The sequence below is a fragment of the Pistacia vera genome, unplaced genomic scaffold (genome assembly GCF_008641045.1).
Source record: "Pistacia vera cultivar Batoury unplaced genomic scaffold, PisVer_v2 Contig59, whole genome shotgun sequence".
In the NCBI taxonomy this organism is placed as follows: domain Eukaryota; kingdom Viridiplantae; phylum Streptophyta; class Magnoliopsida; order Sapindales; family Anacardiaceae; genus Pistacia; species Pistacia vera.
Genome location: NW_022196434.1, coordinates 1,482,957 through 1,627,135, shown reverse-complemented (window position 1 = coordinate 1,627,135; position 144,179 = coordinate 1,482,957). Strand labels below are relative to the sequence as shown.

The window sequence follows — 144,179 nt, the reverse complement described above, 5'->3', positions numbered from 1 at the left end:
CTATGCAGGTTCGATCCTACACTTGGATCGGTAGGAAAACATTCGTCGACAAATTTGGAGGAGCCTGCAACATCCGTTTGTCTTCCTTAAACTCAGATTTATTTTTCTGCAGATTTTACTTTAATATGAATTGTAAAATTATACCCTTGATCTTGGCTCATGTAAACGATCTCTATATTATATTTGTTTTATTTCCGCTACGTATATGGGACCGTTTACTAACACTTCAAAGTTCTTCTTCCTAATATGCTTGTCATGCCACCTTTTTGTCTTTTCTTTGTAAAGCCGAGCATTCTCATACGCTTCATGATGGAACTCATCGAGTTCATTCAAAGTCAGCATCCTTTCCTCCCCAGCAGCTTGTAAGTCCATGTTTAACTGCTTGACTGCCTAGTATGCCTTATGCTCGAGTTCTATCGGCAAGTGACATGCCTTCCCATAGACCATCCTAAATGGAGACATACCAATTGGAGTCTTAAATGCAGTGCGGTAGGCCCATAATGCATCATCCAATTTTCGTGACCAATCCTTCATAGATGCATTCACTGTCTTTTCTAAAATTCCCTTAAGTTCTCTGTTCGACAATTCCACTTGCCCGTTAGTCTGTGGATGGTATGGTGTCGCAACTCTATGTTTCACTCCATATTTTCCCAACAGCGCATCTAATTGTCTATTGCAAAAATGCGATCCTCCATCACTGATGATTGCCTATGGTACCCCAAATCTTGAGAAAATGTTCTTTCTCACAAAATTAACCACCACCCTGACATCATTGGATGGCAATGCAACTGCTACCACCCATTTTGATACGTAATCCACTGCTACCAAAATATACATGTTCCCATAAGAATTTGGGAAATGACCTATGAAGTCAATTCGCCACACATCGAATATCTCAACAACTAAGATATTGTTCAACGACATCTCATCTTTCTTCGAAATATTTCCACGCCGTTGACATTGGTCACATTCCTGAACCATCCCGAAGGCATCCTTGAATAGGGTTGGCCAATAAAACCCAGATTGAAGGACCTTGGCCGCTGTCCTACTGACCACCTACTTTTCACTCATGGCAATGCCATAGAATACTCTCCATCTCCTCTTCCGGTATACACCTATGTATCATGTGATCAGCACAGTGTTTGTACAGAAATGGTTCTTCCCATAAATAATACTTCAAGTCAGAGAAAAACTTCCTCTTTTGTTGAAAGGTCATTCCACTTGGGAGCACTCTCGATGACAAGTAGTTTGCAAAATCTGCATACCACGGTGCTTCTTCCACTCTCATCAATTTCTCATCCGGGAAGGTTTCTTTGATTTGGGGTTCCTCTTCACTTCCCTGACTTGGTCGTTCAATCCTTGACAAATGATCCGTCACCATATTTTTCGACCCCTTTTTATCTCGGATTTCCAACTCAAACTCTTGTAGTTGTAGGATCCATCTTATCAGTCATGGTTTTGCTTCTTGCTTAGCCAATAGATGTTTGAGTGCCGAATGATCCGTGAAGACTGTCACCTTAGCACCTAGCAAGTAAGAACGAAATTTGTCAAATGCAAAAACCACAGCTAATAGCTCTTTTTCAATAGTGGTGTAATTCAATTGTGCATCGGTAAGTGTCTTGCTAGCATACTGAATTACATGTAACACTTTGTTTTTCCTCTGTCCTAATACTACTTCTAGTGCAAAATCACTAGCATCACACATCAATTCAAACGGTAGTCCCCAATCAGGAACTGCAAAAATAGGTGCAAACACTAACAATTTCTTAAGAGTTTGAAAAGCATGCATGCATTTATCATCAAAGTCAAAAGCAACATCTTTAATCAGTAAATTGCAAAGGGGTTTAGAGATTTCAGAAAAATTCTTGATAAACCGTCTATAAAACCCCGCATGCCCCTAGAAACTCTGAACTGCCTTAACATTTGCAGGTGGGGGCAGCTTCTCTATCACTTCTGTTTTTGCTTGATCCACTTCGATGCCATCCTTTGAAATTATGTGACCAAGTACAATTCCTTCCTGTACCTTGAAGTGGATTTCTCCCAGTTGAGCACCAAGTTCGTCTCCTGACATCGCTAAAAAACAAATGAAAGATTAGATAAGCAATTGTCAGAAGATGAACCAAAAACAGAGAAGTCATCCATGAAGACTTCTATAAACCATTTCGCCATGTCACTAAAGATAGATATCATGCATCTCTGAAATGTGGTCGGTGCATTGCACAACCCGAAGGGCATCATTCTATAAGCAAAGGTGCCATAGGGACAAGTGAAAGTTGTCTTCTCTTGATCTTCAAGAGCAATGGCAATTTGATTATATCCTGAAAAACCATCCAGAAAACAGTAGTAAGCATGCCCTGCCAATCTCTCCAACATTTGATTGATGAAAGGAAGTGGAAAATGACCCTTCCTTGTTGCTTCATTCAATTTCTGGTAGTCAATGCACACTCTACAACCTGTGACTGTCCTAGTTGGTATCAATTCATTGCTCTCATTCTTTATTACTGTGATACTTCCTTTCTTCGGAACCACTTGCACTAGGCTCACCCATGGACTGTCTAACATAAGATAAATTATGCCTGCATCTAGAAGTTTCACCACTTCCTTTCTCACTACTTCCTTCATCGAAGGATTCAATCTCTGTTGTGGTTACACCCTAGGCTTGACATTATCTTCCATAAGTATCTTATGCATGCAAAAAGATGGAGAGATGCCTCTAATATCTGAAATAGTCCATCCAATTGCTAATCTATGTTCCCTTAACACTCGAATCAACCGCTCTTCTTCCATTTTACTTAACCTTGAATTGATGATCACTGGGAAGGTTTTTGCTTTACCAACCTACACATATTTGAGGTGGGAAGGTAAAGCCTTTAGTTCAAGTTTTGGAGGTGCTTCTTTTCTTTCCTTTTCCTTCTCTTTCTCAAAATCAAATTCCTCAAATTCTAGATCTTGGTTCTCACTAATCGGCTCAAGTGCTTCCAAAAATCTAGCACACTCATTCTTCATCGGTTCATCTACCTTTATTGTTTTCGATTGGGCAATACATGCTTCTAGAGGTAGTTGAGGGGTGTTCTCTTCTATAGCCTCTGCCAGTAGTTTATCCACCACGTCTACACTAAAGCATGAATCCGACTCAGATGGAAATTTCATAGTCTCAAAAACATTGAACGTTACTGTCTCATCTTGGACTCTTGACAGTAACTTTCCTTCTTGCACATCAATGAGAGCTCTTTTGGTGGCCAAAAATGGTTTTCCCAAAATGAGAGGCATTTCCTTATCCTCTTCCATGTCCAATACAACAAAATCTGCTGGAAAAATTACTTTATCCACCTTCACCAAAACATCTTCAACTATACCCCTTAGATGTTTTATGGATCTATCTACAAGCTATAACGACATGGTCGTTGGCTCCACTTCACCAATTCCCAATCTCCTGAAAACAGGAAAAGGCATTAGATTGATGCTTGCACCTAAATCACATAAAACTCTCTCAAAAGTAATGTCTCCTATAATACAAGGAATAGTAAAACTCCTTGGATCTTTGAGTTTCGAGGGCAGCTTCTTCTACAGAATGGCACTGCACTCCTTCGTGAGCATCACTGTTTCCTCATCTTCTAACTTCCTTTTGTTTGATAAAATCTCCTTAAGAAATATCGCGTAGCTTGGCATTTGTTGTAATGCATCTGCAAAAGGAATGTTAATATGTAGTTTTTTTAATATTTCAATGAATTTGGTAAACTACTTATCCTGATTTTTCTTCTCGAGTCTCTGAGGAAAAGGCACGGGGGGAGTGTGATGTGCCAACTCTGGTGGTATCTCGGGGAATGGCAATTTCTCTTTCTTTCGTCTTTGCCTCTCTTCCCACTTTTGTTCATCTTCCCTATAACTGGTTGGCTTTTCTTCAACAATTATTTCTTCGTCAACTTCCTCATCGGAACCTTCCTTTTCTTTTGATGTGCTTTCTTATTTCCCTGACTGTTCCACCTTTTCCAAGACTGTCCCACTCCTCAGAGTTATTGCATTTGCTTGCTCACATGGGTTTGTCACTATGTACTTGGTAGGGAACCCTGTGGTCTCTTGATAATCCGAGAATTATACTATTTTTATTAGGCTTTTAGGCTAGATTTTAGATACTCTTTAGTTCATTTATGCCTGAATTGCTACTTATTTCTTTACATTTTGTGTTTCAGGCTAAAATGGACATTTTGAGCAAATAATGAGCGAATTGGAGTTTCTGGACTCAGAAGTAAGCAGATCTCAGAATTTGGGAGCGTTCTGAAGCAAAGTGAAGCACTATGAAGCTTGTTCCCATAGTAAAGCATCGAAGATCGAAGATTCAAGCAAAGAAGCAAGCAGAGGTAATTTCAGAATTCTTCATGGAGGTTCGCCATGGCGAAATTTGTTCTTCGCCACTGCGAAATGAGTCACACACTAGAATCCAGTTCACTTCGTTGCCGTGACAGATATACCGCAGCAAGTTCACTGGACTGACCTACTAGAGGATTCCATATGGATGGTAACCCCAGTGTCTATGGAATAAATCCTCTAACGAATGGTGGTACATGTGATCCTTAGACTTGAGATCACCGGAGCACCTTGTGCACCGATTGGTACAGTTTGACACTAGCCTAACGCAATTCTATTCAGAGCTGTCAATACGGTGGTGATTGGCTACATCAAGGAGTGTATCAAGGCTATGGTGGATTGATAGAGGATTCATCACTCCCGGGTACGGGAGAAGTTATCTCACTGCGCAATTCAGTATATGGCAATGACACTAAAACTATGGCCACAGTGGGATTGAGTTGTTGCTATATCCAGATTATAATACAGGTCATTGGTCTAGAAACTGAATACATAATATCGAGAGTAACCGGAGTTGACACTATTTCTATGCCTTCGTCTCGTTGAGATACAGAATGATGAAAAGATCGAATTGTACGGTAACCATATCGTTGACAGGTAGCTACTTTGCTAAATCTGAATCTATCGAGCGGCCATGATGCCTTGCTAGGGGCCAATCTTGGTCTGTGTATTAGTGAGACAATTAATTGGTGTTAATCGCGATACTATACACTGCCGGTATGATGAGGAGCCTATGGGTCACACACATAGAGGATAATTTAAGAGCCAGGAAGAAAGAAGGGCATTTTTGTCTTTTTGGGCGAAAGCGTATTTTGGTAATTTCACAATGCAATTAAATTTGCTGGGGTCATAGCCTTTATTTAATTTGTTAGAAAAAGTAAATAAGTGAAATTACGTTTAAATATGTGTTCACACATATTTAATTAAATCATCATTATTGTTAAATGTTAATTAAGTATTAATTGATTTTAATTGAAATAATGATGAAATAAATAAAATATCTAATTGGGAGTGTTTGGTAACATGGGGTGTTTGGGTTGGAGCCCAAGCCTATTCCATATGGGAATAGGGCAACTTAGTTTGCCTATAAAAGAAAAGTGTGTGTGTGATTTTAATATGAATTTTTAGATTGAAAAGGAAAACACACAACAGCCAATACACACTCTCCCACGCCACTTTCACTGTTTGATTGAAAAATCAAATATTTCTCTTTCTTCTTCTTGATTTCTTAAGGCTAAGGAGGATCTAGCAAATCTCTCCCTAGTTCCTTGTGATTGTCTTCGTGTGGACTTCGTGTGGACTTCGTGGGTTTGATCCTACACTTGGATCGGTAGCAAACACGTTCAGAGACAATACTGGAGGAGCCTCCAACGTGGGTATGGATCTAAAACTCTAGTTTTATTCTTCTGCAGATTCTTGTTATATATAAACTGTAATTTCTGTGCCCTGATTTTGGGTTCTAAGGAACGATCCATTGTTGTAAAATTTTTTGTTTTTCCACTGCGCAACTGGGTCGTTTCCTAACAGAGATGAGCAAAAAGAATAAGAGAGGTAGTTATACTCAATTTGAATTATTTTTATTATGTTTAAAAAAATAAATAAAATAAAATAAAATATTTTTAGGACTGCATTGCAGAAGCAAAAATAAGAATTGTGCATGGTTAAGGGTTGTTAATTGGTTGACATATTGAGTGATGGTTGAGAAAGGAAGTGGGAGTTGATTAAGTCTTAGTGTTTGCTTTAAGGAAACCAAATTCTTTTGTTTGTTTATCTTTTTCCTTCCCTTTGGAGCCCACTACCTGAGCCTAACGTTATAAGCTTATAATGACCTTTTGATTCTTAGCGATGTCTAATCCTCATTAGTGGAGAGTAGTTCGATATTTAGGCTTATGGAGTCTACCGCCATTTGATAAACTTTGTGTTTCTGCATAAAATAATCTGGGGAGTCGAAAGGTGGATTGAAGTGGGGATTACCTACTCGAGGGACCAGTAGAGAAAGATAGTCGATGTTACTTATAACTTCTTGGAGTATTAAACATTTTTCTAGTAATAATTTTGCAACAACCTTTGAGATTTGTATAAATTCTAAGCAGTTTGTGTGTTGAGTTGAATCTTATGTTTTTCTTTTTAATTTTTGTTAATTTTGCTGTTTTGCATTTATTTGGGCGTTTGTTGTTTTTCTTTCATTTTGTTTTGTACCTGATGCTCGGGGATGAGCATGTCTTTAGTTTAGGGGTATTTGATAATCCGAGAATCATACTGTTTTTATTAGGCTTTTAGGCTAGATTTTAGATACTCTTTAGTTCATTTATGCTTGAATTGCTACTTATTTCTTTACATTTTGTGTTTCAGGTTAAAATGGACATTTTGAGCAAATAATGAGCGAATTGGAGTTTCTGGACTTAGAAGTAAGCGGATCTCAAAATTTGGGAGAGTTTTGAAGTAGAGTGAAGCATTATGAAGCTTGTTCCCATGGGAGAGCATCGAAGATCAAAGATTCAAGCACAGAAGCAAGCGGAGGGCAATTCTGTAATTTTAGAATTCTTCATGGAGGTTCACCGCGTTGAAATGAGTCACGCATGAGAATCCAGTTCACTTCGTCACTGCGGCGAGATTTCTTCTTCGCCACGGCGAAGTCTGCAGTTTTCAGTTTCTTTAAAACGCACAGTTTCAATTTTAGGCAAAGTTTTAGGTTTTTGGGTGAGGTATAAAAGCGAAACTTTACCATTTTGAGAGGGAGTCGCGTTTTCCTTAGGCTAGAACAACTTTTTCATCTTCTTAGTTTTAGATTGGACGAATTTGTGTTGAAATAGTGAGAAGATTGGGATTAACCCCGATGGATTCTTCAATTAGGGGAGATCTCTTGTCTTTTCTCTCATTTTTATCATGTTGAACTTTATGTTTATCGTTTTTCTTACTTATTGTATTGATTTAGCTATGAACTAACCCATTTTGGGTTAGGGTTTTGATGTAGTTCGGATTCTCATGGATTAAGCAATTGATTTTTATTATTTTCATATGCTATTGCAACGATTGTGGGGTTATTCTGTTTTTAATGCTATTAATTGATGAACATGATGAGATTGAGAAATGATTCATGTTAAGCTTCTTGGGTAATCACCATTGTAGTATTAAATGCTAGAGATAGATTTAAGAATCAATGAAATCAATTTAGGATTCTAGGTGCTTAATGAGCTTAGAACTATTAATCTTCAAATTGTTGGGTGCGAAAGTTTAATAGGGAAAAGTAGGAAAACATAGCCTGAGAAGGTATGTTTACAATTTAGAGAATTTGATTTACAATCAATGCATGTGAATATGGAAATAGCATAATCTGTAGGTTTAATCCATAGAGTCTGAATGAAATCAAAACCCTACCCGTTGTTTTAAACTGATATTACCTTGTTTTTAATCTTGCTTTCATAATTTAGCTTTGAAAGTTTAGAAATTTTGTTTTAGTTTTAAGTTTATTTTTCTCTCATTAATCCAAACAACTTGATTGCTTCAACTTGAAAATAGTAGAAAACTTAGTGCTTAGCAACCAATCCTCGTGGGAACGATACTCACTCATCACTTTTTTACTTTGTGCGACTAGTGCACTTGCTATTTATGCATGTTGTAGCAACAACGCATCATCTCTCATTTAGCTTATCAGCCAATTGACCCACCTGTACTTCCAAGTTCCTAATGGATGCCCCTTGGTTTATGAAATTCGTCCTGGTCTCATTCATGAACTTGTGGTCTCTTGCATAAACTTTCCAAACATATCCTCCAGTTTTGTCACTCTTTGCTCTCCCGGTTGATTTTTCACCCCCGCTTGGTTGTTTGGCATCGTTCTTTTGGTTCCATTGATTGTTCTACTGATTCTGTTGATTCTGATTGCCCCAAGATAGGTTCGGATGATTCCTCCAACCAGGATTATATGTGTTGGAGTACGGATTGTTCGGTTGCCTTTGATTTCCTACCAAGTAGTTAACCTGTTCTAACGATGAAGATACTAAAGCAAACGTGTTTCCTACTTGACATTCACTGCGCATATGACTACCTGCACAAAATTTACAAGTTAGTTGAGGTGCTTGAATAGAATTTACCTACATACTTCCCAATTGTTTCTGAAGTGCTGTAAGTTGGGCTGAAATGGCCGTGTATGCATCAACTTCATGAAGACCCATGGATTTCTTCATTTGTATCCTCTCATTCGGTCTTTGATAGTTATTACTAGCCAAAACCTCAAGCAACTCATGAGCTTCTTCCAGTGTCTTGTTTTGCAATGCTCCTCCCGATGCTGCATCCACCATGGTTTGCACATTAACCATCAATCCATTGTAAAACGTTTGAACTTGCATCCAAACTAGCAACCCATGGTATGGACACCTCCTTAGTAGTTCCTTGTATCTTTCCCAAGCCTCATATAATGATTCAGACTCTTCTTATAGAAAAGATGTGATATCATTTCTCATCTTCACATATTTTGCTGGAGGAAAAAATTTGGTCAGGAACTTCTATGCTAATTTATTTCATGTAGTGATCGTCCCTGGTGGTAGTGCCATTAACCATCCCTTTGCTTTGTCCCTCAATGAAAATGGGAACAGTCTTAATCTGATGGCATCATCTGACACTCCGTTGGATTTGAAGGTATCACAAATCTCCAAAAAATTTGCAAGTTGCAGATTTGGATCTTACTTCAAATCTCCTTTAAATTGTATTGATTGCTGGATCATCTGGATGATTACCGGCTTTATTTCAAAGTTGTTGGCTTGTACTGCTGGTCTAGTAATACTTGACCCACTGCTATCAACTGAGGGAACTAAGAATTCCCTTAATGTTCTATTTTCTGCAATCTCAACAACTATGGCCTCTAGTTCAACTGTAGCCTCTCGTTCTCTTCTCTCTCTGTTAAGTCTTCTAGTGGTTCTTTCAATTTCTAGATCAACAAAAACCACTGGCTGACATCTTGCTCTTCGCATAAACTTCACAGAAGAGAACAACAAAAATTAATTAATACACAATTAAAACAAAAAATAAAATTCCAATCTGGCTAACACAAGAAAAACTCAATGTTAACACAAAAATCAATCCCGGGCAACGGCCCCAAAAACTTACTACAACATGCAAATATAGCAAGTGCACTAGTCTCACAAAGTAATAAATTGATGAGTGAGTATCGTTCCCACGAGGATTGGTTGCTAAGCACTGAATTTCCTATTTGTTTTCAAGTTGAAGAAACCGAAAATTGTTTGGATTTATGGGAGAGATTAAACTTAACCGAAAGCAAGATTTAACATAAAAGTAATATCAATGTAAGCAAACAGTTAGGGTTTGACTTCATTCGGACTCTATGGATTAATTCTGTGGATTATGCTACTTTTACACTCACATACACAGATTGTAAATCAAATTCGCTAAGTTGTCAAACATACCTTCTCAGGCTATGAATTCCTACTTTTCCCTATTAAACTTCCGTATGCAACAATTTGAAGATTAATAGTTCCAAATTCATTAAACTAATGGAATCCTAGATTGATTTCATTGATTCTCAAACCTATCTCTAGGGTTCAATACTACAATGGTGATTACCCAAGAAGCTTAACATGATTCATTTCTCAATCTCATCATGTTCAGCAAATACAATCAATAAAAATCAGAACAACCACACAATCTATGCAATAAAATGTAAAAGCAATAATAAACAATTGATTAATCCATAGAAATCCGATTTACATCAATACCCTAACCAAAATGGATTAGTTCATAACTAAATTAACACAAATAGCTAGAAGGACAATAAACATAGCAGTCAGCATATTGAGACAAAGAGAAAAGAACAGAGATCTCCCCGAGTTGAAGAATCCGTAAGATTAAATCCCAAATCTTCTCCCTTTCTTTCAAAAATATCAAAGCTATTCTCAAACAAAGATGAATCAAGATGAACCTAGACGAACCCCCACCAAAATGGCATGGTTTTTCTTATATAATTCGCCCAAAAACCTAAAACTTTTCCTAAAATAAAATTGTGTGTTTTGGAGAAAATGAAATTTCGCAGACTTCGCCGCGGCGACGAACTAAAGTGAATCTCATGCCTAGCTTCTTTCGCCGAGGCAAACCTTCTTGGAAAATTCTAAATTTAAAAAATTGCCCTCCGCATGCTTCCTTGCTTGAATCTTCGATCTTTGATGCTTTCCCATGGAAACAAGCTTTATAGTGCTTCACTTAGTTTCAGAACTTTCCCAAATTCTGAGATTCACTTACTTCTGGGTCCAGAAACTCCAATTCGCTCATTATTTGCTAAAAATGCACGTTTCGGCCTGAAACATAAAATATATAGAATTAAGTAGCAATTCAGGCATAAGCGAACTAAGAAGTATCTAAAATCTGGCCAAAAAGCCTAAATAAAACAGTATAATCCTCGGATTATCACGTTTATCAGTTGAAGTGCTTCCAAAAGCCTAGCACACTTATTCTTCGCCGGCTCACCTACCTCGGTTGTTTTTTATTGGGCAATGCAAGCTTCTAAAGGTAGTTGAGGGGTGTTTTCTTCGATAGCATCTGCTACAAGTCTATCTACCAAGTCTACACTAAAGCATGAATCTGAGTCTGATGGAAATTTCATGACCTCAAAGACATTGAATGTCACTTTTTCATCTTGGACCCTTAAAAGCAATTTCCCTTCTAGTACATCAATTAAGGCTCTTCCGGTGGCAAGAAATGGTCGCCCCAGGATGAGAGGCATTTCCTTGTCCTCTTCCATATCCAATATGACAAAATCTACAGGAAAGATGACTTTGTCCACCTTAACCAGTACATCTTCAACTATGCTCCTCAGATGCTTGATGGATCTATCTGCAAGTTGCAAAGATATTGTTGTTGGGTTCACTTCACCAATCCCTAGTTTTCTAAAAATAGAATAAGGCATTAGATTAATGCTTGGACCTAGATCACATAAAACTCTATCAAATGTAATATCTCCTATAACAGAAGGGATAGTGAAACTCCCTAGATCCTTGAGTTTTGATGGTAGCTTCTTATGTAGAATGGCACTGCATTCCTCTGTAAGCATCATTGTTTCCTCCTCTTCCAACTTCCTTTTGTTTGACATAATTTCCTTGATCAATTTTGCGTAGCTCGGCATCTGTTGCAAGGCATCTGCAAAAGGAATGTTAATATGTAGTTTTTTAAATACCTTAAGGAATTTCGTGAACTGCTTATGCTGATTTTTCTTTCTAAGCCTCTGAAGAAAAGGAACAAGAGGAGTATGATGTGCCAACTCCGGTGGTATCTCAGGAAATGGCAATTTTTCTTTCTTTTGGTTTGGCCTCTCTTCCCTCCTCGATTCTTCTTCTCTAGGACTCGTTGGCTTCTTTTCAACCATGACTTCTTCCTTGAATTCTTCATCGAATTCTTCCTTCGCTTTACTTGGTGGGTTCTCATCCTTCCTTTTCTGTTCAACCCCTTCCAAAACTGTTCCACTTCGTAAAGTTATTGCATTTGCTTGTTCTCGTGGATTTGTCACTGTGTTACTTGGTAGGGAACCCTGAGGTCGCTCATTCAACTTTTTGGCTATTTGCCCCATCTATACTTCCAAGTTTCAAGTGGACGCCCCTTGGTTTCTGAAATTTGCCCTCGTCTCATTCATGAAACCTGTGGTCTCTTGCATGAACTTCCTAAACATATCTTCCAATTTTGTCAATCTTTGATCCCCTGGTTGATGATTCATCCCAACTTGATTGTTTGGCGCATTTCTTTGGTTCCATTGATTATTCTGATTGCCCCAAGATAGATTTAGATGATTTCTCCAACCAGGATTGTACGTGTTGGAGAAATGATTGTTTTGTTGTCTCTAATTCCCTGCCAACTTGTTCTGATGATGATGAAGCTGAAACAAAGGTATTCCCCACTTGGCATTCATTACTCGCATGGTTACCTACACAAAAATCACATATCATTTGAGGTGTTTGAATAGAATGTACCTGCATACCTCCTAATTGCTTCTGAAGTGCTGTAAGTTGGGGTGACATGGTCGTGTAAGCATCAACTTCATGAATACCCATAGACTTTTTTGAATGCATTCTCTTATTGGGTTTCTGATAGTTGTTACTTGTTAGGACTTCAAGTAACTCATAAGCTTCTTCAGGTGTCTTGTTTTGCAATGCCCCTCCAGATGTTGCATCCACCATCGTTTGGACATTTATCATCAACCCATTATAGAATGTTTGGACTTGCATCCAAACCGACAAACCATGGTGTGGACACTCTCTCAGCAGTTCCTTATATCTTTCCCAAGCTTCATAAAATGATTCATTCTCTTCCTGTAAAAATGATGTGATGTCATTTCTCATCCTTACAGATTTCGCTAGTGGGAAATATTTAGTCAGAACTTTTGTGCCAATTCATTTCAAGTGGTGATTGTTCCTGTTGGTAGTGCCATTAACCATCCCTTTGCTTTATCTCTTAATGAGAATGGAAACAATCTTAACCTGATTGCATCATCCGACACCCCATTTGCCTTGAATGTGTTGCAAATCTATAAGAAGTTTGCAATGTGTGAATTTGGGTTTTCCTTTGGATCTCCCCCAAATTGTACTGATTGTTGGATCATTTGGATCATTGTTAGCTTTATTTCAAAGTTGTTGGCTTGCACCGGTGGCCTAGTTATACTTGGACCACTACCATCAACCGAGGGCACTAAGAATTCCCTCAACGTTCTATTTTTAGCCATCTCAATGACTATCGCCTCTCGTTCTCTTCTCTCTCTGTTAAGTCTTCTTGCGGTTCTTTCAATCTCTAAATCAATAGGAACCACTGGATGACGTCTAGCTCTTCGCATAAAATACACAAATAGAAAAAGAGCATGAGATCACAAGCGAACAAAAAAGAAACAACAAAAATTAACTAGAAAACAATTAAAACTAAAATTAAACTCCAATCTAGCTAAAACCAGAAAAATTCAATATTAACACAAAATCAATCCCCGTCAACGGCGCCAAAAACTTGATGCATTTTTTTCACAACATGCAAAGTGTAGCAAGTGCACTAGTCGCAAAAAGTAATAAAGTGATAAGTAGAGTATCGTTCCCACGAGGATTGCGTGTTAAGCACTGATTGTCTTAGTTTTGTATCAAGTTGGAGTAAATGAAAAAATGTTTGGATTTGTGGGAGAAAAATCAAGCTGAAGTTAAAACAAAATCCACAACGTAATTTAAAAGCTAACTAATGAAAGCAATATCAATTCAAGAAAATATCGATTAAGACAAAGCAGTTAGGGTTTTGACTTCACTAGGATTTTATGATTTAATCTACGATTGTTGTTGCTTCTAAGTTCACATGCAAGGATTATAAATCGGACACCCTAACCTATAAAACATACCTTCTCAGGCCATGTTTTCCTACTTATCCCTATTAAACTTCCGCACCCAACAAAATGAAGGTTAATAGTTCCAAGTCCATTAAGCTAAGTGGGATCCTAAATTGATTTCATGGATCTTCGAACCTATCTCTAGCATTCAATCAATCAATGGTATTTACTCTAAGAGGCTAATACATGATTCACTTCTCAGTCTCATCATGCTCAACAATTAATTTCAATTAGAATAGGAATAAATACATAATCTAAGCAATAGAATGTGAAAGCAATATCAATTTATTGATTAGACATTAAAATCTCAATTACATCAAAACCTAACCCAAAATTGAGTTAGTTCATACTAAAAATAAAGCAAATCAAAAGAAAGGTTGTAAAAACAGAGCTCAACATGCTAGAATAACGAAAAGAGAATAAATTCTTCCCTATTTGATGAACCCAAAGGCTTCCAATCTCCAATTTTCTCCTCTCCTTCCAAAAAGTGTCGAAGCCCCCAAAAAATAACCAAGTCCCTCTTAAATAGTCGACCCCAAAACCCTAAGACTAATCTCATACAATTAAAACGCATAGTTTTAATAAACTAAAAATTGTAGTTTTTGCTGCGGCGAAGAATAAACTTCACCACAGCATCGAGTTGGATTTTATTTCACTATCTGACCCAAGACTTTCTCGCCGCAGCGAACTTTTCTGAACTTTTTTAAAATTACAAAACTGCCCTCCGCTTGCTTCTTTGCTTGAATCTTCAATCTTTGTGATCCCCAATAGGAACAAGCTTCATAGTGCTTCGAATCCGCATCAGAACTTTCCCGATTCTTAAAATTCGCTTGATTCTGGGTCCAGAAACTCAATTCCGCTTAGTTTTTGCTCCAACTGCACGTTTTGGCCTGAAACGTAAAATATATGAAATTAAGTTGCAATTCAGGCACAAACTTAAGAAGAAGTATCCAAAATCCAGCCAAAAAGCATAGATAAAACAGTATAATCCTAGGATTATCAATTTCCATATGTTCGTTTTCTCTTCTTATTTAAGTTGTTCTCCAAACCGTATGTCTATATAAGTATCAATCCTAACTTGTATTCATATAACTTTCATACGTTTGTAGACTTTCATTATCACTTTTACCTTTAATTGGTTCGACAATAGCTGAAGGAAAAGTTGACTTGAAACGGATTATGAACGACATTGATGTAATAACTTCTTTCTACTAGTATACTTCAGAAAATATACAATGAAAACATACATACTTAGCATATGAAAAGTAGTTGGGCCCAAATTTTTCTTTACTTATAAAATATAATTCTTTACATATACCAAAATAACATGCACAAAAACTTGAGCAACGGTGGACAATGATGCCATTTCTCGACGTCCATCCGACCGCTTCTCACCTATTTCCTACAAAACATGGAAAAACAACGAGGTGAGCACAAAAATGCTCAGTAAGTAAATCCGCTACTCCTTTATCCCCACAACTTATTCTTTGGTTCTTTCCTTACTCTATTCTTTCTCTTCTTCATTCTTTCTTTGTTTCTAGTTCTCACTGTTCTTTTCTTTCTTTCTAATTCTTTTTGTTCTTTCTTTCTATTCTTTCTCCTATTTCTTTCTATTCCTACGAACCATGATGGAAACCATGGTAATATGCATGAATGCAATGCACATGCTATAATGCATTGAAATGCATTTTCTTTCTTCTTTTCTATTTCTTATTCTTATTCTTATTCTGTTTCTTTTCTTGTATGCTCAAGCTCTTCTTTTCTTTTCTTGTATGCTTAAGCTTTCTCATTATTTCTCATTATTTCTCATTATTTCTTATTCTTTCTTATTCTTATTCTTATTCTTATTCTTTGCCGATCGGACTCAGTTGATGCATGGATTTGGAACCCTGGCCGTGTGAGTGAGTATAGTCCTCATCTACATGCACTCTTGCAGACTATACAAATTCTTTCTTTCTTCTTAGGCCACTCAATTAAGGTGGGGTGCATGTAGGAATTTTTCTTGGTACAACCCTCATCCACATACATACAAATTCTTCTTTTTCTTATGCCGCTCACTTAAGGCGACGTGTATGTAGGAAATTCTTCTTAGCACCCATGGGTTCCCCATCGCAACAACCTATTCTTTTCTCTTCTTTAGCACTTTTCTTTCTTTAATTCTTTAGTGCTTTTCTTTCTTTCTCTTTATTCTTAAAGTTCTTTATTCTTTCTTTAGGTTCTCATGCATATGTAAGTATATGCATATGGATGGCTCATGCTTATGTTTCTTCCTTAAGTGCAATTATGCTATGTTGCACAAAAATAAGTTTCTCTACTTATGCATAAGCTTCTCTTAGGCATTTCATCAAACATCATGCATGCATACTTCAAGTCTACTTTAACTATACTTCTCCTTCTTTCTTACACCATCCATAATGAGAGTAAAACTCCCTTGAATCATCTCAAAGCCTAGCCAAGAAAATACACTTCATAAATGCTCTTAAACTCCCTCTAAATTCAACCTAACTTTTATCAACTCAACCAATCCTTCTCATGAAGAAAACCCATTCATGGATCATCATCAAACTCAATAACAAGTTTCATACACAAATCTCAAGCATATGGACTTCATATAAAATTCACATAAAACAATCTTTATGCTTTACTTGCTCAAACAAGGGGTTAGGGTTGGATTTACTTACCTTATGCTTGAAAAATTGCACAAAAGTTGTCTATCCTTGTTGAACTTGTTCTTCCTTTTAAACCCTAAGCATAAACTTAATAAGAATTCAACATTAACACAACTTAATCTTATGTCTAGAGCAAGAATCCTTACCTTTTGATGCTTAGGATCAAATCCTTATAAGAATCCAACCAAAAGCCCTCAATTTCTTTTACCAAATGGATGAAGAGATGAGAGAAATGGAGAGTGAAGTTGGCGTGAGAGGGAGTAGAGAATGATAGAGTCTTTGTGCTTGAACCCTTAATATCTCATATTATAGGCATACTTTCCCATTTTGCCTTGACACTATATTGGAAATTACATCTTTGTCCCTTAGTCATTTACACTAATACCCTTACCTTTATTACATTTTCCATCAAATTTCCTTATTTTTCACTCCACATATTTTCAACTAATTAGCGGTAGAATGGTCATTTTATCCCTAAGGAAGATTTCTCTAAAATTTTCTCACGATTCTTCACCTCGGCGAAGTTCTGACACCAATTTAGGAAAAAGTTCATTACCGCTGCGACAAGATTCCTTTGCCGCGACGAAGTTTGCAAATGTCGATTTTTCAATCTTTCTCCTTGAAATAACCAAAACTAAGGGCATAAATGCAACAATAACACATATCCATTTAACTTAGGCCAACATACAACTTTAAAAGGCAAATAAACTTGAGTAAACAATGTACCTCAAAGTGGGCGTTACAATCGACCACAGTGTTACCAATATAAATACTGTGAGAACAAAGCTAAGAGAAGTCATGCATTCTCTAATTGACATCATGAATTCTATAATTGCTGTTGTTTCAGATCTCAAAGCAAAGGACGCTTTGCTTTCTGCAGATGAAGAGCAACTTGGAATGGGAAACCATCAAGAGAAAAGGTAATACAAATTTTGTGTCATATAAAACTAAATAAAAAATATTATAAATTCTCTGTCATTTATTGACTTATTTGTTTGGGATTCAACTTTATCAAGTTTATATTATCCGGTTATATATATAATGGAATTTGTATTTATAACACATTTAAATATTTATTGAAACTCATTGTTTTTTAAAACCTGTTTATGCGGCAATGGGTGATAGACAAATAGAGTTCAAAGAAATACTACCCAATGTTCGCAGCAACTTAGAAAATCTAAATGGTACAACACAAAAATGCAACAATATGATTCATGCTTTGTTTGATATCATGGATGATGTTATGCTTATTGTTGCTGATCTTAATACACGAGAGTATTGGGTCAGTCTCAAAAAAGAAGAATCGAAAACTTCTGATCAGATGAGTATAGAATTTGGACCTACACCATCGGCTGCACCTTGATAAATATATAAAGTAAGGTACACATGTATTTTGATATTAAATAAATCTTTGTTCTCATATAAATTGTTTTTTTCATTTACTCTTTGAAATTATTTTGTGTTGGTTAAACAATTGGTTCGTAATATGGCAATAACAGTATTTCAATATTTGCTGATACAACCTAAACTATTGTTCTTAAGAATGAACCAGTCATTAATCAAATATAGTAGCTAGAATAACTCCACACACAGTTTGGTAATAATATATTTGGGAACATTTTTACAAACATATCTAATATATCAACATTGACAATAAAAAATTATGAAAATTAGTTTGTACAAGTCTTATCAGATACTACGCATCAAGGATGAGGAACATCAGACGAAACATTAGTAATAACAACGTCTATCTCTTTGTCTTGTAGAACCAAATTATCTAAAAAACTAAAATCTTCATATGGAAATCTCAACTTAAATGCATTACAATAGACTTCTCGAGTATTCAAGAACATGTGTGAGACAACATTAGAAGCTTTATCTCTTTCCTTTTCAACTGCAACAAGGGTAGATTTTAGCTTGCTATTGGAGTCCAACAATTCTTTCGCCTTTCTTTCAAGAGCATCATTTTCTAACTTCGCATCTAAACATGATTGTTCAATAACTGATAATTTCTCCTTATTAACCTTTAACTCATTCACTGCTTCTACCAACTATTTTTCTAAACCATCTTTTCCATCGTAATTTTTTCCCTGTGAACAACAAATCTTTTTTTTGTTTGTTTCCAAATTTGTAATGACCTTATCAAAGAGAAGCCATCACCTCTTAATTTCCAAATAAGCTGGAAATCCCTATCCGGAAAACATGTCAACAACAATAAAAATAATATAAAATTTTTGAATAAACTAAAAGTGAACCAAATTTATCAATTTTAAATCACATAATTGTCCTGATCTGATGTAATGTAATATACTCTCTAGCTAGTAATTCTTTAAGAAAAATATAACAAAATATACTAAATAACTTCTATAAACATATATACATAATGTAAAATCCGAAAAATTCTAACTTTAATTAATATAAATCTATACACAAAATAACTGATAGTCCAAGGTAGTCTTGGACAGTGCCGCCAAACTCCTCCGCTTCTTGACATCCCACCCGATCGTAAATCATCAAGTACCTGCAAAACAATAGAATAACGGAGTGAACACTAATTGCTCAGTAAGTAAACCATACTGCACTATTGTTCTTCCTCCGTTACTCATGTTTTGATTTTCCTTTTCTCACTTTAATCTTGCTAATATTCTTCGTTCCTTTCTGATGTTCTTCATTCTTTTCTGATATTCTGATATGCTACTTACCAACATACAAAGACAATGAATAAAACTGTACATCATCAAGCACATATGAAATACTGAATCATGTATGTAGCATAATACATATGCAGAATAATAAACTTTCCTGAGAAAAGAACTTTCTTTTTGTAACAACTGCTGAAAACTAGTACAATGCATAATAACAATAGAAAATTGGGCCCAAAGTTTTCTTTTCATTATAATTCATATGTCTTTTATACACAAAGAGTACTGTTTACAAAAATTCAGTTTTAAAAGACAAAACAGGGGAAACAGTGTAGCTATTGCTCCTCGCTTGTCGACGCCCCTCCGACTGCATCAACACCTAGATCCTGTATCCACAAAGGAAAATAACGGGGTGAGCACAAAATGATGCTCAGTAAGTAAAATCCTCTATCTGTCTGTCCCCGTATGTATAACTCTTAATTCTTTCCTTATACTATTTCTGTTTCTACTAAATATCATGGCCTCATCTTACCAGAGGTACGGCCGGATGGCGTTCACACAGCACCATCTCACTCTCCATGACTATCGGGTGGAATTCACACAGTACCAACCCGTTCTTAGTGACTACCGAGTGGGGATCACAAAGCACCTACTCGGTTTTCCTAACTATCGGGTGGAGACCACCTAGCACCTACCCGTTTCTCATGACTTTTGGGTAACGATCACCAAGCATTAACCCGTCTCTAGTCACTGTCGGGTGATGGACACAAAGCATCAACCCACTTCTACTAAATGTCGGATGATGATCACAAAGCATCAACCTACTTATCTATTAACTAATTGGGTGGTGGTCACAAAGCATCCATCCGTTTCTAATACTTATCGGGTGACGATCACAAAGCATCAACCCATCTCTAATGGCTATTCGGGTGGTGATCACAAAGCATCAACCCGATTCTCATAACTGTCGGGTGATGATCACAAAGCATCAACCCATTTCTAATACTCTTCTCATTCACTCTATTCTAGCATTTCTCATTCTCTCTACCCTTAGAGTAGTTGCATCCACAAAGTTCTCTACTCATAGAGCAAGTGCATACACAAAGTTTCCTACTCTTTCTTAGGTCACTTCTCAATGCACAATTAATGCCTATGGATGGTTCATCTCCACTAATGCACTTATGAAATGCCAACATGCAATGTTGCAAGAATTAAGGTTCACTACTCATACTCAAACCTCTATTAGGCATTTCATCAAACAACTCAAGTGCATAATAAAACTCTACTATAACAATAATTCTAAGTCTTTCTCTAACCATCCAAAATGGGGAGAAACCCCCTCACATAGCCACAAAACCTGCCAAAGAAAGACACTTCCAAAAAGGGTTCCACAATACCCCTTCAATTCCATCTCAAACTACCTTTCCAACCCACAACTCACTTCTTATATTTGAAAGGTATAAACAATCACAAAGCACTAGAAATCTCTATTTAAGCCTCAATAACATGGCATATAACATGTATATAACACACATACATAAGTGCTATCAAAACCCTAATCAAGAAAATTCCCAAATCTCAACTTGGGTTGGGGTTTACTTACCTTGTTATGGAGAGATTTCACTAACTCTTCCTTTCACTTGGTTTGCTTGACTTTTTCTCTACTCTTAAACAAAAGAACAAAAACCCTCAATATTCAATATATACAAAAACTCACAAAGCTTCACAACCAAAGCAAGAATCCTTACCTTAGGATGCCTTAGGTTGATTTTCTACCCCAAATCACTCCAAAAGCCCTTTAAAACTCCTTGATCAAAAGAAAGAGAAATTGAGAGGAAGCAAGAGAGGAGAGTGGCGATGGAGAAGAAGAATGAAGGGTTTGCAATGACTTAATTCCTTTTAATGAAATTTATACACAAGCATTCCCATTTTGCCCTTACTCTTCTTTGGGAATTCTATCTATATCCTTTGATTCATTACAAACACACCCCCATAGCAACATATTCTCCATGAAAATTCCTTACATTTTACTCCCCACTTTTCCTGCTAATTAGGGGTAGAATGGTCAAATTGCCCTTAGGGAAGAAAATATCTAAAACTTAACAAACATTTTGGTCGGCCTGTCGCCGCGGCGAGGAAGCTTCTGTCGCCGCGGCGAAACTGTCCAGAGAGTTTCCCCGTGGTTTCAACACCTCTTCGCCGCGGCGAAGATTCTTCTTCGCCCCGGCGAAGCTTGGCACACTGAACTTCTTCTATTTTCAACCAATTTCAGGGCAAGCATTCAACACAACACTCAATCAAACAATATTACCAAAAACCAACTCAAATAAGAGCGAAAGAAGAAACAATAACTACGTACCTCAGGTGGGGCGTTACAATTATTCCCCCCTTAAAAGAATTTCGTCCCCGAAATTCATGCAAATAACTCTGGGAAACGATTCTGCATGTCCCGTTCTACTTCCCAAGTGGCCTCTTCCACTTTGTGATTCCTCCAAAGGACCTTCACTAGCGGAACACTCTTGTTCCGAAGTTCTTTAACCCTTCGATCTAAAATCTGAACTGGACGTTCTTCATATACTAGATTCTCTGTTACTTCAACGTCCTCTACGCTCAGGATGTGGAGGGGATCACTTACATATTTCCGTAGCATCGAGACATGGAAGACATCATGCACCCTGTCCATGCTAGGTGGTAGTGCCAATCTGTAGGCCACCTTTCCTACTCGTTGCAAGACCTCAAAAGGACCTACATACCTCGGTGCTAACTTCCCTTTGCTTCCGAAGCGCATTACTCGCTTGTAGGGGGAAACTTTCAGAAACACTTTGTCGCCCACTTGGAATTCTACCTCTTTCCTCTTCAAGTCGGCATAACTCTTCTGTCGATCTTGGGCTTGTTTCATTCTATTTCTGATTAACTTCACATCTTCTACTAGTTTCTGAGTCATCTCTGGCCCAAGAGCGGTACTCAACTCATCTCTTTCGCCTACTTCATCCCAATGAAGCGGAGACCTACACCGTCTACCATACAAAGCCTCGTAAGGCGCCATTCTAATTGTAGACTGATAACTGTTGTTGTAGGCAAATTCCACTAAGGGTAACATCTCATGCCAGGATACTCTATAATCCATGCAACAGGCTCTCAACATATCCTCGAGCACCTGATTCGTTCTCTCGGTTTGGCCATCTGTCTGAGGATGATAGGTAGTACTGAATGCTAAACGGGTACCCAAACTCCTCTGTAAACTTGTCCAGAAGGCTGAAACAAATCTGGAATCTCTATCTGATACTATAGTCTTGGGCACACCATGCAATCTGACATTGTTTTTTTTAACAATATAATTTGTTGTGTAATATAGTCTCAATCATATTATTATTATTTTGAATTCCAGGTGAGGCATCTAAAAAGAAAAAACAATGTGTATCGAAGACAAAGAAAGGTTCAATAATTTCTTTAAATGCTTCTGTAAATATAAATGAGATATTTAATTAATGTTTTTGCCTTTCGGTTAAGCTTTTTGATGATATAATTTGTTGCATAATATAGTCTCAATCATATTATTATTATTTTGAAATCTAGGTTAAGCATAAACAACGTGTATTGAAGACAAAAAAGGGTTCAACAAGTTCTTTAAATGCTTTTGTAAATGGAAATGAGATATGCGAGAAAATTAGAAAAGAGAGAATGTCTAAATTGAAAAGGAACAGAGGTAAGAAATATCATATCAGTGGTTACCTATGTTTTCTTGATTATCATAAATTAAATTGGCTTACTAAATGTATCTTTTTCATAGAGCTTAATTCTAATATTCTAATTACTGATGCAAAACAATACAATCGTGAGTTTTGAATTTGATAACATCCATTTAAACATTCAGTTTGTTATATTTTAAAAACATAATATTATTTCATTGCATCGTGAAAATAAAGGCATGGAACTTTGGTGAACCATTTTTAAATTGCAAGTGTCGTTCAATATTGTGATGATCTTTTTTTATTATTTTCAATTCGATGTCACACATTGAAAAAATAAAAGAAATCTTTATCAAAGACAAATAGAGGTTGAAAATCTTGCTCAACAGAAAGAGATAACAAATATCATATTGCTAGTTAGATATGTTTAAATCTTAACTCAAACGTTAAAGTCACTCGAATAAAAGAATATCATTGTGAGTTTCCAAATTAACAGTACACATCTAAGCATTAACTTTATTACTATCTAAAAATATCACATTATTTCTTTCCACAGTGGAAAAAGAGCCCTAGAACTTTGGTGAACCATCCTACAAGTGCATTCATTGTGGATCAGTTATGTGGTACGAAAAGCAAACTGTTAAGAACCAAAAGCCAACCATTCCTTTGTTTTGATTATGTTGTATGGATGGCAAAGTTCAGTTACCGTTATTGAAAGAACCGCCTGAACCATTAGAAGGTTTATTAGATGTAGTCAGTGGTAATAAGTGGATTAGTTTCAGAGGCAAGATAAGAATATAAAATTCATTGTTCTCATTTACATCAATGGGAAGGCATGTTAACCATGAGATTAACCAAAGGGGTGGCCCATACATTTTCAAACTTTGCGGGCAGAATTACCACCGAATAGGATCGTTGCTTCCACTTGAAGGAAAGAAACCTTAGTCTACGCAGCTTTATATTTATGACATAGAGTATGAAACCAGTCGCAGATTAAAACTATATGAGGTAATCTAGATGATGGTACTCTTGATAGGGAATTAGTGTGGGAATTGCAATTGATGTTTGATACAAACAATGAATTGGTTAAAAGTTTTTGTTTTGTCAGGAATCATATGTATTGGATGTTGAAATAGGTGTCCTATGGCCAATCTATTATTGTAAAAATTGACTATGTAATAAATGTTTATTTATCAATAAAATGCATATTCTTCTATATCGTGTAAATCATAGTTATATGTAATGATATATGCCCTTAGGATGGTAGAACCGTGACGAGGGTATCAAGTGTTTCAAATCTTGATAGTGAGAACTATAACATCCACTTCGAGGTACATTTTGATTCATGTTCATTTGCCTTTTACATGTTGTTTGTTGGCCCTAAGTTTACTTGATATGTGTTATTGTTATTGGGTTGCCCTTGGTTAAGTTGGTAAGCTGTTAGAATTGCTTGGATGCCCTAAATTTGGTGAAGGCTTGGCAGATTTTGGGAAATGCAGACTTCGCCGCGGCAAAGAAGAATCGTCACCGCGGCGATGTAGGCTCTATATTTTTTCGCCGGGGGGAAGGTCTGGCTGATTTTCTTTGCAAAGGTTCTAGAAATTTTTCCATAGGGGTGAAGTGACCATTCTACCCCTAATTAGCAGGAAAAGTGGGGAGTAAAATGTAAGAAAATTTCATGGAGAATATTTTGGAATGGGGATGAATTTGTAAAGAATTAAAGGATAAGGATGGAATTTCCAAGAAAGTGTAAGGGCAAAATGGGAAAGAAGGCTTAGTTATATGAGATATTAAGCATTCAAGTACACAAACCCTCTCATTTGCTTTATTCCACACTCCACCTCTACCCCCAATTCTCTCATCTTTCCATCAAATTTTCAAGGTTAATTTGACGGCTTTTGGTTGGATTTCTATAAGGATTTGATCCTAAGCATCAAGAGGTAAGGATTCTTGTTCTATATGAGATTAATTTAAGTTAGTATGGAATTCTTATCAAGTTTATGGTTAGGATTTGAGAGAAGAAGCAAGTCTAACAAAGATAAAGAGCTTCTAGTGGAGGAACTCATGCAAAAGTAAGTAAATCCAACCCAAGCTAAGATTTAAGCAACTAAATGATTTGATATGCATGTTTATGCTTATGAGCTTGAAATTGATTGTTGAGAATGTTGATGATGATGAGTAAATGGCTTTTGATAAGTAGAGTTGAGCCATGAGAAGTAGAGTTGAGATTGTGGTGACCAATTGAAGTTCGGTTGCATGTAGAAAGGAATTGAGTAGAATATTTGAAGTGTTTTCTTAGCCATGCTTAGATTTATTGTGGAAGTGTTTTACTCCATGAATGGAGGGTTTAAGAAAGAAGTAGAGATTTACCAAAGATAGAATTAAAGTATGCATGGATGATGTTTGATGAAATGCCTAAGAGAAGCTTGTGCATAAGTAGAGAAACTTATTTTTGTGCAACATAGCATAGTTGCATTGCATAATTGCACTTAAGAAAGAAACATAAGCTTGAGTCATCCATATGCATATACTTACATATGCATGAGAATTTAAAAAAAGAATAAAAATTCATAAGAATAAAGAAAAAGAAAGAAAAGCACTAAAGAATTAGAGAAAGAAGAGTGTTAAAGAAGAGAAAAGAATAGGTTGTTGCGATGGGGAACCCGTGGGTGCTAAGAAAAATTTCCCACATACACGTCGTCTTAAGTGAGTGGCATAAGAAGAAAAATAATTTGTACGACCCGTAAGAGTGTATGTGGATGAGGGTTGTACCAAGAAGAATTCCTACATGCACGCCAACTTAATTGAGTGACCTAAGAAGAAAGAAAGAATTTGTACAGTCCGCAAGAGTGCATGTAGATGAGGACTGCACTCACTCACACGGCCAGGGTTTCGAATCCATGCATCAAGCGAGTCCGATTGGCAAAGAATAAGAAAGAATAAGAAATAGAATAAGAAAGAAAAAAAAAGAAGAAAGAAAGAAAAAGAAAGAATGAGAAAGAATGAGAAAGCTTGAGCATACAAAAAAGAAACAGAATAAGAAATAGAAAAGAAGAAAGAAAATGCATTTCTATGCATTATTGCATGTGCATTGCATTGATGCATATTACCATGATTTTCATCATGGTTAGTAAGAATAGAAAGAATAGAAAGAAAGAGTAGAAAGAATAGAAAGGAAGAATTAGAAAGAAAGAATAGAAAGAAAGAGTAGAAAGAATAGAAAGGAAGAATTAGAAAGAAAGAAAAGAATAGTGAGAACTAGAAACATCGAAAGAAAAGAGAAAGAGCTAAGAAAGCATGAAGAAGAAAAGAATTAAGTAAGGGAAGAATCAAGAGAAAGTTGTGTGGATAGAAGAGAAGAAGATTTACTTACTAAGCATTTTTGTGCCCACCTCGTTGTTTTTCCATGGCTTGCAGGAAATAGGTGAGAAACGGTCGAATAGACATCGAAAAGCGAAGAGAAATGGCATCACTGTCCATCGTTACTCAAGTTTTTGTACATGTTATTTTGGTATATGTAAAGAATTATATTTTATAAGTAAAGAAAAAAATTTGGGCCCAACTACTTTTTATATGCTAAATATGTATGTTTTCATTGTATATTTTCTAAAAGTATACTAGTAAAAAGACATCGTTACAAGAACCCTATGATCACATATGGTGGCCATTCTAGAAACATCAGTAGCCCTAGTATTATTCTGACCAAGGACACAGATAATACGGTAAGGCTATCATAATGTTGAACGACCCTGTCGAAAGGCAGTGACTGATCTCACTTGTCAAGGTTGTTACTGGAAAGTTTTGTTGTGCTCGACATATGTGCATTGTGTTAGAGTAGGTGTCCTAGAGCCAATCAATTATTCTAAAATTGACTATGTAATAAATGTTTATTTATCAATAAAAGGCATATTCTTCTATATCATGTATGTAATGATATATGTCCTTAGGATGGTAGAACCATGATGAGGGTATCAAGTGTTTCAAATCTTGATAGTGAGAACCCTATGATCACATATGGTGGCCATCCTAAAAATGTCTGTAGCCCCAGTATTATTATGACTAAGGACATAGATAATACGGTAAGGCTATCATAGTGTTGAATGACCCTGTCAAAAGGCAGTGACTGATCTAATTTGTCAAGATTGTTTGCTGACAACCTAGTGCAACGCATGGGTGCTTGCTAGAGGCAAGTTCACTAGACAGACTCACCAGAGGATTCCAAATGGATGGTAACCCCGGTGTCTATGGAATAAATCCTCTAACGGATAGTGGTGCATGTGATCCTTAGACTTTAGATCACCGGAGCACCTTATGCACCAATTAGTGTAGTTTGACACTATCCTAATGTAGTTCTATTCAGAGTTATCAATATGATAGTGATTGGCTACATTGAGAAGTGTATCGAGACTATAGTGGATCGACAAAGGATTCATCACTCCTGGGTACAGGAGAAGTTATCTCACTGGGTAATTCAGTAAAAGGCAATGACACTAAATTTATGGCCACAGTGGGATTGAGTTGATGCTCCGGTCATTGGTCCATTAACTGAATACAAATATATCGAGGATATATGAGGTTGACACTATTTCTGTACCTCAGTCTCGATGAGATAACAGATGATGAAAGGATTTGATTGCACGGTAACCATACTGTTGACAGGCTACGGTTTCGTTGAATCCAAATCTACGGGTGGCCATGATGCCTTGCTAGGGGCCAGTCTTGGTCTGTATATAGTGAGATGATTAATTGGTGTTAATCACGATACTGCACACTATCGATATGATGAGGAGCTTACGGGTCACACACTTAGAAGATAATTTAAGAATCAATTTTTGAGAAGGGTATTTTGGTCTTTCAGGACGAAAATGTATTTTGGTAATCTCACAGTGCAATTAAATTTGCAGAGGTTGTTGCCTGTATTTAATTTTAATATCAAAATTAAATTAGTGAGATTATATTTAAATATATCTATGTACATATTTAAATGAATTATTATTATTAATTAAATGTTAATATATTATTATATATTAATTGATTTTAATTATAATAATTAATTAAAATACCATAAAGGGTGTGTTTGGTTGCAAGGGTGAACTAGGGTTGGAGCCCATGGCTATTCCTAAGAGGAATAGGGTTTTAATTGTTGCACTATATAAGTTCAACTTAAAATTAAAACAACGTGATATATTCATTCAATCAAAAACCCTAGCCAACCTATTTGTCTCTCTCTCCTGTTACACTCTTGTGTGAAGAAGAAAATTTTTCTTGTTCTTCTTTCTTGATTCTTGAAGCCTTTGATTGTTGTAGCAAAATAATCAAGGGTTCTGCGGATTATCTTCGTGTGGATTTCTATGAGTGCGATCCTACATTGGATCGATTAGTGAAGAATCAAGTGAACAGCATCCAATGAATAGTAGCCAGTGAACAGTACCCGATGAACAGTAACCAACGAATAATGGCCTGTGAACAGTGTTCGTGTCTGAAGTCAGAGATATTCGGAGGAGCCTTCAAACGTCGGTATGAACTAAATCCTTGTATGGATTGTTTTTTAATACATTTTTATTTTAAGTTCCAGTTTATGCATGAAAACGTTATAATCTTTACTCGGATCTTGGTTCATGTAATTGATCAATTCGATTTAAATATTAAGTTTTTCCGCTGCGCGAATCCGGTCAGTTACTTTCATTGGAATGATATTACAAATATGCATTTGCAGTTAAAAATGAAAAGGGAAAAATATGGAAGATAGTACAATTTGCCAACTACATATGAAATTGTAGGTTTAATTGTTGGTGATATTGGAATTTCAGAAACTGGAAAAGATGTCATTGTTCATCATTCAAAAATGGGTCTTCAAAGGATTTCTGATTTGCATCCAAGCTTTATGGCATTAAGTTATCCAATATTATTCCCATATGGAGAAGATGGATACAAGATTAACATACCCCATAAGGAGTTTCTTGACAAAAAGTCTTCAAAGAGAAATAGGCTAAGCAGAAGAGAATATTATGCATTTTGATTGTAGTATGAAGGGCATACTCTGATGAGATCTGGTAGATTTTATAGCAATATATTGTCGATGCATATATGGCTGTTGAAGAGGAAAATTTTTGTTGAATTAGAAACAATCAGAAAAAATTAAGGAGTGATTTGTACAACAGATTGATGGATGCCATTTCAAAAGGTGATGTTAATGCACAGCATCTAGGGAAATCTATGTTGCTTCCTTCATCTCACACAGGCAGTCCCCAATACCGTGTTCAGAATTATCAAGATGCAATGGCAATTTGCAGATGTTTTGGATATCCAGGTATTTCTTTTTGACGTTCACCTATAATTCCAAGTGGCCAAAAATACAATATCTACAGAATTGTATTGGACAATGTGATCAAGAAGGTAGAGTAATTGCAATTTGCAGAGTTTTTGAGATCAAATTGCTTGAGCTGAACGAGAGATAAAAACAAATAAATATTTTGGTGAAACCATGGCAATTAAGTAATGTAATGAATAATATTTCTACTTTCTTTAAAAATTGTAATTCATTTATAATTTATAATACGAAATTATACTATACCAACTGTTGCTGAAAACATTATGATTTTTTTGTCAGTCATCTATACTATCGAGTTCCAAAAAAGAGGCCTCCCACATGCTCATATATTGGTTTTTCTATAACCCGAATATAAGAATCCTTCGACATCTAAAATAGAGGCAATAGTTTCTGCTGAAATATCGAATAAGGAAACTGATCATGTTGCCTTTGCAACTGTCGAGAACCACATGATCCACGATCCATGTGGTGATGTTAAAAAGAATTCACCATGCATGGAGAAAGGCAAATGTAAAAAACATTTTCCAAAGAAATTTGTCAATCAAACATCTGTAGATGACAACAGATACCCAATGTATAGAAGACATTGTTGAGAAAAAGGGTTTCAAACTAGATAACTGTTTTGCTGTTCCTTATAATAGGAATCTTTTGGTTAAGTTTGATGCTCACATGAATATTGAAATATGTAATCAACATAGATCAATCAAGTATCTATTCAAGTATGTCAACAAAGGGCTAGACAGAACGACAGTTTCTATGGAAATTGAAAACAACGGTAAACAGAATAATCAATGCAAGATTTTATAGGAGAAAGATGAAATAAAAGCTTAACTCGATTGTAGGTTTGTACAAAATGCATCAAATATAATATTTTTATATTGTTTGTTGATATTTGCTATAAATATGATATTAATTAATTCAATCAAAAAAATTACAGATATATATATATTCCATGGAAGCTCGCTGGAGGATATTTCCATTTGACATGTATTATAGAGAACCGACTGTTGAAAGATTGCCATTGCACTTAGAGAAGGAACAAACAGTTATTTTCGATCCAAATAAGTGTTTGGTTAAACTTTTAGAAAGCAAAGTTGTTACACAAACGAAATTAACTGAATGGATGAAGTGTAATCAACGATACCGTTCTGCAAGATCATTGACTTATTTTGATTTTCCAAGCAAATGGGTTTGGAACAAAACAGAAAGACAATGGTCTCCACGACAAAAAGCAAGGTGTATTGTGTTAGTAACTGACCGAATTCATGCAGCGAAAAAACATAATATTTAAAACGAATCAATCAATTACACGAACCAAGATCCGAGTACAGATTATAACGTTTTCATGCATAAACTGAAATATAAAATAAAACTATATAAAAACAAATCCATACAAGGATTTAGTTCATACCGATGTTTGGAGGCTCCTCCGAATATCTCTGACTTCGGTACGAACACTGCTCACGTGATTCTTCGCTAATCGATCCAATGTAGGATCACACTCACGGAAGTCCACACGAAGATAATCTACAGAACTGACAATTGTTTTGCTAGAACAATTGTCGGCATCAAGAATCAAGAACAATCAAAATTGAAAAATTTTCTTCTTCACTTGAACAAGAAAACGTGAAGAGAGAGATCCTTTTGGGTGGCTAGGGTTTTAATTGAATGAATCTTTCTATTTGTTTTAATTTTAAGTTGCACTTATATGGTGCAGCAATTAAAACCCTATTCCACTTAGAAATAGTGATGGGCTCCAACCCTTGTTCACCCTTGCAACCAAACACACCCTTTATGGTATTTTAATTAATTAATTATTATTATAATTAAAATTAATTAATATATATAATAATATATTAACATTTAGTTAATAATAATAATTCATTTAAATATATACATAGATATATTTAAATATAATCTCACTAATTTAATTTTAATATTAAAATTAAATACAGGTAACAACCTCAGCAAATTTAATTGCACTGTGAGATTATCAAAATACCCTTTTGTCTTGAAAGACGAAAATATCCTTCTCACAAATTGATCCTTAAATTATCTTCTAAGTGTGTGATCCGTAGGCTCCTCATCATATCGTGAGTGTGTAGTATCGTGATTAACACCAATTAATCGTCTCACTACACATAGACCAAGATTGGCCTCTAGCAAGGCATCATGGCCACTCGATAGATTCGGATTCAGCGAAACCGCAGCCTATCAATGATATGGTTACCGTGCAATCAAATCCTTTCATCATATGTTATCTTATCGAGACTGAGGTACAGAAATAGTGTCAACCTCAGATATCCTCGACATGTTTGTATTCAGTTAATAGACCAATGACCGGAATAATAAACTAGATTGAGCAACAACTCAATCCCACTGTGGCCATAGATTTAGTGTCATTGCCATTTACTAAATTACCCAATGAGATAACTTCTCTCGTACCCAGGACTGATGAATCCTTTGTTGATCCACCATAGTCTCGATACACTTCTCAATGTAGCCAATCACTACCGTATTGATAGCTTTGAATAGTGCCATTTACTGAAAAACCTGGTGAGGTAACTTCTCCCGTACCCAAGAGTGATGAATCCTTTGTTGATCCACCATAGTCTCGATACACTTCTCAATGTAGCCAATCACTACCGTATTGATAGCTCTAAATAGAACTACGTTGGGCTAGTGTCAAACTACACCAATTTGTGCACAAGGCGCTCCGGTGATCTCAAGTCTAAGGATCACATGCACCACCATCCGTTAGAGGATTTATTCCATAGACACTAGGGTTACCATCCATATCGAATCCTCTAGTGGGTTTGTCTAGTGAACTTGCCTCTAGCAAGCACCCATGCATTGCACTAGGTTGTCGGCAAACAACCTTGACAAGTGAGATCAGTCACTGCCTTTCGATAAGGTTGTTTGACACTATGATAGCCTTACCATGTTATCTGTGTCCTTGGTCAGAATAACACTGGGGCTACAAATGTTTCTAGAATGGCCACCATATGTGATCATAGGGTTCTCACTATCAAGATTTGAAACATTTGATACCCTCGTCACGGTTCTACCATCCTAAGGACATATATCATTACATATAACTGTGATTTACATGATATAGAAGAATATGCCTTTTATTGATAAATAAACATTTATATAGAGTCAATTTTACAATTATAGATTGGCTCTACGGCACCTACTCCAACAATCTCTCACTTGCACTATAGCCAATCATTCACGTATTTAACATCGAATGACCCAAGTGTTCATCATGCTTCTGCTCCAACAGAAACTTCAACAATGGGTTAGTAGGTATTCTGCAAACTGCACATTCTCTTTCTGATTGACTTCTCAGATCAGATTGAATCGACTATGTAAGTGATTGGATTACTAGTGAGACCGTGATTCCTCAACCATAACAATGGCTCCATTGTTATCGCAGTAGAACTTTACTGGATCAACAATGCTTGGAACCACATCAAGTTCAGTAATGAACTTCTTGATCCAAACCACCTATACGGCTGCATTAAACAATACGTTATACTTAGCATCAATTGTAGAATCCGTTACAAGTACTTAACTTCGAGCTCTTATAGCTCACTGCAACTCTATTGAGACAAAATATAAACTAGGATTGTAAGCGAAAATCATCTTTATCTGTTTGGAGATTAGCATCATTGTATCTTCTTACAGTGAGCTCATCTTCCCCTCCATAATCCAAGATCATATCCTTAGCCCCTTTTTAGGTATTTAAGGATATCCATTGACACTTATCCAGTGTCACTCACTTGGATCTGATTGATATGTTCTACAAGTGCTGAATGCACATAAGACATCAATCTGAGTATATAACACATTGCTCACTAAGATCCTATTGATATCTTCTGCAAGTGCTTAATGCACATAAGATATCTGTTCGAGCATGCAATCATAGCGTCGCTCTCTTGGATCTGATTGATATCCCCTAAAAGTGCTTGATGCACATGAGACATACATCTAAGCATACAAGATAGATCCACTTGCTGAAGCATGTGGGATCCTCTTCATTCTATCTCCCTCAATGTGTGGTTTAGGACACATATCCTCAGAGAGATAGACACTATATGCCACTGGAAGAGATCCCTTCTTGGATTCTTCCACACTGAATCTCTTCAGTACCTTGTCTATGTACTCCGACTTAGGCTAAGCTGTTAGGAAATGATCATACCTAGTAGCGGAAAACAAAATTAATTTACATCATAGATCATTCCTTAGAACCAAGATCAAGGCACAAATTTATAGTTTATACATAATTTTAGAATCTGCAGAATTTCAGTTTAGAGTTTAAGAAATCATACGCACGTTTGGAGGCTCCTCTAACTTGTCTCTGAATTTATTTCGCTACCGACCCAAGAGTAGGATCGAACCAATGTAGTCCACATGAAGATAACCCCAAGGAACTAAAGAGGGATTTGCTAGATCCTCTTTAGTCTTCAAGAACTAAGAAGATATCAAGCAAACTTGATTTCAAGCAAAAATGCAAACTAGCATGGGAGAGAAAAAGAGGGGCTAGAATGTTTTACTAAATGATTGAAAAATATGTTGTTTCTTTTCCACAAAAATATGCACTTACATAGTGCACATAATGCCCTATTCCCTCATGGAATAGGCTTGGGCATCAACCCAAACAGCCCCCTATGTCCAAACAGCCCCATTTAGATATTTTAATAATTATTATTGTTATTTCAATTAAATTCAATTAATATATATATATTTCATATATTAACATTTAATAGTAACAATAATTCATTTAAATATATGCGAACACATATTTAAATATAATTTCACTCATTTAATTTTATTAACAAACTAAATAAAGGCTACGACCTCAGAAAATTTAATTGCATTGTGAAATTACCAAAATACCCTTTCACCTAAAAAGACAAAAATGCCCTTCTTGTAAACTAGCTCTTAAATTATCTTCTATGTGTGTGACCCATAGGCTCCACATCATACCAGTAGTGTGTAGCATCGCGATTAACACCAATTGATTGTCTCACTACACACAGACTAAGATTGGCCCATAGCAAGGCATCATGGCCACCTGATAAATTCGGATTCAACGAAGCAACTACCTGTCAATCATATGGTTACCATGCAATCTGATCCTTTTATCATCTGTTATCTAGATGAGACTGAGGCATAGAAATAGTGTCAACCTTGGTTACTCTCGATATGTATGTATTCAGTTATTGGACCAATGACCTGAATAATAATCTGGATAAAGCAACAACTCAATCCCACTGTGGCCACAGTTTTATTGTCATTGCCATTTACTGAATTACGCCGTGAGATAACTTCTCCCATACCCAGGAGTGATGAATCCTTTGTCTATCCACCATAGTCTTGATACACTCCTTAATGTAGCCAATCACTACCGTATTGATAGCTCTGAATAAAACTGCATTAGGCTAGTGTCAAACTACACCAATCGGTGCACAAGGCACTCCGGTGATCTCAAGTCTAAGGATCACATGCACCACCATTCATTAGAGGATTTGTTCCATAGACACTGGGGTTACCATCCATATGGAATCCTCTGGTGGGCCAGTCTAGTGAACTTGCTTATAGCAAGCACCCATGTGTTGCACTAGGTTGTCACCAAACAACCTTGACAAGTGAGATCAGTCACTACCTTTCGACAGAGTCGTTCAACACTATGATAGCCTTTTCGTATTATTTGTGCCCTTACTTCAGGATAATACTAGGGCTACGGATGTTTCTAGAATGGCCACCATATGTGCTCATAGGGTTCTCACTATCAAGATTTGAAATACACTATACCCTCATCACGGTTCTACCATTCCAAGGACATATATCATTACATACAATGATGATTTACGCGATATAGAATAAAATGCCTTTTTTATTAATCAATGAACATTATTACAAAGATTCAGTTCTACAATACTTGATTGGCTCTAGGGCATCTACTCTAACATAAGCAAACTTCCTGATCTATTACGATAGATCTTCATTCCGAGAATGTAAGCTGTTTCTCCTAAGTCCTTTATGGAGAATCACTTGGATAACCAAGTGTTTATCGACTGCAAGTTTGGCATATCATTCCTTATCAGAAGTATGTCATCTACATACAACACTAGGAATACCACTACGCTCCCACTCACCCTTTTGTGAACACAAGTCTCATCTTCATTCCTGATGAAACCAAAGTATTTTATGGCTTCATCACAACGAATGTTCCAACTCCTTGAAGCTTGCTTGAGTCCATAAATGGACCTCTACAACTTGCATATCCTTTTAGTTTGTCCATAAAAAATGAAACCATTGGGATGTGCCATATACACATCTTCTTTAAAGTTTCCATTCAGAAAAGCATCATTGACATCCATTTGACAAATCTCATAATCATGATATGTAGCAGTCACAAGCATAATCCAGATGGATTTAATCATGGCAACCGGCAAAAGGTTTCTTCATAGTCAATACCATGAATTTATTTGAAACCTTTGGCAACCAGTCATGCCTTATAAGTATGCACCTTGCCATCTATGTCAGTCTTCATCTTGAAGACTCATTTACACCCTATGGGTTTACCCCTTCAGGTGAATTCAACAGAAACCATGACTGGTTCCGGTACATGGAGTCAATCTCAGATTTTATGGCTTTAAGCCATTTAATGGAATATGGATCCAATATAGATTCATCATAGGTTCTGGGTTCATTGACTCTGTAGACTAGTATGTCACCATGTTGAGTCATGAGAGAACCATATCTCTCGTACTCACAATGTACTTTCCCAAATCTATGTAGCTCTTGTGCTACCTGAGGTGGTTCACTTTGATCCACAAGTTGTGGAGTAACCTCTTGCTAATGTTCAACCACTTCCTGTGGCACATCATCCCGTCCTTTGTCTAATGTATCTTATGGTACTAGAACTTCATCGAGTTCTACTTTTCTCCCGCTAGTACTTATTAGAAAAAATTCATTTTCTAGGAAGACAGTAGTATGAGCAACAAAAGGTTTTGTGCTCTTCTGGATGGTAGAAATAGTATCCTTTGGTCTCCTTAGGATACCCCAAAAATACACTTTCCCAGGATTTCAAGCCCAGCTTGTTCGAAGTCAATTTTTTGACATAAGCTTCGTAACCCCAAATCCTTAGATAAGACAAGCAGGACTTTCACCCACTTTATTATTCATATAGAGTCTTATCTACAGACCTTGGCGTTACAAGGTCTAGTGCATGATCATAGTCTCTAGAGCACCCCACAATTATGTGGGTAGATCACAAAAACCTTATCATGGACCTAACTCCCACATTCCTTCAGGTATGTTTAACTCAACTTGTCACATTCGGCGTAGATGTGACTTTGAGAATATTCTTATTGTCCATTTTTGAAAACATATTATTATGAAACAATTCCATAGAATATTATTTATACTAAAAGACAACAATCCATTAGTAAATCAATATTCTTACTTGTCCAAAGTGGACACAGGAAAATTATTTCTAGAAATTGAACGAATATCATAACAATCCACAAGTTCCAAGAAACAAGCCTATAGGCAAAATCAGACAATAAGATCTTGCAGCATCATGTGCTTCATCTCCAATTAGTAGGTCTACCTCTCCCTCGATGAGCAATCTACTCTGCCGTAGTCCCTGCACATTAGAACAAATGTGAGTACCACATCCTGTGTCAATGACCTAAGATGTTGACGGGAGAAGTTAATCTCAATCAAGAACATACCTGACGAAGAAGTAACATTCTTCTTCTTTTTTGCTAGAAAGGCCTTGCAATGTTTCCTCCAATGGCTGGGATTCCCACAGTGAGGACAAACGCCCTTTCTATCTATAGTAGTTCCTTCTAACAACTTCTGAGCCCTTACCTTCTCACTTGAGTTGGCTTTAACCAATGTCAATGTTTCTGACATTCTCATGCCTAACTCAGTAGCATTCAACATATCCAGAAGCTCAGAAAGGGTATTCTTCTTATCATCCTCAATGAAGTCATAGACAAATTGAGAGTAAGAATGTAACACCCCCCCTCCAGCCGGGTACCCTCTAAGTATTCCATTAGGATGGAAAAATTAGAGAATTCACGCCTGGAAGGTTGTGTATTGTAAAACGTAAATCCTGGTTATTAACATGTACTATATGAAAATAAATAAATAAAAACTTCTCCTCTCATTTATATCACTTTCTTAATTAACCTATCAAGACATGACTATATATGAAAAATATGGTTTAAAGAAAATAACAACATCAATTGTTTTAATAGCGGAAGCAAATATAAAATATCTCCCATTATTTATAAGCAAAACATATTTACTATTTCATGAAACTTAGATTATAAACATTAAACTATATACATTAAATTCAAAAGCAACATCCTTTATATAACATCATAAGTTTAGCTAGAACAAAAACATGCATGCCCCAAGCCTCCTTGACCGCCACTCGCCGTTACCGCTTTAACCATTACCTGCAAAACATGGAAACTAGGGGGATGAGTGCTAATCACTCAGTAAGGGTATCGATCATTTAACCCTATGTAACATTCTTAAACTTAGGAAGCATCTTATTTACTTGTACATGAACCAAACATTTATAACATAAAAGTAATATAACATAGCATATTCAATCCATATCATAATGCATAATATAATTCACGCAATGCTTTCCTTTAATGTTCATGAATAATGCACATCAATGTCATGCATGTATAAATAAATTTTTCTTTGAAAACCTTTTACTGTTTACCGATCGGACTAAGCTGAGGCATGGATTATGGAACCTTTGGCCAATGAGCTAAGCTTAACTTATAACACAGTCCCCATGGTCATGCACGCTATGGACTGTTCATTTCTTTCGGTCTAGACATGTGCATGAGTGAGCTCAGGTTCCCCATAACATGCCAACATTTTCCATAACATTTACAAATCATTTTCCTTCACAAAAATGCATGTCTATGTACCTTGGAAGTATTTTGCTCAAACTTGGGATCAAGTCCCACTTTTTCATCATTAATATGCTTGACATGCTTTATTCTAAAAAAAACATACACTTTCCATATATGAACATATCATTTCATCATGGCCATTTATTACATTAACTATATATGCTCATACAATCACTAAATAATCATAAAGATCACTCATTCAAACATACTTCAAAACCCTTTAAGCATCATTTCCATACTTGGAATCAATCATTCTGCACAGGTCAGATTCAAAAAGGCATAACTTGAGTTACACACATCGGATTGATATGATCCTGGTCTCGTTTTAAAGCTTAGAGACAGGGCTACAACTTTTATGTTTAGGTCTCAACCCAGTTCAATCGTTAAGATGCCCAAAAATCACTTAGAAGGTCACGGCTGTGACAGGGCAACCAGGGTAACATGCCTATTTTAGGGCTTTTCCTTACCTATCTACTTCCACTTACTTCCTAACCTTTCCTAACCATTCTCCCCTGTGAAAACATGTTAAATGATCAATAATAACCTCCCTTGTAATATGTAAAAAAAATCATGTCACAACTAATTCCATTGATTGTCATCAAAGTTCATTGTTTTTACAATTCACATATAAATCCATCAATTATAGCATCAAACTAAGCTCAATTGCTATTGTGTGACAAGAATTAAGGTTCCCTAATACTAACCCTAGAAACCTAATTCTTATTTCCTATTAAAGTAAAGGGAGGTGTCCCTTACCTTATGTCAAGAAACCACACTCCTTTGCAAATTTCCTCCTCCTTATCTCCAATTGACCCTTATCCTAACATAAATTATAAGGAAACTTCAATAACTTGCAATACACAATATTTATATAAGATAAGGAGTTGAACTTTACCTCCTAATATCCTTAATAAAGGGAGAAATATAAGACACTTGAGAGATTTGCAACTAAAAGAATTGAAACTTTAATGGAGAAGTGAAGAAAATATGGAAGCTTGTAGAAAACTTGAAGAAAAGAAATGAAAAGTGGTAGAAGACATGTTGGCCGACTCTTATCACCTAATATCTTTTTTTTTTTTTTCTTTTTTTTTCTTTTTTTGCTAAAAATTATTCATTTGACATTTGTCTTTTGCATTTAATGTCCTATAACATAATTTCCCTTTTTGCCCTCAAAAATTGTCTATTAATTACTCCTTAATCCTTCATCATCTTTATCTTGTCAAGCCAACAAAATATCATTATTCTTTTACCACTTTACCCCTAAGGCATGTGCATGGTAGTTAACTTAACACATAAAAAGGAAAAGACTATTTTACCCTTGGATGCATCGGTGGGGTTTACAAAGAATCTGGCAAAGACTGTAATATTAGGTTTATTGCTAAACCTTCATTAAGTCTGCATCCCAAAATCTCAAGCCTGTTCATATACTCGGTCAACTTGAGTATATGATTGCCAATTTGGTACCCTCTTCCATCCCACATCTGAATAATGACTGAGACACCATGTGCTTCTCATTTCTTGAAGAAAATGAAGAATAGAAGCCAAGTTCATTCTCCGGCACTACTGTCGCCGCAATGGTGTCATTGATGCAAGCATAATGTATGTAGTCATTTCTGCTTTCGCATCATGTATATGCTTCACATATACATACCCAGTCTCATGGATAGAACTATCAGTAGGCTTTGGAGACAAAGCCTGCTCAATAGTGTATAATCTATCGTTTAATTGAAGTATATTATTTATACTTCTATACCAGTTAACGAAATTCTCACCATTCCATTTCTCTCCTAGTTCGATGATTTGTCACAGTGATGTTGGGATCATTTTGCTCAATTAAGTGAAACTACAAGTGCAGAATAAAGAAAAATTATTATCATGTTAATTTTTATTTAATAAGGCCTTTTATTAAATAATCGCTCCCATTATTTTCCTCAAGCCAATAGCCCTCACTATTAACTCGGGAAAGCCAGTTGGCTTTCCTAATGGACTAAGATCCCATCTAGCCCATCTCAAACCTTCGCTTTGGCGAACAAGCCAAAATGGGTTGATTAGGTAGGCCAACAAACTTAATCTACACCAGTTGATAGCTCCAACTACCAACCTCAAATGTGAAGCAAGCCAACAAGCCAATCACACAATCCAACGGCTTAGCTGTCGCCCTCAAGTATGATTCCCAGTATCAGTAGAGTGGACACTACATGTCGTCATGTACATAGAACATGTGTACTACTTTACTATGCCTATGATGTGTTTATCAACCTTCGCTTTGGCGAACAAGCAAAACTGTCATTTTAAGTCGACCCATCACCATTAAGGAAAACTCCAATAAATTTTAACCTCCCACTGGTAGAAGTGTACCCTTCGCTTTGGCGAACAAGCAAAACTGTCATTTTAAGTCGACCCATCACCATTAAGGAAAACTCCAATAAATTTTAACCTCCCACTGGTAGAAGTGTATCTTTCGCTTTGGCGAACAAGGTTCCGAAAAATAGTGGTTTGATTAAAACCATGGTGATGGAAGGCATACGTCACTTAATATACTTAAGTTGAGGGTTTTTATTTAATGTCTCACCAAATTATTATCTTTGTTAGAATGTCATTGTTTGACATGTTATTGAACATTCAACCTTAGCATGCCTTCTAAACAAAATAAAACGTGCCGGTACATGGCCCACTAAAACCGATTTCCTTGAGCCTAGAGGAATCGGTAGGTCAACCTAGGGGTTTAAAAGTAAATCTTGGGTCTTCAAGCTATTCCTCTTCATAGCTCCTTCATTTCTTTTTCACGATCATTACAAAATATTTAATAATAAAAACCCTATTCTAATTTACATCGATAAAATAGAAATCTCGCATTACATACGAGGGGAGCAAGATGAGAAGAAGAAATACATGGAGATATAAGAGAGAGAGAGAGGCAAGACCGTAGGTCCTATTTCTTTATAAAATTACAAGTAAACCCAAAATTACAAAAACATACCAAAGGTATAAGGCTCATGTACCAGGCACCATGCAATCTCAAACAAGAACATTGCATACATCCAAAATTAACATTTTGAATTTGCGTGGGTGGAATTATTAAATTACCCTTCTTATATGTGCAGAATTATTATTGGCTTTATAGGTTCAAAAACTGCAATTTGGCCCCCTATGCGAAAAACAGAAAAGCAAACGGAATAGTAGCTTTCTTGCCGCGGCGAAGTTCATACTTTTTAACACATGGTTGCTTCAGCAAAGTTTTATTTTGTCGCGGCTAGATCTACTTTTCCGGCAGGTTGCTGCGGTGAAGGTTTATTTCGCCGTAGCCAAATTCACTTTCTACCTCTTACCACGATGAAGTGTTATTTTGCCATGGCTAACGTCGCAAAACAGTGAATCACACAGTAACCCTTTTGCAGTTTTTCATGTAATGATATGGATCCAAATCAAATCAAATCGAATGCACAAGCATTCGACCAGGATATCAACTAACCAATAAGTCACTCATCAACATATCATTAGTCAACTGATCAATTAAACAAAATTTAACAGATTTAAAAACAATCAATTTATGCATCAACATGTTTTCAATCAAATATACATGCTATCAATCAACGATTAAACATTATAATCTGGTACCCGAGGCTCTGATACCACTGTTAGTAATTGACCGGATTCGCACAGCGAAAAAACGTAATTTTTAAAACGAATCGATCAATTACACGAACCAAGATCCGAGTACAGATTATAACGTTTTCATGCATAAACTTAAATGTAAAATAAAACTATATAAAAACAAATCCATACAAGGATTTAGTGCATACCGACATTTGGAGGCTCCTTCGAATATCTCTGACTTTAGACACGAATACTGTTCACTGGTTACTGTTACTCGGTTACTGTATACTGTCTACTATTTACGTGATTCTTCGCTAATCAATCCAATGTAGGATCACACTCACGAAAGTCCACACGAAGATAATCCACAGAATCGACAATTGTTTTGCTAGAACAATTACCGGCATCAAGAACCAAGAACAATCAAAATTGAAAAATTTTCTTCTTCACTTGAAGAAGAAAACGTGAGAGAGAGAGAGAACCTTTTGGGTGGCTAGGGTTTTAATTGAATGAATGTAATAACTGCTTCATACTAGGATACGTATAGAAATACATCAAGTAAATATATTTATATTAGCAAAAGTAAATGGGCCCAAAATTTTCTTTTAATACATTTAATCTTTCTTTATACAAAGTAAGGCATCATAAGTAAAAGTTATCAAAAACAGTGGACAGTGTAGCTATTACTCCTCGCTTGCCGATGCCCATCCGACCGCGTCCTCACCTAGATCCTGCAAACACAAAGAAAAACAACGGGGTGAGCACAAAATAATGCTCAGTAAGTAAATCCTCTACTCGTCTATCCCCGTAACTCTTTCTCTTAATTCTTTCCTTACACTCTTCTCATCTCATTTATTTTCTCTTTCTGTTTCTCTTTCACATAGCTCTTTTCTATTAACTTTCTGTTGTATGTCACGGCCTCATCTTACCGGAGGCACGGCTGAGTGGAGATCACAAAGCACCCACCCACTCTTCGTGACTTCTACTCATTCTCTTCCTCTATTCTTTCTCATATTTTCTCATTCTTTCTCACTTGAATGTCACGGCCTCATCTTACCGGAGGCACGGCCGGGTGGAGTTCACAAAGCACCAACCCACTCTTCGTGACTTCCGGTTGGAGTTCACAAAGCACCAACCCACTTTTCGTAACTTCCGGTTGGAGTTCACAAAGCACCAACCATTCTTAGATTTTCTCATTCTCTTTACTTTTAGAGTAGCCCATTCACAAAGTTCTTTACTCTTTCTCAAACTACTTCTCAATGCACAATTAATGCATAAGGATGGTTCATGCTTAAAGTTTCTTACTTAATGCACTTTTGAAATGCACAAATGCAATATTGCATCAAAACTGCCATTCTGCGCAGGTCACACTCAAGAAGGCATAACTTGAGTTATACATCTCGGATTGCTACGGTTTTGGTCTCGTTTTAAAGCTTAGAGACAGGGCTACAACTTTTATGTTTTGGTCTCAGCCCAGTTCAAACCGTAAGTCACCCAAATATTACCTAGAAAGTCACGGCAGTGACAGGGCAGATTTCACTTAGGCATTTCATCAAACAACTCATATGCATAAACAAACCCTAATTCAATTATCATTCCATTTAGTTCTCAAACCATCCAAAATGAGAGAAAAACTCTCTTATAGCATCACATACCTACATGGCAAACACACTCCACAAAAATTTCTCCAATTCTTCCAATTTCAACCCATCATCAAATCATCACATATACTTCTCATATTCAAATATATCCAACAATAAGCATAATACATCATACATCTCATCTCAATTTCTCAATAATCACAACATATGCATATTTAAAATAAATCTCTACTCACTTGAATTCTTAAATTTTAGCTTGAGTTGGATTTTGAGTGGAATTTACTTACCTTGTGCTTGAGTAGTCTCTCCTAAACTCTCTACTCTTGTTGGATTCCAATCTTCTCTTAACCCTAAGCATAAACTTTATAAGAACTCAATCTTTACACAAATAAATCATAGATAAAGAGTATGAATCCTTACCTTTTGATACCTAGAATCAAAGCCCTATGAAAAACCACTTAAAAGCCCTCAAAAACCTTGGAGGATTGAATGAAAATTTGAGAGAAAATGGGGGAGGAGTGTGGCGGTGGAATGAAGAAAATAAGGGTTTCAAACCCTTAACACTTTAGTTTATAACCACACTTTCCCATTATGCCCTTATTCTTTCTTTGAAATTCCATCTATGTCCCTTAGTCAATGACCATAATGCCCTCATTTTTAATGCATTCTCTATGAAATTCTATCTCTTTTCACTCCCCACAAATTCAACTAATTTTGAGTGAAAAGACCATTTTACCCCTAATGAAAGTTTAAGGGATTTTCTCTACATTTTTCTCAAAATAACTTTAACAGAAATTCAACTAAGGCCAACCAACCAATATTAACAATATATCGACCCAAATAAAAGCAAAACAATAAACATTTAAACAATACACCATAACTTAACTATGTACCTCAAGTGGGGCGTTACAATGAATCTTTCTATTTGCTTTTATTTTAAGTTGCACTTCTATAGTGCAACAATTAAAACCCTATTCCACTTAGGAATAGCCATGGGTTCCAACCCTTGTTCACCCTCGCAACCAAACACACCCTTTATGGTATTTTAATTAATTAATTATTATTATAATTAAAATCAATTAATATATATAATAATATATTAACATTTAATTAAAATAATAATTCATTTATATATATACATAGATATATTTAAATATAATCTCACTAATATAAATTTAATATTAAAATTAAATACAAGCAACAACCTCAGCAAATTTAATTGTACTATGAGATTACCAAAATACCCTTTCGTCCTAAAAGATGAAAATACCCTTCTCACAAATTGATCCTTAAATTATCTTCTAAGTGTGTGACCCGTAGGCTCCTCATCATCTCAGCAGTGTGTAGTATCACGGTTAACACCAATTAATCGTCTCACTACACACATACCAAGATTTTCCTCTAGCAAGGCATCATGGCCACCCGATAGATTCGGATTCAGTGAAACCATAGCCTGTCGACGATATGGTTACAGTGCAATCAAATCCTTTCATCATATGTTATCTCATCGAGACTGAGGTACAGAAATAGTGTCAACCTTAGATATCCTCGACATGTTTGTATTTAGTTAATGGAGCAATGACCGGAATAATAAATTAGATTGAGCAACAACTCAATCCCACTATGGCCACATATTTAGTGTCATTGCCATTTACTGAATTACCTAGTGAGATAACTTCTCCTATACCCAGGACTGATGAATCCCTTGTCGATCCACCATAGTCTCGATACACTTCTCAATGCAGCCAATCACTACCGTAATGATAGCTCTAAATAGAACTACGTTGGGCTAGTGTCAAACTACAGAAATTGGTGCACAAGGCACTCTGGTGATCTCAAGTCTAAGGATCACATGCACCTCCATCCGTTAGAAGATTTATTCCATAGACACTGGGGTTACCATCCATATGGAATCGTCTGGTGGGTTTGTCCAGTGAACTTGCCTCTAGCAAGCACCCATGCGTTGCATTAGGTTGTCGGCAAACAACCTTGACAAGTGAGATCAGTCACTGCCTTTCGACAAGGTCATTCAAAATTATGATATCCTTACCGTATTATCTGTGTCATCGGTCAGAATAATACTAGGGCTATAGACATTTCTAGAATGGCCACCATATGTGATCATAGGGTTCTCACTATCAAGGTTTGAAACACTTGATACCCTCGTCACGGTTCTACCATCCTAAGGACATATATTATTACATATAACTATGATTTACACGATATAGAAGAATATGCCTTTTATTGATAAATAAACTTTTATTGCAGAGTCAATTTTACAATAATAGATTGGCTTTAGGGCACTTACTCCAGCATATTGGCAGGGTGTATTTTACATTCCCAGGTAGTGGTGAGAAATATTATTTGCGAATGCTTCTCAACTTAGTAAGAGGAGCGACATCATTTGAAGATATTCGGACTGTCAATGGAGAAATATTCAATACATTCACAGATGTGTGTTATGCATTAGGGTTGCTAGATGATGATAAAGAGTGGAATAATTGCTTAGATGAAGCATCAACATGGGCTACCGGAAGGTAGTTAGGATAGCTCTTTGTAACTATTCTTGTATATAATGAAGTGGTAAGTCCAAGAGACTTATGGAGAGCAAATGCAGAACTTTTATCTGAAGATATTCCCTACATTCTTAAACAGAAAATGCAGATAATAGAATTGAAATGCACTAAGGAACAGATTTAGAATCATGCATTGTTCAAGATTGAAGAGCTGATTAAAAAAGGGAGGAAAATCCTTGGTTGATTTCCCTGGAATGCCATTTCCAAACTGTTCTGTTTTTGAAAATTCACAAGATAGATTAATTGCTGAGGAATTAAATTATGATATCGACAACATCAAAACATACACAATGATTTATACAAGGGTCTCAACAATGGCCAGAGACGCATATATGATTCAATTTTTTATTCGGTTAACAATCAAAGAGGAACACCAATCTTTGTTTACAAGCATGGTAGAACAGGAAAAACCTTCTTATGGTCAACAATCATGGCAAAATTAATATTGTTAGAGTAGATGCCCTAGAGCCAATCAATTACTATAGAATTGACTCTTTGAAATAATGTTCATTAATCAATAATAAAAGGCATTTTATTCTATATCACATAAATCATTATTATTGCAATATGTATTGATATATGTCCTTAGAATGGTAGAACCGTGACGAGGGTATCAAGTGTTTCAAATCTTGATAGTGAGAACCTTATAAGCACATATGGTGGCCATTCTAGAAATGTCCGTAGCCCTAGTATTATTCTGAAGTAAGGGCACAAATAATACAGCAAGGTTATCATAGTGTTGAACGACCCTGTCGAAAGGCAGTGACTGATCTCACTTGTCAAGGTTGTTTGGTGACAACCTGGTGCAACACATGGGTGCTTGTTGTAGGCGGATATACCGCAGCAAGTTCACTGGACTGACCCACCAGAGGATTCCATATGGATGGTAACCCCAGTGTCTATGGAACAAATCCTCTAACGAATGGTGGTGCATGTGATCCTTAGACTTGAGATCACCGGAGNTGGAGAAGAAGAATGAAGGGTTTTGAAATGTCTTAATTCCTTTTAATGAAATTTATACACAAGCCTTCCCATTTTGCCCTTACTCTTCTTTGGGAATTCTATCTATATCCTTTGATTCATTACAAACACACCCCCATAGCAACATATTCTCCATGAAAAATCCTTTTAATTTACTCCCCACTTTTCCTGCTAATTAGAGGTAGAATGGTCAAATTGCCCCTAGGGAAGAAAATATCTAAAACTTAACAACATTTTGGTCGGCCTGTCGCCGCGGCGAGGAAACTTCTGTCGCTGTGGCGAAACTGTCCAGCAGCTTCCCCGTGGCTTCAAAACCTATTCGCCGCGGCGAAGATTATTCTTCGCCCCGGCAAAGCATGGAATACTGAACTTCTTCTATTTTCAACCAATTTCAGGGCAAGTATTCAACATAACACTCAATCAAAGGTCAACCAACCAATATTACCAAGAACCCAACCCAAATAAGAGCAAAAGAAGAAACAATAACTGCGTACCTCAAGTGGGGCGTTACAGAGACTTACAGAGAACATGAGGTTAAAGACAAACTTGGTAAACCCAACAGAATTGGATAACTTGAAGGCTTTTGACAAATGGTTACTTGATATTGGAGAAGGAAGAGACGTTGTAGAAGATGAAAGCTACATCTGAATTCCTAAAGATTTGAGAATCGCTCAACATACCAATCACGAAGAAACAATTATGAATGCTATTTTTCCAGATTTATCTGCTTAGATAAATAATGTTCACTATATTAGAGAGAGAGCAATATTGACACCCAAAAATGAGATAGTACATAGATTGAACAACTATATCACTCAGAGTATGCCATCAGATGGAAAGACATATTTCAGCTCAGACAACACTTGCAAAGCAACAAGTATCTTAAACAATGATGACATTCTCTATTTGACCGAATTTCTTAATTCTCTAATGTGCTCCGACATGCCCAAACATGAATTGCATCTGAAAATTGGCATTCCAATTATGTTACTGTGTAATTTAAATCAATTTGATGGTTTTTGCAATGGAATTAGATTGATTATAACCCATTTAGGAAAGTGGTCCATACAAACAGTGATTATTACCAGGTCAAATATTGGTGATATTGTTACAATTCCCAGAATAATAATGTCGAATGTAGATATGAAGTGGCCTTTCAAGTTGAAAAGAAGACAATTACCTATGACAATTAGCTTCCATATGACAATAAACAAAAGCCAGGGTCAATCACTCAAAATGGTAGGATAATATATGAAACATCAGGTCATTACACATGGTCAATTGTACGTTGCACTATCAAGAGTAACTTCAAGACAAGGTATCAAGATTCTGCTAGCCCTAGAACAAGATGAATCAGCAGAGACATTGACAAATATTGTTTTCAAAGAAGTGTTTAACTGAGAGGATTGATATGTTGTATATAATATAACTCATTGTTTATAACAGAAGGGATTGATAGATTGTATATAATATAACACATTGTTTATGAGAGATTAATGTGAAAAATTAAAGATATTTATATGAATATGAAAAGGTCACATTAAATGTTTAAATATATACAGAAACATAAATTCCTCAATACAAAGATATTGATACGTTTTATATTATTATTGTCGAATACAATGAATGCTACATTATATGTGTTATGTGTTATAAATACATTTTTTTTACATACGCAAAATTAGCATCAATTAAATACATCCACATCTGTAATAATAACCTAACTACAAACTCTTACGTGGCAAACATTGTCAAGATATTTAACATTAATATTACAGTTAAACAATTTAAATATTTACAGAAGTAACATAACACAGGCTGGAGATGTTTTCTTCACATACGCAAAAATTAACATCAATTAAATACATCCATGTCCGTAATAATAACCCAACTACAAACTCCTACGTGGCAAACATTGTCAAGATATTGAACATTAATATTACAATTATGTAATACACTGTATAGCTAGTAATTCTTTGAAAAATATATGATAAAATCCACTAAAAGTTACATAATGTAAAATCCGAAAATTCTAATTTTAATTCGTATAAATATATATACAAAATACTGATATACTTAGTAAACATAAGGTAATCTTGAACAGTGCCGCCAAACTCCCGCCACTTCTTGATGTCCCACCCGATCACAAATCATCTAGCACCTGCAAAACAGTAAAATAACGGAGTGAGCACTAATTGCCCAGTAAGTAAACCAAACTGCACGACTATTCTTCCTCCGTTACTCATGTTCTGATTTTCCTTTTCTCACTTTATTCTTTGCTAATATTCTTCATTCCTTTCTGTTATTCTGCATTCTTTTATGATATTCTGCATTCTTTTCTGATACTCTGATTTGCTACTTACCAACGTGCAAAGACAATAAATAAAACTGTACATCGTCGAGCACATAAAAATACTGAATCATGTAAGTAGCATAATACATATGCAGAATAATAAACTTTCCTGAGAAAAGAACTTTCTTTTCTTTTCTGTTTTTGTTTCTCTTATGTTGTATCTCTTTCTTTTCTTCTCTGTTTCTCTTTCTTTTCTTTCTTCTTTCTAGTTTGCCGATCGGACTAGGTTGATGCATGGATTTGGAACCCTGGCCATGTGAGTGGGTACAGTCCTCATCTACATGCACTACTCATGGACTGTGCAAGTATTGTATCTCTCTACTATGGCCGCTCGCTCGTGGCAGTGTGTAATGACTTCTTTCTACTAATATGCTCACAAAAGATACTTAATAAAAATACATATATATAGACTAAAAAGTAGTTGGGCCCAAGTTTTTTTTTCTTTACTTAATATATACATTCTTTACACGGTACAAAAATAACATATACAAAAACTATCAAAATGGTGGATAGTGTAGCCATGTCTCTCCGCTTGCTGATGTCCATCCGACCGCATCCTCACCTATTTCCTGCAAAAACATAGAAAGCAATGGGGTGAGCACAAAAATGCTCAGTAAGTAAATCCTCTACTCTGCTATCCCCGTGCATCACTCTTTAATTCTTTCCTTACTCTACTCTTTTTCTTCTTTTTCTTTCTCTGTTTCTTACTCTCACTGTTCTTTTCTTTCTTTCTACTTCTCTCTATTCTTTCTTTCTTATTCTTTCTATTCTTCCTAACCATGTTGAAATTCATGGCAATGTACATGAATAAAATGCATATGCAATAATGCACAAAAATGCTTTTTCTTTCTTATCTCTATTTTCTTGTTCTATTTCTTTTCTTTTCTTTTCTTTTCTTTGCTAATCGGACTCGGTTGTGTATGGATCATAAACCTTGGCCATGTGAGTGAGTACATCCTCATCTACATGCACTCTTACGGACCATACAAATTCTTCTTTCTTCTTAGGCCACTCATTAAGGTGACGTGCATGTAGGAATTCTTCTTGGTACAACCCTCATCCACATACACTTTACGGTCGTACAATTCTTCTTCTTCTTTATGCCACTCAATCAAGGTGACATGTATGTGGGAATTTCTTCTTACACTCACGGTTCCCCATCACACCAACCTATTCTTTACTTTCTTTAACACTCTTTAATTTCTTTAATGCTTATTCTTCCTTTCTTTTTATTCTTAGAGTGTTTTATTCTTTCTTTCTTTATTCTTTTCTTTATTCTTTCTTATGTTTCTACAATACACAATTATATACATATGGATGGCACATGTTTAAAATTTCTTACTTAAATGCACTTATGAATGCACAAATGCAATGTTGCCTCAAAGATAGTCATTCTGCACAGTCTTATTCAAGAAGGCATAACTTGAGTTATACACATCGGATTGCTACGATTTTTGTGTCATTTTAAAGCTTAGAGACAGGGCTATACTTTTATGTTTTGGTCTCAACCCAGTTCAATCTCTAAGATACCCAAAAATCACTCAGAATGTCACGGACATGACAGGGCAGTTTTCACTTAGGCTTTTCAACAAACATATTGCATGCATACTCAATCCGAATTTGGCTACCATTCTATCTCTTTCTCAAGTCCACCAATATTTGGAGTAAAACTCCAGCAAACAACTACTAAACCTGCCAAAAACAATACACTCCCAAAATCTACTCAACTCTTTCTAACTTCACCCAACTTCAATGAATCATCATACAACCAAAACCACTTCTCATGGCTAAATTCTACTCATTTAATCATCAAACTCCTCAATAATTCATCAATTTCATCTCAATTTCTCATAATCACAACATATGCATATTTAAAAAAATCTCGTACTCACTTAATTCTTAAATTTTAGCTTGAGTTGGATTTTGAGTGATTTTACTTACCTTTTGCTTGAGTAGTCTCTCCTAAGCTCTTTACCTCTTATTGGATTCAAATCTTCTCTAACCCAAGCATAAACTTCATAAGAACTCAACTTTATACAAATAAAACATGAATAAAGAGCATGAATCCTTACCTTTTGATGCCTTAATCAAAACCCTATGAAAATCTACTCAAAAGCCCTCAAATTCCTTGGAAAAGTGAATGAAAATTTGAGGGAAAAGGAGGAGGGTGTGGGGTTGATATGAACGAAATAAGGGTTTACAACCCTTAACATTTTAGTTTATAAACTCACTTTCCCATTTTGCCCTTACTCTTTCTAAATTCCATCTTTGTCCCTTAGTCATTACCAAAATGCCTTCACTTTTATGTATTCTCTATGATTTTCTATCTCTTTTCACTCCCCACAAATCACTAGTTTTGAGTGAAAAGACTATTTTACCCTTAATGCAAGTTTAGGGCATTTTCTCTTCATATCCTTAAAAATTCTAACAAAATTTACTAAGGGCTATACAGCATAATTTAAATCATGTACCTCATGTTGGGTGTTACACGTGTGCATGTAGGTATGCTCTGCTGGGTACAGTCCTCATCCACATACACACTCACGACTGTACAAATACTGTATCTCTCTATTGATGTCGCTCTGCTCGGTGGCAGCGTGTATTGTGGGCAGCTTTGTCACTCACGGTTCCCCATCGCAAAAACCTTATAATCATACATATATGAAAGAAATAGAAAGAGATAATATGCCCATTTCAACATGAATTTCCAGCTATGGAATTCTACACTTTCATTCTTTAAAAACATAAACTTCCATAATGAACATATCATTTCATCATGACCATTTTGTGGATCATAATAAATTCATCGAAATATATCATCCTTAGGCTTGTTTATACATGCACAAGCTCATACTTAGGTGGTAATAACTATTACACATAGCCTCCTGGTCATTCATTACATCAAATATATATGTTCATACAATCATTAATAATCATAAAGACCACTCATTCAAACATGCTTCACAACCCTTTGAGCATCATTTTCATACTTGGAATCAATTATAGATTTTTAGACTACAAATAAACTAATAAGTGGAAGCATTTTTGAGATAGTCATTCTACACATGCCATATTCAAGAAGGCATATCTTGAGTTATACACCTCCAATTGCTATGATCTTGGTCTCATTTTAAACTTAGAGAAAGGCTACAACTTTATGTTTACTACTCAACCCAGTTCATAGCTAAGATGCCCAAAAATCACTTAAAAGTCACGGATTTGACAGGGCAACCTTGTAACATGCCTACTTTAAGGCTTTTCCATACCTATTTACCTCCACTTACTCCCTAACCTTTCCTAACCATTCTCCCCTGTGAAAACAGGTTAAAAGATCAATAAATACATTCAAACTTCAGGCTTGCCTTTCTCTAACCCTTTCCTCATTAGGGTTTAGCCAACTCATGCATGCAATTTCTCTTTGGATTTTCATCAAACACTTCATATGCACATGCAACTACCTTGTGGCTACACTTCCACAACTCTCAACCCAAGCAAATTGTGAGCCAAAAACTCACTAATTAAGCATCAAACCTGTCCATTTTCAATAATTCTCTACACTTCCCAAATTTCAACACCAAATCTTCCACAACTTCACCAAATCTTCACATACCATACACTACTTCTCATGGCTAGAATTAATACATCAAAAACACCCACAATTCTCTTATACCATCACATACAAACATGCAAAATTCATTCAACACATGTTTTGGCTCAATAAGTTTCAAAGTAAGGGTTACTTACCTTGAATATCTGAGATCACTTCCCTTTTTCTCCAAATCTCTTCCTCTTGGACCTAAATCATATAAAAACCATAAGAATTTAAAACTTTAAAGTTTAATCACACTCCTTTTGCTAGAATTTTACCTTAGGATGCTTGAAGATTGAAATCTCCAAAAATCTAGACCAAATCCTATGATTTTCCTTTGAAGTTTAGTGAAGAAAATTGAGAGAAAAATGGGGTAGAGTGGCGTGAACAAGGGCTGGATATGGGTTAGGGTTTCTTCAAATAAAGCCTTATATCAATTAATATAAGCATGTGTTCCCATTTTGCCCTTGCACTTTCGCTAAAATTTCATCTATGTCCCTTAGTCAATTACCATAATGCCCTCATTTTTAAATGCATTCTCCATGAAATTTATCTCTTTTCACTCCCCACAATTTCAACTAGTTTTGAGTGAAAAGACTATTTTAGCCTTAATGAACTTTTAAGGAATTTTCTTCACATTTGTCTAAAGTAACTTCAAAGAAATCCAACGAAAGGTATTAAGGCATAAGTAAAATTATGTACCTTGATGTGGATGTTACAAATTAAATTATGTAAATATTTACAGAAGTGGTATTAAGTAGACTGGAGAAAGGTACAACAACATTGCAGTCAATATAATCTCTATTAGACGACATCTTCTCATTCTTCAACACAAATGTCTCTAAAAAACTAGAGTCTTCATTTGGAAATCTTACCTTAAATTCTTTCACACAAGCTTCTCTGGTGGCCAAAAACATTTCTGACACTGAATCAAAAGCTTCTTCTCTATCGTTCTCAGCTTGTGCAAGTAAAGATTTGATCTTATTATTTTCACCAAACAATTCATTACTTTTCTTTTTAAAGACTTCCTTTTGCTGCCACTCATTTGCAAAAGACTGATCAGCATTACTAAATGATTCTTGACAGTGTTTCAATTCGGTTTTTACCTTTTCAAACGCCTCCTTCAATATCTTCATCTATTCTTCCAATTTGCAAACCTCAGAAATCACGTCTTCATTTTATTTTTTCAAATTTGAGATCACATCTTCTGAAACAAGCCAACGTTCTCTGATTTTTAACAAACCTTCATAAGCCTATTTCAAAAGCAATGAAACCACGTTAATGTCGCCATGCCAAATAAAGTATATATTCAATTATATAAGTGATAAAGTAAATAAACATTACCTAACTCTTTCCCCAAACTAAATGTTGTCCTATCTAGATCTTCCTTAGAAAGAGTTTTCCATTTTCGTTCAGAATTCGTATTTGGACCCTCTTGTTGACAAGTTTTCTGCCGTTTCACCAATTTACATAATGGAATTTTTTCTGACTGATTATCTTCTTCTTTAATCATTTCAACATGGCAGGAACAAGAATTAGGTTTCATAGGGTTGAAGACTGATGCAAGTAAAACAGAAGTCTGTAATGGCGTTAACAATTCCAACTTGGAATCATTACTTGATCCTCTTTTATATAGTACTTTGGAATCAAGCCTTCGAATAAATTTCATCAAGTTTTTTGGAACCATTACTACAATTAAAAAATAAAATTTCATCAAATAGAAAAAAACAAAGAAAACAAATCATTCGTCAACTTAATAAAAATTGTAAGACTTTATTATTGCTTGGGAGACATTTATTCCTTGTAAAACGTGATAGAGACATAAGATTACAACTAGTGATTGTAACTTGAAATCAAAATAACATGCAAGCACTCTGCAAGCACTATACTCACCATATATGACAATACAGGTATAAAATTTATAATGAAATTAGTAAAACAACTGAACCGTTTCCACAAAATGTAAAATTGCATGGAAGTTTCCAAATCCATGACTCCAACTACTACAATTCTCATTGAAACAACAATATCTCAGACTTATTACAAAGAACACCAAAACCTTGCTAAGTTTTCCGAAAACTAAATTGATAATTAGATTATAACAATTCTGGTAACTTCTGAAGGATTTGTACCATTGACATTTCATAACATCAATTCATAAAACATTGACAATATTACAAGTTATACTAGATACAACAAGATAATAAACAAAATGGTAATGAGAAAGACACCAATTTTAGCAATAGATTTACTAAGAAAATAATGTGCAACACGACTACAAGAGAAACAAATAAGCAACTTGAGCACAACAACTTATGAGCACAACCATCTAACAACAACTTCTTACAACTATGATAACAAATGTGAGAATTCTGTAAGAATAACATGTACTGTAATCGAAGTTAAAATCCATGACAAATTAATTAAAACAATGTAAAACAAAAAAAAAAAATTTGACATTGTCACTATAACTAAAGAGAATTTACTTTACTTATCTCAACTTCAGTCAACGAGGAAAGACGGATGCGAAAAACACAACAAACAAACTGTGACAAATGGCCTTAATGCCGAAACTAACAGAGAAAACCCTAAATCCCTGAATTTACTTTAAGTGAAATACTAAACATTAAATCCCCATATTTACTTTAAATATCAACAACATTTTAAACGACAACGGTTTTCATCACTTATGAATTTTACAAAATCAAAACAACAACGCACTATAATACTTTAATATTACCATTTTAGTTGAACAAGGTCAGTAAAATATTGTCGTTTCAAAATATAGAAATTTAACATAAAATTATAAAAGAAGGAAAAATCAAAGATTCCTTCAAAATCTCACTATCAAATACTTAATCTGACAATAGGAATGAATTTGAGACTAACGATTACAAAATCAATAAAACTTCAAATTCAATAATATAAGCAATAATAGTTCCATACATAAAATAATATGAATTAGAAACAATATTTCCAATTCAAAGTACAAAAATGTAAATATATAAGTATAATATACTAAAAATAGAGAAATCCTTATGATTAAATTGTAACGACATAAATGACAAATAAAATACTCAATTACGTAATTCTTTGAAACCATTCATCAAATAGTCAACAACAATTATAATTGGTGAAAAAACGAAATTTATATGCATTTAAAAAGATTCGTACTAATCGAATGTATCAAATGCTTAATATACCTACATAGAGATTTAGATGAATGTGAACTGTTTATATTTAAGGTAAATCAATACTTAACAATGAATGATTAAGACCAAAAAATTTTATATTCATTGAATAGAATAATAATTTTTTTCTCGATAGAAACTACAATGAAACAACGATATCTGATAGATATAACAAAATCAAATAATTAATGTTCAATGAATTAAAAATATCATCATTAATTTACAAAAGTACTAAAAACCAGATTCAAATAACTATACTAACTCTCATTAATAATTAACACGATATTATCTAAAAAGTCAAAATACATAAAAAAAACTGTTCCCTATCCAATATCCACACTGAAATTATATAAACCACAAAGACCGTAGTAAGAACATAATTTCCATATACTTACACCAAAAAAGGCCACCAAAAATGTAACAACTACTGTAAACTAATACAATGCATGCATAATAATGATAGAAAATTGGGCCCAAAAAACTTTCTATTCATTATAAGTCATATGTCTTTTATACACAAAGAACGTCATTTACAAAAATGCCATTTTAAAAGACAAAACAGGGGAAACAGTGTAGCTATTGCTCCTCGCTTGTCGACGCCCCTCTGACTGCATCATCACCTAGATCCTGCATCCACAAAGGAAAATAACGGGGTGAGCACAAAATAATGCTCAGTAAGTAAAACCCTTTATCTGTCTATCCCCGTATGTATTACTCTTAATTCTTTCCTCACACTTTCTGTTGTTTCCTACTAAACGGTCCATGCCCTCATCTTACCGAGGTACGCCGGATGGCTTTCACACAGCACCATCCCCTCTTCATGACTGTCGGGTGGAGTTCACATAGCACCAACCCTATCCTAGTGACTCCCGAGTGGAGATCACAAAGCACCTACCCGGTTTTCGTAGCTATCGGGTGGGGACCACATAGCACCTACCCGTTCCTCATTACTTTCGGGTAACGATCACCAAGCATTAACCCGTTCCATCCCTGTCGGTGATGATCACAAAGCATCAACCCCTTCTAATAAATGTCGAGTGATGATCACAAAGCATCAACCCCTTTCTAATAACTAACCGGGTGATGATCACAAAGCATCCACCCATTTCTACTACTTATCGGGTGATGATCACAAAGCATCGACCCATTTCTAATGGCTAGTCGAGTGATGTCCAAAGCATCCACCCGATTCTCTAACTGCGGGTGATGACACAAAGCATCAACCCATTTCTAATACTCTTCTCATTCACTCTATTTAGCACTTCTCATCTCTCTACCCTTAGAGTAGTTGCATCCACCAAGTTCTTCTACTCATAGAGTAAGTGCATACACAAAGTTTCCTACTCTTTCTTAGGTCACTTCTCAATGCACAATTAATGCTTATGGATGGTTTCATCTCCACAAATGCACTTATGAAATGCCAACATGCAATGTTGAAGAATTAAGGTTCACTACTCATACTCAACCTCTATTAGGCATTTCATCAACAACTCAAGTGCATAATAAAACTCTACTATAAACATAATTCTAAATCTTTCTCTAACCATCCAAAATGGGGAGAATGCCCCTCACATAGCCACTAACCTGCCCAGAAAGACACTTCCAAAAGGGTTCCCACAATACCCTTTCAATTCCATCTCAAACTACCTTTCCAACCCACAACTCACTTCTTATATTTGAAAGGCATAAACAATCACAAAGCACTAGAAATCTCTATTAAGCCTCAATAATACTGGCATATAACATTTAATCACATACATACATCTTGCTATCAAAACCCTAATCAAGAAAATTCTAAATCTCAACTTGGGTTGGGATTTACTTACTTTGTTATGGAGAGTTTCACTAGCTCTTCCTTTCACTTGATAGCTTGACTTTTTCTCTACTCTTAAACAAATGAACAAAAACCCTCAATAATCAAATATATTCAAAACTCACAAAGCTCAAAACCAAAGCAAGAATCCTACCTTAGGATGCCTTAGATTGATTTTCTACCCTAATCACTCCAAAAGCCTTCAAAACTCATTGAACAAAAGAAAGAAATTGAGAGGAAGCAAGAGAGGAAAGTGGCGTTGGAGAGAAGAATGAAGGGTTTTGAAATGTCTTAATTCCTTTTAATGAATTTATACACTAGCCTCCCATTTTGCCCTTACTCATCTTTGGGAATTCTATCTATATCCTTTGATTCATTACAAACTCACCCCCATAGCAACATATTCTCCATGAAAAATCCTTTCAATTTACTCCCCACTTTTCTCTAATTAGGGGTAGAATGGTCAAATTGCCCTTAGAGAAGAAAATATCTAAAACTTAACAACATTTTGGTCGGCCAGTCGCCGCGGCGAGGAAACTTCTGTCGCCGCGGCGAAACTGTCCAGCAGCTTCCCCGTGGCTTCAACACCTCTTTGCCGCGGCGAAGATTCTTCTTCGCCCCGCGAAGACTGAAACACTAAACTTCTTCTATTTTCCACCAATTTCAGGGCAAGTATTCAACATAACACCAATCAAGGTCAACCAACAATATTACCAAGAAACCAACTCACATAAGAGCAAAAGAAAAACAATAACTACATACCTCAAGTGGGGCATTATAAAAAATCATGATTCCTTACAAAAGAACGAAACATGATGCGTGTTTCTTACAACATGCAAAATATAGCATATATAGTCGCCTCAAGTAATAAAATGATGAAAAGAGTATCATTCCCGAGGATTGTTAGAAAGCACTGAGTTTCCTATTGTTATCAAGTTGAAGCAATCGATTCTTTGGATTGGTGGGAGCAAATTCTAATTAAAACCACATGAAATTTAAACTAAGACTAAAACTTAATTAAGAAAGCTATGTGAAACACGAAATCAATTCACAAGCAAAACGGGTAGGGTTTTGACTTCATTTGGATTTTATGGTTTAAACCTAAAATTACACTACATTCATATTCATACGCATGGTTGTAAATCGAACTCACTAATATGTTAAACATACCCTCTCGGCTATATTTCCTATTCATCCTTATTAACCTTCCGCACCCAACAAATTGAAGATTAATAATTCCAAACTCATTAAGCACAAGAACCTATAATGATTTCATTAATTCTTGATTCTATCTCTAGCATCCAATACTATAATGGTGATTACCCAGAAGCCTAACATGATTCATTTCTCAATCTCACCATGTTCATCACATACAGCATTTTAAATCAGAGTAACACACAACCAAAGCATATTCATATGAAAATAACACAATCAAACCCTTAACCCATTTAAAATCCAAACTACCATCAAAACCCTAACCCAAAATAGATTAGTTCATAGCTAAATCAATAATACAAAAACGAAAATCGGAAATAAACAAGTTCAACATAATGAAACTGAGATAAAAGATTAGAAATTTCCCCAAAAGATGAATCCTCTATTTCAAAATCAAGTCTTCTCCCTTTTACAACACCAAATCGCTCAAAGTTACTTAGAAAAGTGCAAAAGTAGCTAACCCTAAAACAAACGAAGACCCTGGGCAAAAAAAACTAAGTTTTTCTTTTATACTTCGTCCAAATAACCCAACCAAAACATGCACAGAACGAAACTGTGCGTTTAACAAAACTGAAATTAATGACTGTCGCCGCGGCGAAGAGTGAAGCAGACACGCTCGTCCCTGGCTTACTTCGCCGCGGCGAAGACAATTCCTTCGCCAGGGCGAAGCTTCTTGAAGAGTTTTGAAATTACAGAACTGCCACTCTGCTTGCTTCTTCGTTGATTCTTCGATTCTCGGTGCTCTCCCTTGGAAACAAGCTTCATCGTGCTTTATCCAGATCAAAAACTCTCCTATCTTCTGAGATACGCTAATTTATAAATAAAAAATATCAAATTTTGTCCTTATTTGCTCAAAATGTCCATTTTAACCTGAAATACGAAAAGTAAAGAATTAAGCAACAATTCAGGTCAAAATGCACTAGAAAGTACCTGAAATCCGACAAAAAGGTATAATGAAAAGTGTATAATTCACGGATTATCAAAACAAAACCCCACAAATCTATTACAATTACCATCACAAATTGTACAACGAATCATTGCAAAAGCAACTCAGAATAACAACACCACTCTACAAGCACTACGGTTGACGTAAGTTTTACTAACATCATCATATTTCGTTAATCTGTTGATTTCATTATTTTGTTAATCATGCAAAAAAGGGTATTGCGACTCCCAACAATTGAAATGGGTTATGCCTAATCACTTGTGTCTTTAGTTCTTAATGGTTTTCTAATACATAAAAATCAAAATGCATGTTAGAATCGATATTTAATTGAATCCTATTTTGCACACTTTTTTATTGTTAATTCTTTAATCATACAGGTAATGATATTATGATTGCCAATTGTTGAAACCATTATTTACACTTCTTTTTTATTATTGTGGATCTTGTGTTTCAAAACCATTATTTACCTTACAATTTATAGATGCAAATTTCTAAACAAATAAACAAACGTAAAGGAAGTCTTACATAGAAGAAACATCTTCAAACAATGACACAAACTACCAACGATAACAATAGTAGGACTTTCAATTCTGAAGATCCATGCAGAAGCATAAAATAAATATGTTTCGCTACTACTTAGAACACATTTGTTCTTCATGAAACATGATAGAGATTGAGGATTACAACTACTTATTGCACTTGCAAACAAGATGACCAATAAGTAATGTATCAGACCGTCGTTGCTTTACTCACTATACATGACAGTAGAGGTATAAAAATTCTAATGAAATTGGTAAAACTATCCAATCATTTCCACAAACTGGAAAATTGCAAGGAAGTATTCAAGCCCATGACTCCAACTGCAACAATTCTCATTTAAAGAAGAATATTTCGGACTTGCGACAAGGAGAATCAAAATCGTATAAACTGGGACAGATCAACATCGCTAGAAAATATCACATGTCAAAGATGTAATATAGGTTACTAGATAGTATGTATGAAATTTAATTTTTCGTAAGTTTATTATGTAATTTCTTACACATGTAAAAATTTAAATGCTTTTAATTGTAAGTTATTTTGTCAACTTATGAATGAACACCTCAGTTTGTCTTAGCACAATTGTTTTATTTAAACTTCCAGTATGATCACCTCATGTTTAAAGCGACCACCTTCTCTTGTGTTCGTTATTTGCTTTATTGGGTGAGCACCTCTGAGTCAGAGTGATCACAATGTATTTGGCAGATTTATTTGGGTAACACATGTTATGCTTCTAGAATGTATGAGCTGTTATGTTCTCTTTTGAGATATGTGTGTGGTCCATAACACTTGTCAATTTTATATTCAATGTGCTAGAAAGTTTTATTCTCTTTGATAGGTGGCATCTTGATATTGGAATAAACTTTTATAAAGGTGAATTCAATAAAGTTATTCCTTGCCACTTGCCCCTTTGCATTGGAGCCCAAGTTTTCTATATATCCGTCTCCTCCAATGCAATTCTTCTTAAGCCTGATTATTCCTCTGATATTACTCTGAAAATTCCTTGAGGTTTCTTTTGTTTGAATCAGGTTTCATATGCCTTAGGTAGGCTTATAAATACCTTTGATAAACTTTGTTTATTTGTTCATGGCTGGAAGTGGGTTTCCATTGGTGATGCTTGATGGGATTTCAAGCTTTTGGAGCTGAAGCGTGTCTTCGGTGTTGATCCTTAAGAGGAGCTCAAGGTTGACCAGGTGGTCTTGTGAACGTGGAGCTTGTTGTGGTGGTTCGAAGTTTGACAAAGGGTAGAGTCTGAAGCGTTGCAAAACAAGGAGTGTTCTTGTAACTGATGCTTAACTTTGGCTTTGTAATTGAACTATAAATGTTTACCATAGTGGATTGGCTTCATTTGGACGAGGTCCCATGGATGTAGGCATGTTGCGAACCATGTAAAAATCTAGTGTTGTGTTAATTTGGTTTATTTTTATTGCTTTATATTTATGTTCAAAGAACTCTTAAAATCAACATAGCAACCCATTCCGCTTTAGGTTTAATTCACTTGGTAAAGGAATTAAATCTTACATTATTTTAATCTGAAAAGAGAAGTTAAAACTCATTGGATTGTCTACAATTAATCCAAATATTTAATAACTTATAAAAAAAAATAATTACAAAATTACAATGATCAATAAAACATGAACAATATTTAATAAAAATGTTACACAACAGTAATTATGAGAATGTCAGAGAATTAAACACGTTCGACAAACATTAATCTACATATATTATAATGTAAATTAACAAAATCTGTAAATAACCGTTCCTATGACACATCCAAAAAAACTTTCATTCTATTATTAATCAAATTGAATCCCATGCCGAACCATGAGATGTTTTGAAACCTGCGTGCCGAACCGTTATTAACTACCCAACCAATATATTATAATATCATCATAACATTTTTTACTTGAATACTTAACAAAATATTTATTACGCTTTTCTTTGATGTTGTGCAAACGGTCTGCTATTGTTTCATATCCTCTTATCCAAAAAGTTATTAAAATTATTTCAATTAACGTGTTTATGTATTACTAGACGTCTACTAATTTTCCCAAGGCCACTTTTATATTGTCAAAAAACAATTCCAAAAACTTTGAATGAACTGTACGAATAGACGTTCATTTTCAAATTCAATTTAAGGATTATGGATATGAAGCAAGCATACAATGACAAAAAAATTTACACAAAAGATCAGTATAATTTTTAATTTTAAATAATTAAGTTACATAATATTAAAGTGATATCAATAACCAACTTTTTTTATATTATTATTATTCGTATGATTAACCATTTTGCATTAATGTCATATACATCTTTACCGCCTTCTCCAATCTATTCTTATTATCCTTTCTATTAAACTTGTGGCAATAAGATATTATTCTTCTTAAATGGCCATGTTTATTTATTATAACATTTCTATTCATATTCCATCTGTTTCTTTTGTATTCCTATTTAAATACAACAAATCAATATATATTTTGATGTGAATTAACAAAATTTTAATTAAAAATCTAAAAGACTCGATAAAATATAAACAATTAAACAAGACCAATGCCGAACCACATAAATATTTTATAACCATTTTGCCAAACTACAATTAACTACTTAACTAATATATTATGACATTATCATGACATCTCTGACTTGGACATTTAACAAGATATTTATTACCGTTTTCTTTAAAACTGTGCCAATAAGATATCATTATTATTAAATAACTGTCTTTATTTATTGTTGATCAATGCATTGTATTGTTATATGATATTTTTAATGTGAGATTACTATTAATGCCAGGGCTGCGTTCGTTTTAATATTTTTACACTATCATGTCCCTATCCTACCCAAAATACATATTTGCTTCCCTATTTTGAAAATCCAATTCTATTTTATTCAAATATTTTCAAACCCCCTAGGTTTGTTAATTTAACTAAACACTTCCAAAAAAAATTTAAAAATTGACAAAAACACCCCTACCACCCACATTTGTTGGTAGTGCATCAATCTATCCTTTTCTGGCCAAATCCACTGTTTTCGGCTAGATCTACCGCTAAAGATCTAACGTGGCCATATCTGGCCATCAACGGCCAGATCTGGCCGTAAATCTAGCCTTTGCCAACTAGATATCGGCGCACGACCAGCCGGATCCAGCCGGTCGTGCGCCATTTCTATGATTGTCGGCCACCCTTCGGCGGTGGTGGCCGACTTCCGACGTTTAATGGGTTGGTGGGGGTGTTTTTGTTAATTTTTAATGTTTTATTGTAGGGGTGTTTAGCTAAATTAACAAACCTATGGGGTGTTTTGTTAATTTTCAAATCCTACCTCGTAATAACCACCCAACTCAACTTTTTCAAAAATCCTACCTAAAATAATAAAACAAACACACCCTAGGCAATTAGAATTTTGGTTTAACTATGGGTTAATGTACTTACTTTTTTATTGATGTATTCGGTATTTTGATGATGTTTGATATTTTGATATTTAATGTCATTCTTAATGTAGTGCTTTTGTTAAAGTGTTAATGAAATAAATGGTACTGTTTATGTAGATATTTATACGGTATTAATGGAATTCCTAAAAGCATATATTTATGTTAATGTAACGAGATCCGTTTCGTATTGCTTTAAAAAATTCATACTAATCAAATGTATCAAATGCTTAATATACCTATATAGAAATTTAGATGAATGTGAACCGTTTACATTTATATTAAATTAATAGTTAACATTGAATGATTAAAACCAAAATATTTTATATTCGTTAATCTCATAGATATAAAAAAAATTGAATAATTAATGTTCAGTAAACTAAAAATACCATCATTAATTTACAAAAATACTAAAAACCAGATTCTAATAACAACACTGACTCTCATTAAAAATTTACAGAACATTATCTAAGAAGTCAAAATATATAAAAAAAAACTGTTCGTTATCCACATAGGAATTATATAAACCACAAAGTCCATATCAACAACATAATTTCCATATACTTGCACCCAAAAAACACCACCAAAACATCGTGATTCCTTACAAAAGAACAAAAACACAACCCACAAATCTATTACAATTACCATCAGAAATTCTACAACGAATCATTGTAAAGCAACTAACAAAAACGACACCGCTCTACAAGCAATACGGTTAACGTAAGTTTCATTAAATCATCATATTTCATTAATCTATTGATTTCACTATTTTGTTGGTCATACAGAAAATGATATTTATTCAAAATGGTTAATCATACAACTAATAATAATAGGATAAAGGTTTGTTCGGCAGACGTCTTATTAAGATAATGGTTAATCATACAAATGGTTATGCTGAACCATTTGTATCTTTAGTTGTTAAAAGTTTTCTAATACATAAAAATCAAAATGCGTGTTAGAATCGATATTTAACTGAGTCATATTTTGCACACTTTTTTATTGTTAATTCCTGAATCATACAGGTAATGGTATTGTGATTCCCAACTATTGAATTTTTTTTTTATTATTGCAAATCTTGTGCTTCGAAACCATTATTGACTTTACAATTTACAGGTGCAAATTTCTAAACAAGCAAGCAAACATGAAGTAAGTCTTAAAAAGAAAAGACATCTCGAAATAATAACACAAACTGCCAACAATAACAACAATAGGACTTTCAATTCTGAAGACACTTGCAGAAGTAGAAAATAAACATGCTTTGCTGATAAGAGCTTGAAATTTTATATTTTGTTAGTGATTTAATCGGTTTATTTATGGAAAAATGTGTTTAAATTGTGGAATTTGAATTAATTCTTTCATAAATAAATACCTTTTACAGGATCACGGGTGTATTTTGAGTATTTTCAGGTTCAAACAGATATTTGAAGGGAAAATAATGATGTTGATGGAATTCATGACGCGTGGGAACAAACGGTACAAGAATCGGAGTTAAAACGAGAAAGTTGTGACGCGTCGAAGATCATAAAATCTGGAAATCCTGCAAGATGAGCATGCTTCGATGTTTCTATCATAACTTGAGCTGTAGAAATTGAAATTCGACGATTCTAGTGGCGTTGGAAAGCTTATTCAGAGAGATACAAATTTTGCGTTGATGACTTTGCCAAATTCTTAATATCATAGACTCCTTAGATAGAAAGAACGATCACCGCAGCGACTGTTCTTATCGCCGCGGCGATGGGTCACGGGCCTGTTAGGTTAATGCATTATCCTAGTCCGAATCTGAATGGGCTAAGGCATTTAATCTTTTCCTAAGTAAGATCAAAACCCTAGGAGTATAAATAAGGGTCTTTAAGAAGTTTTAGGGAGAGTTTTGGAGAGAAGGAAAAAGGACGACTACTATTTTGGAGATCGGAATTCTTGAAGTTCCTGTTCGCCAATTAGAGAAGTGTTTATATTTTTCTTTCTTGAACTCATGTTATTGGATACAATGATGGTTTTTATTATTGCAACTATGAACTAAATCTCTTTTCTAGGGCTAAAGATGTAGCCCAATTTATGAATATGTGTTGACATTATCTTTATTGATTTCTTATTGAGCCTTAATTCTAAGTTTTATTATTGTGTGTAATACTTTCAATTCTTAAGGATCCGAGGGTTGAATGATATCATGGGTTGGGTTGAGATCAAGAGATGAAACCTGATTTGTCTAAGGTAATAAAACCATAGATTGAGCGAACGTTAGAGATAGGTTACCGCGATCTATGAGGCTCTGGTAAATTCCATAGAACTTAATGATCTCTTAGCTTCTAAATCCAACTTAGAGATATTTTGGGTTGTTGTTTAAGGGTTAATTCACTAATTGTTCGAGAGAAAATTAGAGGAATATTAGGGAGTTTGGCCTTTAGAATAAGCTTAATTAGGTTAGTAATAATCATCAATACATAGGATTAAATTGGTGTGAAATTTGTGCCCTAGGGTTTAGCCATATTGATTTTATAACAAAGTTCTTCTAAAATTCTGATTTCGTTTAGATTTTAATTTGTTTTCTTTTTCATTAAAGTCATTCATGAAATTCTGTTTCATCAAATAGCAATAAAATAGACTAGTTTGATACTTGGTAGATAGTTCTCTTGGGATTCGACACTCGTTTACTCGAGCTTTATTACTTGCGCGATTTCGTATACTTACGAAAAGCCTGTCATTTGCTACTACTTGGAACACATTTGTTCTTCATGAAACATGATACAGATATAGGATTACAACTACTGATTGCAGTTTGCAAAAAAATATAACATGCAAGCAATATATCAGACTGTCGTTGCTCTCCTGACTATACATGACAACAAAGGTATACAAATTCTAATGAAATTAGTAAAACTACCCAATTATTTCTACAAACTGAAATATTGCAAGGAAGTATTCAAGTCCATGACTCTAGCTGTCACAATTCTCATTAAAAGACGAATATTTGAGACTTGCAACAAGGAGAATCAAAATCGTATACACTAGGACAGATCAACGTCACTAGAAAATATCACATGTCATAGATGTAATGTGGATTACCAAATAGTATGTATGAAATTTAATTTTTAGTAAGTTTCTTATGTAATTTCTTACACATGTAAAAATTTAAATGTTTTTTAATTTAATCTGAAAATAGAAGTTAAAACTCATTGGATTATCTACAATTGAACCAAATATTTAATAACTTATAAAGAAAAATTAATCACAAAATTACAATGATCAATAAAACATAAACAATATTTAATAAAGATATTAAACAACAGTAATTATGAGAATGTCAAGGAATTAAACACGTTCGACAAACATCAATATAAATATATTATAATCTAAATTGACAAAATCTATAAATAACCGTTCCTATAACATATCTAAAAAAACTTCCATTCCATTATTAATTAAATGAAATCCCATGCTGAACCATAACATGTTTTGGAAACCCCTTTGCCGAACCATTGTTAACTATTTATTACACTTTTCTTTAATGTGGTGCAAACAGTTTGCTACCGTTTTGTATCCCCTTATCCAAAAAGTTGTTAACACTTTTTCAATCAACTATTTATTTGTTACTAGAGGTCTATTCATTTTCCCTGAACAACTTTTATATTGTTTGATACAGTACCCCAAATTGATTGGGTTATCATGTTCTCAACTGCTAAACAAACAAGGCAACGATTAGAAAATGATCCCAAAAGCTTTGGATGAACTGTACGGATAGACATATGTTTTCAAAATTAATATGAGGATTATGGATATGAAGGAAGCATTTGAATCTTATACCATGACAAAAAAATTTGCATAAAAGATTAGTTCCAATTTATTCTTATTATCATTTCTATTAAACTTGTGCGAAAAAGATTTTATTCTTCTTAAATTGCCGTGTTTATTTATTATAACATCTCTATTCATATTTTGTCTATTTGTTTCCTATTCTTATTTAGATAAAACAAATCAAGATATATTCTAATATGAAGTAACAACATTTTAATTATAAGACTAAAATGCTCGATAAAACATAAACAATATTTAATTTTTAATAGATATTTAATAAGAATATTAGACAAAACTGTTTATGAAAATGTTAAAAAATTAAACATATTCAACAAACATCAATCTAAATATATTATAATCTTATTAACAAAAACTATAAATAACCATTTCTATTACAAATTTAAAAAAACTTTTGTAGCATTATTGATTAAACAAGACCCAAGTCGAACCATATAAATGTTTTATAACCATGTTGTCCAACCACAATTAAAAGATTAACTAATATATTATGACATCATCATGACATCTCTGACTTGGATATTTAACAAAAATATCTATTGCCCTTCCTTTAAAATGTATCGATAAGATTTTATTATTATTAAATCACCATGTTTATTTATTATAATATCTTAATTCATATTCTAACTGTTTATTTCCTATTCACATAAGAATATATATTATGAGAATGTCAGAGAATTAAACACGTTCAATAAACATCAGTCTAAATATAGCATAACCTAGATTCATTCCATCATTAATTAAATAAAATCAAATACCAGATCATATAAATTTTTTTAAAAACCATCTTGTCAAACCATCATTAACTACCTAACTAATATATTATAGTATCATCATGACGTTTCTGACTTGCATACTTAACAAAATATTTGTTACAGTTTTCTTTAATATTGTACGAATAGTATACTAACGTTTCATATTCCCTTATCCAAACAATTATTAACACTTTTTCAATCGACATGTTTATTTATTACCAGTTGTCTATTCAGATTGCACCTCTTTGTATCCTTTTCTCCTATAAATATTACTCTTACAGCAATCACTCATTTTACTTTCTTCAAATACCATACACGTTCATTGTTCATTTCTTCTCCTCAAGTTAATTTGACAATGGTTGAAAAAACATCACAACCAAAAGAATCTGCAATGAATATCAGTAGGAACCTTAACAATGATAATTCTCCACCAAAGCAACCTGAAGGTATGAATGTTCCACCTCTTTTATATCCTAAATTACAAAATTTCAGGCAAACGATAATACATATTTGTGGGAATATAAAAACCATAAAAAAAATAAAAAATAAAAAACCTTTTTTGGTATGTCAAAAGTTCATTTCATAATTATATTTACAAATTCATATTACCGTTTTCATATATTTATAAAATTTGATTGTATTTTTTTTCCCTAATTGATTTAGATATTGTTCAAGGAATGCTAGAATTGACAGAAATTCTCAAAAAAGTTGACAACAATTTAGATGATCTACATGCTACTAGAGAGAAATTCCGAGAAGTCATTGACCAGATGTTTGAAATCATGCAATATGTCATGGATATTATCTATAACATAAACAAAGGGAGTATGCATTTGCAGTAGAGGAACTGAACAATTATAAGAGAAATAGAAAATAAACACCACCTACATCATCCAAACCTACTTCATAGTATGAAAAACCGATGTACTGATTTCTTTTATAATAAAAGTATTATTCTCTATGTTCAACTTTATCTTTATCTCAATGTTACACATTAGTTGATTGAAATTTAGTACTCATTTTGTGGTCTACAATTGTTTCTTGAATTGACAAATTGGATTTACTGTTTAATTAATCTACTAAAAGTTCTCCATCTTGACACGTTGGCTTTGAATTAATTATTCTATCTTCTCACGTTGGATGAGTATTAATAATAATTATATGGGTACATTACATTTGCATTCCAAAAGTCTAACCATTTTGACACGTTGGATGTGTATTAATTGTTTCCACTCGTCACTCATTCCGTTTCCAACATGATTCTTCATCCGAGCATAACATTTAAGCACTAGTGACCTGAAAAACACTCAAAAATACCCGTGATCCCGTAAAAGGCAATTATGAAAATATTAAGCAACTTTACCAAATTAAGCCTAATTTCCCACAATTAATCCCCCAAAAACCACTAACTAAATGTGTACTTTTAAGCTCTTATCATTAATAACGATTATATAAGTATATAAGTGTGTTAAAAAATCTAAAAAAAAAAACAAAAACGTATAAATATTAAAGTTAGTCTCTTCATATTCTGTTTTGTGGCTCTACAATTACTCAATTTTGACAAGTTGGATGAATGATTTAATGACATTTACCTATAATTGATATTAATAATTATATACGTACAATTATTAATTTTATCTTGACACTACTTTATATATATATACAATTTATATTTACTTTAAAATTTGTATAATTTAACAATTATTATGTCTTAATTTAATTAATTTACTTTGTTATAATAAATTTGTCTACAATCTATTTCAAAAACATTGAATAAACATATCTATGTAACGCATGTGCCCATGTCTAGTTTTTATCTATAATTTCAAATTTACAATCCCAAAAACAGTATTGGAAACTTCGATTGAGAATTGCAAAAGAGCCTTTAATATTAATTAAGTAAATTAAAAATAGAGTAAGCTAATGGTAAAAGAGTAAAAATGAGTTTTATGACCTTATGAGTTATGAGTTGGAGTTCCTACAAGCTCTAATAGGAGTGATTAGGAGAGGTTCATCTGATCGTCAATTTTAGGATTTAAGTCTTATGAGCTCTTGAATTAGAGTTTTTATAGATGCTAATAAGGGTGATCATTGAGGGGTTCACCTAATTGTCAACTTCAAGGTTTCAAAAATGTACGCTAGAGGTGGGCATTTGGGACTAAGTCCAAAACCCCAACCCAAAAACCCGGTCCTAGGAGGACTGGTCCCAAAACGGGACCAGGCCTAAGGAGGAGGGCTCGGTCCTTCCACTGGGCCCTCCTCCAAGGCTCGGGCTTAGGCCCAATTTTTTTTGCATTTTTTTAGTTTAGTCCCCTGTACAATTACTAAACCCCCTTATAAATTTTGAAATAAACATAAATTACAATGGTTAAAATGAAATTTTACAAAATTTATAAAAATAATAATAAAAAATTTTAACTTTTTCTACTAACCGTTGGCGGAAGCCAACGGTTATAATTTTTATTATAACCTTTTTTTTTTTCACAATTCTCCCACAACCCCCCCCCCCACCCCCCCCCCCCCCCCCCCAAAAAAAAAAAACTAACACTATAAATAACCCTAATCTTCATTTTTTCCACACCAATCATCTCTCATCTCTCATCTCTCACTCCAATCTCCAATAAATTCTCATTCAATTTTTATTTATATTATAATTTATTCATAATATTTATTTATTTATATTTTCATTTTTTCTATTTTTCAATATCATCTCTTTTCATATTATTATTAATTTCTTTTCATTTTAATTATTTATTATTTTATCTAATTTATAATGGTTCCAATCATTCAAATCACCAATATTTTACGTTCCATCCACCAAAAATGAAGGCTTCACTCATTTTCACCATTTCCTCTAGGGAGAAGCTGCAATTCCACAACCTTCTTGGGACAGTGTAGCCAAACACATGGAGCTGCGAGTCAACGCACGGGCATAGCCCAACCCCCCGATCGTCAAAGAGGGTCTGTTCATGTATGGCGACTTCACCAATCAAAACGGCCATAGACAATGGGAGGGGAAAGAATCGTGTGGGATATAATTTTTATGAACCATTATGGCCTGGAAGGGAACTTCGACGATCGGCGACAGTGGAGAAGAAGCACCCCCAATAATGCAGTTGCCGGATGCATCTTCAAGCAATCAGGTAGACAAATTCAAACTCAACTTAATTTTAATCCACAATCCTCAACTCTATCAACATGCGCAACAATGCACAGTTGCACGAAGAAATAGCAAGATTATAGTTGCTACGGACTCTCATTTGTTTATTGAAAATCTTTTTTATTCATGGTTAAAATGCATTTTGTCCGCATATACCCCTGTTAGTAGAATACAAGTAGAAGAGATATACTAAAACTTTAACAAATAAATAATAAACTTAAAAAGAATTTCAAAATTTAGAATATCATTATTGCACTTACATCAAACATGGGCTTTAATCAAAAACCGATTTTTTAACTGTCACAGTACATTTCTTAGATCAATTGGGGTTTACAACAAAAATTGATAGGTTTTAAACCATTATATGAAAAACATAGTGCTGAAACTATTTATTTTACAATTCTTGAAGTTTTGCAAGAATATTTATTAACTGATAGAGTTGTAGCGCTAACGCTTGATAATGCAGCTGCTAACACCGCGTCAATCTCTTTATTTGAAAAGAGATTGGATCTGCGTCGTGAAGGCAAATTTATTCACCAGAGATGTGTTTGCCACATCATCAATTTGATAGTTAAAGTAAGTTTCGATGCTATACATTCGAAGATAGAGAGGGTGCGCAGAGCTTTCGGATTTATCGTCAATGGTAGCAATAAAAGATGGCAGGAGTACATCAAATATTGTAAGCAAGATGACCCACCGGTTCGACCTTTGAAGTTATGTATAGACATGCCTATCCGTTGGAACTCTACCTACTTGTTGTTGGAAAAAGCTTTGCCAACCGCGAAACAAATTACAGATTTCGTTAACTGGAAGAACCGTTCAGAGGAAGTTATCAGCTATGATGATTGGGTAGTTTGTGAACTTTTGTATTCATTTCTTCAAATTTTTTATGATGCTACTAATACATTAAGTGGTATTTATTATCCAACTACTGATTTAGTATTAGATATTTTACTTCAAATTGCTAAAACTTTTGCTCAATATAGATATAATAATATTTTAAGTGAAATTGTTTTAAATATGGAAGAAAAAATATAAGAGATATTGGTTAGATATTCCATTCTTATATGGATTAGGCCTTGTTATAGATCCTAGGTTTAAATTACACGTAGTTAACTGTATAATTACTCAGATATGCCAACATTTAGGATATGATTATACGTCTTATTTGACTGACCTTAAACAAAAATTGGATAGTCTTTTTTCTTTATATGAGAATAGGTACAATGGAAGTGGAACTTTTAGGAGAGGGGATCCGGACCTTAATGCAGCCCTCCGTCAAGGATCGAGCAAGTGGATGTATGTGGAATGTGGCAGAAGTAGCAGCTCCAACTCATATATACATGGACCAAATGAGCTACAAGTGGACCTGTCCTTTATGACGATGAAGGAGCAACATGATATGGATATTCTTCAATGGTGGAACCAACATGAAAGTCGATTCCCCATTGTAGCCCAAATGGCACGTGACATTTTATCTGTGCCGGTTTCTATAGTTGCATCCGAGTCAACATTTTCAACGAGTGGTCAGATTGTTGAAGATAGAAGAAGTTCTTTAACCGATGAGATGATTGAAGTGATAACTTGTTTACGGGATTGGACTCATGCAGAAAGAAGACTACAACAGCACCCTGAAGATCCCGAACTACTCGAACTCTTTAGGAATACAGATTTGAATGATGTAAATATTGTTGACGATGAAAATGAATAATTTAATTAAAAAAAATTATTTAATTGTTTATTTGTGAAGCGTGAATGTGTGAAACGTGAATTTATGTTAAAAATTAAAATTAACTATTAATTAATTAATTATTTTTTAAAATTAATTAAATTTTTAGAAACTTACTAATCTACCCCTAAAAAATACTAAAACCCCCCTACAAAATTTTGTTTTGCCCCTAAAATATAAAAAAAAAGATCAGGGGGAAAAAAATTGTCCGGGCCCATAGGACCGGTCCGGGTCCTCATTTTGCTCATGGGATTGCCCATGAGTGACTGGTCCTTGCCCACCTCTAAGGCAAAACCACCATAAGAATAAGATGATCCAAATCCAAATGAAAAGAGAGGTTAAAACCCACTTCCCTAAGCGTGCGTTTAGTTTAGAGAATGTTATATTAATGAGAAGATAGATTACCTTAAAGATTACTGAGAATATTATATTAAATGTGTTTGGTTAGATTAGAATAAATTAATGGATATGTTACAATGATATGTTTGACTAGGAGGAATAAATTGGTGGGTATGTTATATAGATTACCGAATTGTCCTTATTTTTTAATATTATTATTATCATCATTATTTGAACTATTTTTTTAACCCCTTACTTTTGAGATTTTGCTAAAACACCCGAGCCACAATAAAAGTTTAACTTTTAACAAAATCATCCCCACTCACCCACCCAAGCCATTGTTGGCCAGATCCAAGTCCGTTAATGGTCATAGATGTGGTCTTTTGGCCGTTAACAGCCATAGATCTGGTCAGAAACAACTAGATCCATCGATTTAGCTAGAAATGTTAGTAATTGACCGGATTCACACAGCGAAAAAAGGCATAATATAAAACGAAAACAAATCGATCAATTACACAAAACCAAAATCCGAGTACAGATTATAACATTTTCATGCATAAACTAAAACATAAAATAAAACTTTATTAAAAACAAAACCATATAAGGATTTAGTTCATACCGATGTTTGGAGGCTCCTCCGAATATCTCTGATTTCAGACACAAACCTGTTCACCGGTTACTGTTCACGAGCTACTGTTCATTGTTTACTATTCACATACACTGTTCATGAATACTATTCACGTGATTCTTCGCTAATCGATCCAATGTAGGATCGCACTCACGAAAGTCTACACGAAGATAATCCGCAGAACCGACAATTGTTTTGCTAGAATAATTGTCTACTTCAAGAATCAAGAACAATGAAAAGAAAAAGAAAAATTTTCTTTTCACACAAAGGTGAAAACGTGTGAGAGAGATAGAGAGGGTGGCTAGGGTTTTAATTGAATGAATGTTTCTATTTGTTTTAATTTTAAGTTGCACTTATATAGTGCAACAATTAAAACCCTATTCCACTTAGGAATAGCCATGGGCTCCAACCCTAGTTCACCTTTGCAACCACACACACCCTTTATGGTGTTTTAATTAATTAATTATTATTATTATAATTAAAATCAATTAATACATATAATAATATATTAACATTTAATTAATAATAATAATTCATTTAAATATATACATAGATATATTTAAATATAATCTCACTAATTTAATTTTAATATTAAAATTAAATACAGCAACAACCTTAGCAAATTTAATTGTACTGTGAGATTACCAAAATACCCGTCTGTCCTGAAAGACAAAAATACCCTTCTCACAAATTGATCCTCAAATTATCTTCTAAGTGTGCAACCCGTAGGCTCCTCATCATATCGGCAGTGTGTAATATCGCAATTAACACCAATTAATCGTCTCACTATACACAGACCAAGATTGGCCCCTAGCAAGGCATCATGGCCACCCGTTAGATTTGGATTCAGTGAAACCGCAGCCTGTCAACGATATGGTTATCGTGCAATCAAATCCTTTCATCAACTGTTATCTCATCGAGACTGAGGTACAGAAATAATGTCAACCTCAGATATCCTCGACATGTTTGTATTCAGTTACTAGACCAATGACAAGAATATTAAATTGGATTGAGCATCAACTCAATCCCACTGTGGCCACAGATTTAGTGTCATTCCCATTTACTGAATTACCTAGTGAGATAACTTCTTCCGTACCTAGGAGTGATAAATCCTTTGTCGATCCACCATAGTCTCAATACACTTCTCAATGTAGCCAATCACTACCGTATTGATAGCTTTGAATAGAACTACATTGGGCTAGTGTCAAACTACACCAATTGGTGCATAAGGCGCTCCGGTGATCTCAAGTCTAAGGATCACATGCACCATCATCCGTTAAAGGATTTATTCCATAGACACTAGGGTTACCATCCACATGGAATCCTCTGGTGGGTCTGTCCAGTGAACTTGCCTACAACAAACACCCATATGTCGCACCAGGTTGTCGGCAAACAACCTTAACAAGTGAGATCAGTCATTGTCTTTTGACATGGTCGTTCAACACTATGATAGTCTTACTGAATTATCTGTGTCTTTGGTAAAAATAATACTGGGGCTACGGACATTTCTAGAATGGCTACCATATGTGATCATAGGGTTATCACTATTAAGATTTGAAACACTTGATACCCTCGTCATGGTTCTACCATCCTAAGGACATATATCAATATACATAATATGATTTACGTGATACAGTGGATAATGCCTTTTTATTGATTAATAAACATTATTTCAAAGAGTCAATTCCAAAATAATTGATTGGCTCTAAGGCACCTACTCCAACAATCTCCCATTTGCACTATAGCCAATCATTCATGTATTTAACATCGAATGACCCAAGTGCTCAACATGCTTCTACTCCAACAAAAACTTCAACAGTGGGTTAGTAGGTATTCTGCAAATCTGCACATTCTCTTTCTGATTGACTTCTCAGGTCAGATTGAATCGACTAAGTAAGTGTTTGGATTACTGGTGAGACCGTGATTCCTCAGCCACAACAATGGCTCCATTGTTATCGCAGTAGAACTTTACTGGATCAACAATGCTTGGAACCACATCAAGTTCAGTAATGAACTTCTTGATCCAAACCGCCTATATGGCTACATTAAACAATGCATTACACTTCGCATCAATCGTAGAATCCACTACAGTACTTAACTTCGAGCTCTTATAGCTTACTACAACTGTATTGAGACAAAATATAAACCCGGATTGTAAGCGAAATCATCTTTATCTGTTTGGAGATTAGCATCAATGTATCTTCTTATAGTGAGCTCATCTTCCCCTCCATAATCCAAGATCATATCTTTAGCCTATTTTTAGGTATTTAAGGATGTCCATTGACACTAATCTAGTGTCACTCACTTGGATCTGATTGATATCTTCTACAAGTACTGATTACACATAAGACATCAATCTGAGTACATAACACATTGCTCACTAAGATTTTATTGATATCTTCTGCAAGTGCTTAATGCACATAAGATATCAGTCCGAGCATGCAATCACAGCATCGCTCTCTTGGATCCGATTGATATCCCCTACAAGTGCTTGATGCACATGAGACATTAATCTAAGCATACAAGATGGATCCACTTGTTGAAGCATGTGGGATCCTCTTCATTCTATCTTCCTCAATGAATGCTTTAGGACACATATCCTCATAGAGATAGACACTATGTGCCACCGAAAGAGATCCCTTCTTGGATTCTTCCACACTGAATCTCTTCAGTACCTTTTCTATGTACTTTGACTTAGGCTAAGCAAACTTCTTGATCTATTACGATAGATCTTCATTCTGAGAATGTAAGCTACTTCTCCTAAGTCTTTTATGGAGAATCACTTGGATAACCAAGTGTTTACCGACTGCAAGCTCGGTATATCATTCCTGATAAAAAAATATGTCATCGACATACAACACTAGGAATGTCATTGCGCTCCCACTCACCCTTTTGTAAACACAGGACTCGCATTCGTTCTTGATAAAACCGAATTACGGCTTCATCGAAACGAATGTTCCAAATCCTTGAAGCTTGTTTGAGTCCATAAATGGACCTTTGCAACTTGCATATCCTTTTATCTTGTCCATCAAGAACGAAGCCATCGAGATGTGCCATATACACATTCTCTTCAAGGTTTTCATTCAGGAAAGCTGTTTTGACATTCATTTGCCAAATCTCATAGTCATGATATGCAGCAATCACAAACATAATCGAGATGGATTAAATTATGGTAACTGGCAAAAGATTTCTTCATAGTCAATACCATGAATTTGTATGAAACCTTTTGGCAACCAGTCGTGCCTTATAGGTATGCACCTTACCATCCATGTCAGCCTTCTTCTTGAAGACTCATTTACACCCTATGAGTTTTACCCCTTCAGATGAATTCACCAGAAAACATGTCTGGTTCTGGTACATGGAGTCCATCTCAGATTTTATGGCTTTAAGCCATTTAACGGAATTTGGATCCGTACAGCTTCATCGTAAGTTATGGGTTCATTGTCTTAGTAGACTAGTACGTCACCATGTTGAGTCACGAGAAAACTGTATCTCTTTGGCTCATGACATACTCTCCTAGACCTACGTAGCTCCTGTGCTACTTGAGGTGGTTCACTTTGATCCACAGATTGTGAAGTGACCTTCTCACGATGTTTAACCACCTCTTGTGGCACACTATCTCGTCATTGGTCTAATGTATCTCGTGGTTCTAGAACTTCATCGAGTTTAAATTTTCTCCCACTAGTACTTCTTAGGAAAATTCATTTTCTAAGAAGACACTAGTACGAGTGACAAAAATTCAATGCTCTTCTGGGTGGTAGAAATAGTATCATTTGGTTTCCCTAGGATACCCCACAAAAATGCATTTCTCATATTTTGGGCCCAACTTGTTCGAAGTCAATTTTTTGACATAAGCTTCACAACCCCAAATCCTTATATCAAACAAGTTAGGCTTTCGCCCACTCCATTGTTTATATGGAGTCTTATCTATAGACCTTGGCGGTACATGGTCTAGTGTGTGAATCATAGTCTCTAGGGCATAACCCTAGAATTATGTGGGTAGATCACAAAAACCTCATCATGGACCTAACTCCCATATTCCCTCAAATATGTTTAACTTAACTTGCCACATTCGGCGTATGTGTGACTTTGAGAATATTCTTATTGTCTATTTTTTGAAAAAATATTATTATAAAACAGTTCCATAGAATATTATTTATACTAAAAGACAACAATCCATTAGTAAAGCAATATTCTTACTTGTCCAAAGTAGACACAGAAAAATTATTCCTAGAAACTGAATGAACATCATAACAATCCACAAGTTCCAAGTAACAAGCCTGCAGGCAAAATTAGACAATAAGATCCTACAGCTAATACAACATCATGTGCTCAATCTCCAACTGGTAGGTCCACCTCTCTCTTGGTGAGCAATCTACTTTGTCGTAGTCCCTGCACATTAGAACAAATGTGAGTACCACATCCTGTGTCAATGACCCAAGATGTTGACGAGAGAAGTTAATCTCAATCAAGAACATACCTGACGAAGAAGTAACATTCTTCTTCCTTTTTTGCTAGAAAGGCCTTACAATGTTTCCTCCAGTGCCTGGGATTCCCACAGTGAGGACAAACACCTTTTCTATCTTTAGCAGTTCCTTCCAACGACTTCTGAGCCCTTACCTTCTCACTTGAGTTGGCTTCAACCAACGTCAATGTTTCTGATATTCTCATGCCTGACTCAGTAGCATTCAACATATCTAGAACCTCAGAAAGGGTATTCTTCTTATCATCCTCAATGAAGTCATAGACAAATTGAGAGTAAGAATCTGGCAAAGACTATAATATTAGGTCTATTGCTAAACCTTCATTAAGTCTGTATCCCAAAATCTCAAGCTTGTTCATATACTCGGTCAACTTGAGTATATGATCGCCAATTTTGGTACCCTCTTCCATCCTATATCTGAATAATGACTGAGACACCATATACTTCTCATTTCTTTGAAGAAAATGAAGAATAGAAGCCAAGTCCATTTTCTAGCACTATTGTCGCAGTAATGGTGTCATTGATTCAAGCATAATGTAACTAGTCATTTTTGCTTTCGCATCATGTGTATGCTTTACATATACATACTCAGCCTCATGGATAAAACTATCAATAGGCTCTGGTGACAAAGCCTGCTCAATGGTGTATAATTTATCGCTTGACTGACGTATATCATTTATACTTCTATACCAGTCAACAAAATTCTCACCATTCCATTTCTCTCCCAGTTCGATGATTTGTCGCAGTGATGTTGGGATCATTTTGCTTAATTTAAGTGAATCTACAAAGTTCAGAATCAAGCAAAATTATTATCATGTTCATTTTTATTTAATAAGACCTTTTATTAAATAAACGCTCCCACTATTTTCCTCAAGCCAATAGCCCTCACTATTAACTCAGGAAAGCTCGTTGGCTTTCCTAGTGGACTGAGATCCCATCTAGCCCATTTCAAACCTTCGCTTTAGTGAACAAGCCAAAATGGGTTGATTAGGTAGGCCAACAAACTTAATCCACACCAGTTGATAGTTCCCACTACCAACCTCAAATGTGGAGTAAGCCAACAAGCCAATCACACAATAGGATGACCGAAGCCATTGTCCTCAAGTGTGATTCTCAGTGTCAGTAGAGTGGACACTACATGTCACCATGTACACACAACGAGTGTACTTCTCTATTATGTCTATGACGTGTTTATCAACCTTCGCTTTGGCGAACAAGCAAAGCTGTCATTTTAAGTTGACCCATCACCATTAAGGAAAACTCCAATGAATTTTAACCTCCCACTGGTAGAAGTGTACCCTTTGCTTTGGCGAACAAGGTTCTGACAAACAGTGGTTTGATTAAAACCATGGTGATGGAAGGCATACGTGACTTAATATACTTAAGTTGAGGGTTTTTATTTAATGTCTCACCAGATTATTATCTTTGTTAGAATGTCATTGTTTGGCATGTTATTGAACATTCAACCTTAGTATGCATTCTAAACAAAATAAACTGTGTCGGTACATGGCCCACTAAAACTGATTTCCTCGAGCCTACATGAATCGATAGGTCAACCTAAGGGTTTAAAACTAAATCTTGGGTCTTCAAGTTAATCCTCTTCATAGCTCCTTCGTTTCTTCTTCACGATCATTACAAAGTATTTTATAATAAAAATCACATTCTAATTTACATCGATAAAATAGAAACCTTGCGTTACATACGAGGGGAGTGAGATGAGAAGAAGAAATACATGGAGATAGAAGAGAGAGAGGCAGGACACGCATGTCCTATTTCTTTATAAAATTACAAGCAAACCCAAAATTACAAAAACATACCAAAAGTCTAAGGCTCATGTACCAGGCACCATGCAATTTCAAACAAGAATATTGCATACATCCAAAATTAACATTTTGAATTTGGGTGGGTGGAATTATTAAATTACCCATTTTATATGTGTAGAATTATTATTGGCTTTATAGGTTCAAAAACTACAATTTGGCCCCCTATGCGAAAAATAGAAAGGCAAAACAGAACAGTAGCTTTCTTGCCGCGGCAAATAAATTATTCGCCCCGGGGAAGTTCATACACACATGGTTGCTGCAGTGAAGTTTCATTTCGCCACGGCAAATACCATAAACTTCTAGAAAACACAAAACATTCCAGAGACTTTGATGCCGCGGCGAAGTTTTATTTCGCCGCAAAACAGTGAATCGCACAGTAACCCTTTTTGCAGTTTTTCACATAACGATATGGATCCTAATCGAATCGAATACATAAGCATTCGACCAGGACATCAACCAACCAAAAATAACTCATCAACACATCATTAGTAAATTGATGAATTAAACAAAATTTTACAGATTTAAAAAACAATCAATTTATGCATCAACATGTATCAATCAAATATACATGTTATCAATCAATGATTAAACATTATAATCTGGTACCCGAGGCTCTAATACCACTGTCAGTAATTGACCGGATTCACGCAGTGGAAAAGGCAGAATATAAAACAAAGACGAATCGATCAATTACACAAAACCAAAATCCGAGTACAGATTATAATGTTTTCATGCATAAATTGAAACGTAAAATAAAGCTGTATTAAAAACAAATCCATACAAGGATTTAGTTCATACTGATGTTTGGAGAATCCGCAAAGCCGACAATTGTTTTGGTAGAACAATTGCCGGCTTCAAGAATCAAGAACAATGAAAAGAAAAATAATTTTTTTCTTTTCACACAAAGGTGAAAACGTGAGAGAGAGAGAGAGAGAGAGAGAGAGAGAGAGAGAGAGAGAGAGAGAGAGGGTGGCTAGGGTTTTAATTGAATGAATGTTTCTATTTGTTTTAATTTTAAGTTGCACTTATATAGTGCAACAATTAAAACCCTATTCCACTTAGGAATAACCATGGACTCCAACCCTAGTTCACCCTTGCAACCAAACACACCCTTTATGGTATTTTTAATTAATTAATTATTACTATAATTAAAATCAATTAATATATATAATAATATATTAACATTTAATTAATAATAATAATTCATTTAAATATATATACATAGATATATTTAAATATAATCTCACTAATTTAATTTTAATATTAAAATTAAATACAGGCAACAACCTCAGCAAATTTAATTGTACTGTGAGATTACCAAAATACCTTTTCGTGTTGAAAGATGAAAATACCCTTCTCACAAATTGATCCTTAAATTATCTTCTAAGTGTGCAACCCGTAGGCTCCTCATCATATCGGCAGCGTGTAATATTGCAATTAAGACCAATTAATCATCTCACTACACACAGACCAAGATTAGCCCCTAGCAAGGCATTATGGCCACCTGTTAAATTCGGATTCAATGAAACCGCAACCTGTCAACGATATGGTTATCGTGTAATCAAATCTTTTCATCAACTGTTATCTCATCGAGACTGAGGTAATGAAATAATGTCAATCTCAGATATCCTCAACATGTTTGTATTCAGTTACTAGACTAATGACAGGAATATTAAATTGGATTGAGCATCAACTCAATCTCACTGTGGCCACAGATTTAGTGTCATTGCCATTTACTGAATTACCTAGTGAGATAACTTCTCCCGTACCCAGGAGTGATGAATCCTTTGTCGATCCACCATAGTCTCGATACACTTTTCAATGTAGCCAATCACTACCGTATTGATAGCTTTGAATAGAACTATGTTGGGCTATTATCAAACTACACCAATTGGTGCACAAGGCGCTCCGGTGATCTCAAGTCTAAGGATTACATGCACTACTATCCTTTAGAGGATTTATTCCATAGACACTAGGGTTACCATCCATATGGAATCCTCTGGTGGGTCTGTCAAGTGAACTTGCCTACAGCAAGCACCCATGTGTCGCACCAGGTTGTCGGCAAACAACCTTGATAAGTGAGATCAGTCACTGCCTTTCGATAGGGTCGTTCAACACTATGATAGCCTTACCGTATTATCTGTGTCCTTGGTCAGAATAATATTGGAGCTACGGACATTTCTAGAATAGCCACCATATGTGATCATGGGGTTCTCATTATCAAGATTTGAAACACTTGATACCCTCGTCACGGTTCTACCATCCTAAGGACATATATCAATACACATAATATGATTTACGTGATAAAGTGGATAATGCCTTTTTATTGATTAATAAACATTATTTCAAATAGTCAATTCCACAATAATTGATTGGCTTTAGGGCACCTACTCCAATAGGAAACGGGTAAAGGCATGGCGATCAGGCCGTTTTTGGCTAGAGATCTTGTCAGAAATGGCCAGATCCGGTCAATTGTGAACCATTCCAGCCATGACATTGGTGTCCAATGACGATGGCCAATAATCAGCCGTCGCCCATGGTGGCCAGATCCGGCTATCTATCTTGGGTAATTCGATGGAAGTGTAAGGGTAATAATGTCGTAAAAATATTGTGTATAAGAATAAAATAGTCCGTGAATATTTTTGTAAATTATTTTTAAAACAAGGGCATTATTGTCCAAAAATTTTAATAGTTATGGGTAAACTTGTAAAAAAAATTAAGATTACTAAGTAATCTTAGAATACTTAAGAAAATTGTGATATTCAGATTTCACCTATATAATATAACCAACAATGATTACTATTGGTATTGGAGGATTACCGACATCTTATATTACTTGACAGCCAAATATGGTAATGTAAATCATATAAGATGATATTATTGAAGTAATGTGCAATGTCCTCCAACCAAACACACCCTAAAACATAGGCCCGGCTTAAGCCCTAGGCAGGCAAGGCCCCTGCCTAGGGCTTCCAAAAAAAAAGGGTAAAAAAGAAGGCCCAAAATTATTTTTTGAAGTATTTTTTAATATATTTATAATTTCCCAATTCTCATCAATCCCACCATATTTACTATCGCCTATGCCTATCTCTACCCGTAATTATTTTTTTAAGTATTTTTTAATATATTTATAATTTCCCAATTCCCATCAATCCCACCATATGTCATATCACCTATGTCTATCTCTAAACTTGAAACACATTTTGCGGCTCATTTTTCCATTGAAAGTTGAAACACCTTCACCTTGCTTGCTACAACTCTCAAATTTCAAATCACAATCTCCTCTCTCTCCCAAATCCGAATGACAATCTCTTATATAAAACCTCATTTTACTTAAAGTTTTCTCATCTTTTACTCTTAGCATTCTCAACTCAGTTTACTCTCAAGTCCCAGTGTTCTCATCTCTTGTCTCTCCTTCCTCATCTCCATTACTCTATTGACGTAAATTTCCCAAGTGAATGTGATTTACATTATTATTTTTATGCAGGGTAATATTAAGGGCTCTAAATCATTTTACTTTTAGTATTGTCAACTCATTTTACTTTATATTTGATCAAGTGAATAAGTGATTTACATTATTATTTTTATGCAGGGTAATAATATAAGATTTTAGAGTATCAGCACAACAAAAAGCAAAATCAAGAGCATAAATCAGGTGCTAAAGTTCCTTCTTAATTTTTATAATTATTTTTATTTTAGCAAAATAATATTAAGGGCTCTAAATTATTTATTCTTTGAATAGAAATGTCTACTAAAAAGTATGAATCTGGATTTGGAAAACGTAAGAGAAAAAAAAAGATAGAAGAACTAATTCAATCCCAAAAAGGTGCACCAAATATTTAATATGAAACACCAAATGCTAGAAAAACCAAATAAAGATTTAAATGAAAAATCAATTGAAAATTGTGAAGAAATGTTTAAAGATAACAATTCAAATTCATCAAATACTAGTGAAGAGTACCATGAAAATCTAGAAGATTCCATTCGACAAGAATGAAAATATTAATGATAAAGATGAAACAACTATTAAAAATATGTATGATCTGATACACTGGAATAATTTAAACACAAGCTTATGTGATTTATTCGTTGAGAAATGTCCAATTAGACAAGTTTTAGATATTCCAAGAGATGAAAATTCTAGACGCTTTTCTACAATTCATTACATTCCAAAATTACTAAATGGAGAAAAACATGATAGAAAATTGCTAGTATATTCAAAAGAATTAAATAAAGTATTTTGTTATTGTTGTAAATTATTTAGTTTAAAAGCAAATACAATTTAATTAGCAAATGAAGGGTGTGGAGATTGGAAAAATCTTAGTGCCAAGCTTAAAAGTCACGAAACAAGCAATGAACATGCTATAAATATGAACATTTGGGTTGATGTTGAGATGAGATTGCTTAAAAACAAAACAATTGATAAATATTTACAAGAGAAAATAAATAAAGAGAAAGAGCAGTGGAAGAATGTACTATTAAGAACTATAGCGGTTATAAAAAATCTTTCAAAAAATAATTTGGCATTCATGGTACAAATGAGAGATTTATCAAGAAAATAATGGAAATTTTTTTAGTTTAATTGAAATGATTGCTGAGTTTGATCCAATAATGCAAGAACACCTTAGACGTATTCAAAATGGAGAAATTCATACTCATTATCTTGGTCATAATATACAAAATGAGTTGATAAATATTTTAGCATTAGAAATAAGAAATACCATTATTAAAAAAAATCAAAGAATCAAAATATTTTTTAGTTATACTTGATTGTACCCCAGATACAAGTCATTAAGAACAAATGCCACTTATATTAAGACGTGTAGATATTTTAATAAGTTCAATAAAAATAGAAGAGTACTTTATAGATTTTATAAAAGTGGATGATACTTCTGGTCAAGACCTTTTTAATGTTCTCACAAGTATATTAAAAAATCTTGAACTTGATGTAAATAATGTGAGAGGACAAGGATATGATAATGGGTCTAATATGAAAGGTAAACATCAAGGTGTGCAAAAAAGATTATTAGATATAAATTCTACAGCATTTTATACACCATGTGATTGTCACAGTCTTAATTTAGTTCTTTGTGGTATGGCTAATTCATATGCTAATGCTATTACATTTTTTGGAGTGACACAACGCATATACTCATTATTTTCTTGTTCTACAAAACAATAAAAAATTTTGCAAGATCATGTTTTTAATTTGACACTTAAGCCATTATCACAAACATGTGGGAAAGTCGTGTTGAAAGTGTTAAAGCAATAAAATTTCAAGCTCCACAAATAAGAGATGTTTTATATCAATTAGCAAAAACTAGTGAAGATCCTAAAACAAAAGGTGAAGCTATTTCTTTAGTAACATATGAAATTGAAAATTTTAAATTTCTATTAGGCATGAATATTTGGTATAAAATGTTATTTACTATTAATACGATTAGTAAATATTTACAATCTAAAAATATGAACATTGTTGTTACAACAAATCAGTTGGAAGGTCTTGCTTCATTTTTTGAAAAATATAGAGAAATTGGGTTTATATCTTCTATGATTTCTGTTAAGAGATTGTAGAGCAAATGAATATAGAATCAAAATTTCATGAAAAACGTATAATAAAAAGAAAAAAACAATTTAATGAGAATGAAAACGAAGAGACAAAATTGTTTGTTGAAGAATCTTTTAGAATAAATTATTTCACATATGTAGTTGATCATGTCATTTTCTCACTTCAAAGCAGATTTGAACAATTTGAAATATATAGTAATAATTTTGGTTTCCTTTATAATATAGAATAGTTAAAATTGCTTAATGATGATAGTTTGCATAAACATTTATTAAATCTTGAAAACTTTTTAAAACATGACACACTCTCTGATATTGATGGTTTAGATTTGTATTCAGAATTAAAAGTTTTTAAAGAAATTATAAACGTGGAAATTTTAGATTTGTATTCAGAATTAAAAGTTTTTAAAGAAATTATAAACGTGAAAATTAAAACACCACTTGAGATACTAGATTTTATAAAAAAATGTAAATTCTTTTCCAAATACATGAATAGCTTATAGAATACTATTAACTATTCATGTTACTATAGCTTCAGCAGAAAAAAGTTTTTCAAAATTAGAGTTAATAAAATCTTATTTGTGTTCAATTATGTCACAAGAAAGATTAGACAATTTAGCTATATTATCAATTAAAAAAAATTTGATTTCTAAACTTGAATATAAAAATTTAATTAGTAATTTTACATTTTAAAATACACGAAAAATAAATTTAAAATATTTTTTTAATGGATACTTATACTATTAGAAGGTTCTAAAATATCTTGAGGTCACATATGCTTTTACAAATGCTTTTGACCATAGGTTCTTAAGACTAGCTACTAAAACATTTGTGTTATATATATATATAATGAGTTATACCATCAATCATTAATTGAGGCAACAAAGTAGTAAATAATTGAGTCTGAAAAGCAACATGAAGATTGAATCGGAAAAGCAACACAATTTCTCAATAGGGGTCCGATCTTCTGGTCTGGTGAAAGCAGTAAAAAACATGCATCACGTGTTTGGTTCCAGGATTTGAGGCTCAGATCCCTCCACTCCAGGCCCCCAATTCAGATCTATTCATCTGCATTTCCCCTTTCATAGGCCGGGTTTTGCCTGTGAGTCTGTGACTACGATAGGTCGTTAAATTTCCACACCCTTAACCACCTCTCTTCTCATTCTGTCTCTCTGTACGTGATTCTCTTCTTGTTTCTCTATCCTGTGATTTTATTTCCCTTTCTCTTTAATATTTTAATAAAAATTATAATCATCCATTATAATACACACATTATGATATATCAGTTAGATGCTTTTGTCTCATCTTGTTTGATTGTTTTCTCTAAACTCCTATTGTAGAATCTCTTCACCCCTTCATTTTCTGCCCCTAATTCTCAAATTTGCACTAAATAATGGGCCTTGTTTCAAAACGAATCCTCTTCTTCTCTCTCTTCTTCTTCTTCCTCTTCTTCTTCTTCTTCATTATCCTTGCAGATAGTGATTCGAGAAAAACCACACCTTCAAATAATGATTCATTCTCTTCACCTCCATTAATTTTTGATCAACAAAATCAAAGAACAAATTTCTCACCATTTAGACCAAGTATTGCCGTGATAGTTGGCGTTTTAACTACCATGTTCTCTATAACCTTCCTCTTACTTCTTTACACTAAACACTGCAAGGGCGGAAACGGCGTCAGATATGGTAACCACACAGGCCCAGTCCCGCCATCATTAACTGCAAGAAGAAACTCTGGAATAGACCGGACCGTGATCGAGTCACTACCAATATTCAGATTTGCCTCCCTCAGAGGTCAAAAAGATGGGCTAGAATGCGCCGTTTGTTTAACGAGATTTGAACTCACTGAAGTTCTGAAACTCCTGCCTAAATGTAAGCACGCTTTTCATGTTGAATGCGTTGACACCTGGCTTGACTCACACTCAACTTGCCCTCTGTGTCGATACCGAGTTGACCCAGAAGATATTCTTCTCATAGAAGAAAACCAAATACTACCACCACCGCAAGAAAATGGAAGAAACAGAAGTGAGTCAGAGCCCGAGTTCAAACGAGTTTCGGGTAGACACTCATCTGCTGGGGAACGCCAAATATGTTTGCCACGTCATCAATTTCACGATACGACGTCGTCGCTTAGGATGTCCCTGGATAGCGCCGTAGCCGTTGGACGCTTTGACCGTCCAAGAAAAGACGGTTTGTTATTAGGCGATGGATTGATGGCGGATAGGAAAAGTTTTGAACGGAGATTTGAGCACCGGATCAGCATTGTCTCAGGTGGTGGTGGTGGTGGTGGGGGGTTACACCAAAGGTGGAGTGATGTGCAGCCGTTAGATCTATTATATCTACGGTCAGAGAAGATAATAAATGACAGCCGTAGATTATCTTTGGGATCAACATGGCAGTCGATACGTAGACAGCAGGAGCATGTGAGCATTGATGGTGGAGTTGAGAGTGGCAGTAGTGTAATAAATGGGAGAAGCGTGTCTGAAATCACGGGGTTGAGCAGGTTTTTCAACAGTGAGTGTAATGGCATTAACAGGAGTAATAGACAGCGACAGGCGCAGGCGGGACTTGTCTCGAGATGGTTGGCTTGGATTTCTTCTCGGTCACTGACACAGCCAGCTGTACGGTCGGATCACAGTAGTAGCATCACCATAGTGTAGTTATGAAACGACAAAGACAAAACCCAAACATTTTATTTTGTTTTTTATATTTCTTTAAAAGGAGAAAAAAAGCAATTATTGTTTTAGAAGATGAAGGTAGAGAAGAGAGGGACAGATGCTACGGGAGGAGGATTGGATATTCCGGACAACCACAGGTATCAAGGAAGCACGTGTATCGAAGAGGAATATATATATATATATATATTTTTTTTTTTAAGTATATTTTAACTTCTCTTCATGGATCAGAATTCGGAAGAGGATATTAGGAAACAAACATCCGAATTATCTATTTAATTGCCGGGTCGGCTTTTATGGTGGTCCAGTCTAGGATGAACTAATGAATTTGAAATTCTATGTTACTATATTGTTAACGTGTTATCATAATAGAGAACATTTAGAATTGGTAACACCAATCACTTAAAGGTTAAAAACTCCATTTAATAATTTAAAATTAAATTAATTTTATATTCTTTTCTTAAAAATTTAGTTTCTCTCCCTTACCAGTTTGTTAATGTTGGGTTCCAACTTTAAGATTTGATAATCTTAAATAATTGAAAAACAAAATTGAAGCAAAGCAACTATTGTTTATTTTGTTGAGTTGTGCAAATTGGTTTTGTGGTTTTTGATTGTGGACGTTATAGTGGTTGCAGTGGTTGTGCTCGATGGTGGTAGGAAGGGATTTGGGTGGTGGCTAGCGAAATAGGCAGTGAATTCTAACCACGCTAGATCGTCGGCGTCAGGCAGGTGAAGCCTGACAACTCAAGCCGTGATGCTAGGCTTATGGCTTGCCAACGTGCTTGGCTTCAGATGGCCACTCCTTGCCGTACAGCCGCCTTCATCTTGTTTTCTAGTTTTTTTATCTAATTTTCCAAATGCAATATTTGCCAGTTCTTTTCTTTTACTGAAAAAGTCAACGAAAAATCAATGGAAAATTTTGTTTCAACGTGATTTGGTTTCTTTTAATTTTGGAATTTTTTTTAAATTTAAAAAATCCCTAATTTTGTATTTTATTTCAAGTTAGTTCTTGATTGTGTCATTTAGGCTTCGTTTGGTTCACAATTGGGTGTTTTTGGGAAAAGATTTCTGAAAAAAGTTAAAAAAAAGTTGAATTGGACGGGTATTACGATGTAGGATTTATAAATTAATAAAATACCCCCTATTTTTGTTTATTTACAAAACACCCCCTATAATAAAATCTTAAAAGTTAACAAAAACACCCCCAACCCAATGTCAAATACGGACAGCCGGCCACCACCGCCGGAGGGTGGCCGAGTTCACCATATTGGAGCATGAACGGCTGAATCTTGACGGTCATGCGAAGATATGGCCTTTGCCGGCCAGATCCACGGTGGATCTGGCCGACAAAGGCCAGATCTACGGCCAGATCTGGCCGTATTTTCTCATCAACGACGACCAACAAACGGTCGTCGTTGATGGTCAACGACGACCGTTTGTTGGCCGTCGTTATAAACTGATACGGCTAAATATCTGGCCGTCAACGGCCAGATCTTTGGCCTTAGATCTGGCCTTTTCCGGCCAGATCTACATTGGATCTGACCGGAAAAGGCTAGATCGGCGCACTACCGGCCAGATTCAGCCGGTAGTGCGCCATCCTAACAGATTCCAGCCATTTTCCGGCAGTGGTGGCCGGAATCTGGTAAATATGAATTACTGGGGTGTTTTTATAATTTTTAAAAAAATATTTAGGGGTATTTAATTAAATTATCAAATTTAAGGGGTTTAAAAAAAGTTGAATAATATTGGGAGTAGTATTCCCAAAAATCAAAGTTTTTGGGTATTTTACTGTTTAACTTTTTTGAAAATACTAAAAGTAGTATTCCCAATTGGCAACCAAACGAAGCCTACTCTTGGGAATACTATTATTAGTATTCTCAATAAAGTTAAACAGTAAAATTGACTTATTCTCAAAATATTATTATATATTATTCAATTTCTTTTAAACTCTCTTAAATTTGTTAATTTAACTAAACACCCTTAAATATTTTTTTTTTTAAATTGCAAAAACACCCCAGCAACCCTCCGGCTGTGGTGGCCGGCTGTCCGTATTTAATGGGTGGGTTGGGGGTGTTTTTGTTAACTTTTAATATTTTATTATAGGGGTGTTTAGTAAATAAATAAACATAAGGGGTATTTTTGTTAATTTCTAAATCTTACATCGTAATATCTGCCCAATTTAACTTTTTTCAAAATATTATGCTAAAAAGTATCAGAATAATGAACCAAACGGACCCCAATTGTTTGAGTCAAAAATTAAGTTGCTTGAAGATTACATTTCCTAGCCCCATTCTTACAATCTTCCTAATTATAAATTCAATAATGCTACAAACATCGATGCTTTATACTGAAATGTTAAACCGAACGATGTGTCACATGAGTCAGACGAGCTACGTAGCACGTTAACAAATATTTTATGAATGAACGGTTGTCCATCAAATATGGACGACCATCCATTATTATTGGACGGCCGTTCATTTGAAATAAACTTTCGTCCATGCGAAAATGACAATGGACTCTCGTCCATATTATATGGACGAGAGTCCATTTACTATGCACGAGAATCCTCCTATAAGAGATGCCCATCCATAGTTTAAATTAAAAAAAAAAAATTGTTATTGTTTAAATTAAAAACAAAAGTAATGGACACCCGTCCATATATTATGGACGAGCGTCCCTATTAGAAAAAAAAAAGATTATATCTTCTCTTCAAACTTTTCTTCCTCGTCTACCTCTTCAATGTCATCCATGCTTTAAGTTTGGTTTTTTAGTAATCCAAACAGCCAAAAAAAGGGGACGAGCTACCCGAATGAAGCCTTCAAAGCGGGTTGGTTTGGTCTAACCAAGAAAGTCAGGGTAGAAAGATAAAGATGCACAAACATGAAAGGAAGAAGGTTGCTCAATTGAGTTTGGAGTTGTTGTTGTCTGGTTCATAAACTTTTTGTAATATAATAATTGACGCCCATCCATATAATACAGATGGGCGTCCATATTAAATGGACGGTTGTCCATATAATATGGACGACCGTCCATACGCAAATAAAATTATTTTTTTAATTTACATTATTTCTTTTTCTATTTGTAAAAACGATTAGCTTGTCTAATATGCTTCTCCAAAATAAGCGCCAAAACTTTTACATGAAATAAAAAATAAATAACTTCATTGTTAAACCTATTACCTTTCGCTTCACTGTTCCCATCTTTTCTTTGCGTCTGCGTGTTCTTCTCGTTTGCGTGTTCTATTTAGTCTTCTACCAGTTTCTTCCTCAACAGCCAACAAGCAACGACCGTGACAAGAAAGAAAGCCACCATTTTTTCATGAAACAATCATTTAGGGTGGAAAGGGAGTTAGGGAGATCAATTTTTTTTTTTTAGATTGGAAAGATTTGTTGAGGTACTTAAAGAGTTTTTTATTTAATTTATGCATTTATTTAGTTTTTATTTATTTTGGATTGATATATGTTACAATAGAAAATAACTAATAGACATATTTGTTGGCCTGTTGTGAACCAGATTTGTGAACGCGAAAAATAGTATTGGTTTGGCATGAAATTACGAAATAGAAGAGTCCAGTTTGCCTCATTTCAATGATGTTGAGGTAAATTGGTTTGAAACCTTAAGTTTTTCGTGAACATGATTTTAAATTTGTTGTATCATATTGTTTCTTACAATGTGTTGTATTAGTACATTCTATTTTTGTCCATTATAAAACTATTAAATGATAGGAAAATGAATGTGATGAATTAGAAAATATGGGATGGCGGAGGAAGAAGTGGAGCCTCATATTGGAATGGTGTTTGATTCAGTTGATAGTTTGGTGAAGTATTACACAAGGTATGGTAACAAAATGAGTTTTGAAACAATGATACGTACGTAAAAAAAGGCGATAATGGGAGATGAGATACGTGACAATGGCGTGTTCTTGTTCTGGGAAGGAGAGATGTAAATCCAAAAATACTTGAAAATGCAACCTGTTGCTAAAACATATTGTAAGAGTCAGATTAGTGTAACTTTGAATAGTGAATGCAATAGGAAATTAAATCAGTTGTACTGAACATAACCATGATCTTACAAGTCCAGCAAAAAAAGATATTTCAAGGTTAATCGAACATACAACCTTATGTGAAAAAGAGGCTTGAATTAATATGCGGTTGGGATTAGACCGTGTAAAAATTTTCAGTCATGTTCAATTGAGGTGTGGGAATTTGACATTTCTACAAAGATTGTAGGAACTACATTGAAAAAGTGAGGAGGCTACGACTTGGAGTTGGAGATGTTTCGGCAGTACTCGGGTATTTTATGAAAATGCAAAGGGAATTCAAATTTCTAGTATATGATTGATGTAGATGAAAAGAGATTAAAGAATGTGCTAGGTTGATGTTAGATGTAGGGCCGCATATAAAGAATTTGGTGATGTCATGACCTTGACACAACGTATCTAACGATAGGTATGATTGCCATTTGTTGCTTTTGTGAGGTTGATCATCATGGACCCGACATTGTTAGGTTGTGGGTTAATTTCCCATGAGGACATTGAAACATTTGTATGGCTATTTCGTTCTTGGCTTGAATGCATGGATTTTGCTCCTAATTGAATGATCACTGATCAAGATAAGGTCATGCAAAATCAATTGAGATTGTTTTCCCCAACACAAGACATAAAGGTGTTTGTGGCATATAATGAAGAAACTGCCTGAAAAGTTAAGAGAGCAAGGAATATGAAACTACACAAGTTTAAGTTACAAATATTGTTATGACTCCTTTACGCGTGAAGAGTTCGAAGAACGGTGGAACCAATTCGTTGATGTGCACAAAGTTCACAAGAATGAATGGTTATATGGATTGTACAAAGAAAGAGTACGGTGGGTGCCTGCATTTTTTAAAGATACTTTATAGGCAGGTATGTCTACTACCCAGCGTAGTTAAAGTATGCATGCATTTTGATAGATATGTAAATTCCAAAACTACGTTGAAAAAATTTGTGGAACAATATGAAATGCATTGTGAGATAAAGTGGAAAAGAAAAGGAGGCTGATTTTAGATCTTTCAAATCTTGGATACCATGTATAACTAATTACCCTATTGACAAATAATTTCAAAGTGCATAATAACTGCAAAGTTTCAAGAGTTTCAAGAAGAGATTGCGGGGAAGATTTATAATTAATTATCTTTTCTGAAAAAGTGTGATTCATACGAGGAGTATCATGTTTTAAAAGATGTTTGGTTTGGAGATAGTAATCGACGTGTTCCCTTTGCGGTATATTTGAAGAAAGTTCGTGTGATATTCGTTGTACTTGTCATTTGTTTGAGTTCAAAGGGATTTCATGCAGACATGTCATTATTGTGTTGATTCGGTTTCACACGTTCCAGAAAAGTACATTTTACGGCATTGGAGGAAAAAATAAACAGATGTCATACGAAAATTAAGGTAAGTTGTAATAGGTGGCGCACCAATGTTAAAGGATAACGTTTTGATAAGTTGTCTATATAATGCTAACAGTAGCTGATATGACATCAAACAATGAAGAAGATTGTAATATGTTATGGATTTATGATTGATATGAGAAAAAAGTTGGAGCAAAAGGAAGTGAGGGAGGGCTAGGTAGAAAAGTAAACATCTCTTCCACAACCGGTTTGAGTAGTAAAGATAAGGACAGTCCTCTGAAAGAGGGAATAGTCTAATTATTAGTCCACTAGAGGTTTGTAGCAAAGGTCGTCCTCCATGTAGAAGAAAGCAATCGAATGTTGAAGAAATTGTATATAGGGTTAAAATAAAAAATTACGAAAACAAAGATTGGTATGAGTTATACACCTATTTTACATGATATTTGTTTTTGAAACATTATTTACTTGTTAAGTTTATAATAATATCGATTTGATTATTAATGTGTTATGCTACTTTTAAGAAAAGGATCATCATAAGCGAGAAAATGAACAGTTTCTTTCATTACTTCTGTGGCCGATGCTCTCCCATATGATTACGTCAACATTGTTGAAATTATACCGGAAACTCAAGTGTTGTTGAATAACGTTGTTGCTACCAAGGTATGTGTTATGTATGTTGTATAATTGTAACTGATTTAAGTTTTCTATAACATGTGCTAAATTGGGTTGTTAAACATGCAGTATCCACTGATCTGATTCAGAATCTCGCAGGAAAAAGTAATTTATGTACTGGGCAGGAGTCTGTAAATGATGAACATGTTTCATTGGGAGGATTTGTGTTGTTGACAGGTTGAAGCATATAGAATTGTATTTGGTAGAAATTATTCGTGCTTTGGTCAATTTCTGACGAATGAGTTGAGTTGTATGTGATTCAGTGTTTTATTTTTTATTATTTTGGCTATTGGTTGTGTATAATAGGTTGTCTGCTGTAAGGTTGTGAATTCATGATAATGACCTTAATGTAACTTATTATGAATGTTTCAGTATATATTATTGTCACATTACAGACTGTTTGTTAATTGGTTGTGGTAGAATTTGGATAGCATTTATTGATTTGAGATTTGAATTTATTTCTTTTGGTTTGTCTAGTATTACATATACATATGCATTCAAAGAATAGTTGAAATATGTATAAACAAAAGGCAATAACTATATAAACAAAAGGCAATCTTTATCAAAAACATCTTGTGAAATCAATCTTTAACAATTAACCTATTTATAAACAAAAGGCAAATATAATCTTCGTACATAAAGCTTACTATTTGAAACATAATGACAATTAACATTCATAGTGCGTTCCCCAAGGATGTTGAGAAGGAAGAGGCTGTTGAGAATTCTCATCATGGTGTAGGGGGTGGAGGTTGACTGGAGGAGGAGGAGACTGTTGAGAAGTTCTTCATCATGCTGAAAATTTATGTCATGCGTTTCTTCTATTCTTGATGCAAAGGGTTGAAATCACTTTGCAACTGATCATTGTTCCTGTATTTTCCTCTCAATACGTGAAAAATACTCTTTAAACTTTTTGATCTGCTCAAATGCTTACTATTTCGTCTAAAGTATGAGAAGACATATCTTGTACATTCTGAGATGATCCAGGTTCAATACTTGTTCTTTTCTTTTACATAGAGTTGTCCTTTATTTACCCTTTCTGGAACACTAACACCTTCTTGAACTGTTGCATCTCCCTCCATTCATCCCTAATCACAAACCATTCTCTGCCATGTTCTTTTTAACCAAACCCATTTTACACATGTCACATCCCCAACAAATTATTTGAGAAAACTTAATCTTATTTGTAGAAAACTTAATCTATTTGCTTCATCATTGGGTGATCTAAATACCCAACTTCTCACATATTAACGTAACACATCTCCCAATATAGTTCTCCTTTTTCTGCTTGAAATTCTCCCAACTTCTTAACAATAATTGCTGAATTTACTTGCCTCCTTACTATTGCTGCTTCATGAACAATAAATCCTAACCGTCACATTATTTGTCTCTTTCATGCTATTAAATGTGTAGTCAAATATTTGTGAAACTCTTATAGTAGGATTCTTTAAATTTGTACATTTACACTATGTGGATGGTAAATCCCTATCCCAGAACATCCATCCAAGCTTGTTTGGAATCTTACGTTCTAGATACGTTATCCAAACCTTCAAAATCAAATCCTATCCAGGTTGCTAATCTTGTGGTCTCACTGCAAAGTTCTGATTCTTTAATCTAAAAACATGTGATACACCGGAAACTCATCAGTATCTATCTTCACAACTTTCAACTACTAAAAAACTCATAGATCAAATGCTTATATCCATCATATCTAATACTCACCACTAGTCCCATTTCAAATATGGATCCAACCATTAATTTCATCAAATAAACCCAAACTGTTATAAGTTCTAAATCCAAACTTCTTCCAAGGCAAATATCTCTTTTCGACACCTCCTCTTATTGTTTTTATGTCGCAAGTCTTGAAATTTGACTCTAGATGATGATGTGTTCATGAGAAATGGTTGCATTTTTGGTCTTACCATTTTCTGCTTTCTTGTAAAACCTGTACATATAAAAAATGCGAACATGAGTGAAAACTCAGCATTATAGACCCACTTTTAAGAAATTATTGGTGTTTTAATTAAAAAAATAAAAAAATAAAAAATAAAAAATAAAAAACCACGCAGCATCAATGGAGCAAAGAGACAGACCACACAACTCGGTACAAGTAAAACGGTTAATGGAATACTTTAAGCATGAAACCTAACACCGATACAAACACACTCACAATTCTAAAATAAAACCTAATAGCTGCTTGTCTCATCATTCAAATAAATAACCCAGTGTAAGATTTCCTTGGAGATAAAACTAAAGTGCCTTTGATTCTACAGTCAAGTGGATGCACGGTTACTAAAAGAAGCATTTTGTAAAACAAATTCAATACATGAACAACTTCTTAATGTCCCGCACCATACTTCTTATGTTTCCCACCCAGCTTTGTATTATACATGTCTGCAATGTCTCAAGAAAGTATAACTCATGTTTTCCAGATCAATCATATTCATGGATCTCCAAACAGGAGACCTATACAAAGTCTGGAAACTAGGACAGAGCCAAGTAATCACAGCCAAAAACAACAGGCGACTTTACACGATCTACAAGTGTAAAACACACAAGTCACTTGGATACACAAAAAAGAGAGCTAAGTCCACAAAAAGCCTAAGCAAAATGACCAGCATTATAAAACAAGCAGGCCACCTGGATAGATAACAAGAAGAGAAAAAAATATGCACATCATAAATCTAAAAGCCAGCCACCAACAAGCAGGCTTTCATAGATACTGATGCGTGCAATTAACACAAGAATTTATTCTAAGGTTCAGATGCAAGCAAGAAAGAGAAGAAAAGGAAAATAGAACAATAATAAAGAATAATTATTGTATGCCTTGATTGAAATCTTGTGGTCTCACTAATGGTTGGCCACCAAGCACAATTCACCACATTCATATATACAACATATTCAGGCACACCGAAGAGATTCCAATACATCATGTTAGGACCACCAATGGGCAATCAACTTTGCCTTTAAAATAATATTTAAGTTCTTCACCAAGAATAAATCCCAATCAGCTTATCTTGATTGGAAAGTACTCTTGGCAGTACTACTGGGATCTACAACTGATGCTTCACTTACTTTTCCTTGACAATTAGCCGTACAGCAACATTTCCGAGATGTGCTACTAAGGCAATGCTGAATTGATTTTAGAGAGCTCTTTTCACCAATAAATTGGTGACTACAATGAAATCTACATGTCTACCTTTTAGTTGTTATAACGTGTACGCATCGATATTGCTTTATGTGGTGTTAAAAAGAAGATTACAAAAATTGTTTTTCTTTACTCCTTCAACACATGCATCATACAATTGCCATAACAATGGAGACCCTATGACTTGATTTCTAGAACTTTCTCACTGCTTGATATTAAACTTCATTGATTAAAAGTGGGCATATCACTAATTGTAAAGATAAAGAAAAAAAAAAAAAAAAAAAAAAACCCATATCCAAAGCTGGCATTGAATCAATTCCTTTGTATGAAAGTTTAGAATTATGGCAGCAATCTACAGTTTAAATTTCACTTTTTCCTAGCATCTCATTGAGTTATTTACAACTCAATCAACCTCAATCATCAATCAAAACCAATAAAACATGATGAATAGAAACCAAATTAACTCAATAACTTACAATAACAATGGCAGATGGCTTTGACAAAGAAGAAGAGCAATAGACAAAGACAAAGAGCGGCAGACGAAGAAGAAGAGCAGCAAATGAGGAACGAAGACGAAGCAGAAGAGCAACAAATGAGATCCTTTTGTTTTTTAAAACTTTTTGGGACCAAAATGTTCATAACTATTTTTTTTTTTTTTAATCCTCGTATGGAAATGGACGGGCATCCATCTAAGAGGGATACTTGTTTATTAAATATGGACGTCCATCCATAATATATGGACAGACGTCCATTACTTTTGTTTTTAATTTTTTTTTTAATATAAACAATAGACGGGCGTCCATCTAATAGGGACATCTGTCCATTCAGTAAAGACGCCCGTCCATAATATATTATGGATGAGTATATATGATTTTTGTTATCAAATTTTTTTAATTCAAACTATGGATAGGCGTCCCTTATAGGTGGACTCCCGTTCATATAATATGGACGGAAATCCATTATCATTTTCGCATGGATGGGAGTCCATTTCAAAAGAACAGTTGTCCAATAATAATGGACAATCATCCATATTTGATGGACGACCGTTCATTCACGAAATATTTGTTAACGTGCTACGTGACTCGTCTGACTCATGTGATACATAATTCGGTTTAACATTTTGGTGCAAAGCGTTTGTGTCTGTAGCATTATTGTTATAAATTTGAGTAGAAATATTGAGTTAAATTTCTTCCAAAAATTTATACAAAATTCAATCTCACATTGTATATAATGGTTGTCTTGTAATACTTTGGAAAATTGATCCTTGTAATACTTTGGAAAATTGATGCTTGTCTTCTACTTTCGAAATTGACGAGTAAACGCATTTTGTCACTATCAAATCTTTAGGCTGTGCTTGTTTTAATATTTCTACTCCAACATATCCCTCTCTTATCCAAAATTTATATTTGTTTCCCTATTCTGAAAATCAAATTCTATTATATTTAACTTGGTAAACCCCCTAAGTTTGTTAATTTAATTAAACACCCCCTATAAAAAAGTTTAGAAATTGATAAAAACACCCCCACCCACCCACATTTGTCAAATTCTGGCCACCACTGTTGGAAGGTGGTCAGAATCTAGCGTAATGGCGCACTATCAATTGGATATGGCTGGTAATGCGCTGATCTAGCATTTTCTAACCAATTCCACCGTGGATCTGGCTGGAAAATGCCAGATCTACGGCCAAAGATCTGGCCGTTGATGGCCATAATTAGTTGTCAACGACAGCCATATGAGACCATCAACGATGGCCATATCTTTGGCCGTCATTGACGACCAAACGTGGTTAGCTAAAAAAAGTCATATTAATGTACGACCAGTCAAATATAGTCGGTCGTGCGCTATTACGACGACTGCTAGCCACCCTCCGGCAATGGTGGCCAGCTACCGACATTTAATAGGTGGGTGGGGGTGTTTTTGTTAATTTTTAATGTTTTACTATAGGGGTGCTTAGCTAAATTAACAAACCTATAGGGTGTTTTTGTAACTTTCAAATCATACCTCGTAATAACCACCCAACTCAACTTTTTCAAGAATTATATTCAAAATAATAAAACAAACACACCCTTAGCCTTTTTTATTAATTTTGATTATACATTGTTTTGTGTTTTTCAATTATGAACGTGCTTCCTTTCGCTACAACACTATAGCGAATTCACTCCCACTGTAGGGAATATATTTTCGTTATAGGGGAATTTGGTTTTATTTTGAATAGCTTGTCCGTTCGCTATTACAAATTTCTTCTATTCCGGCTTTCAATTTTTTCATATCTTTCTTACTTAGATCAACATTCTATTAAACTAAATCATCTTTTTTTAAATATTAAAAATGGTTGAAAAACGTGTTCAACATGTTTAACAATATTTTAAAAATGTAAAAATAAAAACACGTTTGGTATGTTTGCCGAAAAGTAACAATTACAGACTAAAAACTTTAAATAAAATTTTATTACTTTTCTAATAGTTACTAGATTAATAGCGAAATAATTTAAAAGTAATGCTATGATTACTCACGATCTTACTAACCATCTTACTATCATTTGTTAAAATTACATATGGTACCCGTACTATGCTTATGGTACTTGTACTATACTTTATATTTACACAGGATAGTAAGATGGTTAGTAAGATCGTGAGTAAACATAGTATTATTGATAATTTAATTAGAATCTCACCAATAAAAGAGCTACATTCTGTTTTCAACACATTCAAAGACCAATATTAATAAGCCAATCTGCAATAAAATTACCTTCCTACACCAAATTTTGTTAATTATTTGAAGTTTTTTACTTATATTTTTTATTTTATTAATACACAATCTAAATTTGGTAGGATTGACTTTTGCTTTTGAAAATTATTGAATAATTTAAAAGAATAAAATATATAATATGTTAATGCAAAAATTCGCACCAACCTACAATACTCAATTGGTTTCAGCGAAAATGGCTCAGCAGGCTAGCCATCTACTCGATAGTTGTTGCTCACACCGAGAAGTCTATGTCCAAGGCAGGGAAAAACTTGAGCTTCCTATTTAGTTCCTCCCAGGCGTTGATCTCGCAACGGCCTTCCAGCACGTCCTCATATCGCGTCCGCCACCACAGCTTCGTATCCTATCTTAGGAACTCAAGGGAGTCTTAGAAAGCTTCGGAGCCAGGATGGCTACACTTGCAGTTAGATCACAGGGTGAAGCTGGCTCATCGAGAGTAGGTTCTTTTCAGGTTAAAAAAAAAAAGAAAATCAACATTTGCTTCTGACTTTCCGTTTTCCAACAGCAATTACACATTCCCTCGGCCTTTGATTACAGTCAAAATGCCATATATGAAGAACCTAGTTCTTCAATCAGATTTGCACCAAATTCTTCCTTTCGGAAGAAAATATGATGCGAGGACCTGATCCACCAACTATCTGAAATGTTGGCAAACAGGGCCATACTAGTGACAGTAATAAAAAAGAAAAAGTTATGTAGTTGGACCATCTGCTCTATCAGTATGAGTTGAATTCGCAACGAAAGATGGAAAAAAGGAAAAAACATTCTCATGAAAGAAAATATCATGTGAGACAAAAATTAATAAACTCGGTGTAGTATTGATAGCCTAGGAAAAGAGAATGTGTAGCTCATGTATCAAAATCAAACATTGTGGGGGCGATGATGGTGTGTTGAGGCGAAACACTTGCAAATGGGGTTGTTTGTTAAAAGAAAAATGTTACGGACACTGACGCTTTGCACCGAATTTTTACACTGAAGACATGTTCACTGAATCAAACGAGTCACGTATCACGTTAACAAATATGCCGCGAATGAACAGCCGTCTATCAAATATGGACGACTGTCCATTGTTATTGGACCGCCGTTCATTTGAAATGGATTATCGTCCATATTATATGGACGACTGTCCACCTAGAATGGATGCTCGTTCATAATTTAAACTAAAAAAAATTTGCCTAAATTGTTTATAGACACCCGTCCTCTTATGAGGACAATTGTCCATAGTTATGGACTCCCGTCCATATATTATGGACGAGAGTCCTTTTAATATGGACGGGCGTCCATATAATTTCAGATGAAATATTTATTTTTAAAGTATAAAATTTTTAGATGAAATAAAAGAAAAAAAAAATTGATTTTAAGTGAAAGTATGGACGCCAGTCCACTCATTTGGATGGTCGTCCATATATATACTATGGATGACCATCCAAAACTATGGACGACCATCCAAATGAGTGGACTGGCGTCCATTCTCAATTTTTTTTTTTTTTTTCATTTATAAACAAAATGCAAGAGAGAAATGAAATCTATTTTCGGAGGCCTAAATTTTTAAACATTCTAATTGAAAATTTTAAAGAAATTTTTTTATTAAACTAAAATTTGGGCCTCCCAAATTGAATGTAAATTTTTTTAAATTAAACAATGGACAGACGTCCATTGAATGTAAAATTTTTTGGACGGGCGTCCATCTTATATGAACGTTCGTCAATAGTAAATAGACACCCGTCCATATAAGATGGCAGGCGTCCATTATTTTTCTTTTAAAATTTTTTGGACGAGTCCATATTAAATGGACACCCATCCATACAATATGAACGAAAGTCCATTAAATATGGGCGAGCGTCCATAAATGTTGGACGACCGTTCATTCACGAAAGACTCCAACGTGATCACGTCTGACTGGTTGCCATGTCCTTCGGTACAAAAATTTGGTGTAAAATTTCAGTGTCTGTAAGCACTACTCTTGTGAAAAAAGCATCTAAAAAAGTTGGAGGTGTTGGATTGATGACATAGGTAGCAATTAGGATGGCAAGCATCTGCCCAAAATTTCTTGAGAAGGTTTAGCTTTAAATAGGAAAGCTTAGGCCACATTGAGAAGGTGGCGATGTTTTCACTCGATTACTGCAATTTGTTGTGGAGTGGAAACACAACTAGTTTGATGAATGGTTCTTTTATCTAAATAAAAAAATTTCTTATAAATTTAAGGCAATTATCACTATGAAGAATTTTGACTTTTAAGGTCTCAACAAAATTGATGAATGTGGTTATGTATTTAGGATTGTCTAATGTATGATGCGTCATGTAAATCGAGTGTAATCATCAACCATGGTAATAAAATATCGTGCCCCATTGAGTGCAAGAATCTGGTACCCTCCCCAAATAAGTATAAAATGAACTCAATGGAAATTAAAAACGAGTCTGATTCGCTAAAGGGCAAACTAAACATTTAGAAACATCACAAAACTTTATGTTACCAACATAATTAGCCATAGAGTTAGACTAATTCCCATTAAGCAGTGTCATAAGGTTATGAGCTGAGAGGTGTTGTTGCATTGGCATCTACATGTTTGACTTTGGAGGAAAGTGCTTGTGCTTTCGCTCATCAAATTGACCACATGCATAATTCATCTTTCCAGCCACAATAAACACATTTAAGATATGCTCGACATGTCTCTGAAGTCTGCCCAAGCTTGTCATATATTCCACAATTCAAGTGAGGATTTTTAGGGATCTTCCTGAGTTGTATTCTATAGCAAAGGCTGTAGGTTAAGGCAATAGCACACTTCTCTTTGATACTTCTTGTTTTTTTGTCTTTGAGAATGTGAGAATGAACTTTGTTGATGGTAAGAAGTGTCCTCGAACACTAGTGTAGGCTTCATTAAGCCCTATGAGGAACTTCATGGTCTTTTGACTTTGTTGGAACTACAAATATTTCAAGATGTCGCAAGTGCAGCTTGGAATAGAATCTCAAGGCTGTTTAGTTTTGTATTATAAGCACCAATGGTCATTGTTGACTCAAGCATACTTTTACTTTTATTTTGATGATAACAAACTAAGCATATTTGCTAATGACTACTACTTAAGTATGGACTTAGATAGCAAGAATTTCTCAATGCACTCAAAGAAATATTAAAGAGGGAAAACGAACAACTTGAATTTGGAACATTGGAGAATACAAGAAAGCCTAGTCTAGATATATTTCCTTGTAATCGATTTTAACTGTAAAAGTATTGAGTCTTGGTGAGAAAAGTAACTTTCATGTGAAAGTTCTCAAAAACTTGTTTTTGGATTTTTCAAATCTAGGCCAAAATGTCACTTTTCCAAACATAGGGGTTACATTAAAAGTTTCCAAGTTTTAAATCTTCACAGTTTAACTCATTTGGTCAATCGATTTTTGATTGTAGTCTAAAATGTCATATTACAAAGGTTATCGAGTGGTTTTAAATTAATATTTTTTAAAGTTTTAAAATCTGCAGTTTAAGACATTAGTCAACATAATATGTTGTCGAATGGTTTTCCTATTCAAACAGAAGCATTGCAAAATACTTTGTCAATAGGATGATCAATAGGTCGATCGAATAGACCATTAGGACGATTGAATGCACCATTAAATGTAATGCCAATTGGAGATATAACGGCTAGTAACACATCAACGCCACATCAGCAATAAGTAATACTACATTTATACCATTTTTTTACACCATTTTCATTACATCATGATATGGCATATATCCCAACCACACAAATTCTATTATAATATTAAAAATTCAAAATAATTAAAATTTTATGTGGTTGTGACATATATCACATCATGATGTAATGAATATAATAAAAAAAAGTGGTGTAAATATAACATTACTCCATCAGCAATAGGACAACTGAATAGACCATTAGTTTGACCCAATGAGGTGAACTAGAAAATTCAATTTCCAGCATAATGGCCATTTTTTTTAGGATTTTCTATATAAACCCACAAATCATATTTAATAAACTTTTGGCAATCTAAACTGACAAAAACTTCACACCAAAGGCATTTAATCAAATTTTAAGAGCTCTCACTTCACTTGTTAATCTCTCTTTATAATTCAACCCTTGCTACACATAGCACTTATAATCTTTGTAGATTGGGTTTTCTTGGGCTAAACACATGCTTATACACTTTAGTCAGAGAGTTTTCATTGTTGTATTAAATCAATCTCAAATTCTAAAATAGTGGATCTCACTCTGGGGGGTTTTAGGCATTTTTAATGAGAGAAAGTAAGTCATAGCGTTTGATAGCACCTGGAGGAAAACTATTTGTATTGGATTTGTTTGCTTGAGTGATCAACCAAGAGAGATAATGAAATATTCTAAGAGGAATAGCTTTTGGAGACATAGGTTGGGATTGGCCTGAATCACTTACTTTCCAAATCCTCTGTACCTAACTTTTAAAAGGTAAACTTACCTCCATAAACAAAACCAAATCAAAACTATTAAAACCAGACAAAGCAAGAAAGCTCGTAGCCCAACTATAAACACGAAGGGAAGAAATGAAATGGATGTTGCAAGTAGTGGAAGCTAAATGTAAAAATTCAAATATAATATTACAATTTTTTAATATAAATTTTTATTACAGTCCTCGACAACAACTGAGAAAAATTTGTAATGCTCAGCACATCTATCTAGAGTTCAACTAAAAGTTTGAATAACACTGGCCTGTAATCAAACCAAATAACATATGGATTTGAACAGGATGACATTGATCAAATTTTGATTTCAAATAAATCAATTTTGAATTTGATCTGGAAAAAGAACAGTACAAACTTGTAAGAATGTTCCATTTTTTGGAATCTAATTCCACTTATTTTTTGAAGCAGTCTGAGACAATATACAGGTTTCAACAAATTAAATTTAACAAATGAAAATTTAATGCAACTGTGCCAAAGAAGAGTTAAACCTGGTCAGATCACACGAGCACAGTCCCCAGCTTCACAAATTAATACAGCAAAGTCCGGGTTCAACTGGCTAGCAAGCTCAGGTTGGTGCTTAAAATACTCTTCCCTGACATACGCCGCAGCTTCTGCCGCACGACTTGCATCTACAAATGCAAGACAGCATCCTCTAAATCCAGCACCGCTAAACCGTGCTCCGAATACTCCAGGAGCTTTCCGGAGGATCTCATTCATTTGTATCAATGGCTCACAACCTTCACGAAAACAATAATTCTTTCATCACTGGGCAGTCTTATGTATATTGAGATAAAGGGCTTAAATTATCAAAGTACTCTGACAAGAATCTAATGAATTCAACATTATCTTCTCAAACTTTGTTAATAGTTTAGGTTAGAATAGGAAAATTGAGCAGAAATCTAAAATTAAACATGAAAAAATGAAATTGCCATAGGTAGGAAAAGTGGGTTATTTACTGAAGAGTAATTGCAATTTTTGGAAATTTCGAGTAGACACACACATCGATGTGCTTATAAATTTCAAGGACAGCCTTATAGGTATGTGCAGCGCCAAGGACCAGAAGCACCCCAATCATAAATACAGATTGTAGGGGAGATCGCGTGAAAAGTTCAGAGATCCAAAGGTGATTACAGTGAACACAAACATAATTCAAATATGCACGCAGCAATGGGCCATTGGGAGGAAACTACCAATAAGCACAGGTAAATTAAACCATCTTGTTTAGTTATAACTGTATAAAATAACAATCAAATAAATGAAAAATAGAAATTGAAAAGAAGGATAAATTAAAAGCAGAATTTCAATCCACTCAAACGTCAACATCCAAGTGAAAGACTACAGTTGAATCCCATAAAATTCACTAGATTTATTAACATTTATTGTAATATGCTCATAAAATTCATGCATGGTAGTTCCTCCTCGCTTAATTGGATTTGCAATTTCAAAAGAGCTTAAATAAAAGTGGAAAACAAGAATATGCAATCTTTATGGAGATCACAGCCAGTGTATGTATTGGTGACATGAAAACTGATACATGAGTTTGTAAGATAGAGTTCAGGTAGCTATTTTTGCAAGCTATATCTAGAGTGTTTGAGACTTGACTCTCAAATGAATGGCTTTGGCCCGAGCAAAATTTAATATTAGACAAGTAATTCAGAAAAGGTTTCCAAGAATGAGCCTCTTGCCTTCTTGTTGTGTGATGTGTAACAGTGCCAAATGACTTCTTAGTTTAGGTTACGAAAAGTAGCCAAATATTGCATGGGATAATAAATCCAGGTACTTTTGATTCATTACTCATGTAGAACATTTTTAATTTTAGGGAAAGGGAAAACCTAAAATTCTGAGGTAAAGTGCGACATTAGCCATCTTATATATATATACTTTGTGGGACAAAGTTCATCTTATGCATTACTTCAGACTTTGATAGTCAAGGACTTTGAACATTCTTATTTTTTCTTCTCAAATCTTAACTTGGAAGGAGTTTTGGGTTGTTTTTTCTATGTACAATGTCTAATCAAGGGGCTGGTTCAACTGCAGATATTGAGGCATTCTTGATTAACTCTAATCGGTCGTCACAAGCACTACATGACTACATAAAGTACCAACAAAGAAAGTTAGGTTGTACCGCATTCATAGTTGTAGATAGAACTCAGACCAGAAGCTGAGATGAGCTTCCCAAAGTCTTCCAAGTTGCCTGATGCCCAAGCTTCAAGTCCTGAAATAACCAAATATTTGAAAAAACCTGATAATGCACAAAACCATGATAATAATTTCCAAGAGAAAGTTTTAGAAAGCATGCAAAGGAAGCAATGCCTTTTATAACCCGCATATTCTCTGAGAAATAATGCTCTGCTCTTTTAGCTGGAATAGGCTCGAGTTTGCACTGCAGAGAAATGATACCAATCAATCAGGAAAAAGTAAACGAAAAGAAAATTGGAGGATTTCAAATTGTTTTCATGAATTCAGTTATATTTTTGTCTTATTTTACCTTGTTCGATTAGAGAAAAACTCTGGTTCATCGAAAACTGATGAATCACTATACCCGCAAAAATCACAAAGAGTTTTCAGCTTCATTTACATCCTAGAAAATCTGTTAATCTGATGGCATTTTGACGCACTAGCTTATGTTTAAATATAAAATAAATTAGTCTCTTGATAATAACAGAAATTTGACTACAAATTGACAAGGAAAATTGCTACCACGGGGATTGATTTGATTGGCATGGTGGCCATATACATTCCAATTTATAAACTGATAGGAAACCAGAACTTCCCACACTCAATTCAAATAAACAATTCAAAGAACAAGGAGTTTATGATTAATTCAGCTGAATTTATCTGATAATGAAAGGAAAATACAAGTTGTAACAACAAGTGAAAAAGAAGACGACAAAAGAAAATAAAGGATAGTCTAGCAGTTCAAGGAGCTAGAAACCTCCCAACCAAAATTCCCACAAAACTCTGCCTTTACAATTCACAGGCCTAAGTTTATACCCAGCTAATCACAATATTCTCATGGCTGTTGCTACGTTGCTTTACTAACAAACTCTCAAACAGCCTAATACTGATAATCCCTTTTAATCCCATATTTACCCTTCTAGTAAACATGCGTGACAGGTGCTCAATCATAAACTTTTTCAGGCCATATTGGATGCTCCCACTGTAAGACACAGGAAGACCCTGCTAGGGCCCAGAACTGCATACTTTCTATGGCAATGGAATATCTCAAGAATACGGATTTGGCTCTCATTAATGCTTAAATGTAAGGGGGAGCAATATCAGGAGCAAAGGCAGAAATTCTCACTCGGTAATTGATAGGAACCCACTCCAATAACTCAACAATTTGGGCTAAGTCATGGGTCTTTCATGGGCTTGGGTAGAACTCTCCTTGGAAAACCGGCTTGCCAAGGAAGGGTGCCCAAGCTTTTATAACCCACATGCCCATCCTTTTCCCTTTCAATGTGGGATCCTAACATTGCCCCACGCTTCGAGACCCAACGCCCTTGTTGGTCTTCTTTCCAGAGAGCACCCGCCCTCATCGGCCTTTACTGCCCTCCCTTTGGGTCTTACTTCACCTAGAAGCCTGTCAGGCCCTAGAAGCCTGTCAGCAACTCTCCATCTCGACCCCTCAGGGGGCCCACTAGGCCCTATTATCTGGGCTCCACGTCGGCCTCTTTACCTCTTGGTTGACTTCGCGAATCCCCTTTCCTTGGTGTAGCAGCTCGAGCCCAAGGTCAGCCTGCCACGCGTGTGCAGGATCATGCTCTGATACCAATTGATAGGAACCCACTCTAATAACTCAACAATTTAGGCTGGGCCATGGGTCTTTCATGGGTTTGGGTAGAACTCTCATTGGAAAACCGGCTTACCAAGGGAAGGTGCTCAAACCTTTATAACCCACATGCCCACCCTTTTCCCTTTCAATGTGGGATCCTAACAGTTATATATACATATATACAGACACACTTTTCCTTTAGCAAAACTTTTTGCTCATGAGTCAACCGATAACATTGATTCTAAATGTTTAGTATTGCAAAAGATTTTCATATATCATGATATTGTCAAAAATATGAAGTATTAAACAAAAAGCAGGATGCTATTGGTTTCTACTTATTCATCTACTTAAACATGAGAGAATAGAAAAATAACCATGTAAATTTGAACTCATTTAGTCACAAGCTTGTGAAACTAAGTTAATCAATTACCTTGTAAGCTTCATAATCCTCTAGTTCCACTGTTTGAAAAAAATCAAGATCGTTATCAGTTGAAAAAAAAGCAAAAATCAAACTTTTGGAAGACAAAATAGGTCAAATACTAACCATTGCACAGGAGAGGCTTGACTTCAGCTTTTCCAGAGGCACTGTAGACAGGAGAAAGGAAATATGATTTACCAAAAGTTTCAGAATCTAAAGAACCCAGGAATACATGTAGAACAACTAGGCTCCTAGCCAAAACAATAAAAAAAAAAATATATATATATATATATGTGTGTGTGTGTGTGTGTAAATATATATATATATATATATGTGTGTAAATATATATGTGTGTGTGTGTGTGTGTGTGTGTGTGTGATGATTTTCCTTGACTGTAGGGTCAAATTGATATCGGATTTTGATGATCAATTGGATTTTGATGATCACAAACTCATTCTTTAAATGAACACATTATTCTCTTAGGGACTTCACATTTTTACGTGAACCTAATATTGTGCTGTTTTAGTTATCTTGGGATTCTTATTTGGATTTTTCTATCAGAGATGAGGCCCTTATCTTATCTGGTCTCTTGTATGATTTAGATTACTATATTTTGTTTTATAGCACCTACACTTTTCGATTGATCAGCTTCTAAAATCATTTAGGTCTGAAAGTGTTGTTCCATCAACTATGACGAAATGAACATTCAACGACAATAATTTCTTTTCTAAAATAAGTTACTAGGAAAATTTAAATCAATAAAAATAATTACCTACTTGATAATTATAATTTTGATATGATAGTTAAACTTCTTAATAAAAAATAAAAAATTTATTAAAACAATTTTGATAATTATAAAAATATGTTACATAATACAAATAAAAAAGAGTTGTCTCAATGTGTGCTCTAGAAAAAATTTAGCATATCAACGCATCAGAAATTGTTTATATTTTTATTTTTCCTTTTATCATAAAATGCATCAAAATAAACAGATTATTTTATTGGTTTTAATGTGTGCTCTTACGGCACTAAGGGCGCACATTAAGATAACCCTAAAAAAAAATGTCTATTTTGGTCTTTTTACACACAGCAATTTGAAATGATTACCTTTATCTTTTAGTAGCAGATTTTTTCCATAACACAACTAGAAATGATTATTCCAGAAATACAGGAATCAAAAAGTGGCTCTTTTAACTTTCAATTCTTTTCTAAATCACGTAATATAGCCAAAAAGCATGGTCTACTAACCATTTCTACAATCCATGAGGTCAGATCAGAATTACTCTTTATCAAAGGCTCATCACCTAATTTAATTATATTTAATCAAAAACTTCTTGAAATTTTTCTCCCAGTAAATTCTATTCAACTAATAATTGGTTCAGCTCCAATGAAAACCATGGTAAATGAACCGTACGTGCATTTTAAATATACCTCTCAAAATTATATCAAAGACATCTCACCCACAAGATGCACACATATATTAGGTAAAATGACCACATAAAGGTAATTTAAGGATATCCCAGAATCAGTAAGACTTCAATGGCAAAGGGAAAGAATCATACCGCAAGAGAACACTCGCCGCTTCTTGACATTCCGCAACTCGGCGATTATACCCAGGATTGGTAGTCAGATTACATCTCAAGCCCGAAAATGCCAATAATATTTTGTAGCGATTGAGTAAATCAGTTTTGTGGCTGTTGTACGATTTTGATGGGTGTATAAGCTGGTATTCTTTGGTCTAAGCGTGGGAAAACAAGATTCATGAGAAACCATAACACCAGTCTATGAAAGAATAAGAGAAAAATATAAAATCAACTGAAAGTGGAGGCCAGTTTGATACATCTGAAATTCATAATTTTAGATATAGATCAGCTGAAACAAAAACATCAAATTGTAATCATCATTAGAGAAAAATCTATTAAAAGCTGCTATAAAGAGAAGCATTGCACCACAGAAAATTATTGTGCTTTGAAATGTGCACAAGAGATTAGGCCAAATTTGCTGAATAACTTCTACAACATGTAACGGAACAAGGACAAGACTGATCAAAGAAATATGAGATCTCTTGCATTTACGTAAGTCTTCTAGATGTTTATGAGTTTCTACCATGTATTCAATATTATGGACAACCACTTCAATATGAGATCTCTTACATTTGAGAGAGTCTTTCATATGTCTTATGAGTTTCTACCATGTACTCAATATTATGGACACCCAATTCCTTACAGAGAAAGCAATAGATAAAATTTACTCAGAGTATTGGTTCGGATCTCCAATCAAATTACTTTTGAAAGATAGATCAAACTTGGCCTCAGTCATTAGAATTCAGCTTAAGTAGCAAATAGTCTTTATCATCCGTAATCCACAAGATTGGACTCTGATAAGAACAAAAGGTGATGTTGTCTTTACATACAAGTTGTGCAAAAAAATATACAGGTGATGGAATTCATTACAAAATGACCAACCTAACAAGATGGTAATCAATAGCTAGAATTATTTACTAAATTTTGGGTTATATAAATAAAGGGTTGTAACCAAACCACATCTATACATATACTGCCCCACCATTCACAATAACCAGGGAGTGACTTTTTTCTTCCTTTTCTTTTTTTATCAGAAACAATAAAAATATAAATTAAGAAGAGACTGGGGTAGGTAAATCCGTGGACTAGAGATCCACAAAGATATCAAAGAAATGATGAGATGAACAAATCTATTCAAGACAATGACTAATGTTTGCTTCCTTGAGTGAAAACAAACTATACAAAGGTAGCCCAAAATCCACTCCCCATTAAGATGAATGAAGAAAAATGAGAAGTCCTTAAGTTCCGTTGAAACTGAAGCCCAAATAAAAGCAAAAAGTCAAACCATCCCATATGGCCTCCCTGTTACTATCACATTTCTCCTCAAAACATGATTTACCCTTCTTTCCTTCTCGAAAAGAGAAAACGTTCTCCGTAAGTAAAGCTTCACAAGAACCTGGAATAATCCATGATATCCTTAATCCAAACTCTAGCCAATAATTTTGAAGCCACAGAGCAATTCAGGAATAGGTGATTTGCAGTATCCTCACTTTGTTTACACTTGACACCCGAAGATGGAGATAGGCACATATAAGAGTACCTTCTTTGTATCACATCTCTCATATTGATTTTTCCTTGGACTAAAGCCCACAAAAAGACTTGAACAATAGGAGGGAATTTGGTCTTCCATATCATCTTTAAAGGTTTAAAGTCATCAAGAACGGACTCATTTACTAACCACTCAAAGAAGGATTTACAAGAGTAATTGCCGGAAGCTTCTGATTTCCAGCTTCTTCTATCCTTTTTAGTCTCATCAATGTTTACATTTCCCACCAACTCCACAAGCTCAATGAAGTCTCCTGTTTCTCTTTCATTCAAGGTCCTTTTGAAATTGAAGTTCCAAATCCATAATGAAGAATTTGGAGAGAAAACCACACAAGATTTAATAGAAAAGATTTTATTAGGATAAAGCCTATAAAGGTGAGGAAACTTATCACTAGTGGCATCTCCAATCAATTTATCTTCCCAAAACCTAATGTCCTGCCTATCGCCCATGACCAATGCAATACGATTAAGAAAGAATGGATACTGCATAGAGTTAGCTTTCATAGTTTTTTTACCAATTAACTGTATTTTATAAGAAAACACCTTAAAGCAACAAAAAATAATGTTTTAAAAAAAAAGAGCAAATATGAAGTGCTATGTAGCCATACAGCAGAAAAATATCATCTTGGATAAATTTGATAAGACAAAATAGGTAAAAATAATCAACATAAAGTTTAAATCTGACTCTACAATTAGAATAAGTCAAGTAAATTAATGAGAATATAAAGAGTTTGATTCTTAAGAACAATAAATATTCACAAAAGCCAAACATTACCTTGCAGTTCATGCATGTTAGACAACCATAGCTTGAAAGCAATATAGCTGACTGATCAAGTATGCCATTCCTTAGACCCAAATATTCATTTTCAATTAACCTAAATCAGCAAAAAAGTAACAGTTACAAAGGAATAATGCTCTAAGGAATAGGAAAGCACAAATAAATTGGCAGCAATATCAACCGCTTGAGGTTTTGAGTTCCACATGATCATGAATTGAACAGAAATTTACAAATTATTTGGTCATGTAAAGCACGCCAATTATTCCAGTACTTCAAGAAATGCGAATCAAGTTATGGTCATTAAGGATGCATAAAACATTATATATGTCATCTAAAGTTCTCCTGCATCATGGACATAAACCTCTTTCATTATCATTAAAAAAAATAATAATAAATAAATAAATAATTATAGGGTAAAATTCTTTAATTTTTCCTTGATAATTGACCTAATTACGAGTACACATTCCATATCTTATTTGAGTTACTACTGCTTGTTATGTTAAATGTGGTATTTATAATCACTATTTCATATTTTTGAATAATTTAGTTACTTATCCTTAATTTTTTTTAAAGACTTGGTCCCATTTGTGATTTAATTTCAGCCAGACTTGATGGATGATTTTTGTATGCAATTTTGAATTCTTTCATATTCTCTGCTTGCCTTTCCTTTCTGCACCTACTTATTGTATGACGACATCATGTTTAACTGATATTGACCATCGAAATAAATAAAAAATACCCTTAGACGTCCAATAACCTACAGCTCCACAGCCAAACTATGTTCCTTGACAAAAATGAATTATACCCTAGCAACATAGCAAAGATAAAGCTAAAGTAAATGCAGTCCATACGAAGGATTACATAGTAAAACAATACAGGTGCAAGACTGAACACCACTTGCATTCACAATGTTTTCTGATCGGTTTCTCGTGCTTTTGCTCGTATTTTTTAGATATTCCTCTCAAAATCGCTTTAGTTGAGCTTTTACAAGAAGATTGGATGCTTCTTGTTTTCTATATGACACAATGGCATTCTAAGGATTTATTTTGAATCTTGAATTCTCTATTTTTCATTTCAATAAAATAACACCTTCAGTGTCTCTTTGGCATGAACTTTAAAATAAAAATAAATAAATAAACCTCATAGTTCAACCTAGACATGCTGTGCTTTAAATCACAAATAAGGCATACCAATAACAAATTAAATAAATAGATTCAAGTTTTAAAGAAACCTACCGATCAAATTCTATGTTATCAATAGCAGATACTTTCATATCATTTGCACTTTCCAAAGCCAACAGGTAAGCAACTCCTACCTGTAAAATGCTAACTAAAGTTACAAATGCCAAATACATCAACACTCCTCAATAATGTACACAATACTCCAAAAGGATTAAGCCATGACAACAAACATTGCTCGGCTCCAGTAGCTCAGATTGTTATTTACTTGGACACAATACAGGACTGTACTTGCGACCTGTACTAAAAGTTTTAGACAAGCCTTGGGAGCATTTCTAGTCGAGGTGGAATTAGATTGGTTAAAATATGTAATCAGTAACACTGGGCCAGTAATGACCAAGGAAAGTGCAGTTCTTGGACAAATTAATTATTACATATATTTATTTCTATAAAATTTTAATGAACTAATTAAAAAAATGAATTATTTATATTTTATTTTATAAATAAAAATAATAAAAAAGTGAGAAATATTTAGAAATGGATTACTTATTAAATTTCTTTCAACCAGATTCTAATAATTCGATATTATTTATTTATTCATCATAAAAAATTTCAAAATAACCTAAACTAATATGAAATTTAGTTACGTATTTTAAAATATGTTTTAATTGGTTAATCAAGAAATAGTATAATTAAAAGAATAAGTTCAACATTAATGATAAAAATATGTTTTTACTAGTTCCTAATCATAAACAAAATATTCATACAAATTCTGAAGCATGAATTTATATTTATTTTAAATTATTTTCCATTAGATTATTTGTGAAATTTGAGCTTATTCATTACATAAAATTATGTCTTCACATTGTACCAAACATAGAAGTAGAGTACTATAAATGCAGTCCAATCTAGTCCTAAGAAATGCCCAATCAATACCACATGCCAAGTTTACCCTTACTTAATTAACTGTCCTGCTCCTTTTCCTATTTCACATAACTTAAAGACCAATTCCCTAAATCTTCAAGTTTAGAGCTAACTAAAATGATAAATCCAGGTTTAACAGAGATCCCATTTTCGACCACCATTTAAATAATAATAATAACAATAAGTGGTTGAGCTTAATTATGTTATTGATAAATTTTATGAAGATGTTCTTTACTTTAGAATTTGCACCACTATTTAGTGAATTTTCTTTCCTCTTATTCTTTTTCAGTAAGGAATTACTGCTTGTACATTTCTTTCCATTGATTATTTACTGCAGATTATGCATCCTCAGCAGCCAAATGTTAGAAAAGCAGCAGCAAGAAGAAAAGCCAAACTACAGCAGCTGAAGAGCTAAGTCCAGAACCGTCAAGATTCTCAGAACCAAATGTATCCTATTATGCCCTGCAATGGTTACAACAGATCAAAACCAAAAGACTCTAAAAATGTGCAGCTTCACTAGAGACGACAATGGAGCAACAGAAAAGCGCATGCATTATTTTAGTAGTGCTGATGGAAATTGAGAAGCAGCAATTATGACATCACAAATACAGAGATGCAATATGTCATGAAACAATTAAAAAATTGGCCAAAATTTCTGCAAGTCAATCTCCAGGAGATCTTTCAAAGAGCGGTGTTCTTTGGAACTAGTTAATCCAAACGACATAAACATAAAATTAGTATAGTTGCATCACAGAGAATGATACCAAATGAGCCACATTAGAAAAATAAAACTTAACATGTTAAAAAAAAAAAAAAAAAAAAAAGAGGCATTTTAGAGGATATTTTAGTAAACCTGGCAGGTCATCAATAAGTATAGATGCCACTGGAATCTATTTACAAAGCTTCAGATAAATACTTGAAACAAAACAGAAGACTTAGACTTAGGTCAAACAAGAATATAGCAATGATCATAATCTAGAAGGGTAATTTCATCTAAACCAGTAAGCATGTTGTTGCTCAGTACCATAGATGTCCAGCACCAGAACTCATTATTTTCTTCATTGGAAGGGTTTCAAAGGAAAACACAGGCTTATCTTAGACAAAGATTTTGGTTATTCCCTTTCTTGACCCTATATGATAAACAATAACCAAATAATTTTTTTACCTGGGCCAGATACTTCCCCCTACTCTGTAGTGCATAAACAGCCCCTCTAGCATAATTTCCCCAGCAACTGGCTCCTCGTAGTTTGGCGGAATCACTTGCATGGATTGGATCATTATCCTTTACAGTATTTCTTGGTTGTTGAATTTCATCAACGCTGTCAAGACCCAAATACAAAACATAACAATTCAATATGAAGTTTAACACAGTTGGTCATGGGGTTTTTGTATAGATTGATTCTCAGCTATATTGTACAGCTAGTGTCTCTTTAAGAGTCTGTTGTGGACCTGGTCCACTGCTGTAACTCATTTTTAACATCAATACATATATATATTTCCAATCAAAACAATATGAAGTTTACGTTAGAGAGTAGCATAATCCATGCAAATGCACACACGAAAATGAAAGTAAGCATTTATTGCAAAGGAAGTAATCATATTCACAGTGAATAAAAACAGTCCACAAGCATGAGGTGGAGTAATATCATATAAGACAATTAACTCACTAAGGATAATATCCAGGCAGATATATAACTAAGGCCAGTTAATTACTACATTGCCTCAGCCACGTAATCCAAATAGTTAAAAAGAAAAGGAACAAAAAAATAAAAGGCTTAAAAAGTGCATTACTTTTACAACATAAAACAATTAAATAAAAATTAAAAGAAACAAATGCCTGTCCAACAACATTCTACAATATTGCTTTAATTAATAATTTCACAATTAAAATATGACTTTTGCATTTTTAAGATCCAAGAATGTGTTTAAAATTATGCTTTCAAATACACCAGGCCGACAGGAACAAGGCACAGCAGAACACAGCACAAAATCGTACCAAGCACAACACAACATGATTATTGTAGCAACATGGCCCAAACATGAAATACTAACGGTTCAAGAGTGGATGACTAAATGCAAGTGGGTAGTCATAGTCAGTCCTAGCAGACACCATGACTACTAACCTTCTCACCCCTTGAATCTATGCCACCACAAGACCACTAATAGGCCAAACACATAGTTAGAGTTTGGCCAAGCAGTACTGATGAGCAACCAAGAATGGTTTACCGTAGGAAGAAGAGTGGTGAGAAGCAGAGGAATATTAGTTAGGCAGGAGGTTAGAGTTTGTTAGGAGGGGACAGGTGGCTTGGTAGGAGTAGGAGAGAAGAGAATTCTGTTAGAAATCAAAAGGTGTCAGGAGAGAATAAAAAGGGCAAGAACGAAAGAGAGGGAATCGAGAATTGTTGAGTCATTTTGGAAGGGAGGCTACTGACCCTCAAAGTCAGTAAATGGGAGGCTGCTGACCCTCGAAGTCAGTCTTATGTTTACCATTTTCTTAGTATACTTCGTTATTCTCTCTGTGTAATTGCTATTTGAGTATTGATAGGACATTGCTGCTGTGTGAATCCTTCTGGATGTAATGTTCTGTGTGATTGGCAATACAACAGAGTATTTTTACATGTGAGTGTGTATATTAGCTGTGTTGTGGATAGATTGTGGTTTTATTGTGGATTTGCAGGTTGGGTGTTCATCAGTGGTATCAGAGCATTGCGTTCTTGGTTATGGTATTGACAAGAATGGACTCTAGACTGGACAATGTGGAAAGAGAGGTTACGAAGTTGGGAGTGGAGATGGGTACTATTCGAGAGTGTCTGGTTGAAATACAGTCCTGGGTGCGAAGAAAGGATGAAGAAGAAGCTGGTAGAACCGAGATGCGTTCATCGGAAAATAACCGATCTCACCAGGAGGAAAATCCAAATGGGGCAAGTGGGTCTAGCACCAGTAACCAAAGTCACAGTGAAATGAGTGGGAGAAAATTGGAGATGCCGATATTTTCCGGCGAAGATCCTTACGGATGGATCTTTAGTTTTCACCTCAATGGAATAACTGAGGAAGGGAAATTAACAGCAGCAGCTGTCTATATGGAGGGTGAAGCCATCAACTGGTTCCAGTGGACAGAATCCAAAACTACGGCGACGTCGTGGGCCATGTTTAAACTGGCACTCCTTCAAAGGTTTAGTGGGTCCCAAGAACTCAATCCCTGTGAGTAGCTAATGGTCATGAAGCACACTGGGTTTGTAATGGAGTTTCAACGTTAGTTTGAAGCCGTCATTGCTCTTCTGGTAAAGGAGAAGGAGGAGATTTTACAAGCAGCCTTTATCAATGGGCTAAAACTGGAAGTGAGGGCTGAAATCCGTTTAGCCCAGCCCACATCTTTAACTCAAATCATTGATCTGGCCCAACACATTGAGGAAAGAAATAACGTGATTGAAGAAGCCCAAATGGGGACAATTAGACATTCATGTGCTAATGGGGCCTGGGTCTTCCTATGGATCCAGAAACTTGACCCGACCCGAAACTTACCCAAACCCAAAATTCCCAAATAACGCAGAATCCCTAAAATCAAATTCTAATTCCCATTTCCTTCGACGTTCGCCAAAATCCTCAATCCATGGCTCGTCGACCAACTCTTCCAATCGCGACCAACCACCTTCATCATTTCGGCCCTTCGAACGATCGAACTCCCAACGACGCGAGTTCCCATTCCGTCGAATGACAGATGCGGAAATCCAAAAGAAAAGGAGAGAGGCCTTTGCTTCAGATGTGATGGTAAGTTTTCATTTGGTCACAAATGTGGGGAAAAGCAGTTTCAGATTATTTTAATTGATGAAGAGGAGGATGACCCAGATCCATCTGGTGGAAGGGAGTCCATTGAATCTGGAATGGAACTACAGTAGGAACAGGTTGAGCTTTTTCTTAGCTCCGTTGTGGGAATTCACAGTCCAAAGACCATGAAGCTCAAGGGCAGAATCCATGGTAAGGAGCTGATTGCGTTAATTGATAGTGGGGCTTCCCACAATTTTATTAGTTCAAAGGTGGTGGAGTGTTTGGGTATTTCTGTGGTGGGAACTCAGTCCTTTGGGGTCCGAGTTGGTGATGGGTATAGTGTGAGATGTGAGGGAGAATGTAGAGATGTTTGCCTAGAGCTACAAGGGATGACGATTGTCCAAAATTTCTTTCCATTTGATATGAGCAGTGCGGATGTTGTTTTGGGGATTGCATGGCTAGAAACTTTGGGTGAAACGACCACAGACTAGAGGAAGCAAACCATGAGGTTTAAACTGGGAGATCAGATTGTGTGCTTGCGAGGGGACCCATCTCTCAGCAAAACCATGGTTTCACTCAAGGCTATGATCAAGGCATTGTAGAGTGAGGGACATGGGTGTTTGATAGAGTTTGGACAGATTTAGAAACAGAGTGATAATAATGAGGATGTGGATGATCGGTTGTTGGAAATATTGCAGAAATTTAGTAGAGTTGTTGATCCACTTCCTGGATTACCACCCGCCAGAACCAGAGACCATGCCATTCAGTTAGTGCCAGGGACTCAACCACCAAATCTCTGACCTCATAGGTACCCTTACTACCAGAAAAACGAAATAGAGCGCATCCTCAAGGAAATGCTGGCTTCCAGAATAATAAAGCCCAACATCAGTCCATTCTCAACTCCAATTTTGTTGGTGAAGAAAAAAGATGGGGGGTGGAGATTTTGTGTTGATTATAGGGCAGTTAACAAAGTGACAGTTCCGAATAAGTTTCCGATTCCAGCCATCGACGAATTATTTGATGAGTTAGACGGTGCGACGGTATTTTCTAAGCTTGATTTGAAATCGGGCTATCACCAAATCCGAGCTAAACCAGAGGACACCCTTAAAACGGCCTTTCGGACGCACGAAGGGCACTATGAGTTTTTGGTAATGCCCTTCGGCCTCACCAATGCACTGGCTACCTTCCAAGCAGTCATGAATGACGTTTTCAGGCCTTATCTCAGGAAATTTTTGTTGGTTTTCTTTGACGATATACTGATCTATAGTAAGGGGATCGGTGAGCACGCGAAGCATCTACGCATTACCTTGCAGGTGCTCTTAGACAATCAGTTGGTGGTCAATAAAAAAAAGTGTTACTTTGGGCAGTCACAATTGGAATATTTGGGGCGTGTGGTTTCAGCTAAAGGGGTGTCCGTTGACCCTTCAAAGATTGAGAGTATTATCAAATGGCCAGCACCGAGAGATATTAGGGCACTAAAAGGATTCCTCGGGCTGACAGGATACTATCGCCGATTTGTTCGCGATTACGGAAAAATCGCACTTCCACTCACTGCCTTGTTAAAGGACTCGTTTGTGTGGAATGCAGCAACTCAAACGGCTTTTGACGAACTTAAACAGATAATGACCACTGTTCCAGTTCTCCAGATACCTAACTTAACTCAAGAGTTCGTCATAGAAACCGATGCTTCAGGAAGTGGTTTGGGTGCGGTATTAATGCAAAAAGGATGACTGATTGCTTTTCTCAGCAAAGGTTTGTCCCTAAATTCAAAGCTGAAGTCAGTCTATGAAAGGGAATTAATGGCTATAGTTCTGGCGGTGCAAAAGTGGCGCCATTATTTGTTGGGTAGACGTTTTGTGATTCGAACGAATCAGCGCAGTCTTCATTTTCTAACTGATCAGAAATTATTGAGCGAGAATCAACAGAAATGGGTTATCAAGTTGCTGGGTTTGGACTTCATAATTCAGTATAAACCAGGGCCACAGAACAAGGTAGCAGATGCTCTTTCTAGGATGCCAGACGTGGTAGACCTTTATGCTATCTTAGTGGGCTGTTTTTCTGGACTAGACAGTTTGGAGGATGCTATTCAGAGTGATGACAGATTACGTGGGATCATGCAACAGCTCCTACTCAACCCCAACAGTCATTATCCTTTCAGATTGGTGGGCCGCCATCTGCTGTACCATAACAGGTTGGTGCTACCTAAATCCGGGCCTCACACCCATAAAATTTTACAGGAATTTCATGCATCGCCCATTGGGGGCCATTCGAGGTTCTTTCGGACGTATAAGCGTCTCACAAATGTGGTATTTTGGGAGGCGATGAAGCACGACATCAAAGAATTTGTGGCTGCTTGCCCTGTGTGCCAACAGAATAAATATGACGCCATGAGTCCAGCAGGATTGCTTCAGCCATTACCCATCCCTCACCAAGTGTGGGAAGACATTTCTATGGTCTTCATCATGGGCCTCCCCAAAGCCAAAGGGGTCGATACAATTTTGGTAGTTGTGGATCGTCTGACTAAATATAGCCATTTTTTACCTCTCAAGCATCCGTACACAGCCAAAGTGGTAGCGGATCTGTTTATTAAAGAAGTGGTTCGCTTGCATGGCTTTCCCCGTACCATTGTTTCCTATCGAGATAGGATTTTTATGAGCAACTTTTGGAGCGAATTATTTAAACAATCGGGCACCCACTTACACATGAGTTCCGCATACCATCCACAGACAGATGGTCAAACAAAGGTAGTAAACCGTTGCCTAGAGACTTATCTCCGATGCTTTGTCAGTGGACAGCCACAGTTATGGCCCAAATGGATTCCATGGGCGGAATTTTGGTTCAACACTACTTATAACCGTTCCACGGGAATGTGCCCTTTTAAGGCCCTCTATGGCCGTGATCCACCCACAGTTTTGCGTTATTCTGACCACACCTCTTCAGTCGACGACGTGGACCAGCAACTTCAGCAACGTAACAATGTTTTAGATGACTTAAAAGAGCATCTCCTCAAGGCTCAACACCGCATGAAATCTTATGCTGATCAACATCGCCGGGATGTTACGTTTGAGGTTGGGGACTCTGTTTATTTAAAGTTGCAGCCATACAGATTGCGATCTCTCGCTCGTCGACTTAATGAGAAACTTAGCCCGCGATTTTACGGTCCATTTGTCATCACGGACAGAATTGGGGCAATTGCATACCAGCTCGCACTCCCACCCTCAGCTCGTATTCATGATGTTTTTCATGTTTCACAATTAAAAAAGGCCACTTTTCCAATTCCCAACAGTCAACCCCTACCGGCAGCTCTTAACGAAGATCTCATATTACAGCTTGAACCGGAAGCAGTACTCAAGAGGAGGAAACTCATTAATGGACAGTGGGAAGTGCTCATTCAATGGAAAGGCCTTCCCCTATTTGAAAACACGTGGGAAGACTTTGAAACTATCTGCTGGTTCTTCTTGGGGAGGGTAATGATGAGCAACCAAGAATGGTTTACCGTAGGAAGAAGAGTGGTGAGAAGCCGAGGAATATTAGTTAGACAGGAGGTTAGAGTTTGTTAGGAGGGGACAGGTGGCTTGGTAGGAGTACGAGAGAAGAGAATTTTGTTAGAAATCAAAAGGTATCAGGAGAGAATAAAAAGGGCAGGAACGAAAGAGAGGGAATCGAGAATGGTTGAGTCATTTTGGAAGGGAGGCTACTGACCCTCGAAGTCAGTAAATGGGAGGCTGCTGACCCTCGAAGTCAGTCTTATGTTTACCATTTTCTTAGTATACTTTGTTATTCTCTCTGTGTAATTGCTATCTGCGTATTGATAGGACATTGCTGCTGTGTGAATCCTTCTGGATGTAATGTTCTGTGTGATTGGCAATACAACAGAGTATTTTTACATGTGAGTGTGTATATTAGCTGTGTTGTGGATAGATTGTGGTTTTATAGTGGATTTGCAGGTTGGGTGTTCATCAGTACTTTGTGCCACCAATTTACCCACTGGCTTTTCAGGATGCCAAACTAAGGAGTTCCTATGGCGCCAATCTAACATTATATACCATCACCAACACCATCCAACGCCTAACAAGAGCACACACACCTTCAAATGTGCCGGCAATTTGAACTCTCTCCAAAATATTTTATGTGCTTTGCTCTTATATATATATATATATATAGACCAACTGGTACATTTACTTAAGATATAACAAAAGGATGAGCAAAAATTTCATGAACAACATTACAATAGCCCAGGTCCACTACACCAATATTACGGTCTATGGATTCACAACGACCAACATGAATTTGTGTAAACTGGCTCAAAAAAAAAAAAAAAAAAAAAAAAAAAAAAAAAAAAAAAAAAAAAAAAAAAAAAAAAAAAAGACTCTAGCCAAACAGCTCCAGAAACACACAACAAGTCAAGCCACAACCCCTAGCCGATTTAACAGACTAATGAAAAAAGAAGCGCATTCAAAGTCTTTTCAGATCACAAGGTTCCTCAAACTATTACAGCACTAAAGTCTCCCACAAACGATCTAGCTCACAAAACTCCAAATGTTTGTATATATCCTCCCAGACTTATAGTCCAACCATAGATATCAGCGAATCTTGAATCTTCACAACTAGATGCGTACTAATTTCAGCAAAAAGAGAGGAGTTACCTATCAAGAATCAACCACTTTTACAATTGGTCACCTTCCACACCACCAATATTCCCTCACACTAGCCCACTACTCGAAGGTGAACCCATTTTTTCAATCTGGATTTCAACACCTCCCTTTCAATCTGCTAATCTCTGAATTTCTAAGTTAGTATTCCTAATGTTGGTAGTATAGTTGAATAAATGTCTTGCATTAATGTATTCAATTGATTGTTGGAATGGCAGATTTAGTTTATCCATGACTGCTTTATTTTTCATACAAACCTATTTGCATTATACCTATCCTTCCAATGGATATCACAAATCATGGATTAAGTAGACAGATATCTGCAAGACCATGTTTACAAGAAGATACCCCAGACCATATTCACCAAATATTGAGTTCTTGAAACTACAATTTTTGAGCTTGACTTTCAACAATGCATCCTGAGTCATAACAATATCCACCAAATGAAGCTTTAAATATTTTTGTCTGTTTTGTATCTTGAAAAAATAAAATAAAATAAAATATGACAAAAGGATTATGCAAAACTAGTGGCCATACCTGAACCTAACATCTCCTCTAAACTGTCCTGAACGTATTACAACCTACAACAATAAGTTTCAAATTCAGCACACAACAACATATGATGAAATACTCAATGCATAATATTACTAGAAGGACACACATTACAGCTTCCCAATTGTTACTCTTTATCATCTTCACATTTTCTGAAACATTTTTAAAAGTCAAAAAATGTGTTTCTTTATTCTATTTAACAAAATTTTAAACATGTGCTTCCAAAGACATACATCTTCCAACTAGAAACGTTCTATATTATGAACCCAAAACAAAAATTAGGGGCAAAGAATGGGAGTAGAATATGGTCAGGCAGAGAAAGACAATGGTGCTGGAACTACTCTTTAAATTTTTATAAGCGCAAGTTGGTGTAGTTGCATACCTTGTAGGCTCTCTAAGAATAGTGGTTTAAGAAGTGGGAGGCCTCTGCATGGGTATCTGTAACAAAAGAATCCAAAGACTCTTTTCTGTGCTTCAGTTTGGAAAACTGGGAGGCTGTTTTGGACAAAATGCAGGTGTTGAATAGTTGAAGTTCGTTTGTACAAAATCTATTGGTGGACAACTTTCATGTCACCAATTTGTATTTCATTTTCAACTGTAGCAGAAATCATTTTGTTTCAAATAAAATAGAAATAAGCGGGTAACACTTTGTTGAAAACATCTTGAAAATTCAACGTATTAAAGACTACTTCTCATTATACAATGCAAAAGGAAATTCAGCTATAGTCAGAATCCTATGTTTTGGCTGAAAATATCTCACAAATATTATCTAGACAAGAAAGAGAATGTTAAATCCAGAGAGCAAAAAGGTCTAGCCAAGGCAGGCTAATGACACAGAGCCAAGAACAAGCGTAAATGTTGCTAGCTATAAAGCTCTATATTGATATAATTTCCTATTTCATGGAGAAATCATCTCATTTTGGTGATTTGAGATTGATCTAACACATTTTTCTCCACAAGTTGAGAGGGGGCAGTCGAAATTCATTAAATCTTCATTATACATTAAATTGCAGCCCGTCAATGCTTTCAGGTTCAGTAAAGATTTGACACCACATCTGAGACGGAATTGATCAATAAGATGTCCTTGATACCTAATGAAAATGTAGCATAAAAAGATTTATCTCATTACCTCAGTGTCACCGGAAGGTACAAAACCAAGAAGTATTCCCTTATTGATTGTCATAGCAGAAACAGTTCCACCCTGGAAACATCATGGAAATTCTAATTTTTTGAGCTGTAAAAAATAATTATAAAACCAATAGAATGTCTTGAGGTATTTATAACAAACATTGTTCGGCATTTCTAATAAAGAAATAACCAATGACACAAAACTAGAAAATGTATGCATATTAAACTAACCTGATGATCAATATGAGCTCCCAAAGGACAAATACGATAAGGAGAGACAACAACTTGAACTTCCTCAGAATCTCTCCCAGACATTTCAGAAACTTTATTTCTTATGTCATTTAACTGCAATAAAAGAAACTCATTCAACAAATTGAAATCCAGCAAATCACGGTTAATGAAAATTATAAATCAGTTTAAATTGAAAGCTACCGATGCAGCATCCCATGAATCAGCAAAATGCGGAAAAAAGATAAACTCTAGAACTAATTTTGACAACCCATTAAGGAAAACAGGAGAATGATTATTACCTGGGCTTCAGTAGGCCAAGAAGATTCAGCCATGTCGACCGATAATAGAAAAAACTCAGAACTTTGTTAGCCACAACTACAGCTTCGACAAAACGAAAAAGGGTTTTTGGCTTATAATGATTGAAGGGCAAGATGAGTAACTTAGAAGGAAAGTAAACCCACGGGTAACAGAGTTTGGTAGTGTGTCAAAACAATGATAAATGGTTCTTCTTTTTTTTTTTTTTTTTTTTTTTTTTTTTTTTTTTTTTTTTTTTATGTAAGGACGAGTGAATTAGTAGTGAACTATCCATTCTACCCTTACATGAATGAGTAAATTACCTTTTTTAACCTTACATGTGTTAACATCTAAGGAGAATAATGGAGAAAATTTAGCTATCCGGCCATCCCAAGCTTTGATTTAAGAAAATGGTCTTGAAACTGTTTTTTATTTTTTTTTTAATTTAGAGAAGATGACATGGCATAGTTAGGATTAACTAAACACGTTAAATGGGTTAAAATAAAAAGATTAAAACATATGTGGGCCGAATCAGAAATAATAAAAGTTTTTAAAATTTGAAATTTCTCAAAACAAGCCCCACTAACTATTCACCTCGCTTAATCGAAATTCATTAGGGGAAAAAGTGATTTCTTGAACCAAAGGGAGACAGTGCGATTTCCGATCGAACCTGCAAATTTCCATACCATATTCAATCGTAAACTCAATTTCTTGAACCCTAAATGGAATATAGTCGCGATTTCCGGCGATAAGTCATGATTTTTGATCGATTTCTTGAACCCTAAACGGAATCTACGCGATTTCCGGCGATACAGCCCACATTTTCGATCCAAACTACAAATTTTCACACCAAATTCAATCCAAAACCATGGCTAACACTCACAATGACGAGGAAAACCCAACGCTTCGAATCCTAGATTCTGGTGGCGCAAACAGTTCAATGGTTGCTCCGGTGGATCATTCGATTAGTGAAGGTGGTCGATAGGCAGAGGAGATGTTGGCGGCACAAGAACAAAGGGAAGAATCAGCAAACGGTTTTGAAGACGAGGAGTCAAGCGAAAATTCAGGCCAGGAGGAGGATTCCGATGAGAATTCAGGGCAGGAGGAGGAGTCTGGCGAGAATTCAGGCCAGGAGGAGTCTTCCGAGGATTCAGGCGACGAGGAGGAGGCCAACGAGAACGAGCAGGCCACCGAAGAAAGGGTACATTTTGAACTGTCGCTTAAGCGATTTACCTCTTTTACTCTATCTGCCCAGATCTAAGATCACTTAAGCGATCCTTTATATCGCTTAAGTGATTGATTAAGTTGACTTTTGGTCGCTTAAGCGATTTCAGATTGCTTAAGCGATCTTTTTGAGGCAGAATCATAGATATAAGATCGCTTAAGCGATCTTTTGTGTCGCTTAAGAGATTCTTTCAGTTTACTCTTGGTCGCTTAAGCGATCTTGCACGAGGCAGAGTCAAGATCTTTTAAGTGATCTGAAATCGCTTAAGCGACCACAGTGGTAATTTTTTGTTGCTGATATTTTATTTATTAGTTGTTTTAGTTTATTTTTGTTGCTGACATTTTGTTTATATCGATTGTACAGATTGTGCGGACCGTAAACTATACAGACTACGAGTTGGACCTTATAAGCGATAAGGTGTCCTACTTCCCTGCAAGGGTGACGGTCAGGTCAAGTTGGGAAGTTTTTGACAGAATACAAGACATTTTAGATAAAATTACTCATGGTAAAAGAGATTTATGTCGCACTTGTTTCGGTCGGTTTTTAGGACTCGGAAATCATTGGAAAAAGGCATTTTGGGGGCAGGGAGTGCATTACATGTTGCTGCACTCAGTAAGATGCAATAAAAAAAAAATGTGGTTTGTGGTGGGTGGAAAGCCACTACATTTTGGCATGATGGAATATGCCCTGGTGATGTGCTTAGGATGTGGGGAAGCGCCAGATAAGAAGGCAGAGGCAGTAAGGAATAGTCGGGGAGCCAAACAGTTTTATAATAAGGTTTTGCAGGGGGATAAGTCTATTACAGCACAAGTATTAGACTAGAAACAGTTGAATTTACTGATACAGAGAAGATAAAAGTGTGCTTGGTTTTGTTTTTACATTCGATCTTATTGGCTGGTGACTCAACAAAAGCTGTTGAGAAAGATTGGTTGTTGTTTGCAAGTAACTTGAAGTTCTTTAATTCTTATCCATGGGGACTGAAATCATATGAGCGAACCATCAACAGCCTGAAAAAAGCAGACATGGTGTTAAAGCAGTCCCAATGGGAGGGGAAGGATAAACCAAGCACGTACAATTTGTTTAACTTCTCATGGGCAATGTAGGTAAATATTAATAGTTTTTTGTTATATTTTTTGTAACATATGTGTTTGAATTATGATATGGACTATTTTTTTTTTTTTTTTACTAATGTAGGCTTGGATGTACAAGGCCGTCCTTGTCTTCGCTAAGAGGGAGAGGAGGAGGAGCAACAGTTTGGATATGCAACAGCAATTTCCTAGGATGTTGCGGTGGCATGTCCAGAGGCACACGCATTCGGATTATGAGCAAATAGACGTTGAGATTCAAGCGGCTGGGGTAAGATTAAAGGACTAAGCTTTTGAATATGCAGTTGCTTTAAAATGTCGCTTCAATCTGATTGATTTTGTTTCTTATTGTAGGGAGTCGTTTGTCCCTTGCTCACCACTACTGGGGCTGAAGCGGAAGAGGACTATGTTAAATCTTTCAAAGCATTGGAGGATACAAGTGATGAATGGATAGACCGCCTGATGTGGGACCTAAAAGGGGTCACGTATGTGATGGCAGTTGCAGGGCCACTGCTTCACAACGTGGTTGATGCCGAGGAGGATGAAGCTCCAATCGGCCGGAGCTCCGAGGAGGAGGAAGAGAAGAGGGAGGAAGAGGTTTGTATGCCTCAGCAAACCGGTACAACAAGTACCGCTTTGCTGAGACATCAGCGTCGGGAAAGTGAGGTTGTTGACCTCATAAATGGCCTGTTTGAGAGTTTTACAACAGCCGTTTATGCAAGGTTTGACAAGATGGAAGAGTGCATGAAAAAGGTGGAGGAGAAAATGGATAAGCTGGGAGAGAAAGTTGGTACAGTGGAGGAGGAAGTTGGTACAATGGAGGAGGAAGTTGGTGGAGAATTAAAGGCGGTTGAAGTACAAACTGGCTTGAAAAGAGAGAGCCAGAAGAGCAAGTTTGTGAAATCGCCTTACATGGTAGTGACACAGGTAAAGAAGAAGAAAATTAAGAAACAAATGGAGGAAGAACCAGAAATAGAGGAGGTTGAGGAGGTTGGTGGAGGAAGTGGGACGGTGATAATAGACGAGGGCAAGGTGGGAGGCGAAGGAAGCAGGGATGTAAAAATGGAGGAAGCGGGAGGAAGTGGGCAAGGGAAATTGGACTCAAATGTCGATTTGTATAGGCCAATAGAGGAAAAGAAAAAACTCTTATATGCCTATTACAATGGATTAGGAAGTAATGGCCATATAAAGTGCAAGACAGGGGATTATCCCCCCGGAATGGTTTAGGAAGTTGTTGACGATGGGCATGTGGCTTGAGGACTCGGTGAGTTATTTTCGCTTAATTTTCCTTATTTTTGCCTGTGTTTTCCATACTTATCTTGTTGTTTTTATTTGATGCAGCACATCGATTAGATATTGGCACTGATGAGGCTACGACAAACTACTGATGGTGATTTGTTGTATCCTGACTGTGCTATCACTGATGTGGTGTTTGGCTAAACGCTTGTTTCGGTATATCGGACTTTAATTGAAAATGTTGTTGCTAGTGGTGCAGCAAAAGGACCGAAGCGAAAAAGATTGGCCCCAGTACAGTTGGACTGCATCCCTGATGATTTTTATTTTGATGACAGAATTATGCAGTATATACAGGGGGATCGGCCCAAATATAGCCACGGTTGGACCTTTGTTAAAAAAGTGTGCTGCATCATCCTCGTCAAACAGATGCACTGGATAGCAGTCGTTGCACATCTAGAGGAGGGGTTGCTGAAGATCCTTGACTGCAACCCCACTATTTGTCGAGACAAGCAGTTAGAGGTCGAGTTGGAGCTACTGCCTAGGTTGTTCCTGCGGCTGTTGCATGACAGCGGGATGTTTGGGCACTTGGGTGATCAAGTACTAACCGGAAAGTGGCCAATTAAGATCTCTACCAGCCCCATAAATGAGTCAAGGTAACTTTTGTATAAAACTAACTTATATAATATAATTGTTTTTTAAGTTTATTCTAATGCTAATGTCTTCTTCCTATTGTAGTGCTGAATATGGGACATATGCCCTAAAATTTATTGAGTTCGACATGACCAACACCCCGATGGATGGGTTGAATGATGAAACAATGAGAGACTATCGGGAGGGCTGGGCTGTCGACTGCTTCCATGGGCAGATGGATCCGTTTTGAGTGAGCAGAACCCAATAAAAAGGTATGCAAGTTGGACTTTGAATTTTGTAGTTTATGTGATGTTGATGTTGATACTTGGGTTATGATGCTGATGCTGTAGGTGTTATGCTTATATGGAGCTTTACCGAAAGACACGGACTGAGTGAACTTCTCACCTACCCACTATGTAACTTATTTACGTGTTTTTTTTTTTTATTTACAAAAGTTAACGTGTCTGCCAGTTCCTAGCAAACAATGAGAGGAAACTTCTCAAACAAAAGGCTAGTTGGCAAGAGGAAAGGAGGCATCTGCAATCAAGGCTGCTGGGAAGGCATGGTACAAAACAATGATATCAGAGAGGTTGCTGGCAAACCGAATTCGAAAACTTCTCAAAGGCTGGTTGGCAGGAGGAGGCATCTGCAATAAAGGGATTGTGCGAAGGTGTTAGTGACATTAAACTCTTTGGCATCAAAAAGTAAATTAAAGGCAGTGTATAGGAAATTCTTGTGCTGTGGCTCTTCTTGCGGCAGTGTATAGGAAATTTTTGTAAAGAATTGGATCTGACATTTGGGAGATAATTTTTATTATACATATAAGATATCTCATTAGAAGATTGAATTTACTATGTATGGTGTGATCATTTGCTTCACCCAAGTTGGATAATGGTTTTTTAGCATTTTGTTTCATTTTGTGTGTCACTACAACATGTGATGTACTGGTGTGATTATTTGATTCACCCAAGTTGGGGTTGATGGTTAGCTTGTCCATAAATTTCGATATTTGCCGCATCCCATGCCTATTTTTTATTCTGTGTTTCGATTACATTGATGTCTCTTATATTTTGATTTGTGATGAATTAGATTGATACAAATTCTTTTCGGATTTGAGAGGGAAATGAATGATGTACAAATGTTTCCCAAATGACCAAGACTTTTCCAAATATGATCGCTTAAGCGATCTCAAATCGCTTAAGCGATCATAGATATGGGCAGATATTCATTCTGCCTTGGCCAAGATAGCTTAAGCGATCTCAGATCAGATCGCTTAAGCGATCATAGATCTGGGCAGATTCATTCTGCCTTGGCCAAGATCGCTTAAGCGATCAAGAGTCTATTACAAAGCATCGCTTAAGCGATAAATCAAATCGCTTAAGCGATATATCAAATCGCTTAAGCGATTACCCATCCAGTAGATGTTCATTCTGCCTTGACAAAGATCGCTTAAGCGACAGAGACTCGTTTAAGAAACATCGCTTAAGCGATACATAAGATCGCTTAAGCGATCATAGATCTGGGCAGATATTCATTCTGCCTTGGCCAAGATCGCTTAATCAGATCGCTTAAGCGATCATAGATCTGGGCAGATTCATTCTGCTTTGGCCAAGATTGCTTAAACGATCAAGAGTGTTTTACGAAAATCGCTTAGGCGATACAAATGGATAGCTTAAGCAATTTTCGATTTGGGCATCTGCCACGAGCTAGATCGCTTAAGCGATTACCGATCGCTTAAGCGATCAAGAGTAAAAGTAAAGAATCGCTTAAGTGATACAGACGAATCTCTTAACCGACTGTGTAAATACAGAGGATCGCTTAAGTGTTCCTATGTATTCGGATATTATTTATTGTATTTCAAAGCATCGGTTTAGCGATTAACGCTATGGTAAATATATAAGGTTTACGATTTATTCAATGGACTATGACCGTTATTATATTTATATTAAACATATAGTTCTTTTACGTCAGTATGAAACGTATAAGGTGTTGAATGTTTACGTCTATGCTAAACATATAGGGTTTACGATTCGTTCAGTGGACTATGACTGTTATTATAGTTATATTAAACATATAGTTCTTTACGTCAGTATGAAACATATAAGGTTGTTAATGTTTACGTCTATGCTAAACATATAGGGTTATGATTCGTTCAGTGACTATGACCGTTATTATATTTATATTAAACATATAGTTCTTTTACGTCAATATGAAACCATATAAGGTTTAAATGTTTACGTCTATGCTAAACATATAGGGTTTAGGATTCTGTTTGTGTCAAACATAAAGGTTGCATTTGCTGAATTTCCTATAAATATTATAAATCTTATTCCCAAATATTTCTTTGTTTAATTATTTAGGAAATATAGTATTTTTAATAAAATTTAGACCCATTAACTGAATTAATTTCATTATACCGCCTAAAAAGTTTAAAAAGTAATAAAACACCCCCACCCACCCAACTTCCCAGATTCCGGGCACCACCGACGCTACAAACACCGGCAATGGCCGAAAATTCACAGATGTGACATTTCCCAGCCCGGAAAAGGCCACATCAGGCCGTCATCGACTTTCAAAAGAAATAGTCGACGTTGACGGTCAACGACGGCCAAATCTTGATCGTTGACTGAAAACGACAGTCATAATTTTGGCCATCGTAGACGGCCAATATCGACTTTTTCGTCCGTCGACGGCCAGATCTGGCCGTGATCTGGCCTTTTCCGACCACATCTGCGTTCGATCTAGCCGGAAAAGGCCATATCGACCCCCCTATTAGCCTGATCCAACCGCTATGCGTCGTAACGCCCTTTCCCGTAGGATCCAACAGTGGTGGCTGGAATCTGGGAATTGGGTAGGTGGGGGTGTATTTATTAAATTTTTAAATCTTCGTTGGTCGATTAACGATCGTACTAAAGGAACTTCGTTTACATAGGGTCGCTTAAGCGATTCTTTTCTTTTTCACTTGGTTGATTAAGCGATCGTGATCGCTTAGCGATCATGTGATTGGCAGAATCAAATCTGCCCAGGTGCATGATCGCTTAAGCGATCTGAGATATCGCTTAGCGTCTTGTCTTTTGTCTTGGTCGATTAAGCGACTTGATATCGCTTAACGATCCTGTTTGAAAAACCCTTGGTCGCTTAAGCGTATACGGTGTCGCTTAAGCATCATGGGCAATATATACTTTTTCTGTTTTTCTCCTGATTTTGACAAACTAAAATTACCAACACGTATTAATTCCATATTTCTCCTCAATTTGACAACCTAATTCCAAACTAAAATCCACAACATATATTTAGCCATGTAACAAGAATATAAAGAATGATTTATTAAAGGTAACAATAAATTTATAACATCAATAATTGAAAACAAACCATCAACGTTGGCCTTCGCAACTCCCTAATTTCATCATTCTTCGAACTAATTTTCTGGATCTACATGTGATTACTTCGGCAACTGCTTCTCTTGTGGCCAGGTTCTTGCAAATTGAGCACTTATTCTCTTTCGAGGAACCTCAGAGGCTGATGGAATATATTTAACTCTTTTTCTCCCCTTTACTGTCTTTCTTGAATGGCAGATGGATGATAATGTCAGCCAACTCTGGCGGCACTACCCATGCTCTTCTGGAGGCACTGATATATTGTTTCTGAATAAGCCAGCATGTAGTGATCTGCCATATAGAGAGGGGAGCAAAGTTCCATGTAAATTCTTGAACCAAAATCCAGCTTTCGTTGGTGTTTCAGTGCTGCTAGTGCATAGGACAAGGTAACGTTGAATGTCAGCAATTTACAACTGCAAGTTTTCTACAACGTTAACTAGGGCATCCGGACCATAGGCGCACATAGTGAACTCTTGAGCATTAAGAGATAGAAAACAGTGCATTTGACAGTTCCATACATTCTCGCAATTTTTCAGCTGACGAACAAGGGTTGTAGTAAAATTTGACTTCGTACGACACTCATGGAACCACCGTACAATGTCCTCGGATTGCATCAAAAAGTGCAACTATTGGAAGCTCTCTTTCTATTAACAACTTCGAATTTATGGACTCCGCTATATTCGTGGTCATCACATCAAATTTTCTTCCAGAAAGTAAGCTCTACTCCATCGCTCGAAACCACATCATGCTCAAGATACTTGCAACTCTATCATCCTTGATTGGATTGCTGGAAGTGCTCCTCGAACTCATCAACCCGATAAGCTTTTGCTGCCATGTATTATGTCTAAAGGAGGCCAGCACACTTAAACTTTGTTTTATGTTCTCACCAAGGTACCTCATATAGAATCCGTGATGTGCTTGAGGGTAAATAGGCAATCCCCTTCTCTATAGAGTTGTGCCTACGATATTTGCACACTCGTCACTGTCAGGCACTATCGTACGTAATTGCCGAAAAAACCAAGTCCAAACTCGTCATTCCAGAGTCAACCACACACCATGCAACAGGATATGTGTGATTCTCGCTGCCTGTGCAGTGGCCACTAACAATGTACCTCCATACTTTCCCATCAGAAAGCAACCATCAACAGCCAACACCTTTCTCATGTTTACAAAACCCCTTTATAGCAGAACCGTAAGCACAAAAAAATTTTAAACATCATATTCATGTCCCACTTCAAACGTCTTGCTACCTCGGTTTGTCAACTCAAGCATTACGGTACGCTTTTAATACTGCATACCCGTGTTCCGACTTGCCCTCACAAATCTTGTGCATGTTGTCTCCCTTTCCAGCATTCCAGTAACTAACAGCACATCCCAACTCTGTGCGCACAAGTCTCTGAATGTCTTTAGGAGATGGACCTTTCCCTTCAACGAACCGACTTTTGACAAATTGTCCAATAACATCAGCGGACGCTTGTCGATGCCCACCTGAAATATCTCAACCACAAGTGTGCTCACGGGTATATGCTAAGAATAAATTTTTCTGACTCCGCCAACCTCTACAATAAATCTGCCACTTGCACTTTCGGTCATGACATGCAACCGTCACAGCCAATGAATTTGACTTTTTGGTGAAAACTCAAAATTATCTCTCACGGCAACAAGTTTTAGCTTCCTCACACACTTCCTCTTTGTTGTCAAATAAATACCCTATGTGCAACTCTGATCCATCTGTAAAAACATGACTTGATTCACTACTACCTCCAATTGCCCCCTCTGAACCTGCATAATGACCATAGTGTTCTCTTCCTCACAATCTCCGCTTCTGCATAATCTGTATTTAAATGAATCTCTACATTGTGGGAACATCTACGGGGTCCTCCTCCTCAAAATTTTCATTCTGCCCCCCATCACCACCTCTTCTACAGTGTCCCCTCCCCACCTAATTCCCCGTCTACTCTTGATTTTTCAACTAACAATCATGGCCTCGTAGTTCAAATTAAAACCAGGCAAATCTCCGCTTACTTCCTCGTTATCCCCTTCTTTTGAACCAACTTCCAACGGTTTTTCTACAAGAAAACCCTTAAAATCGGCTCGAACCATTATCGGCCACATCAATCATATATAACTTCACACTTTCATCCAACTTAATATAGCAGGAGGTACCTTATAATGTTCGAACTCTCTTAAAACATACTTCACAACTTATCACTACTCTCGAGCAACTCAAATTACCTCTTCTATTATTTCATCATCAACTCATCAAACTAACCTCTGTGCTCACAACAATTGGTATAATTTCTTTGCTCTTCCCAATCCACTTCCAGCTACTTTCTTCCTCCCCCCCTCACCAAAATATTCAACACCTAAACAAACGTGTCTCATGTGTAATAATAGCCAACTACCTGTAATAAGAAAAAAATATTCTTAAATGCTGTACTAGGGTTCAAATATTTTAAAAAGAATCTGCACAGTTGCTAATATGGTCTGCTGTATCGCTAGCAATCTTATGCCATTTACTGATCGCTTAAGCGATCTGCTCCTATACACCAGACTTTTACCAGATCGCTTAAGCGATCTATCTGCTGCATTACCAGACCTACCATATACGCTAATGTGATACACCAGATCGCTTAAGCAATCCATCATACCTAGAACACATTTTCAGTCTCCTCCACCTACAATCGATCCATCATACCCAGAACACATACCCAGAATAAGTTTTCAACAAATTTCACTCCTTTCAACTTGCATTACATCAACACAACCCAACAACCTATAACAAAAATCAAAATCATAACCCAACCCCATCCATTATTAAATCTTTGTAAATCTAAATATAAAATGTAAAAAGGAGATACACATACTTAGACGAAATGTCAAGAGGAGGAGGAGGGGATCTTTGGTGAGAAGATGTTAATGATGGAGAAGAAGAAAGTGTTAATGGCGGAGGAACAGAAGATATAGAGAATGAGGAAGAAGAAGATGTAAAGAAGGAGGGAGAAGAAGAAGATGCAGAGAAGGAAAGAAGAGAAGAAGATGCAGAGGTAGAGATGTGTTAATGGCGGGAGGAAGAAGAAGGTGTTTGGGTTTGTTTGCAATAATTTCGGTTTTTTCAGAATATAGTATAATTTTGAAAAGATTACATAGTATTTCACTAATCATAATTAGCGCTAATTACCCTTAATCAATAATATGGCTATTTAGTTAACACTTTAAAACTTGATAGCCTTTTATAAATGCAACTTCAGATGTCTTTTAATAAATTGCCCCGAATTAATGTTGGACACAAACCCAGGGGGTCAATGAAATTATATCAAACAAGTAAGAATTACTGTTATACTGATTTTGAACAAGAGGGGTCTGGATGTAATTTCATTTTATAGTAGTAACCCTACGCAAAGAGAGGACGAGGGGCGGTGGGCATTGGAAACTGCCCCTAGGGTTAAAGAACTTTGCGTGGATCAGTAGCAGAAATGCCAATTCAATTCACTCATCTTCCCCACTCTTTTAAAATATACTCGGCCCTCTACTAATCACCACTAGTCTAATCCCTCACCTCCCTTCTCAACAAACTCACCCATGGACGCCCCAAAAGCCGGCGCCTCTCTCATAAAGCAGCTAGCTTCCTGCCACAAGCCCACCCGCGACAAGGCCCTCCGCCTCCTCCTCAACACCTGGCTCCCCGCCCAGACTCAAATTTCTGATAACGACATGAAGAAGCTGTGGAAAGGCCTCTTTTATTGCGTCTGGCACGCCGATAAACTCCCCGTTCAAACCCAACTCATCCAAAATCTCTCCTCTATCCTCGCCGCCCTCCCCCTTCCTCTCTCAATCCAATACTTCTCCGTCTTCTTCCTCACCATGCGCTCCGAGTGGCCCGGCATCGATGCGCTCAGGTTAGACAAGTTCTATTTGCTGATTAGGACTTTCTTGCGTTATTTTTTTGAGATTTTCAAGAAGCATTCGGGGGATTTAGAGATTTCTAGGAGATTAACGAGGGTTTTAATTGATAATTGTTTTTTAGTTGAGGGTAAGGTTAAAGGTGATGGTGTGAATTATCATGTTGTTTCGATTTTTGTTGAGGAGCTTAGTCCCTTTTTGCCTTTGAGGAAGGAAGCTGTTGAGGAAGTTTTTGGACCGTTTATTTCGGTTATGGGGAAAGGGCAAGATAAGGTGTTGTTAGGGAAGATTAAGAGTGGGGTGTTTGAGGTGTTGTTGAAGATGGGGAATAAATTATTGGAGATGAAGAAGTCGGGATGTGAGGTTGATTTGTCTGATGATGTTGTGAAGTTGGGAACAATTGCGATGGTCATGGGATTTTCGGCTAAGTTTTTTGAGTTTGGATCTTCTGTTGAGTGTTTTCAAGGGAATAGGAAGGTGTTATTTGGTTTGCATGAAGAGTTTCTCAAATTGGAGAAGGATTTGGAGTCTTCTCGGATTGTTATTTCGATTCCTGAGGTTAATGTCGATGATGAAAATGATGAGGTGCCGGAATTGGTTCCTATTAACAATGACATGGAAGTGGATGCATCTGCTGACGGTGTTGTCCTAAGATCTGCCAGTAAAGTCTTGAAGAAATGCAAGAAAGCCAAAAAGGTATCTGGTGGCAGTGACGAAAAGGAGAAAAAACATAAGAAGAAGAAGAAGAAAAGTAATTCTGTTTCTGATTTTGGTAGTGAATATGGTGCTACCGATAAGGGAGAGGAGAATGTAGTTAGTACAGCTCTAGATATTTCAAATGATGAACATAGTGCTGATCCTAATTTGATTTCATTCAATGTGTCTGTGATATCCAATCTCCAGATGCAGTTTGAGAAAGTTGCTGCTGAAGTTGGCTTGGATAGTAATGTTGAAAGGGCTTGTGATTTGCCAAATATTGCAGTTAATGGAACTGTGTCCAAGAAGAGGAAGAGAGCAAAGAGTGCCAATGGAAAGCAATCACAGAACCCAGAAGCTGATCAGGTAGATGCTGAAGTTAGCCTAAGTGCGAAGAGTAGGGAGAAGAGTGCAAAGAAGGTAAGGTTTTCCATGAAAAACAACTTGGTGTGGAAACCCCAAAGTCCTTTACCTCCACAAAGTTTGAGATTACCTCCTTCTGTTACCCCAAGAGGAAGTGCACTCAAGAAAGGGGTAGCTCCAGGTCCCATCAGGGAGATGCCTCTTGCAATTAAAAAGGCGAAACAAAGAGCTAAATCTGCAAAAAAGGCTCGGAAGGTGGTAAAGATCGTGAACCCAGCCCATAAAAGCGTGAAGAAGTTAAAATCTCGTTCCACCCACTAGGGTGTAATTTTGGTTTAGTCTTTTGTTGAATCAAAACCCATTTCATTAGTGTTTGCATCATTCTCTTGCTTCTAAGGATTCTCTTGCTTTCATTTGCTGTATAATTTTTTCAAACAATGTTAGTTTTAACCAAATGAAGAAAATTGATGTGTAGAGGTTGACTTTGTTTTTTATTGATATTAAGTTATTTCCTGGTATTGGGATATGTAACTTTAATATGAATTGAATTCTATCCTCCAATTTTGATTATGCCCACTATGATTGCTAATTTGGAAAATGCTCTTCTGCTTTGGAGAGGTCTTCTGTTTTTGTTTATGATTTAGCAGGCATTTCTTTGCATTACCATTCTGATAAATGCTGGCTTAAGACATTCAAAAGTGCTTTTTCTTTACTGAATTTTCTTTATTTATTTTTCTGTTGTGATCATTGTCGGCGGAGATTAAGTTTATGATGTTGGTTCATAATCATGTTTATCATACGTTATTGCTGGCAAATGGCAATGACTGTAGTTTCGAAGATTGGTGCTAGATTTTAGTGGTGCATTAAATTTTCATTTGCATGGACACAATGATAGTAGCGTGACATGTGGAGTACTACGTTATTTTTCATCATTCTCTTACAACTTTAACGTGACAGTTGATTAACGCTGTCATGTCAACTCTCATCACACCTAAAGCACTATTAGAAACGAACAGTCGTTCTTTCATAAGNGTGAATACATTTATATTTATATTTCATAACATTTAAAGTAAGTTGGTTTGACTTTTGAGAATCTACCTTTACAAAGTAATGGAGTTTGTAATTTTGAATACATTTATATTTATATTTCATAACATTTAAAGTAAGTTGGTTTGACTTTTGAGAATCTACCTTTACAAAGTAATGGAGTTTGTAATTTTGAATTTATAATTTGTAATTTTATTTTTGTTAACAAGTGTTAGGGGGGTATTTGTAAGTTTTTAAGGGTTTTTTTGTCATTTTAAAAACCTTTGGGGGGTCATTGTAATTTTATAGGGTACTCGGAACCAGAACCGTTGTTATAGGTTCTGGTTCTGTGTACCTAGGAATCGAAACTGTCAGTTTTGGTTATGGTTCCAAATTTCAAGGAACCGTCGGTTTCGATTCCGGTTCTTTCAAAAAGTGTAGGGTACCCGGAACTGAACACCCCTAATGGACACAATGATAGTAGCGTGATATGTGGAGTACTATGTTATTTTTCATCTTTCTCTTACAATCTTAACGTGGTAGTTGATTAACACTGTCACGTCAACTCTCATCACATCTAAAGCACTATTAGAAACTAACAGTCGTTCTTTCACAAGGAATGGTGAACAATCATTCATTCAATAAGGTATGGCTATATCGTCGTAAGGTATAACCATTCTTTAAAGAGGTATGGTCCTTCTTTATGAAGGAATGGTTATACTTTTGTAAGGAACAATCATTCTTTGAAATGGCCATATCTTCATAAATCATATGGAACGATCATTCCGTAAGAAAGAGAGGAACGACCATTCCTCCAATAAGGAACAACTGTTTTCTACAAAGGAACGACCGTTTTTTAAGTCTAGTTAAAATCATTTTGTGTCTTGGATGTGGTAGAGCTGAAATGATAGTGTTTGTTGTCACATCGAGATTATGAAAAAAGTTTGTAAGAATAAATTGTGAGTATAATATGAAAAATGTTATCCTTACAAAGACCCATACAAAGAGGGCTACAAAGTGACATCAACAAGAAAAAAAAAACAAAGAAAAAACGGAAAAAGAGAGAGAGAGAGAGAGAGAGAGAGAGAAATCATAAAAATCAATGGTATGAATTGTTTTTGTATACCCCTTTATATGTGTCTTTGTAAAACTAGCATTGCTCATATAATATTACTTCTACATATAATATTGGGTTAATTTAATAGACTACACCTAGATTTTTAGATACCCTATTTAAAAATTGCATTTATCTGTGGATTAAACTAACTGAAAGGGTCGGTCTTCCCCCTCCGGGGGACAACTAATAATTATTTATTCTATTTGGCAGTTTTTCTAATTAGATTTATTGTGAGTTGTTAAAATAGTAACGTTGGCCAACCTTAAGCCTAACGCTGTCAAAAAACTAGTAAGGTAAAAAATTTAACACCCACTGCGACCTCGAATTTGTTGATTAATATTTTATATTAATGAGTTAATTTTGAAAATCTTTATAGATTTGATGGGGTGTAGGCAGGAATTTTCCTATCCTTTTTATCTTTTTAGGTCGACACTTTATATTAATGTGTTTTATATTTGAAAATCTTTTAGATTTTTTTTCACAAAGTAGAGGCCAGGCTGGCCCAATCAGAGTTCCGCCATTGTGAATGTGTGTGTTGATGAAGGTGATAGGGAGGGCAGGATTGAGAAAAGGTGAGTCAAGGGTTAGACTTGAGGTAGGAGTAGGATCCAAAGTTAAAGGGTTTAATTTTAATAAATTAAGGCTTAGTTTGTGATTGTCGCTTTAAAGAAAAGTAGAGGTTGTGCTATTTCCTTCCTCTACACCAACAACAATTTATACCTCTTCATTAATCATATAATTTGGAGCGTGCCTCCTGATAGTTGCGCATGTTTTGTAGAAACTTCCATTTTTTTAGAGAAGAATGCATGTGGTTGAAGACCATTGTTTGCTTTCCTCCATCAAAATCTAGGAGGTGATACCTCTCACCTTTCTATGGACCCAAAACTGGATATCATCCTGCGTCCACTCTTGTTGAATATAATACATTTTCAAAGATAATAATTATAAAAGATATTATTTTCAATAAAATATAGGGTAATGTTACTTTTACACAACCCTTAATACCATTTTCATTACACGATGATCATTTTACTGATAATAATTCTATTATAATATTAAAAATTAAAAATAATTAAAAATTTGTGTAGATGTGACATATACCATATCATGATATAATGAAAATTGTGTAAATGATTATGTAAAGGTAGCACTACTCTAAAACATAACCCTTACGAGGCTTTTGCATTAGGAGGAATACTCTTGCTCTTTCCAACCTACAGCAGTAAATATCTAAATTACATACCACCAACCTACATTTTGAGTCGGTATTCCTTTTCTGCCGATATATCAACACTTGGTCTTCAGGACGTATCGAGCTAGGATTATGAACACCATCTATAGCACCAATGCAATCCTAAAAAAAAAAAACTAAAAGTACACATATAATTATTATTTAAATATATAACGATAGGTAAAAAATATATATATAAGTAAACTGTATAATTAATCACCTCAAAATGAGGCGGCTTGATGATATCCATAGCCATGTGACATACAATGTCTAACTCTTGACTAAAAGATCTACTCAGTCTCACCAGAATGTTGAAAACACTCTTATGATAATCGATTTGCCACATTATGTCCTAAAATGTGTAAGAACATTCCTAGGATTTCATGAGCACTCAATCTCCTTGAACCTTATAAGCCATAGTTAGTTTGCAGATCACCACATAATCTCAAGAATACGTTACTTTCCATTCTGAAAACATTTTGGCACCATTTTTCAACACCACCCGTTTAAATAGAATTCATACAAGGTTCTTTGTGGAGATCTGTCAAATAATAATTCTCGAAGAAAGCATTAGAAAGGCACACAAGAATATCAAATTTATCATCATTATCTGACATATCCATATTTTGAACATTTGACATTTTGAAGCAAACCTGTGATCAATTATTATCATCATTTTAACATCTATAAGAGTAAATAATTTAAATTATAAGATCCAACAAAATATAACATGTCACCACATATCCATAAATGCATAAACATTAAAAAAACGACATATATTGTATTATAAGATTCAACAAAACAATATAGCATCATAAAAAACCAAGTTAAGAACACATATCCTATTAAACCATAAGTGAAGTAGCTAAGAAATAGTCTAACACTTTCACTAGACTATAAACCTAAATTTTTTTCAAAATTAACCCATCTAAGCTTGACTTCCAGATCAGCTATGCCATTGAATATGTCCCTCTTAACTTTGTCCAAAAATAAACAAGTACAGAACAACCACAAATCAGTTCTAGCTTTTTGCCCGGGTAAAGATTCAACTACTTTCAGTGCCACACTAATATCATGCCCAGTAGTATCATCAAGCAATTTTGAAGTTGCTTTACTTTTCATTGTCACTACTTCAACAATGCAATCAATTAGTCTTGAAAATTTTTTAGCACCTCCTAACTTTCTTTGATGCTCGGCCACTCTTTTACCTTTTCTTTCACTTGCATCTTTGTCTTCAGTGTCCTAAACTGGAACAAACTCCTCTGAGTCACAAGTATCTTCAGATGGCATAGTATTATTGGATGCCTCAATACTAACTTTCAGAATTTACTCTAAGTGTTTCTTACTAATAATAAAAGCATCCATTACTATTTCGAAAGATATCATCAAATATGCTTTGGAAAGAAATGAATATCACTTAAATAAAGACTCTTAAGTCAAAATGCATATTCTAAAATATTTATTGTTATCATCATCACACACCATATATAAAGTAAAGATATTGGATACTCGTATCATTAAATATCTGTAAGGCCTGCAAGTATTGGATGATAATAAGTGCATATGTAATAATCTATCAAGATAAGTGGTTAATCAATCACATGAGAGTCTCAATCGCCAATCTTAATTCAGGATCATAATCATAAAGTTTTAAGAGTGAAATGGGTAAAAATCGTTGACATTAATGATGAACATACAAAACAAATACATTAACAATTAATCCAACAAGGATATATCAGAAGGCGATGCATTCCATCACAACCATTCTATCCAACATTTTAAAAGAAACTGACAATTCACAAATGAAGCAATAACTTCATAGTTTCAATTTCAATATGTTGGTTAACAAATATACGTAACAAAGAACAGCCTAATTATAAAAATTAGACAGTAAAGAACATGACTATCAAACAACAACAATTGCATCATCAACAACTTCAATATCATTGCTTTTTTTGCAAGAACTTTCACTATTAAGCAACCTAGGTCCTTTACTAATTAAAGCATAAACAAACTGGATATGATATTGACTTATTTTCAACAACTTCACTATTTTGATATTTCATAAACTCATGAAAGCAAGAACACTTTGTCAATAAAGATTGATCCAGGTCCACATGTCAACTATTTGTATTCTATTCTACAACCACCTCATTTTCATCCAACATAGCTAAAACAAGCAAGTCAGCAGACAACCAAAAATGAATTACAATATCTGCCCAAACACTGAATTTTACATGGCTATCAAATCCTT

The 144,179-nt window shown here is 35.4% G+C and overlaps 4 protein-coding genes, 1 long non-coding RNA gene and 1 other non-coding gene across 6 annotated transcripts; 3 read left to right on the top strand and 3 right to left on the bottom strand.

Moving 5' to 3' along the window:
* Positions 1-10,120: 10,120 nt before the first annotated feature.
* Positions 10,121-12,413, bottom strand: LOC116109778. The gene is made up of 5 exons (XM_031396000.1): positions 12,341-12,413; positions 11,546-11,823; positions 11,356-11,494; positions 10,979-11,250; positions 10,121-10,138 (listed from the first exon to the last, which is right to left on the bottom strand). The coding sequence occupies exons 1-5, from the start codon at positions 12,411-12,413 to the stop codon at positions 10,121-10,123; spliced, it is 780 nt and encodes a 259-aa protein (XP_031251860.1).
* A 184-nt stretch (positions 12,414-12,597) lies between these two features.
* LOC116109864 lies at positions 12,598-12,704 on the top strand. Its single transcript, XR_004124809.1, has one exon. It is a non-coding gene; the product is annotated as a small nucleolar RNA R71 (small nucleolar RNA).
* A 24,734-nt stretch (positions 12,705-37,438) lies between these two features.
* Positions 37,439-38,964, bottom strand: LOC116109779. The gene is made up of 3 exons (XR_004124797.1): positions 38,904-38,964; positions 38,765-38,828; positions 37,439-37,531 (listed from the first exon to the last, which is right to left on the bottom strand). It is a non-coding gene; the product is annotated as an uncharacterized LOC116109779 (long non-coding RNA).
* A 48,345-nt stretch (positions 38,965-87,309) lies between these two features.
* Positions 87,310-88,799, top strand: LOC116109854 (RING-H2 finger protein ATL43). Its single transcript, XM_031396096.1, has one exon. The coding sequence runs from the start codon at positions 87,517-87,519 to the stop codon at positions 88,780-88,782; it is 1,266 nt and encodes a 421-aa protein (XP_031251956.1). The 5' UTR covers positions 87,310-87,516; the 3' UTR covers positions 88,783-88,799.
* A 16,528-nt stretch (positions 88,800-105,327) lies between these two features.
* On the bottom strand, positions 105,328-126,228 carry LOC116109830 (galacturonokinase-like). The gene is given in 15 exon segments (XM_031396066.1): positions 105,328-105,950; positions 107,339-107,428; positions 107,527-107,596; positions 109,419-109,447; positions 109,533-109,573; positions 110,969-111,144; positions 113,310-113,409; positions 114,548-114,627; positions 115,813-115,858; positions 115,860-115,911; positions 116,564-116,733; positions 124,369-124,412; positions 125,513-125,584; positions 125,743-125,856; positions 126,042-126,228. Coding segments are annotated over 15 exon segments (1,362 nt in total). The 5' UTR covers positions 126,075-126,228; the 3' UTR covers positions 105,328-105,705.
* Positions 126,229-137,003: 10,775 nt separating this feature from the next.
* On the top strand, positions 137,004-139,045 carry LOC116109837 (ribosomal RNA processing protein 1 homolog). Its single transcript, XM_031396073.1, has one exon. The coding sequence runs from the start codon at positions 137,172-137,174 to the stop codon at positions 138,870-138,872; it is 1,701 nt and encodes a 566-aa protein (XP_031251933.1). The 5' UTR covers positions 137,004-137,171; the 3' UTR covers positions 138,873-139,045.
* Positions 139,046-144,179: the final 5,134 nt, after the last annotated feature.

What these genes read in the sequence shown, in the direction of transcription:
- LOC116109837 (XM_031396073.1), top strand. Translation starts at nt 137,172, where the DNA reads ATGGACGCCCCAAAAGCCGGCGCCTCTCTCATAAAGCAGCTAGCTTCC.
- LOC116109778 (XM_031396000.1), bottom strand. Translation starts at nt 12,413, where the DNA reads ATGGGTATTCATGAAGTTGATGCTTACACGACCATGTCACCCCAACTT. An exon ending in AGTTCACGAAATTCCTTAAG is followed by an intron (nt 11,495 to 11,545) that starts GTATTTAAAAAA and finishes GCCTTGCAACAG; the next exon opens with ATGCCGAGCTACGCAAAATT. An exon ending in AAAACTCAAGGATCTAGGGA is followed by an intron (nt 11,251 to 11,355) that starts GTTTCACTATCC and finishes TTAGAAAACTAG; the next exon opens with GGATTGGTGAAGTGAACCCA.
- LOC116109854 (XM_031396096.1), top strand. Translation starts at nt 87,517, where the DNA reads ATGGGCCTTGTTTCAAAACGAATCCTCTTCTTCTCTCTCTTCTTCTTC.